The 144,179-nt window shown below is 44.5% G+C and overlaps 1 protein-coding gene across 5 annotated transcripts; it reads right to left on the bottom strand.

The window, feature by feature from the left end:
• Positions 1 to 45,415: 45,415 nt before the first annotated feature.
• TBC1D4 (TBC1 domain family member 4) lies at positions 45,416 to 143,826 on the bottom strand. Of its 5 annotated transcripts, none has more exons than XM_039365856.1 (21): positions 142,868 to 143,826; positions 100,337 to 100,927; positions 98,391 to 98,480; positions 94,339 to 94,443; positions 89,800 to 89,932; positions 85,656 to 85,747; positions 85,325 to 85,435; positions 83,115 to 83,234; positions 80,699 to 80,773; positions 78,298 to 78,524; positions 71,043 to 71,192; positions 65,251 to 65,411; positions 60,967 to 61,176; positions 59,160 to 59,162; positions 56,043 to 56,201; positions 54,623 to 54,781; positions 54,069 to 54,313; positions 53,396 to 53,555; positions 51,691 to 51,860; positions 50,346 to 50,522; positions 45,416 to 47,835 (listed from the first exon to the last, which is right to left on the bottom strand). In XM_039365856.1, the coding sequence occupies exons 1-21, from the start codon at positions 143,303 to 143,305 to the stop codon at positions 47,623 to 47,625; spliced, it is 3,789 nt and encodes a 1,262-aa protein (XP_039221790.1). In that variant the 5' UTR covers positions 143,306 to 143,826; the 3' UTR covers positions 45,416 to 47,622. The 5 variants fall into 5 exon arrangements, with proteins under 5 accessions (XP_039221790.1, XP_039221828.1, XP_039221800.1 ...); XM_039365894.1 differs by lacking the exon at positions 142,868 to 143,826 and adding an exon at positions 108,783 to 108,803; XM_039365866.1 differs by lacking the exon at positions 59,160 to 59,162 and having other exon boundaries at positions 142,868 to 143,820.
• Positions 143,827 to 144,179: the final 353 nt, after the last annotated feature.

Raw genomic sequence — 144,179 nt, 5'->3', positions numbered from 1 at the left:
ATTTTGGGAAAAAATTATTTTAATAAAAGTGTGGGAAGTCAGCCCCCCCAGAGAAGGAAGCAGGAAAGCATGCCCAGTTTTCTTAATAACCTCAGGTCTCCCTTCCCCAAGAAGAAACCAGTTCTATAGAGATGCAGATGTAAATCCAGGGAGCTAGGAGATTAAGAAGACAAAGACCTAAAATCTACATACCCCATCCAAACTCTAAGAGTCATCAGCCCCAGGGAAGCAGGATATGACCTTTGGACATAATAAGATTCACCCATCACCATCAGAATACCAGAAAGGCAGACTCAGGTCAAAGTTCATGCCACAGGAACAACTTCAAACAAAAGGCTCCAGAGGGTATAAAAACCCACTTCCTATATGTGCTCAGCCCTTTTTTTCACTTCTCTTGCTGCCAGAACCATCTTCCTGTCTGGCTCTCTTCTCCAATAAATTACAACCTTCTTCCCAAAGTAGTTGCCATGTTTATTCCCAGCTTGGATGAACCACGATGAAGACCTTTCTTCCAACAAAAGGAAGGAAGGAAGCAGACAGAGGTGCTGCAAAGCCTCAGTTTCACAAAAGAGATTCCTGTAGAAATACTTTTGAGTCCCAAAAAAGTCCTTTTGGAGAGGATCTGAAGAGGATGACTTTTCTAGAATGAGCTAATGATGGCCCTCTACTGTATGGACTTCCACCTCCTGGCCTTCCCTCTCCACTTCTTCCTCATCCTGGACCACGATGACCTCACCAGTCTCATTTCCCTTCCCCTTTGCTTTCAGATGCTGTTTCCCAGGATGGGGGTGGAGAGAATATGGTCCCAGGCTGAATAAAATTGCAAGGATTGCATGCTGATCAATGCAAAACACTTCCCTATATGGCAGCTCCCCATGCAAGGAAACAAAATATGAGAAAGTATGAATGTGAACAATTTAAAAAGTGCTTTTTAGACCTATATACCACTTCACAGTGCTTTACAGTCCTCTTTGTGCAGTTTACAGAGTCGGCACATTGCCCCCCAACAATCTGGGTTCCCATTTTACCGACCTCAGAAGGATGGAAGGCTGAGTCAACCTTGACCCAGTCAGGATCAAACTCCTGGCAGTTGGCAGAGTGAGCCTGCAATACTGCATTCTAACCATTGTGCCACCATGGAAGAGTGCCATGGCTGAGCAATTAAAAATGCTGAGCTTGTCAGCTGGAAAGCAGACAGTCCAGGTTCAAGACCCAAATGCTGCATGATGAGGTGAGTGCCCATTCCTTGTCCCAGCTCCTGTCCATCTAGCAGTTCGAAACATGCAAACGCAAGTAGGTAAATAGGTACCACTTTGGTGGGAAGATAACAGTGATCTGTCCTCCTCGGCATATAGCCATGCTGTCCACATGAGCATAGAAAATGTCTTTGAACAACGCTGGCTCCCTCAGCTAAGAAACAGAGATGAACACTGCCCCCTAAAGTTGGACAGGGGAAAACTTTACTTTTATCTTAATAAGAAATGTGCAATTCTTCTTATTGCTGACAATCGGTATTTTGAAAAAAACAGAGGTATGAACTTTAGTCATTTAATACTAGATTTATGACTCTACTGAAAGAAGACGTGTTCAGTATTTATTTTCTAAGGGGGAAACCTGTGAATAAAGCTACAAACTTGGCTGCAATTCACCGGAACTTACCTTGAGGTTTTTCACTATAAAGAGGTTTTTCCTCTTTTATTCGCTATCTGCGATTTTTATTTAAAAACAAATATATGTGTAGCAGATGGATTTTATATCTCAAAAAATGGAGGAGCAGCCCTTGCTTCCGTATCACGAATGCGCTGGAGGCTTATTGGAATTATTGCATAAATAAATAAAGCCTAAATCTGTTCTCAGGTGATGCTTTTATTGCACCGACATCCTGCGCTAGCCTGGGATTTTATGAATGTCAAGATAGCCACGCCGATGTTGCAAATGAAGGCAATTTCCTTCCCTATCTTAAGATGCCTCTGGCTTCAGCAATAGCACTTTTTCCATCTCCTGCCTCCCTTGACCTGCTCACTCGGAGGTGTGCTAGAGAACGTGAGAGGTTTTGCAGCATTTTGTGAATTGGTAATATTAGTAGCCATGTTTGGTGCTTTTTTTTCTGGACTACCTCAAAGGGCTGACACAGGGTGAACCTTGAGACTGGACCACAAATCACCCTTTCAAGCACAGTGTCAGAAGTTGGGTTGATGCTGTCTGAGATATGTTCTTGCTGGCACTGCTAAGGACGTTATGACAACAGGCAGCCAATAGGGGCTCACCTAATTCTACTTCTGGATCTACAGCTTTAGGTGGAAGATCAGACGGCTTCACCAAGTTGCAAAAGAACAATAAGTCATGATAAACTCCCAGTTGCAGGCAGTCAGCGACTCAGTAGGAGCAAATAACTTTGTGCTATACCTCCGATCAGACTAAGCTTAACCTTATACGTGCCAACTTGGAGTAAGTCTGCATAGACAAAGGATTGCTTTGTTTTACTCTCAATATATACAATATCGCAGTTTCCATATTCAGTTACTGTAGTATGGTTACGATCAGAGCTTTACACTTAACAGCTCAGCAAAAAAAAAAAAAAAAGTTAAACTGTGAGCTTCATAGATCTAGCCCCAAATTTAACCACTATATACACAATATATTCACTTAATCTCTTCTCCAAATTTGCAAGCTTTTTTAAGCATTAACATAAAACAGATTTCCTTCTGCACTATATTATCTGACTCCAGTTTGAGACTGATTCAGTTCCCATCTGTCTGCTTCTAAAAACAGCAAAAAATAAGTCACAATGACTAATATTTGCAAAATCTGTCCAAAAAGAACATGGTGGGGTTTTTTTTGTCTAGAAAAATGGTTTTTTTTTTTCTCAAATCTGCAAATCCAGAATGGACTTCCTCCCCTCTCTGTGTTTTGCTTGTTCCGCTTCTGACAACTGCTTTAACATGTGTGCACAATCGTTGTGGATTGGAGGATGCCACAGACAGACTTCCTGTGTTCAAAAAAGACTAAAGCAGAAACTTGACTGATTCACTGCAGCCCTACATACTGCGCAAACCTTGGTTAAAGTTATGGTTACTTGAGAGTTGAGCTAGACCAGGGATAGGCAACCTTGGCTCTTTTATGACTCGTGGACTTCAACTCCCAGAATTCCTGAGCCAGCATGGCTCAGCTTGGAAACCTCTCCCTTTTCCCTCAGCATGGCTGGCTCAGGAATTCTGGGAGTTGAAGTCCACGAGTCATAAAAGAGCCAAGGTTGATACCTGGGAAATTATTTGGGTGAGGAATGTTAAATTTACACAAGCCCAAAATTTAAGGGAAATTTTTTATAAAATGTTTTATAGATGGCACCTTGATCCACAAAAAATGTCTTGTATGTATCCTGACCTGCAGCCTAAATGTTGGAGATGTGGATGTTTGGATGCTACCTATTATCACATCTGGTGGTCATGTAAAAATATAAAAGCTTTTTGGATTAAGATATGGTGGAATATCCAAAGAATTTTTAGAAGAAGGGTAAAATTTACCCCACAATTGTTTTTGTTAGGTATTGTTTTTGATTGTGATAGTAAAGAGACTATATTGATGTTAAATTTAATTACAGCGGCAAGGTTGTTAGTAGGGCAATGTTGGAAGAAGGAATCTTTGCCTACTTTGCAAGAGTGGTTTCTTAAAGTTTCCTACTTGGCGGAAATGGCAAAGATTTCGGCTTTCTTGAAAGATCAATCGCAAGAGAAGTATTTTTTGGTATGGAAAAAATGGATAGATTTTATACAATATAAGTTGGATATAAAAAAATATTATTTAGTTTTTCAATAATTTACATTTAAAACTTAAGATATTTTATAGATTTTTCTTTTTTTAATTCTTTTTTTATTTTTCTTGTTTTTCTTTTTTATTTGATTCTTCTTTCTTTTTCTGTTTTTTTTCCTTCCTTCTTGTATTTTCTTTTTATATATTACTGTTAACTATTTTATAACTTGTTTAATTAATGTATTTAGATTAGCTTATAGTTTATATGTGTTCTAAGATTTTTTGAAAAAATTTGAACTAAGCCTGTATTCAGCTCTGGGAAGGTCGGGGGGGGGGTATGGGAGGGTTGGGGGGGTTGGGGAAGGGAATTGTTTTGTAAAATTTAAAAATTTTTAATTAAAAAAAAAAAGAGCCAAGGTTGCCTACCCCTGAGCTAGACTATGGGTAAGCATATTGTATGAAATAGGACTACCTAATATAGGTTGTAAGCAATAAGATGATCACTAGATGGCAGTAAGGAGATATCACCTTAGGCCCTCTAGTGGTTCCCCAGATATTTACAGCCCTGTTCTTGTAGGTCTAAATTTAGCATTGCTGATCTTATAAGATTATCAACTTCCTTAAATTAATCTTGACTCTACCAGCAAGTGTGTCCTAACCGACCTTTTCAATGATCTTGTAATATTGTTTATAGCAAATAGGAGATGACTGAACATTTATGGCCAAAGATGTCAGTTTGTTACTGTCATACTCAAAGAGATGACAACTTTTGGTTTGTCTGGAAATTTCAGGAGGGCTTTTGTGACTTGGTGCTCTTAGTATCCCACCAGCTCTTACCCAAAGCCAGCCCAGACTTGTAATATCCTTATGGGTACACATGAAAGCAAGCTGGTTGATGTCAACTTCAGCCATCATGTTTTTCATTTGCCTGTGAACACCAGCTGCTTTGAGGTGAGAGGCCAGCAATGCTGCACTACAAGATCAGAATTTCTTTACTTCGGAAAGCAGCCCTGGAGAGTTCTCAAATGTCAAGAAAACTCAATGAAATGTGGCATTAAGAACAGCAGATGCCATTGTGCTGTAGTTACCGTAATTAAAAGACGGGGATAAATACAATTAGATAGCCATTAACATACCTTCAAATGAAAGTTGATCTCTTCTTATTCAATGGAAATTTGATGCCATTTTGCATAAAATGGTGTGGACATGACTTATGGGTAATCCTCAGTCTGTTTACTCTGTAATATTCTCATTAATTCTTAATTATATTACAGAACAGAACTGCTGAGAAAATCTTCACGGCAAAATTATTTAATCCAATTTGCAAATATAAGGAATTCGGCTTTAAGAGCCACGTACTGTGCCTGAACTTCACAGAGATAGTTTCTGCCGGCTGATAACAAAAGGAGGTGATAGAATTGCATCAAATCTTCCAACCAAGAAGAGTGATATGGGAAGACAAGCTCTTGTGGGTGAAAATGGCAGCAAATCTCCTTTTCCATCCAACCAAGAGTTGGGGTAACTAGCATCTATTCACATCCTATTTCCCATGTTGGCAGAACCAACCTGCCACATCAACTGTTTCTCTCCTGGCTATGCTGATTTGACCCATTAGATGTGGCTCTGTCTGGCTCCAAGTGTAGGGACCTACTTTTGAAACAACAGTACCGGTAATCGTAACATCTTCCCAACAAAGCACTCTTTAAAGATAGCCAGGTCAGCTCCCATCATCTCACCCCTTGGCATGACAACTGGCCTAAGGTGCTCAAAGATGCTTTTTCACGAGGCAACTGGACTTTCTTGTGTTTCTTGTTTTTCTTGGAGCTGAAGAAGCTTCTTGAATGAGAAGTGAAACGTCTTCAGAGAAAAACAAAAAAGTCCAGTTGCTTCGTGAAAAAAAGCATCTGTGGGATGACCTGGATGACTGAGAAATGCACCAGAGCTGAAGAAGCTTCTTGGATAAGAAGCAAAACGTCTTCAAAGAAAAACAAAAAAGTCCAGTTGCTTTGTGAAAAAAGCATCTTTGGGATAACTATAACCGGGATGACTGAGAATCTCCATTGATGTCTAAGGGGATGGTTAACATCATCTGGCACAAAAGAGGACACTGGAAGCATCTGTTACAGGTCGTCTTGGACTTACGGCCATAATTAGGACTGGATCTTCCATTACTAAGAGATACAGTCATTAAGGCAGATATGGCGGGAGCCGAGGGGCAGGCCATCTTTGGGGAACAAGGACCCGCTATGTTAGAGCGATTCCTTGTTCCGGCCCCTCAAAAGGCTCAGCCTGTAGTACTGGTGACAGGGGAGTACAGGGCCCTAATTGTAGGCTGCTGTTGCTTAATGCCAGGTCCGTTGTCAGCAAAGCCCCCCTTGTCCGTGATTTAATATTGGACGGCGGGGCGGACCTGGCATGTATAACCGAAACCTGGCTGGGCCCTGAGGGGGGTGTCTCCCTCTCGGAGATGTGCCCGGACGGGTTTGTGGTGCTTCATCAGCCTCGACATCAGGGCAGGGGTGGGGGAGTGGCAGTCATCGCTCGGAAGTCCTTGAGTCCTCGTGGGATTCCTGCCCCGGAGGTTGTTGGGTGTGAGTCCCTCCTATTGAAGTTGGGTTCACGGGTTCAGTTGGGCTTGCTGCTGATGTACCTACCTCCCAGCTGCGTTGCAACAGCCCTGCCTGCGTTGCTGGAGTCAGTAGCCGGGTTGGCGGTGGAGTTCCCCAGACTTATAGTACTGGGGGACTTTAACCTACCATCACTCGGCGATCACTCAGAGGTGGCGCAGGAGTTCATGGCTTCCATGGCAACCATGGACCTGACCCAGGTAATTCAGGATCCGACCCATAGGGGTGGTCACACACTCGACCTTGTGTTTCTCTCGGGGCAATGGAGACATGATCTGGAATTAAGGGGAATAGAGATTTCGCCCTTGTCATGGACAGATCATTTCCTATTGAGGCTGGACTTCAGAGCATCACTCCCCCATCGCAGGGAGAGGGAACCGACTAGGTGGTTCCGCCCCAGGCGCCTAATGGACCCAGATCGGTTCCAGGAGGAGCTTGGGGAAATACCTGACTCCCTTGTCCACAACTCGTCCGGGTCCCTGGTTGCGGCCTGGAATGAGGCGGCGTCCGGGGCCCTGGATCGAATTGCGCCTTTGCGACCTCTCTGTGGTGGTGGTCCCCGGAGGGCGCCTTGGTTCACTGAGGAGCTCCGGGAGATGAAGCGCCACAAGAGACGTCTAGAGCGACGTTGGAGGGCCAGTAACTCTGAATCTGACCGATCACTATTAAGAGCCTATCTTAGGACTTATTTAGTGGCGATAAGAGCGGCAAAGCGTGTTCACTTTTCCGCACTTATTGCGTCCGCAGAATCTCGCCCAGCCGCCTTGTTTAGGGTGACCCGCTCCCTTCTTAAAGTGGAGGAGGCGGAGGAACCCTTGCAGGGGAGAGCTGAGGAGTTTGCTCAGTTTCTTTCGGACAAAATCGCTCAGATTCAGAGGGACCTGGACTCTGACTGGGCAGTGCCAGCCGAGTTGCCAGGGGCTGGTCTTAGTCATATTATCTGGAGCGAGTTTGAGCCTGTGACCCCTGATGAAGTGGACAAGGCCGTGAGGGCAATGAATGCCGCCACCTGTTTATTGGACCCGTGCCCCTCCTGGCTGGTTTCGGCCAGTAGGGAGGTGACACGAGGCTGGCTCCAGGCGATAATTAATGCTTCCTTGATGGAGGGGTCTTTCCCGCAACCCTTAAAGGAAGCGGTGGTGAGGCCCCTCCTCAAGAAGCCTTCCCTGGACCCAGCTGTTTTGAAGAACTTTCGTCCCGTCTCCAACCTCCCCTTTGTGGGGAAGGTTGTAGAGAAGGTGGTGGCATCTCAACTCTTGCGATCCTTGGATGAAACCAATTACCTGGACCCTTTTCAATCTGGTTTCAGGCCCGGCTACAGCACTGAGACTGCTTTGGTCGCACTGACCGATGACCTCTGGTGAGCCCGGGATAGGGGTCATTCCTCTATCCTGGTGCTTCTTGACCTCTCAGCGGCTTTCGATACCATCGACCATGGTATCCTTCTGCGTCGTCTCGGAGAGGTGGGGGTGGGTGGCACTGTATTGCGGTGGTTCTCCTCCTACCTCTCTGACAGGTCGCAGTCGGTGTTGGCGGGCGGACAGAGATCGACCCCTAGGCGCCTCGATTATGGGGTGCCTCAGGGCTCGGTCCTGTCCCCCCTCCTTTTCAACATCTACATGAAACCGCTGGGTGAGATCATTCGGCGACACGGGGTGAGGTATCATCAGTATGCAGATGATACCCAATTATATATCTCCACCCTGTGCCCTTTCAGTGAAGCGGTCGACGTGATGTGCCGGTGCCTGGAAGATGTGAGGGTCTGGATGGGGGTGAACAGGCTTAGACTCAACCCTGACAAGACCGAGTGGCTCTGGGTCCTGCCTCCCAAAGGCCAACTGGATGGTCCATCTTTAGTCCTGGGGGGGGGCAAATTTACCTCCCTCAGTGCAGGCACGCAACTTGGGTGTCCTCCTAGACTCACAGCTAAATCTGGAACAACATCTATCAGCTGTGGCCAGGGGGACCTTTGCACAGGTTCGCCTAGTGCACCAGTTGCGGCCGTATTTGGACCGGGAGGCTTTACTCACAGTCACTCATGCCCTTGTCACCTCAAGACTGGATTACTGCAATGCGCTCTACATGGGGCTACCCTTGAAGAGCGTTCGGAGGCTGCAGTTGGTTCAGAACGCAGCCGCGAGAGCGATTGTGGGCGCGCCAAGGTACGCCCACGTGTCACCTATCCTCCGCGAGCTGCACTGGCTTCCTGAGGGTCTCCGGACGCAATTCAAGGTGTTGGTTATCACCTTTAAAGCCCTTCATGGCATAGGGCCAGGTTACTTACAGGACCGCATTCTGCCGCATAGCTCCCAGAGACCGGTGAGGTCCCCTAGATTGGGCCTCCTTCAGGTCCCGTCGGCCAGACAATGTCGGCTGGCGGGCCCTCGGGGAAGGGCCTTTTCCGTGGTGGCTCCGACCTGGTGGAACCAACTTCCCCCCGAGGTTCGAACGACTCCCACCCTGCCGGCCTTTAAGAAGGCTGTTAAAACCCTCCTGTTCCGGCAGGCCTGGGGCTGATGTCCCTGGGGGGCCGGGATATGACCGGACTCGCAGTATGATCGCAGTATGATTGTATTATTTTATTATTTTATTGTTTTTTGACTGTTTTTTAACTTTGTACGCCGCCCTGAGTCCTTCGGGATTGGGCGGCATATAAATATTAAAAATAAATAAATAAATAAATAAATAAGTGAATCGCTCCCAATTTTTTACTTGTTGCCATTGTTCTGCTGGACCAGTATAGACATCTGGTCCATTATATAGCTAGCTTAGGAATTAAGAACTGTGTTAGATCATTTGTCATTTAAAGGGTTAAACGCTGTCTCCTTAAGAGATGGTCTCTGGGAAATGTAGTCTAGTTGTTAGTCAGTCCTATATCTTATCTAGTCAGTGGGAGAGGCTTCAAAGTTTAGGATGTCCTGGCTATGTTCCAGGGTTGTAAAAGCCTTTGTGTAATCAAGTATCATGCACGCATCAGTTGGCATCCGTAAACATGCCTAGCTGAGATAGGAAATTATTCCTTTTTACCTACGAGAATGGACAGATATGAATATGACCGGATGTATCTACTGCAAAGTAAATCTCTGCTTAGAACTCCCGGACAATAAATATTTGTTTAAAACCATTTTTGTGGAGTTTATGCTATCTGGATCAGAACTATAACGCATCTCAGTTCACAGTTCCAGAATAATGGTGGTTAAGTGTTTCACCGCTGTTCTTGAGAAAACCCATCTTCCTCTACTGATTGGACTTGCAGGGAAAGTTGCAAATGGCAATCACGTGACCTCAGGACACTGCGATCATCCTAAGTACTTGTCGGTTCCCGAATTTTGATCAGGTGACAATGAAAATGCTGTGATAGTCATAAACATGGGAATCGGTTATGAGTTCTTTTTTTTTTTTCAGTGCTGTTGTAACTCTGCACAGTTGTTAGATAAATGGTTGGTAAATGTCTATGGAGATTCTCAGTCATCCAGGTTGTCCCAAAGGTGCTTTTTCAAAGTCAATTGGACTTCGTTTTTTGTTTTTTTCTTGAAGGTGTTTCACTTCTCATCCAAAAAACATCCTCAGAAAATCTAGCTGCCTTTGGAAAAAGCACTTTTGGGACAAACGGTTGGTAGGTTGAGGCCTATCTGTATATCCTGCCCTCTCAGTATCATCCCAGGAAATGAGATCTTTCCTGATAGAGGTTATATTCTCAGCTCTAGAAGGGAATCTTGATGCCATGATCAGGCTGTAGGGCAGTGGTTCTCAACCTTTTTAATGCCACGACCCCCAACCAGTCGTAAGTCGAGGACTACTCAACCAGTTGTAAGTCAAGGACTACTCAACTGGTACAGCACCATTTGCAGAATGGGACTTTTGGCGGGCTCAGCAGGGCAGAGACAGCCTGGACAATTCCTACTGGCTTTTGAAATAGAATTAGACTCTATTCAAAAGCCAATAGAATAGAATTAGACTATTCAAAAGCCAATAGAATAAAAGGGAGTAGCACAGCTAAGGAAAAGGGGGAAAAATGGCGGACTGCATTGTTTGGCGACCCCCTTGAAATGGTCGTTCTACCCCAAATGGGGTCCCGACCCACAGGTTGAGAACCACTGCTGTAGGGGCACCACTTTTGATAGCAATAGGAATAGCACTTAGACTTATATACCACTTTACAGCCCTTTACAGCCCTTTCTAAGCAGTTTACAGAGTCAGTATATTGCCCCCAATCATCTGGGTCTTCATTTTACTGTCCTTAGAAGGATGGAAGGCTGAATCAACCTTGAGCCAGTGGGAATCGAACTACTGAACTGCAGGCAGCCAGCAGTCAGCAGAAGTAGCCTGCAGTACTGCATTCTAACTACTGCACCACCACCCCTTCTGATGATGGTGTTATTCATTCAGTTGTGTGTGATTCTTGGCCATTCAATGGGCCAGGTCTCTCCACATCCTCCAATCTTGCACTACTTCTTTGAGTTGTTCTGTGCTCTGGCTGGTGTCAGCTTTAATGGTGTACAGCCACTGTGTTCTTTGATGGCGGGCTTCCTTTTACTGCTAGCTCTTCCAAACATCATTGCTTTTTCTAGTAAATTTCCCCGCATGATAATGTTTAAAACCTCTCACTTTTGGAGAGGAAGCTGGCCTGCAAACATGCTCTTGCCTCTCCCTTGATTTACAAGGAAGCAATTACTCCCAATGACCCTTTTGTCCTCTCTACAGAACAAATATTGCAACTGCCAACACGCCCTTCAATCCCTTCCACCTTCAGCCGAACCTTTGCTGACTTTCCAATCCCGCTATTAACGCTTTCCAAATGCTGCAGATCGAAACTCTCAGAATGAGAATCTTTGTGTGTCCGTATCCCACGGCTTTTTGAGGGAAGACAATCATCTCGCCAGAGTTTTGACATTAAACAAACTCCACTTCGAATCATATAACGATAACAGAAATTTAAGAAAATCAATGGCCAACTTCAGTAGCACTTAATCTCCCAGAATTATGATGTCATGCACGATCACCTTGTCAGAGATATCCCAGAAAGCAATTTTCCAGTGCACAAAAGCACACTGTTTTATGCCTTTTCTGTCATATTGGAAAGCAGCGATTCTTTGTTTCATTTTTAAGGATTTCCCACTGGCAGCATTCAGTCTTTCTGATGGATGCTGGCAGAGATTCCTGGGATGGTCGCAGATAACTGTCAACCCTGAGACAGATTCAGCCTGTGAAACGCAGGAGCAATTCCTTTTCCTTTATCCCTGCAACTATAGTCTGCCTCTTTCAACCTCACTTGGTCAGGAATATGATTTATGGATTGCTTTGACACATTTATGCCCTCCTTTCCAGCCAAAGCATTTGGGAGGGGGGACATTTCCTAAAACCCATGAGTAACAAATGAAGACAGCCAGGGGGAAGGGGAAAGACCGAAGGAGCTGAAAGAAATAGTCTCTACACTAATATCTAATAAATCAAAGAATTAATAAGATAGAATGTCTTTAGCTGGTTCCAGTGTGACATTTCCAAGAAACAAACAGAATATGCAGTTAAGACAAACGCTGAATATCCATCTGCCTTGAAAAGATGGAGCAGGTCCACCAAATTAACAGGACAAGGTTGAATTTCAGAATATCTGGCTAAAGTTGATCTGCAAGGCTTTAATCCATATCGTTCTGGATGTTTTTCATGGTTTTCTTTTATTAAATCCAAACCTAACATTATACAGAGAAGGTTTCCAGAAAATTGCTAATGAGGTTGGATGGTCAGTTAAAAGCTACTACATTTCAGTGGCAAATGAGTCAGGCACTTGCCAAAGGTTGTTAAGCTAACAAGTTCTTTTGAGTGGGGATAGGGGAGTAAAACATGTCTTTATCTCTCTCTCTATTCTTGCTTAAAGGTTATAGGAGCATGGTGGCTGACATGATTAGGATGCTGGGGTGGAAGTTAGCAGGGCTGCGTTTGAGACCCAAGTGCTGCTGTGGGTTGGGGTGGAGCTCCTGTCCTGCCCTCCAGCTCCTGCTGGGGACATGAAAGAAGCCTCCAGCTGAGAGTCCCCCAGCAGTGGTGATGTCACCGGCTAGTTCTTTCAATCCAGAAGTGCAATGCAATTATAGGTTTAAGAAATTCCTTAATATACCAGTGTCGATTTAAATGTCCAATTTAAATGTCCAAATTTTTTGGTTCAGAATACATTTACTGTATATGTCATTAGGTATCCCAAAATAAGACAGACAATCTCTATGTTTTTCTGTGTGTGTGTATATATATATATGTTTTCTGAGGTTTTCATGTGTGTTTGTATGTAGGTCTTTGGTTATTTGGGTTTTCTCCCGCGTAAAATTGGAAGTGTCTTGGTGACGTTTCGACGAAGTCCCATTCGTCATCTTCAGGCTGGTGTTTTCAGCTTCATGCTCCTCGAAGTACAAAGCTGAAAACACCAGCCTGAAGATGACGAATGGGACTTCGTCGAAATGTCGCCAAGACACTTCCAATTTTACGCGGGAGAAAACCCGAATAACCAAAGACATACATATATGTGTGTGTGTGTGTGTGTGTGTGTCTTGAGTGTTGTTGTTGTTTTTTGATGCACCCTGTCAGCCCAAATATGGGAGGAAGAAATCTGAGGAGAGCTAATTAGCTTGAAATAGCTATCCCAGTCTCCCTTTAACTCTTTGTTAGCAATTCAAAAAAATTTAGCACCTACCTGTATGTATGTATATATGTATGTATGTATGTATGTATGTATGTATGTACACACAGTCCTCGACTTACAATAGTTCATTTAGTGACCCCTCAAAGTTAAAACGGCACTGAAAAAAGTGACTTATGACTGTTTCTCACACTTACGACTGTTGCAGCATCCCCATGGGTCACATGATTTACATTTGGATGCTTGACAACTGGTTCATATTTATGACGGTCACAGTGCCCCGGGGTCATGAGATCCCCTTTTGTGACCTTTTGACCAGCGAGGTCAGCAATGGGAAAGCCAGATTCACTTCACAACCGTGTTACTAATTTAACAACTTCAGTGATTCACTTAACAAACGTGGCAAGAAAAGTTGCAAAATGGAGCACAACAAATTTCTCACTTAACAACATAAATTTTGGGGTCCATTGTGGGTCATAAGTTGAGGATTACCTACTCTTTTATTTTGGGCATCTTTATTAATTTTGCGATTTCCTGGAACTTCTTCAACCTTTCAGAAAAAAAGAGGGAGGGAGGGAGGGAGGGAGGGAGGAAGGAGAAGGAAGGAAGGAAGGAAGGAAGGAAGGAAGGAAGGAAGGAAGGAAGGAAGGAAGGAAGGGGAAGGAAGGAAGGAAAGAAGGAAAGAAGGAGAAGGGAGGGAGGGAGAGAGGAAAGAAGGAGAAGGAAGGAAGGAAGAGGGAGGGAGGGAGGGAGAGAGGGAGGGAGGGAAAAAGGAAAGAAGGAAGGAAGGAAAGAAGGGAGAGAGGAAGGAAGGGAGGGAGGAAGGAAGGAAGGAAGGAAGAAGGGAGAGGGAGGGAGAGAGGTAGGGAGGAAGGAAGGAAGGAAGGATGGAAGGAAGAGAGGAAGGAAGGAAGGAAGGTAGGGAGGGAGGGAGGGAGGAAGGAAGGAAGGAAGGAAGGAAGGAGAAGGGATAGAGGGAGGGAGGGAGGGAGGAAGGAAGAAAGGACAGAAGGAAGGAAGGAAGGAAGGAAGGAAGGAAGGAAGGAAGGAAGGAAGGAAGGAAGGAAGGAAGGAAGGAAGGAAGGAAGGAAGGGGAGATTTCCACCACTAGCACATTCCAGGAGAGATTCCCAGGATGTTCATCAGTTGCTTTCCATGCCCTGCAGCCTTCATTAAGCATCTGCAGACTGAGTTACTACTGCAGTAATGCCTGTGAAGTGGTCCAAATAATCTTGTTTACAGCTAGTTCTAGAAAGTTGGCTAAGGAAGAGGTCATTTCTGCTCTAATTCCAGGAAAACGTATTCCTGGATAGAGTCATTGATTTAAAGATTTCTGTATGAAGTTTTCCAAAAAGTTTTCTCTAGGGTCTCATGTAAAAGGAAAGTGGACGTCAGTTTTAGCAGCCTAAGTGGGATGAAAGGGAATATTTAGAGCTGGTTGGTGAGTATTTAGCCTTCTTGAGAAAGAGCACAGCCAATTTTCAGCTGGCCCTGTTCCTTCAAGCAGAAGGGAGAAACAAAAACATGCTGAGACAAAGAAGTTCAAGGCTCAGATGCCAAGAGATCTCTCATCAACTTCCCAATCAGGAAAATGCTTTGATGTATTGTTGGATGGGATTCAGTGACTTCAGCCAGACCAATAGAGACGATGGTTGTCTTCATGAAATGCTGGTAGAAAGCAAAGAAACAGGGGGCATCTTAAACACTAAAGATAGTATCTGTCTATGAGATTCTCAATCATCCAGGCCATAGTTGCCCCAAAGGTACTTTTTCCAAAAGGCAACAGGACTTCTTTGTTTTTTCCCCCTCTAAAAAATGTTTTGCTTCTCATTCAAGAAGCTTCTTAGTTTGTCTTCTTCAGTTTAGTCCAGTTCAGTTCAGAAAAAACAAGAAAACCCAGTTGCCTTTTAGAAAAAGCACCTTTGAGACAAAGAGCAGTTCCTTCACCAGTCAAGAGCTACATGCAAATGAGATGCATGGTTGTAGAACAGTGTTTCTCAACCTTGACAATTTTAAGGCATGTGGACTTCAACTCCCAGAATTCCACAGCCAGCATTGCTGGCTGTGGAATTCTGGGAGTTGAAGTCCACATGCCTTAAAATAGTCAAGCTTGAGAAACACTGCTGTAGAAAGTCAATAAATAAATCAATACCTTCAGGAACCGGAACTGCTCCTCCCAATTGTTGGAAACTCTTGGCCCGGTCAAGGTTGGCTTCCCATTTCTTTCTTTCTAGCATCACAGGACCATTCACAGAAACCCTCCTCTTCCTCCTCCTGGGATTGCCTTGCCAGCTCTTTCCTCCCTCACATGGTCACCTGGAAATGCAAAAGGGAGTGTAGGAATCCTGACTCATTGGCTATGCAAACTCCCCCCACCCCCTTTCCTGTTTGACCTTTGGTTTCTTTTTTCTGCCCTTCTCTCCTGACCTCTTCACTACCATTCAGAGGGATTTCCCTCCCCCCCCCCAAATAGTGACTTCTCCAGGGTGGCTCATCTTTGCAGGTCCAAATTCATACTTGTTTCTGCACTTCCAAGCTCATTCAAGATTGCCTCTTGCATATTCAGTATAGCAGACATGTCAAACACAAGGCCCAGGGGCCAGATGCGGCCCACAAAGTGGTTTCATGTGGCCCGTGAAGCCATCCTGGAAACAGTGAGGGAACGGCCCCCACTGCCTTGGCCCTGGCCCAGGCCGTCCGGGAGCCAATGTACAATTTTGTGGTGGCCATCTATGCTGAAACGCATTCTGTCTTAGCTCCACAAGGCCGTCTAGAAACAGCAAGGAACCAGCCCCTGCTGTGTCGTCCCCGCCCCCTCGGTGCATGCTGGGGAGGTGTCACCCTTTGTGAGGAATGAAGAAATGGACCATGCCTTGGTGCTAGCCCCAGTCGCACCCCCTTCTGCCAGAGACCCTCAGATCTGTCCCACTCCTGCCCGGGCCCCCACAGGCACCCTTGATGCAAATGATGTAGAGCTGGCCACGCCTACCCAGTAGGCCACACCCACTCCATCCATGCCCACCCAGTAGGCCGCACCCACTCCATCCATGCCCACCCAGTAGGCCGCACCCACCCTGGGTGCACCCACCCAGCCCCCCAAGGGCAACCGCAATGCTGATGGGGCCCTCAGTGAAATTGAGTTTGACACCCCTGCAGTATAGGAATCGCTAATCATGCAACCAGCTAAGGAAAAGGTCTCTATTGATTATGTCTAGTTTAATGAAAAGAGGGACCAGGAGTGACATGATAGCAGTGTTTTAATGCCTAAGGGGCTGCCATATAGAAGAGGGGGGATCAACCTATTCTCCAAAGTGCCTAAAGGCAGGACAATGGATGGAAACTAATCAAGGAGAGAAGCAACCTAGAACTAAGGAGAAATTTCCTGATGATGAGAACAATCAACCAGTGGAAAAACCTGCCTTCAGAAGTTGTGGGTGCTTCATCACTAGAAGTTTTAAAGAAGAGATTGGACAACAATTTGTCTGAAACAGGACTTCCTGCTTGAGCAGGGAGTTGGACTAGAAGACCTGCAAGGTCCATTCCTACATTGTTATTCTGATGGTACGACTTGGGCCTTCAGTGCCAGGGTAAAGATCTAGGGCAGAGGTCTTCAAACTTGACCCTTTATGACTTGTGAACTTCAACTCCCAGAATTCCTCAGCCAGGAACACTGGCTGAGGAATTCTGGGAGTTGAAGTCCACAAGTCATAAAAGGGCCAAGTTTGAAGACCCTTGATTTCTAGGGCATGGATCTAACCTCTACCTCTTTGCGCACCCAGTGGAAAAGAGAGAGCATGGAAGTGCTTAGACAGAGAGTGCTAGTCTTGAAAGAGAAATGCAGACTTTTGAGGTTTCTTTTCCTGGGCTACTCTATAGGTTGCCATTTCTTATAGTTTAGAGAAGTAAGTTGACACTTCCCATCATTGGAAAGAAGACCATGGAGCTCACACAGGCCCTCCTTGGATATAGAGCAGAAGCTCTACTGCCACATGGCATCAACTCTTGAGCTGAAACAAAATCAATGAACAAACTGAAATGACGAAGAGCAGTTAGGAGTGAGGCAAAAGGCACTCCACCAGCTTGTGTCCCCTTAAATGAAAGAGAGACTTCCTAAGACTCTCTTCAAGAACATTATGCTTTTGCAAAGGACATATTTATTGGCTGATAACCAGAACCTGTGGGTGTGAGAAAGAAGAACGAGCCTGGCAAATCCCTCAAGGTTTGTGTTTTTGGTCACAAATATGACATCCATATGGAAAATGTTGTCTTGTTGGATATCATTCCTGGCTCTGAAATGTCTTGTCAATGACTTAAGAGGCTGCTGGAATGAAACAAGATTGAGCAAGGGAGGGCAGAGGGAATAAATATCATTTCACAGGGAAAGACTTAATTGTTGTAAGCCAGTGGTTCTCAACCTGTGGGTCAGGACCCCATTTGGGGTCGAATGACCATTTCACAGGGGTCGCCAAAAAACGCGGTCCGCCATTTTTTCCCCCTTTTCCTTAGCTGTGCTACTCCATTTTATTCTACTGGTTTTTGAAAGCCAATAGAATAGACTCTCTTGAATAGAGTCTAATTCTATTGGCTTTCAAAAGCCAATAGGAATTGTCCAGGCTGTCTCTGCCCTGCTGAGCCCGCCAAAAGTCTCATTCTGCAAACAGTGCTGCACCAGTTGAGTAGTCCTTGACTTACAACCGGTTGAGTAATCCTCGACTTACAACCGGTTGGGGGTCATGGCATTAAAAAGGTTGAGAACTACTGTTGTAAGCATTCATGTAATTCCAAAGTAAATAGCTTTCCTTCTTACCTCAGAATGCTTGAAATCTGATCACCATCAGCCAGTTTGTATCAACTGCCTGTCCTACTCACTGAGAGAAACAGAAATGTTGACTCTAGAAGTTCCATTGAAGAAAACATGCTAATGCTGAGTCAAAAGAAGAGCAAGTAACAGGATGGCAATTTCCACTCGTGCTTCCAAATCCAAGGAAAATTAAACTTAGGGGAAGTGTCTCTTTGCCCAACCTATGCATTGTTCAGATATTTAAGAACAAACGGTCAAAGATGATGGTATCAACAGCTGCCAAAAGTTTCAGGAGTCCCAACAAGATCACCCTTCTCTCTGGCTTCCATCAGAGCCCTCAAGACTATTCTGGCTCCCAACGCCAGTTTGAAACTAAACTGGAATGGATCTAGATTCACTGCTCCAAGAAAGTTTGAAGCAGACCATCAACCACTCTCACAAGCATCTTGATAGAAAGTTATTTAGCTATAGGAAGTTATTCCTTCTGTCTTATAGGTCCTGTTCTATTTGAAAGAAATCAGAGTCACCTCTTTCAAGGTGGCAGACACCATCCATGACATAACAAAGTCTTCTCCATCTCTTGGATTCACTAGACAGCTTGTCTCTGCTATGGCTTTTCAGGGGAAGGCATGGACCAATTTAAGTACCTCATGCAATTTCTCCTGAAGGAATAATGATAGAAATTGCCACTTAAAAAGTGTCTCAGATGCTATTTTCTGGATAATTCCACTGCCACAACCATGACATTCCAATCTACCTGGGCATGAGTGGATCCATTCAATATTTTTATGTTGAACAGAGACATCCCCAATTTCCTAGGTTCTCAGCTATTTGGCCAGCAAAACTGGCATATAATTACCCAAAATGCAATACCAGTTCTCAGAAAGAGTAGCCTCAACCCCAAGGGGGTGCACTGCAGATGTTTTGGGACTGCAGCTCTTCAAATTCAGAACCAATAAATTGCCATGAAAAGAGATTCCCACCATCTGCATGTAGCTGTCTTCATATATGAGAATGTTGCCTTATGTGGCTATGGGTAGCTGAGCTATAGGATTAGCTCTAACTGTTTTATCCAATAAGATATCACTGGGAAGAAAAAATTTCAGTATGAACAGTCTAATTTGAGGCATTTGGACTACGGTGGGGTTGCATATTCTCCTGGATAATTTTTCTGCTCAAACTAAACTGTGATGATTTTGACAGAAGCTGGTAGAAGCCAAAGCTTCACAACTTCACAACTTCTTCAAGTCATTCCAGTATTTCTGGCACAAGAAAAGACAATGCAGCCAATGTTGGTTCTGAGCCAATTTCCTCATTCATTTGGCAATCCAAAAGTAGATAATTACTCTTACAGTGAACTCTGAATGTGCACTTATTTATGTATGTATATGGCAATTGACATAGCTACTTCTCTCACCAAGGTGACCCTAGTCAGTGTGCAGGATTAAACCCGGTAACAATTCCTAAAACCAGTATTTGGAAGCCATTCCATAGCACAGGCCTAGTATCGGAAAGCTATTCCTTTTGAAACAACTGAGGTGATGGAGTTGGCAGAGATGGCCAAATTGACCGTTTTGATTAAAAAAAGAATATAAGTACTTTTGTTTTCACATGGAGACCACTTCTGGACTTTGTGCTTGAGGTGGAAAAATATGAAATTTGATTTTGAGTTTTACTGATTAGATTGATTTGTTGTTATAGAAATTTGTTGTCATGAATAATTTCTGGAAAGTTAGAATAATTAATCAGTGGAACAACCTGCCTCCAGAAGCTGTGAATGCTCCAACACTGGAAGTTTTTAAGAAGAGACTGGACAGCCATTTGTCCGAAATGGTATAGGGTTTCCTGCCTGAGCAGGGGATTGGACTAGATGACCTCCAAGGTCCCTTCCAACTGTATTTTTATTATTATTATTATGGATCATCATACAGTCAGCCAGATGTTCAGACTGGATTTGGCATTTTGTCTACCTATCGAGTCCTTACGCAGGACCTGGGATAGGCAGATGTGGATGTTTGATGTTATTATAGATATCTGTTTGATGGTATTATTATTATTATTATTATTATTATTATTATTATTGGGTTTTTTTCTTCTCTCCTTCTCCACCTCACTTTTCTTTCCCTTTTCCCTCCCCAATGTGTCCTATTATTTGCTTTTGTATTTTTGTATTTTATTCTATAATCTAATACAGGGGTCTTCAAACTTGACCCTTTTATGACTTGTGGACTAACTCCCAGAATTCGTCAGCCAACGTGCCTGGCTGAGGAATTCTGGGAGTTGAAGTCCACATAATAGGATTAACCCACCACTATCAGACTACCAGAAAGGCACTCAGACTGAGGTCAAAGTTCATACCAGAGGAACAACTCCAAACAAAAGCTCAAAGAGGTATAAAAACCCACCACTCCCCATTACATGTGATCAGCTTTCCCAGAGCCATCTTTCTGTCTGGCTCTCCTCTTCAATAAACTTCAAGCTTCTTCCTAAAGCAGTCTCAGTTTTGATTATTCTCATCTTGGACTGGCCCTGATGAAGATTCTTCTTTCAACATTATCATTTGCATTGTTTTAGGGAGTGGTTGAGGCCACTTGGATGTTTATCTGTGTCCTCAGGGTCACGTGAATAGTCCAAGAGGGTTCCACATCCATTTGCATTACTCAAGTAATGCATCCAGTCACAGCTGAAAAAGCATCTTGGATGACAAGCGAAACATCTTCAAAGAAAAACAAGAAAATCCAATGACCTCTTGAAAAAGCACCTTTGGGACAGAGATGGGGAAGATGTTTCAAGCATTTAGTATCAACCTGAGCTAAGGAAAGACTGCTAATGGATCAGTCTACGCTATTTGTAGGTGTCTTGGCTACCAGGAAACTGGGTCTGTCTAGCTCTGTTTCTTAATATAAGGTATCTTCCCTACCTCTTCAGACAAAAAGGTACATATTAGACTTGATAGGCGAGTTTGATAATAATACATTGAATAAAAATTGTGAGTAGCCTGCATTATGGTCAAAGGAGAGTGAAGAAATAACTGCAATCAATATTTAAAGCACCTCAGTTCTGGTAGGCTGAGGTATAATTTGATCTCAGAAAATTGGGGGGTTTGCACACAGCAGAGTCGTTTGGGTAACAGCAATACTGTATTTCACACCTGAATGCTTTCTGGACAGAGAGGAAACATCACACACATGTTTCTATTATTAATCCAGATTATCTGAACAGGCTGATGAGTGGATATATTTGCCTTCTGGTGACAACCTGGTTCATTTAAGGTGAAAGAAGCAAGGCAGAAAAAGAGACTTTATGGGGTTTTTCACCTTGCATGTCCAGGAATGGCACCCAGATTAGAAGAATAGATTCAATCAGGGCACTGATCAGCCTTGGTCCTGAAGGGGTTGCCTAGCCATTCCCAGAAGTGTCAGTCAATGTCAGCAGCAAAAGGTTCTGTTTAAACAACCAGGAATAGAATAGAATTACAGAATAGAATAGAATAGAATAGAATAGAATAGAATAGAATAGAATAGAATATGCAATGGGATGGAATAGAATATGGAATGGAATAGAGTAGAGTAGAGTAGGGTAGGGTAGGGTAGGGTAGGGTAGGATACAGCTTGGAGGTCTTCTAGGCTAGCCCCGTGCTCAAGCAGGAGAACATTTCAGACAAGTGACTGTCTAGTCTCTTCTTAAAAACCTCCAGTGATGGAGCGCCCACAATTTCTGAGGTTTTACTTTTCCTAGGCTGAGTGCAGCTGCAAAAGACAAACCTCGTCCATGCCCCAAGAAAAAAATAGGATAAACTGGCATCTCCACACTGAATTTCAAGGAAAGAAAAAGTAAATAGTGTTTCATCAAACATTCAAATCAGATCTTTTCCCTTTCTACCACTTTGGAGTTTTTAAATAGCAATAGCACTTACATACCACTTCACAATGCTTTACAGTCCTCTCTATGTGGTTTACAGAGTCAGCCTATTGCCCCCCAACAATTTGGGTCTTCATTTTACCGACCTCAGAAGGTCATCCTTGAGCCGGTCATGATCGAACTTCAGGCTGTGAGCAGATTTTCTGTGCAGTACCGCATTCTAACCACTGGACCTTATGAACTGCTGCCCTGGTGGGTGAGTGGATGGGTAGGTGGAAAATAGCTAAAAATCCTGAAATGGGACACACTGAGGACCCCCAATGTCTTCAAGAGGAGCAAGCTAGTCATCCTTCTTTGTTCTTCTCCAAGCAACTGAGGGACAGCACAAGAATCAATCAGAAAATGGCAGACAGGAAGCTTCTCGGCCATTACATCCAGAATGAAATAAGCTTCTCTAATCTTTCCTCCATTCTCTGAGGTTGAGCTGGAAATAAAAAGGCGTCTCTCCTTGTTTTCAATGCAGATGTCCAAGTTCACTGTTCCGTGCTGAGTTGTGGTTACAGGCAGTGGTGGGATTCCAGCCGGTTCACACCACTTCAGCAGAACTGGTAGCTCATTTTTTGCTGCCCAGGCCCAGAATGGAGTTCCAGAAGTGGCATCCACTCAGAGAACTGGTTGTTCACATATTTGAATCCCACCACTGGTTACAGGAAAAAGGAAGATCTGTAGGGAAACCAGATCTGGCATAGACTTTTAAAGGAATCATAAGAACAACTTCTCAGGGTTACAGAGGAGACAATAGCAGGGGTTGCCCTACCTCTAATGGCCTGAAGTCTCCCCTGAATGGATTCAGCCAGAGATCTCCAGGAATGGCAACCAGAAGGGGGTCAATCTGTCCAGGCAGAATTCCAAGCCACCAATGAGATGTTTGAAGAAGGGCTGTCATTTCATCACATAGTCCCATCTATTTTGCTTCCTAAACACTGACTTCAGTTCCTAATCCTGGGAGCCCAACAGTTTCAAGAGACGGTAAAGAGGAAAAAACAATCTTCCAGGACTGCTAATACTATTTATAATGGTTAATATGACAGCACTGGGCACTCTTATACATTTATCTTCCGAAACAAATGAAAAACTTTCCCTCTAACAATGAAGCCAAGAAAAATTCAGTTTTGCAGGAAAGACAGTAAATCAGAGGAGGAAAACAAGGCGTTACACATTTGCTTAAGTTCAACAAAATTCATTCATTCAAGAGTGAGGCAGTCCATTGTTAAATCAAGTTAACATTGCTCATGTCAGTTTAACCAAATTATTCTCAACTGACTTCTCTGTCTTCTAGCACATTCCCAATTGCATTAAAGATCTGATTTAGTTACATCAATTTTGGCCAAGAATCCTGGTCAGTTGGCCCTCACAGCTAATCTTACCACCTTTCTGTCCAAAACAGGGCCCAGGACAACATAATGAAAGATACAGCAATGTGTTTGCAGGATCGTCGTGCTCAATTATAGTAGCGATTATATGCTTCAGCTAATACATTGTAAGTCCAATGATAATTTAGAGGTATCCTTCCTTGGGGAATTTATTAAATTGCAATCAATATTTATATTCCTTCTCTGCTTTGGATTAAATCCTTACCTTTTGTGGGTCTTGACAACTCATAGCACCTGGGCTGTCTTGTTTGGGCTGGGAAGTTAAACAGGAGTGGGTTAATTGTTGTCCCTTTGGAAGACCACCAGCGCTAGAGGCCAGATTGGGAGGTCAAAATGATGTGATCTACAGCAGTGGTCTCCAACCTGTCTGGCTTTGTGGACTGGTGGGAGGAGGAGAGGGGATGGGTCTGTGTGAGTGGCAGGCAAGCATGCTTGCATGTGCATCTCCATTTGCATGAGTAATGGGCACACACGGCTGCTGCTCATACAAATGGAGTTTGCATGCAAGTGGAGCTCCATGCACAAGTGCAGTTGTGTCTGTGTGCATGCTTGCGTGCCACTTCTGTGACCTATTTCTGAATGGGCCACGGCCTGGGGTTTGGAACCCCTGATCTACAGGAGCAGCTCACATCCACCCCATTTCTGAGAAAACCATGAGGTCATCAGAAAACAAGCTCAACCCAGAGAGGCATCCAGTGGTTTACTTGGGGGAAACAAGGCCATTTCTTAAATTTAACCTCAACTGCCCCAGGATTCATGTTCAGTTTTAACACCATGTTTTGCCACTTTGTCCTGAATGTGTGTTTCTGTTTACAGAAATAATCTACCTTCACTATAGCTAAAGATGATGTTTTCTAGAGGATCAAGAAAACCCGTTTCCTTTCCATTTTAAGTTCTTTGCTCCTTCCAGTATCTCTGGTTAATTCAAATGCAAGTTGGAGGGAAGACTGCTTGTGTAAATGAGACTTGTCGATTGCTACTCTTGACAACAACTAAATAAAGTCAGCAAATATTATTTGAGCAACTGGTCATGAGAAACGTCATGCTTTTGACACCAGATTAATATAGAGCCATCTTAATTTGTGGACGCAGTTGCATTTGTCCTTCATTAATTTATATAAATCAATTTTCAAAGTTAACCCTTTGTCTTGGGGTGACAAATTCCAGACCTCTCAAAACTCTTTGTCTTTTCAAAAGTCCCATTCTAGGACTTTTAAAGAAGGAGAAACAGAGCATCTTCTTCACTTCTACTTTACTACCTCTGTTCCTAAACATGCTTGTGGTCTCCTATACCTACTGGGCCTTTTTTTGTGTATGTGTGTCTTCAAAGGCTCAAACATTTTAACTTTCTTCCAATTTGCTCCATGCCTTGACCGTTTTGATCAGTCTTTTCTGCATTGGTTCTAGTTGCCAACATGAAACAAAATTTTTGTTTTTATATTTTCCACATAATATCGTTCTCCTTTGCATTCTCTCTCTCTCTCTCTCTCTCTCTCCCCCATGTATATGTATCCATCTATTATATTCTTTGAGGCTGGCTGGCAAACAATGAAAGGAAGACATCATCCCTCAACTGGCCCCATGCAAAGCCATTACATGGAAACAAAATAAAGAAAAGATAAAAGCATCTTCTAACATTTTTGCAATATCTTGTCTTTAAAAAAACGTCCTAATGGCCCTCCATGCAGGTTATCCCTTTATCATGACAAACCCACCAAGGATCTTTTTTTTTCCTGAGGTTTCCATCAAAAGAATTCCTTGTCCGGTAATTTCCCAACTCCATTTTCGTTTTTGAATCATTGATCTTCATGCTGTGAAGGACACAAACCTCCTTGTCCTTTATTATCCCTTTTAATCTATTTCTGAAGTTAGAATTCCTTTTTGTTCCTCCTTGAGGTAGACATCCATTCTCTAAAGAAACCCGTTTTATCTTATTGCTTTCTTCTTCAAAGAAAGCAGTGAAAAAGACACCCTTTCCAGCAAAATGTTACCTCCAGAAGGAGCAGCCAGCAGCATCAGACAATGGCTGTGCTTTACAAGAGATCCTGAGATAGGCACCATTTGTCTGGAGACAGGATATGCTTTCAAGGGGCTGTCTTATTGACCCCCAGGAGAATGAGATGTTTGTTAATCTGGGTCAGTGGTGGTGAACCTATGGCAGAAGTCTTCCATGGGTCACAAGGGGTCAGTCTTGTATTTGTCCCAGACCAGGAGCAATTTTACAGACATGTATGGGATGATGGAAGCCTAGAAAAAAGAAATGTGCCTGTGATGTGACTGATGGAGACAGATAAGGAGATGCCCAATGTCTCAGGGGCTGCCCCAAAGAAGAGGGAGTCAAGCTATTCTCCAAAGCACCTGAAGGCAGGACAAGAAGCAATGGACATAAACTAACCAAGGAGAGAAGCAACCTAGAACTAAGGAGAAACTTCCCGACAGTTAGAACAATTAACCAGTGGAACAACCTGCCTCCAGAAGCGGTGAATGCTCCAACACTGGAAGTTTTTAAGAAGAGACTGGACAGCCATTTGTCTGAAATGGTAAAGGGTTTCTTGCCTGAGCAGGGGGTTGGACTAGATGACCTCCAAGGTCCCTTCCAACTTTATTATTATTGTTGTTGTTGTTTTCACTGACATTCCTCTCATGACTCTGGAATTTGAAAGACGTGCCAGTCATGCCACGTAGCAGGATCTTTCAGCAAGATTGCCTTATTTATGTTAACTTTCCTTCAGCGTTCAGCATCATAGCATACATATTTAAACAGCCAGTTTTCCTGTATGCCTTTGTTTTCAAACTCAGAATTACTAATACCCAAATTTATATGCCATTTTCTGCCAGGACAATACGATAATGCTCAAAGAACTGTGTGAGCTGTCTCTTCCGTCTGTCATTTGCAAAGCCATGATTGGGTTCCTCAGATCTACCCCTTTTATAACTATGCTGAATTTTGCTTAACAAACTGGTGGGTGATGCTTGGTGGGTTTCCTGCTTAATTATGCATGTAAACATTCCTTTTACCAGAGCTACAGTATGCCTTTCTTCCACAGACAGGAGGGAAATTGCGCGTCATCTGAATTTGACAGCAACTGTTGCCTTGTCCAGAAATGATGCCTGCAGATGCAAATCCTGGGCACCTTCAGAAAACCCTTTTTGGCCTGGTCCATGTGATGCACTTACCCATGGTTTATCTAAATCATGATCTGTTAAACAAAGACCATTCAATTTGTCCTAGATCATACCTTCTGAGGCAAGGGATTAGAAGCAGTGTTTCTCAACCTTGACAATTTTAAGGCATGTGGACTTCAACTCCCAGAATTCCACAGCCAGCAATGCTGGCTGTGGAATTCTGGGAGTTGAAGTCCACATGCCTTAAAATTGTCAAGGTTGAGAAACACTGGTCATTAGAGAAATGTATCAGCTTTCTCAAACCTGGAAGGAATGGATGAAAGATTCTGTGGGAGGTTTGTCTGGAAAAAGGGTATACTCAAATGAAAGCATGTATTTTATTTAGATTATTCAGGAGGACTTCCAGGAGTGTATGTAATAATAATAATAATAATAATAATAATAATAATAATAATAATAATAATAATAATAATAATAATAAAGTTGGAAGGGACCTTGGAGGTCATTTAGTCCAACCCCCTGCTCACGCAGGAAGCCCTATACCATTTCAGACAAATGGCTGTCCAGTTTCTTCTTGAAAACTTCCAGTGTTGGAGCATTCACAGCTTCTGGAGGGAGGTTGTTCCACTGGTTAATTGTTCTAACTGTCAGGAAGTTTCTCCTTAGTTCTAGGTTGCTTCTCTCCTTGGTTAGTTTCCATCCAGTGCTTCTTGTCCTGCCTTCAGGCGCCTTGGAGAATAGCTTGATTCCCTCTTCTTTGGGGCAGCCCCTGAGATATTGGAACGCTGCAATCATGCCCCCCCCCCTCATCCTTCTCTTTATTGAACTAGACATACCCAGTTCCAGCAACCGTTCCTGATATGTTTTAGCCTCCAGTCCCCTAATCATCTTTGTTGCTCTTCTCTGTACTCTTTCTAGAGTCTCAACATCTTTTTTACATTGCGGTGACCAAAACTGGATGCAGTATTCCAAGTGTGGCCTTACCAAGGCTTTGTAAAGTGGTATTAACACTTCACGTGATCTTGATTCTATCCCTCTGTTAATGCAGCCCAGCACTGTGTTGGCTTTTTTGGCAGCTGCAGCACACGGCTGGCTCATATTTAAGTGATTGTCTACTAGGACTCCGAGGTCCCTCCACGGTTACTGTACTGTACTGTAAACTCTGTCCTCCTATGAGGCAGATGAGGCAAGGAGTAGCCCGAACACTACTATCATGTCACTAGGGGAGACATGATAGCAGTGCTCCAATAATTGAAGGGCTGCCACAAAGAAGAGAGGTTCAACCTATTTTCCAAAGCATCGGAAAGCACAATAAGAAGAAATAGATGGAAACTAATCAAGGAGAGACCCAACCTAGAAATAAGGAGAAATTTCCTGACAGTGAGAACAATTAACCAGTAGAACGGCTTGCCTTCAGAAGTTGTGAGTGCTCCATCACTGGAGGCTTTTAGAAAAATACTGGACAACCATTTGTCTCAAATGGTATAGGGCAGCGGTTCTCAACCTGTGGGTCAGGACCCCATTTGGGGTCGAACGACCATTTCACGGGGGTCACCAAACAATGCAGTCCGCCATTTTTCCCCCCTTTTCCTTAGCTGTGCTACTCCCTTTTATTCTATTGGCTTTTGAAAGTCAATAGAATAGACTCTCTTGAATAGAGTCTAATTCTATAGGCTTTCAAAAGCCAATAGGAATTGTCCAGGCTGTCTCTGCCCTGCTGAGCCCGCCAAAAGTCCCATTCTGCAAACGGTGCTGCAAGTTGTCTGCAGTGAAGGCAAGCTGTCTGGAAGTTTCCACCCCTCCCTGCTGAGCAACAAAATGTAAGTAAAAGAGGGCCAGGGTGGGAGGTGGGAGGCCGGCGGGCGCAGGGAGGGTTGCTGGCGCGCGTGGGGCCCGGCGGGTGCCTTACCTCCCTTGGGCTGGGCCAGCTGGTGGCCCAGCCAGTGGTCTCCCTGCGCCATCTCTGCCGCTTACCAGCTATGCCTCGGCCGGCACAGGGGCTGGCACCATGCATGCGCGGCGCTCCCGGGCAGGGAAAGTCTTTGACTTACGACCGGTTGAGTAGTCCTTGACTTATGACCAGTTGGGGGTCGTGGCATTAAAAAGGTTGAGAATCACTGGTATAGGGTCTCCTGTTTGAGCGTTGGGTTGGACTAGAAGACCTCCAAGGTCCCTTCCAACCCTGTTATTCTGTTATAAGACCCTGGGAAGTTTCCAAGGCTGAATGTGGGACTCCCCAGTCCTGATCTAATCCCCTCATCCCAGGCAAGTGGCTCCATCTCCTTTCGTGGCAGTTTCAAGATGCCTCAAAGAGCTCCAGACAAAGCCATTTACATCATACTGAGGATGTCATTGCTCGATTAAATAACGAAGAAAATACAGTCAATAACATGTCTTCAAGTACCGATGGGTGTCAAAAATAAATTGGATCTTGCAAAAGTCTCATGGTTATTGCAAAGTGAGAGGTCAAATTTCATCCTGTGACAACTTAGCAAGAATGAAGTCATGTTCCCAATGAGAAAACCTGTTCAGATCACTCATGGGGGCTCTGGATCTGGCCCTTCAGTTTTAACTACGTACCAGAATCAGGGGGAGAAGTTTGAGTGGCCTCCCTGAAATTCCTTCTATTGGAGAGCCAAAGTCTACAGCCCAAAACAGATTCTCTGTTGCCTTCCAGCATCTCCTCTTGTCTTAGAATCAGAATCAGGATAGAGCTGGAAGAGACCTTGGAGGTCTTCTAGTCCAACCCCAACTCAAGCAGGAGACCCTATACCATTTCAGACAAGTGGCTGTCCAGTGTCTTCTTAAAAACCTCCAGTGATGAAGTACCTACAACATCTGAAGGCAAGCTGTTCCACTGGTTAATTGTCCTTGCTGTACATATCCATGTGTACTGCCAGGGATATTTTAAAGAATATTAATGGCCATAGTGCAAGACGGTTAAACCCATATGGTTTTATTGCTTTCCAAGGCTTTAGGGATGCTACATTATGTTGCTGATGATTTAGCTTATGAAAATAAATGGGAGAAAAGTTCTCAGGGATTTGGATGCAGCTTCCAGGGTCCAGGGAACATTTACAGTATATAGGCGTCAGGCCATCCTATATTTGGAAGAGTTAGTAGTAAAAGGAAATCAGTCCATCAAAGAACATGGCGGCCAGACACCATGAAAGCTGACACCAGCCAGAGCATAGAACAACTCAAAGAAGTAATGCAGGTTTGGGAGATGTGGCTAGACCTGGCCCATAGAATCAGCAAGAGTCAGACTTGACATTTGGCATAAACCTTGCACTCCCTTTGAAATGTCCATTTTTATTTTTATTTATTTAAAATCTTTACATGGCTGCTTCTTTTAAGAACAACTCTTGGCTGGCTCACAATCAATATGGAGACATGCAGCGGGCTCTTCCATGCTCTCAAGATCCTGGTGGGTCTGATTACAGCAAGAATGGCATCTTGGCCCCTTAGGAGGAGCGCCTCATTCCAGCACTCAGTCCAATGTGGCTGGAAACAAGAGGACCAGATCTGAAGAGAACTTTGTTCAGATCTTCATCAACAATGCATGGAAAGAACGGAAGACCAATGATGAGAAATGGGGCAGAATGCCAAGGAGGCTGGTGCGTTTGGGCAAAGATGCTCATGCAGATCAACTCACCGACACCTGATTTATTGCCTAGGAAAAGAGAGGAGCTTTAAGCACAGGATGGCAACTGTTTGTGTTAGGGCTTGAGCAGAAGAGTTGAAGATGCTACCAACCCGTAAAAAACACAACGCAACTGAGAAAAGCTGTAGACCGTTATCTCTGAAAACAATGCTACTCCACATCTATTCTCCAATGGAGTCATGTCTATGTTAGGACTTAAAGACAGCTTCTCCCATGGTAGGGTAGATGTGGCTCCATAAGACTAAGGATAACTCAGAATTGATTAATGTGTTCATTCATTCAATTTATACAGCCTTGCTCCAATGAGATAAAAACTATATGGAGCAATGCAGAATTTTGGGAAGAGAGCCCAAAATTGATCTCCTTTATAATGCCAAGATGTGCAATCAAGAATTGAGTGTTTGATGTTGAGAAATTCCTTTGGGTAGTGAGGGTGACGTAAGCCATTTGGGGGGGTGGGGACAGCCAGCAAGGTCCCTGCAAGCCACCCCATTGGAGCCATCTTGTGCTTTGGAGAGCCCAGATCTCCATGGATCTCCATGCAGGTGGCATCTCTATACCATAAACAATAACTTGGGCAATTATTGCAGCTGTTTGATCCTGCACATTAATTGCATGTTAGAAATGCTCCATATTAACCAAGTGATAGGATTTATGAGATCAATCCTCTGATCCTACTGGCCTGATCCAGGGGATTTTGCAGGATCTTTCTGACTAATGTCTGTGCTTTCCAATGCTGAGCAAGCGTGCTCCTCGATTAACAGCCAAAGCAACTCTTGGAGGAAAAGCACTCTGGAAAGGTTCGCCTACTAGCTCAAAGTGTGTGTTTGTGTGTGAGAGAGAAAGAGAGAGAGAGCTGCAGAGGCTGAAAAGAAAGGAACAAAAGCAGACAGCAGCGGTGAACATCCTAATCTAATGGAGCCAGAAAACTCGTCAGCTGTCAGTTGCTGTGTGACAATGCAGGGAGGGAGGACCGGCCCTTTTCAATTTCACCGGCTCCTCTCTGGGGTTAAAACCGAGACTGGTTGCCATGGATATCCTTGGTTCCCGCAGCTCAGGCAGGCAGACGTTAGCGAGGCGTCCTGGGGAATGTCTGGACAGAAGATGAAATGCAGGCCAGTGGGTGTGGTGAGGTAGGAGCAGAGGCCAAGGGGTCAGCTTCCAGCCATGCTGGGTCTGCATTTCAATTTCCAGGCCCATCCCTACCACCATCGCATGTCAGGTCTCATTCGTCAAAAGAACCTCAATCCAGCTCTTAGCAAAACCCCTTACTCCAGATGTCCTCACCTGTGGGCCAATCAGGGTTTGGGCAATTCCTCCCTGTGACTGCCAGACACTTCCACCTGTCCTGGGACGGAGAAACTGAATTCCTCATTTCTAAACACAAGCCAGGCTCAGCATTACCTGGATTACAGCCACCTGGGATGCTCACCCATTACGCACACATGTGTAGCCCAGAAAACAGTAGGCAGGCGGCTTTATTTGTGTTGCGCAAGACGGCGAAGGAGCCACGTTGTTTGTTTTGACAGACAAAAGTAGGAGTGACAGTTTTCCTACAAAGGATGAGCGATTGCCGCAAAAACACTTTTAGCATGATTCACGCGGAGAGACCTGGGATTCTTTTTCGAGCAGATATTTGCAGGCTCTGCATTTCTTCTTCCATTGTCAGAACTGAAGAGATCTTTTTTTAAAAAAGTTTTTATTTTCTATTTATTCATACAAAAAATAAAATAAATTCCCAACCATTGGTACCGCCTGCCCATTCCCCGCAGGCTGCGTCCACCCTCTCTAATCCTTCCCTACTTCCCTCCTCTTTCTCTCCTCCCCTCCTACTCTCTTCCCCTCCTCTAACCATCCTACTTCCTCCCTACTCCTTCTTCCCCTCTCATCCCTCTCACACACATGAATGCAGCATAGGGGAAATGCCCAAGCGTTTACCATGACTATATTATCCTTACCCACCCACTCACCCACCCATTCACCCTCAACCCTCCCCCCCTCGCTTCCCAGAGCAGAGTACAGGGTTATTAATAAGAAAGTTAACAATAATAAAAAAAAGAAAAGAAGAAAGAAAAAAAAAAGAAAAAAAACATCATACTTAACCTTTAACTCCCCTTAAATTAAGTCATATAAACAAATCTCTACAACAATTACTATAAAATTTACTTATAAAATAAATGAAACTTTATAGTCCCATATTTTTTCTGAATATAATCTATCCATCTTCTCCATACAATAATATATCTTTCTTGTGTATGATCCTTCAAATAAGCAGAAATTTTTGCCTTTTCTGCAAAGTTAGAAACTTTAAGTATCCATTCTTCTAAAGTAGGCAACGAGTCCTTCTTCCAATACGAGCCTACTAATAACCTTGCTGCAGTTAATACATTCAACATTAAAGTAGTTTCTTTGTCATTTAAATCCACAAAGATACCCAATAGGAATAATTGAAGGGTGAACTTTATCTCCCTTTTAAAAATCTTTTGAATGTTCCACCAAATCATAATCCAAAAAGCCTTTACCTTTTTACAATTCCACCAAACATGAAAATATGTCGCATGAAGAGATCTTTTTGAACCCAGGCTGTCCATCGCTAGAGGCAGTTTCTCCAATATCAATAAAGGAGAATACCTGTGTAGCTCCAGATTGAAATGAAGGGTCCTTGGTGTTTCCTGAGCGTGGTTGTTTTCTTGCAGACGTTTCATTACCCAAAGTAGGTAACGTCATCAGTGCTGAGTATTGATGATGTTACCTAGTTTGGGTAATGAATCGTCTTCAAGAAAACAACCAAGTTCAAAGTTCAAGGACCCCTCCGTTTCTCCAATATCCCCCTACCAGGATGGGGTAAGAGAAATGATCCTGATTAATTAGCTTTTATTGAAGTTGAGCCCCCACCAATCAGCTGCTCCAAAACAGATATGGAGAAGTAGGTGGAATTCTGGAGAGTAGACATCAACTCCTGGACCTTCTCCCGACACCCTGACTTTCTACATAAATCTTTCTACATTAGTTTTAGTTGGATTGTTAAGGACAACTGTTTTCCCCATCCTAAATTTTAGGGAGCCCCATAATATTTTTGGACATCCATATTCTTTGAGCTGTAGATCAGAGGTCCCCAACCTTTAAGGCACCAGGGACCGGTTCCATGGAGAGAGTTTTTTCTGCAGACCGGAGCGTGCGTGGTTTGGTTTGCTACCTGCATCCCACGGATGGGGCTTTGCTTGTTTGTGTGGACCGGTTGCTGGCATGGCGCAGCCCAGTACTGGTCCATGGACTGGGGGTTGGGGACCCCTGCTCTAGACCTTTGACAAGTGGACATCAGATACTCCTTCCACAAGGAAAGGGGCTCAGGCAGGCACATGGACGTGGACCCCTCCCCAGATCACAAACAAAGAGGCCTCAGCTCCAACTCTGTGAAAGAAGGTCATCAAATGCAGCAGAGGTGGGGTATTTATCGTGAGCCCAACAGGCAAAGTAATTAGAGGTGCTTCTTAAAATGTAATTAACAATCAATCAATTGCATCTTTAAAAAAAAAAAAGCTGATGTCTCAGTGATGCCCAGCAAATTTCTTCCAGAAAGGAGAAATCTCTGGAGTATGTTCTAAGTCAGTGGTTCTCAACCTTTTTAATGCTGTGACCCCCAACCAGTCGTAAGTCAAGGACTACTCAACCGGTCGTAAGTCGAGGACTACTCAACTGGTGCAGCACCGTTTGCAGAATGGGACTTTTGGCGGGCTCAGCAGGGCAGAGACAACCTGGACAATTCCTACTGGCTTTTGAAAGCCAATAGAATTAGACTCTATTCAAGAGGGTCTATTCTATTGGCTTTCAAAAGCCAATAGAATAAAAGGGAGTAGCACAGCTAAGGAAAAGGGGGAAAAATGGTGGACTACGTTGTTTGGCGACCCCCGTGAAATGGTCGTTCGACCCCAAATGGGGTCCCGACCCACAGGTTGAGAACCACTGTTCTAAGTGTCCCCTTCCCTTATCCCAGGTGGTATACCAGGACTTCTGCTGTGCGGAGGCTGAGAATTTTTGTCTTGTTTCTATGTTCTGTCTCTGTGTGTTTGTGTATACCCATGCCAGGACAATCTGGCTGGAAATTCTGGGAACGGCTTTCCCAACACATCTGCAGGGTGTGAGTTGGGAAAAGCTGTTCTGCCATGTTAACATCTCCCACAGCAGCTTCCAAATCCAGCATGCCAGGATGTGTTTTCCCACCCGTAGCCAGATTACACCCAGCAACAACAGGATGCCACTAGATTTTTGTACAATAAGAGCCCGCTGTTACCTGGAAATCTAGCCAGCGCAAAGTCGTGGCTGAGATAAGGCGCAAATACGGCCTCTCCAGCCCCTTGTCTGTTCAAAGGCTTGACCGTGTCCTTTTCCTCCCTGAACAAAAGCTCAGCAAGCCACACCCCTGCAAAACACACAATCCCAGTGTGAGGGTGTGGACAGCGAGGCAGTTCTAATATTTACATCTTTAGGGGAGGGTTTCTGAAAAAGCATCTGGAGAAATAAGCCTGCCAGGGAGGCAGGCTGTGCTGGGCATTCCTGCGGTGAGTAGGGAGGGAGATTGCCATCTACTGGTGTTTTCTGTGCATGTAACCAGTTCCTGTGAACAGGTGGATGAATTGAAATAGATGGGAAGCGACTTCCCAGGAATCTTTGATTGCATCCTTCTTTCTAGTCATTTGGAGACTATTCTTTGTGCATCTGGAAGAGAATGCAACCACTAATGTCTACCTGCAATTTTCTCTTGTCATGGTAGAGTGTGCAGCAGCCAAAAAAGCCAATGCAATCCTAGGCTATATTAATAGAGAGATAGAGTCAAGATCACGTGGAGTACTAGGACCACTTTACAAAGCCTTTTGGAACATTGCATCCGCTTTTGGTCATCACAATATAAAAAGGATGCTCAGATACTGGAAAGAGTGCAGAGAAGAGCAACAAGGATCATTAGGGGACTGGAGGCTAAAACATATAAGGAACGGTTGCTGGAATTGGGAATGTCTAATTTAACGAAGAGAAGGATGAGGGGGGACATGATAGCAGTGTTCCAATATCTCAGGGGCTGCCCCAAAGAAGAGGGAGTCAAGCTATTCTTCAAAGCACCAAAAGGCAGGACAAGAAAACAACGGATGGAAACTAATCAAGGAGAGAAGCAATCTGGAATTAAGGAGAAACTTCCTGACAGTGAGAACAGCTTGCCTTCAGAAGTTGTAGGTGCTCCATCACTGGAGGTTTTTAAGAAGAGACTGGACAGCCACTTGTCTGGAATGATATAGGTTCTTCTGCCCATGCAGGGGGTTGGACTAGAAGATCTTCAAGATCCCTTTCAACACTGTTATTCTATTCTACTCTATTCTCTATAAGTCGGGCAAAATACCAACACTGAGTTGTGACTGTGGGGCTGAAAAACAAAACTATCCAAGATATAGTGATGGCGTATCAAAACAGAACTTTCCCTGATTTCCTGGATGCGACAAGTAAAAAAAGGCATATTTGCAACTTAGATATATCTTTGCAATTTTCAAATTAAAGATTTCAGATTTTATATTCCACGTTTTGTATTTTACCTGTGTCCCTTTTTTTACTGACATATTACAGGAACATACTATATGATAAATAAATAACTTTGCCCACCTCCCACTCCTTCCCATCTCAAAAATATCTGCTCGGGAAGAAAAGGTAGGGAAATGGCTGGATGTCTTTTGATCCAGGTGATAAAATGAATGCTTAAATAGGACTATAATTTTGTTGACTCAACCCTCTGATCTGCTGGCACCCTCTGCACAAAGAAAAATCAGCAGAGAGTTCTGGAAGCTGCAAAGGATAATTCCCAACAGCAGAGAGGCCGAGGGCTGCGTGAGTATTGGAGAGCTGACGCAAATTCCTCTCCATCCATTTGGAGTTCTGGTGCTCAATGCAAAAAGGTTACCTGTCCTTTAGAACAGTGACCCCCAATCTTTGGGGCCAAAGGTACCGGTTCCATGGAAAGAGGTTTTTCCACGGACTGGAGGGGGTGTGGCTTCAAGTGCAGACGGGGCTTCACTTGTTTGTGTGGCCCGGTTTCTGGCATGACGTGACTCGGTGCTGGTCCACAGACCGGGGTTGGGGATCTCTGCTTTAGAAGGTCAGGAGGCATTAAGAGAAGATGGGCGCCACACACATTCAGCACAGATTCTCACATGCACCTCAGCTGCCTTTCAACTTGCAGACCGGCCGCCCTCTGAACTCCTTGGATCAAGTGGCTAGAAGAGAAACTAACCAAAGCTAAACCCTTGGGCTTTTGCTGGTTTTGTTTTACTTAAACCTGGATTTATGTAAGTAAAAATGAAACAGGATCTGACATGTTAAAGTTGTAATAATGAAAAGGATTATTAAAATCATTTAGTATTTTTTTTAAAAAAATATCAATTAAAATTCCTAATAAGTGTTTTATTTTATTAATTAAATATAATTACTTTAATTATTAAAATAATGAAAAGTAAAATCATTAAAATGCCTTTAGATGGCTGTGCACACCTTGCCAAGTGGAAGGGGATGAATGTGGGCTGAGTTATTGCGAATTGGAAGTCTGATGTTTTTCATCAATCTACAGATCATTTGTCTCTCAGCCCTCCTGGTTGATTCCTCCAGAATATTACCATTTAAGTCCTATCTTAGTTATTATGTTGCAGAGCAAGTTCTGTGAAATATCTAAGACCATGTTGTTTAAATCAACCTGCAAAGACAGATACTTCCGGATAAATTATTCTTTTAAGTCTAAGTCAACTATCCAGAGAATACTTTATCCTTGATTGCCAGACAGGAAAGAGGAATACTCAGAGTTTAACTATGGTGCTGGAGAAGACTCCTGTGAGTCCCCTGGACTGCAAGGCGATCAAACCGGTCAGTCCTAGAGGAGATCAACCCCGACTGCTCTTTAGAAGGCCAGATCCTGAAGTTGAAACTCAAGTACTTTGGCCACCTAATGAGAAGAAAGGACTCACTGGAGAAGAGCCTAATGCTGGGAAAGATTGAGGGCAATAGAAGAAGGGGACGACAGAGAATGAGGTGGCTGGATGGAGACACTGAAGCAGTAGGTGTGAACTTCAATGGACTCCAGAAGATGGTAGAGGACAGGAAGGCCTGGAGGAACGTTGTCCATGGGGTCGCGATGGGTCAGACACGACTTCGCAACTAACAACAACAAAAATTCTCTTACCTGTTTTCAGAAGATCCCTCCCTCCCTCTATCTTCCTTTGCAGATTAGGATTGTCAAAAGTTGTCTTTTTCCAATTCATATATCAGGAAAATGAGCAACACAGCACTGAAATAACCACAAAAAGGTGTGCTGGTCAAACCAGGATGTTGTGCTGTTTTCCTGCAGGGGCCCACTCTTTCCTGGGCAAAGGGAACCCTAGTTCAGGCCTCTGAACTCTGCTCCAGTCACACAAGAGTATACATACAATCCAGAGACCTGGAGCCTCCAGACTCCATAGTGCTTCTTCCTATGCCAACAACAGAGCATTTCTTTCTCAGATGAGACCACCATTGTTCCTCCTCCACTGAGTGCAGGGAAGTCTTCCTGCTTCTGCAGCCCTCCTTAGTCCAAGGATCTACATTTCACTTTAGCAGGTGTAGGAAGAATCCTGAGAAAGAAATATTTTGGGAAATATTAAAAAGGCAGAATAGATTTCCCCAAAGGAATAACGGAGAAGATCTTTAAAAAAGACAGAAACCAGCCCCCCAAAATCAGCCCCAGCCCCTAGGCAGGGGCCCGCTTTTAGAAATGCAAATTCAATAATCCATTCAGGAAGGCTGGGGCCAGGAAGCTAGAAGCCGAAGAGATTAGGAAGACAAAGACCCCTAAAATCTACGTACTCCACCCAAAGTCTAAAAGACATGACCTTTGGGAACATAATCGAATTAACCCACCAATACCAAAAGGGCATACTCAGACTCAGGTCAAAGTACATGACACAGGAAATACAAAGCCTCAAACAGGAACAGGAAACAACCTCAAGTCCCAGAAGGTATTAAAAACCCACCACTCCCAGCAACAGTTTTCTCAAACCCATCTTTCTGTCTAGCTCTACTCTTCAATAAACTGCAACTTTCTTTCTAAAGCAGTCTCCATTTTGTTTATTCCCAGCTTGGACTGGACCCAGATGAAGATTTTTCTTTCCACACAGGTAAATGGTTATGGATGAAGGTGAATATATATGTCCCAGGATAATGTTGCGGTTTGGTCACTGGAACCAGAGGTTTAGTCTTCCAAGCTTTTGGATTCATGTTGGAACCCATCTTCAGAGAACTTCTCTCTAACAGAGTGCGAACTTTGTAAGCTCTCTAGCAGAGTGTAAATGGTTGATTTGCCAGAGCACGGGGGAAGATCAGCCATCACCAAGAAATACTGGATCTTTCCACCAGATTACCTAAAACCCATCCTCCGGTGTTCGAATGAAGACCACAATAGCCAAGCATTCTAAAGGCAACTGAAGGCCACACATGGGATGTAACAATGAATACCTCCCAGTTCCACAGACAGATTATCCTGAATTCCTGCTGGGTTTCAAGCTACAGAGTGGTATTTCTACCAGGAATTACAGCAACCCAGAGACCTCACGGGGGCAAGTCTATTTTAGGCTTGTGAGCAAACCTCTCCCTATGTCACGAGCTGTGTTTTTACGGAAGAGCAATTCAATCTCCATTGCCATCAATAATCTTTTGAAGGAGGACATTGCTCGACAACCTGTGTACAGCCCGCTATATCTGTCTTGTGGAACTGACACTCACCAAAAGAGGGACTCCGTAAAGAGCTGCCTAAACTTTTATGGTTGACTCGATTCTGAAATGCAAGACAGAGTTAAGGACTAATGAAGGCAATGATAAAAGAGATGAGTTGCCCCAAGCCAGCAAGGTCCCTTCAACAAAGCCCAATTTGCTGATCGTTATTGCCGTATTTATGGTTTGCATTTTGAAAGGAAGAAGGCCAAGAGATTTAGCCCGATCCCTGGACGGAAGAGGAGGACAATGATGGAGAAGGGAAGATCTAACCCTCCACAGCATCAATTGGTCCCTGCTGGAATCACTGGACAAGGAAACGAGACACAGAATGATGCTACTGTGTATTCTGAAGCTTGAAAGTAAAAAAAAAATAATGAGAAATAATGGGTGTTTTTCCTTGCAGCAGCCGCTAGCCAGGGTCATCTAGCAGATTGAGCCAGACAGGGATGATTTGCATAACAAGAACTGAAGACTTAGAAAGAGACTCTGAAGCAAAAGTACCAGTTCAATCTACTAGCCTGAATTATTGTTTCCGTTTAGTCTTCTCAGCAAGTGAAGGCTGGCTGGGCACAAGAAAATGTTAGAACTATAAAATTGCAGGTTGCAAGGGTTGTACAAAAGTGGGAGTGCAATGTCCAGTTTTCGCCAGCCCCTTTCAAGGTTGGGTTCCCATGTGTGATAACAAAGGGAGGCTGTCTAGGGAGACCTCCTGCAGTTGGGCCAGTTGGCCTGTGATGTCAATGACCTTTGTCCAGAGGTCAGCCTTCCTCCTGCTGTATTCAGAAGACCGGAAAGCATCTTGAAGGCTCAGCCAGGAAAGAGTCCTTCTTCAGCATGATCTTCCCTGTTTCTGTTCCTCAGCAGGTGGAGGAAGGAACCCCATAGCCAGATCAAGGGAGGAATAAATAGAATAGAGCTGGAAGGGACCTTGGAGGTCTTCTAGTCCAGCCCCCGCTCAGGCAGGAGAATTCTATACCATCTCTGACGAGTGACTGTCCAGTCTCTTCTTTAAAACCTCCAGTGATGGAGCGCCCATGATTTTTGAAGACAAGCTGTTCCACTGGTTAATTGTCCTCACTGTTAGGAAATTTCTCCTAAGTTCCAGGTTGCTTTTCTCTTTGATCAGTTTCTAACCATTGTTTCTTGTCCTGCCCTCTGGTGCTTTAGAGAATAATTTGACCCCCCCTCTTCTTTGTGGCAGCCTCTCAAATACTGGAATACTGCTATCATGTCACCCCTATTTCTTCTTTTCTTTAGACTAGCCAAACCCTGCAGCCCTTCTTCATATGTTTTAGTCTCCAGGCCTTTGATCATCTTAGTTGCTCTTCTCTGAACTTTTTCCAAGGTCTCAACGTCCTTTTTGTATAATTGTGCCCCTCCCACCTGACCTTGGAGGCAGTTTCTACCAAGTCCTTCCAGCCCTGTTGATGTCCCTATACTTGTAAATAAGTGCATTCATGCTCTTATTGACTTGCTTCTAAGTCAACATGCATGGTCATCTTCCCTCATATCATCTCAACAACCCTCACACTGAGGCAATTGAACTGAAAGTGGACTGGGCTCTTTGATTGCATGGGAAGGTTGCCTTGAGTTTTCTCCATCAAAGTTTAGAAGCAACCTCTGTGCTGCATTGGCTCCCTCTGTAGATAAATCAGGTTGAAAATACACCCTGCCCAGTCCAAGCAAAGCAACCAAAGCAACATGAAGGAGAAGAAACACAAAGTTATTCTAGAAGAAATTATAGAAGCCAGAATAAATCACAGCAACGGAGGACTGACCAGGTCATGTCTGCAAATCACTGAAAATTGGCTTCAGAAATGGCATTTCTTGCCTTCCCTCTGTTGCCTAACGCAGATATCACGAGGCTCCAGCTTAGGGCTGTGATGCTAACCAATTCTGAGCAATTCTCCACTTGAAGGAATGTTGAGGACTAAGTGATACTGGACCAGCAAGAACTGGGATAACAGATTCCTAGGAAAAGAGGAAGGAATAAAATAGCAGCAAAGACAATGGTGGGATTCAGCCAGTTCGCATCAGTTCGGCAGAACTGGTAGCTAATTTTTTGTTGCCCAGGTCCAGGATGGACTTCCGGAAGTGGCATCCACACAGAGACCCGGTTGTTCACATATCTGAATCCCACCACTGAGCAAAGATGCAGGAAAGGGACATGGAAGGAGAGAGGAAGAAAGAGAGAGAGAAAACCATGTCTGAAACAGCTGTGAATTTGGAGACCTGATTAACCCATAGGCCAAACATGGTTTGTCGGCTCTCAGGGAGTACTCTGGGACTTGCACAAGCAGCAGGGCCCCCTGGTGGCCAAGCTACAATGATGAAGAGAGGCAGGAGACCATCCACTGTTCTATATGGATGGGGTCTTGCATCCATCACCCATCTAGATCCAGCCAGGCCTGGGACAAGAAATGTAAGGTAAGGCTTAATGGGGGCCTTTGTTTCAAGAAGAGGAGAATCTTCAAAACAGCCTTTCCTCCTGGTCAGGTTATTACAATCAGCAAATTAAAAATGACTCCAGAGAAATTCTGGCCTCTAAGAGCATCCACGCAGATCAGTCATACAAATGGGGGACAAAGTCAAAGAAGCCAGTGGATATTCAATGGCATGGAACCACCTCAAGGAACGGACCGACAAACCAACATTACTTCCTTTGCCCCAATGTTGTTCAAAACTGAGATATTCCAGATGAATTTCCTATGAAAGCTATCACTATCAAAAAGCAAAATGGTAGTGATAGCTTTCATAGGAATACTTCTTGGAATAACAGATTTATTTGATGAAAATTATGTATTGGAATTGAAAAAAATGTTGATTTTTTAGATTGGGATGGTTTTAATAATTAATGGAGTGTTTTAACTTAGATGATTTTTTTTGTACAATAACATAGATGTGATAAGGTATGACAATTAATTGGATGAAATTTGAAGTTTCTGTAATGAATTGAAGTGAATTAACATTATTTTTAAATTAAGATAGCTATTGTGTAATGGAAGAAGAAATAAATGAGATTGGTGATAAAAGGAGGGATGAGAGAAATTAAGAACTAGAATATATCTGGAAGGGATACCTGAATTGGTAACTTGTTGAGTTAAAGTGAAATTTGATTTTGGTAATTGTAAACTGATAAAGTTTTAAAACAGGTTTAGTAGTAATAGAAATATAATTTAGAAATGGAATATTTTAAACGTATTATGTTATTTGAGAGAAATAGAAAGGAGACAGTGAATGTATTGAGTTGAGTTGTTTACTTATGTTTTCACTTTGGAATGTCTGATTACTCAAACACCACAGTGTGTCCTGAGTACTTTTTTAAAAAATTAAAAAAACCAATAAACTATTTTCAAAAAAAAAAGCAAAATGGTACTTATGCTTATCTCCAGGTGATGTCAATGGTCCATGGCAGGTTAGTACAATTTGGTGATCAAATTGTGGCAAATAGGCCTGAGAGAGGGAGGACAGCTTTCTTAGCTATCAAGCTTTGCCCAAAGAGACAACGCATATTATTAGATAAACGCTTTTTTTTTTGCATCTATTTTCTAGTTTCAGAGATGTGGACTGGTAGCTATTGTAATCTGTTCCTCAGGTTCCATGCCATTAAACCCAAACAGAACACCGAAGGCGTAGCCCAGGCCTGCCTCATTTTTTCTTTTCTTTTTTTTGAGCAAAAAACAGTTAAGTAAGATTTTCAGAATCTGGGAATGACATTTCCTTTCCTCATAAAGCATGGGATCAAACATTTCTCCAAAGTTGCTGAATCAGAACTGTCTATAAAAGCAACACAGTTCTGCTTGATCAGGATTTCTTCCCATAATAAAGAACAGCAGGTCCTGCAGTGCCCAATTGTAATGACTTCAAGGTGTGCCTAGAACAGTGGTGGCGAACCTATGGCATGGGTGCCAGAGGCGGCACTCAGAGCCCTCTCTGTGGGCATGCACGCTGTCGCCCCAGTCCTGGGCCTTCAGCTGGGTTTTATAAAACCTTTTCACTTTAGGCCTCCGCCACTGTGTGCAAAAAAAAAAAAAAAAAAAGGGTTCAATCAATCAGTCAATTTCAACTTCTCGCGGGGAAAAAAAAGATCTTGCAAAGTTGGAATTGATTGAACTTTTTAATCCCACCCAGTCTGCCGTTACCACCGCAGCCATGCCCAGCCAATGGGCCACACCCACCTGGCACCCGACGATGCATAAATGGTTTTGGGTTGCAGTTTGGACACTCGGTCTCTAAAAGGTTTGCCATCACTGGCCTAGAAAGTAACGCTTTGGGAATGAAACTGTCTTGGGCCCTTTTCTTCCTTTACAAAAAAAAGTGGGTGTCTTTTCTGTTTATCGCTTCAACATTTGTTCAGGAAATCACCTGGGATGTTCTTAAAGGTTGTGACTCGTCATGCCTCATGATATCAACCCTGTCAGGGACCTGAGTTTCTGGATGCTTTAAGGAGCTTCTGCAGACCTTCCAGAGCATGGGTGTCAAACTGCCGGCCCACAGGCCAGATGCATCATGCTGAAACCGCGCCCACCCCATTGCCAGCAATGGAAAAAAAAAAAGTCACGATACGTCGCGACACATCACGTGACGTTGCGAGTCTGACACCCCTGTTCCAGAGAGAGCTTGCCATTTGAGAGACTGAGCAAAGACAGACTCACCGTTTTCTGTTTTGGTTTCTGTTTGGGCACAACAAGTTGTTTTATTATTATTATTTTTTTTGTACTGTAATTTTTGGCAGGGAAGAGAGTGAGCCTGACAGGCCAAACTACAGCTAGTCCTTGATTTACAGCCACAACTGAGCCCAAAATTTTCTCTTGCTAAGCAAGACAGTTTTGCATCCCCCATTTTGCAACCTTTTTTTGCCACTATTAAATGGACCACTTAATACTTGCTAAGTTAGTCACAGGGTTATTAGGGGCATCTGGCTTCCCCATTTTTTTTTTGTCAGAAGGTCACAAAAGGGAATCACATGATCCTAGGACAGGGCTTTTCAACCTTTTCAGAGATTGTACCACTTTTAGGACATGATTATATTAAGGTGACCAACTTTTTTACAATGAAAAGGAGGACACAAATAAAATGAAGAAAAAAAATGTAAATAAAAAAAACTTTTTATTCATTGCAACAATAATACAGACAACTTGCATGTGCAAAGTTTGCCAGCTGGGTGTTTTGGTGCGCTCAGCAGCAATTCCTATTGGCTTTCGAAAGCCAATAGTGGGAGTAGCACAGCTCATGCAAAAGTTGAAAAAAAAAAACATCAAAAAAAGGTGCCGGAACGCCGTTCTGAGCATTCTATGAGGGGGAAAAAAAGCCCTGCAGATTAGTCTTCAAATATCGAAAAGGACATGAAGGAGGACACTTTTTGAGGGAGGACAGAACTTACAAAAGGAGGACTGTCCTCCCTAAAGGAGGACGGTTGGTCACTTTAATTATATTCGACTACCACCAGTGCTTAGCAAGGTGTCAAAAACTTGACTAAAAGAAAAGGGGGGGGGATTTGGGTTTTACTGTTAGATTCACTTGTTGTCATAGAAATGGCTAGTTTATAATATTATGCAAAAGTAAAAAGTTGAGGTTCAATGTTAATGCTTCCTTCTGGTGCAACAGAGAAAGTTGGAAGTCAATGAATGCCTTTTCTTTTTCCCTTCCCCCTCCCTCAGTTTTTTCCTTTTTTCTTTCACCCTTTGCTTGCAAAAGCCCCTCGTTCTCTCTCACACACTTCTCCCAGAAAGCATTCCCCCTCCATTTCTCCTCACTACTTCTCTGACAAAAGCCTTTTCTCTTCTGTCTCTTTCTCCGGAGTCTTGTTTTTCTTTCCCTCTCGGGCCAAAACTGCCTCCTTTTATAACCTCTCCTGTCTCCGCCCCACTCTTCGTTTCTCTTCCAGATGAGCAGGAAGTGCTGATCCTGGGGCCTTTGCCTTGCCCTAGCCCAGGGATAGGCAACCTTGGCTCTTTTATGACTCGTGGACTTCAACTCCCAGAATTCCTGAGCCAGCCATGCTGAGGGGAAAGAGAGAGTTTCCAAGCTGAGCCATGCTGGCTCAGGAATTCTGGGAGTTGAAGTCCACGAGTCATAAAAGAGCCAAGGTTGCCTACCCCTGCCCTAGCCACTCTGCAGCTCCGGAGGACTCTTTCACAGCAAGTGCCTGCATTGCGCTGCTTTAGCTCGTTCCCTCCCCCACTACTCTTGTCTAGGCAAGGCAGGGTTGCGTACCACTTGCCACATGCCAATGTACCACTGGTGGTACATGTACCACTGGTTGAAAAGCCCTGCTCTAGGACAGTGCAACTATCATAAATACATGCCAGTTGACAAGCATCCCGATTTTGATTGCATGACCATGGAGATGCTGAAGCGCTTGTAAGTGTAAAAATACGGTCATACAGTAAGTCATTTTTCCAGGGCCGTTGTAACTTCGAACAGCCACTAAATGAATGGTTGTTAGTTCAGGACTATCTGTACTGGAACCCCAGATCCATCTCTCAGAGCATCCTTCCAACTCCTTCCCTTCCACACAGCCAGTCAAGGCTTGTTATCTCAATGTGTGTTGAGCACCATTTTTAAGGCCATCGCCGTTAATCAGCAGATCATGTCTTGAAGTGTTTCTTGGGCTCAAAGGATCTGGTGGCTTGTCTGTTTAACTGCGTAGCCCAGAGCTCTAATGTTACAAGAGAGGGACCCCAAAAAAATTCCCTGCGGATACGTAAAATGTTATTCTGACTGCAGAATGAAAACAATATGAGCAAATGCAGCAATGGCATTTATTGGAAAATTTTCCATGTGACAACATGAACAAGTCAATGAAACCAACATAGCGTGAAACCTTTGTGTGTGTGTGTGTGCGTGTTTTAAGTCTTGCGCGCCTTAATAACTCAGACCCCTGGCACACAATTCTCGGAGACCAATTCTGCGCGCATAAGACGGCCCCAAATGAAATTGCAAGGAAACAACACATTTTCCCTCCAACTGATAAAGTGTAATGTTTCTGTAACTTTGCCAGGTTTGGTGTGATCCTGTTGATTTGATAAGCAGCAGCAAGAAAATGCCAGACGCACAATCTTTGGGAAATCTCCCATGCAAAGATGAAATTAGGGCAGTGTCTTGCCATGCATTTGCTTTTCCTTTGGGACTCTGCCCAGGAAAAGCTAAGAAATTATATGAACAAGAAACGAAAAAAGGGATGTGGGTTGGACTTATACTGGAGCAGTGGAAGGAGAACGTCAACTGTATTTTCCTTGGTTGTTTGCATAACTCAATACATGACACAATGGAAGCACTTTCATCCACACCTGTGCCTTGTACAAGTAAGACACTTGGCTGAATTTGGCACAATTTTAGAGAAAGCAGCTAGAGAAATACAACAAGTCATTCCCCAATGCGGGGATAACATGTTCCAAAACATATTTCTTGTGTTGCTAGTTTCATAATTTTGATAGATCAAATGTTGACTTCAGTGTCTGGTCTGCATGGCAGAAATAGCTTCCAAAAACAAACATACTTAAGAAATAGGCAGAGCAGAACATGATGATAATAATGATAAAAACAATCAACATGACCCCAGAAACTGCTGGATTTTCAAGAAGCCGAAACTCTGCTACTTAATGCTTCTTAAAAAGAAGAGGAGGGAACAGACATGTTCTGAAATGTACAAACTACCATGTAGGGAGGCACTACTCCCCTTAGTATTAATTCGGTGACAATCTGTATGTTCTTCTGTTGCAGGTGCAACGATGAAGGTTTATGGGATCTTCCCTGTGGAAGGAATACTAACATTTGAGGCGGGGGGGGGGGAAAGCTGGACAATTGAGGAAGCAGGGAGATCTTACAGGGCTTCCTTGGCCAAATGGAATCAAGCTACAGAATCCGGCATTTGGCTGAAGGCTACTCCACCCATCATGTTTAAATGGTGGCCATTCCCCTTCTCAGGACTTGTAGTGCTTCACGGCATCGCTGAGCCATTGCTGAAGGGAAACGGGCTGTCCGAATGGTGACCTAAATCTCAGAGCATGAAGAAGATGCTACAAGATACTAAGATAAGGACAGCATTCAACAGTGAGGATCCCCTTAACCAAACTAAATCCTTCAAGTCAGGAATCCCAAGGACTCAATCCCAAGAGTTTGTGACTTTCCACAGGAGAAGAGTTGGCTTGGAAAGTCCTACCTGCTTTATGACACACTGCCACCCACCCACTCACTGCTTTCACTGTCTCACAAGGAAGGGGGAGTGAAGGGGTCACCGATATGCCTTCCTTGCTTGCTTTTCTGGATAGGGAATTGGTGACTTTTGGGCAGACATGACAGCATCAACCATCACCAGGTCCCCCTGAAGGGAGAGGAGGAGAGTGAGTTGTGTGTCCGCAGGAACACAACTGTTCCCGCGAAAAGGAAGGACGAGCAATCTTCCCTGAGGAACTTTAGAAACGGACCCCCACCCCCCACCCCACAGACAGGAAGCACACATGCACAGCACCCCCACCCAGCACCTCAGCTGGGACCTGTGCTGCTTTTTGGAGGTGGACATACATTCTTGCTTTTTATTTTATTTTTTCAAGTGTTGATCAGCGTATAGAAAAGACCCCCACGCCTTCCTTACTGAGAGAAAGTGGAGTCTTCAACATTTAAGTTACAAGCAGTCTCAAATTTCACCGGTTTCCCCCATTTAGATCAGTCCTAAATATACACCTGATCTTCTTCATTAGAACCCATCTTTCGTTCTTTGCACTGCAAATTATGTACACGCGTTATTAAAAAAAAAAAAGACATGAACTTGGGATTTGCATATTGGGGTTGAAAAAGGCCTTTTAAGCTACTGTGGCTACTGCTTGCAGAATCCTGTGAAATGAAGCCGATCCCCTTTCCATCAGCAACCCATTTCTTTCCTTCCATCTATGAGCAGAAACCATCTTCTCTCTCTCTCTCTCCTCCCCCCCCCACACCTCGTTTATGGCTTTCTTCTAGAATTTGTTTGGATGACAGTTGACTTTTTTCAGCAGCTCTTCACAGTCAGACAGGGCTTCCTGGGGCAGGTAGCTGCAGATCTTCTCCAGGGTCTTCTGATACAGAGCCTTTTCCTCCTCCAGGGACTGGATTAAAGTCATCATCTGGCTCTCCCTTCTCAAGGCCGCTTCCAAGTTGGACTCCACACCTTGGATCTTAGCATGGGCAACCTAGCAAGGAGCAGAAAGAGGAAATAGAGATGGGCAAGGGAGATTTCTTCTGGATCCTTCAGTTCTGCCAAATCTCATGATCCCTTGAGTGGCTAGACATCCTTTATTATTATTGGTTTGAAAGAGGGGTCAATGAGGCTATCTGTGTCAAAACTGAACATTCTTTTCTCAACAGAGGGGGAGGGATACGACATCATCTATCTCCAGTCTGTCAGGTCGTCCTGTCTCAATGCTCCACAGAAAAGCCGACAGACGGGAACGATAGACAACGAAGTTTTTTAATGACTCCGTATAGAACAAAGTCAGCACTGGGAGTGGCTTGCTCCCAATGCTTTACATAGCCCTCAGGCCTGTCACACCCATGCAACATCCTACCGCACCCCTCAAACCACCATCCGGCCCTGTAAGCCCTTAACCCCTCCTCTGCCAGTCAGTTGAGTAAAGCTGCTTTTCCCCTAAATGCTTCCGTGGCTCTGCGCTGTAAGTTTATGGCCCCTCCTCGCTTGTTGGTTGTCGGCCCGGCGAGGCACACAGCGATGATGTCATTGGATGCGACGGCCGTTCACAGCCAACGCAGCACACATACCGAAGCCAGTGACGCTCCACGGTCTCGTTAACAGCGCTGAGGCCGGTAGGTATCGTAGGAGCCTGTCAGCTGTTTGGTGTGTTAAGTAGCATCCCTGAGTCCCCTCACGGGTCGGCCTTGCAGGGCCCGACACAGTCTACAACACAATCAACAGTTCCAAGAAGGCTCTACACCCATTTGCACTACTCAAGTGACCCTGACGACACAGATAAACCTCCAGGTGGCCTCAACAGCTCTCTAAACCATTTATCTGCAAGGAGTATAAATCCTTCCATTCCTCACATCCAGGGAGAGCTGAAGAAGCTTCTGAGATGAGAAGCAAAATGTCTTCAAAAGAAAAAACAAGGAAATCCAGTTGCCTTGTGAAAAAGCATCTTTGGGACAAACATGACTTGGATGACCGAGAATCTCCACAGACCTTTATTATAAAGGGTAGCCCTTCATTTCAAAAAACTGTCCTTTAAATTTATTTATTTAATAAACACATCGTATTTTCTTTATCCCACTTCCCACTGTCAGCAATCTAGCCCAAGAACATGTTGGCTACTCAGTGGTTCCCTCTCTCCATCATTTCTTTTTAAAATCCATCTAAAGATATTTTTATACTTCTGACAATGTCAGAACTCTTTTAACTTTGCCCTTTTGTACATGAGTGGTTTCACTTTAGCTTGATAAGGACGGGGAATTCAGAATACCTAGTGACTTATTAATATAAATGAAGGGTTGCTTTGTTGTGATTTAAAAAAAAAAGATAATTGAACCACTTTATGAATTTAAAAAAAATGAGCAGTTTTAAATAACCTAAATTGCCCAAAAGATTAAGCATAGGTTGCGTAAACCTCTTATCCTGATCTTCAAATTCGTGAGAAATAAAACATTAGCTTGGTGAAATTGACACATCACATCCGTATCAGATAAATGGATGCTCCTATTTCTGGTTTAGAACAAGAACCACAAGAACTTAACATCTGATTTGCTCCAATCAGCTGCCACCATTTACACCAGAAGTTACTAATCTGTGAGGGCTGCCCAGAATATGTACCCCCGTGGAAGATCATACATTAATTCACCCACCCACCAGTCCTTTCCACTCACACAGTTGTGAGTGGGACTTCCGGCAACAGCCCTACCGCTTAGATCTGTAGATTCTGCTTATTGCCCAAAGGCCACGATAGCTGGCCTCTTTCATGACCACCATTTTCTGGATGATGTTCAGCTTCTCCTTTGTTTGAGGAACAAGCCGACATTTAAAAACAGCCGTGTCTTTCTCAGATGTGAAGATAAAATAGAGAGGAACTAGGGAAGAAGATGCTTTTTGAAGTCACTGATTTTTTTTCCCCTCCTCTAGACTTAAAACATTAAAGTCTAAGAACATCTAGGGAAGTAAACAAAGGACAAAATGTAGATTGACTTAAAACCACAATCGACTCTAATATTTTCAGTGCTAAACGAGACAGTTGTGAAGTGGATTTTGCCCCATTTTATGACCTCTCTTGCCACAGTTAAATGAATCAATTAACATTTGTAAGTGTTAGTAATATAATTGTTAAGTGAATCTAGCTTCCCTGTTGACTTTGCCTGTCACAAAAGGGGATCACATGACCCCGGGATACTTCAACCATCCGAAATACATGTCAATTGCAAAATGTCCAAATTTTGATCGTGTGACCATGGGGATGCTGCAATGGCCATAAGTATGAAAAATGGTCATACATCGCTTTTTTCAGTGCTGTTGTAATGTTGAAAAGTCACTAAGCAAATGGTTATAAGTCAAGGATTACCTGCAGAGTAATGTGTGTATCGGGGGAGGAAAAGTACTACTGGTTTTTTTTTTTTTTTCTTTTAGGGCTTCTTCTTTGCCTAATTTTATATTGTCAGCTGCTCCCAAATTGAGATTGAGACTCATTCTACGGTTGATTTTTACCTGCAGTTTCTCCAAGAGATCCATATTCTGTCTCTTCAGCTGACTGTTGGCTCTTTCCAGTTTCTCTGAAGCTTCAATCTCCTCACAAGGGCTCAGGTTGTCTTGCAATTCATCCTGCAGAACATGGTACTCCACCTCATAGGCGTGAAGCTGCTTGGAAATGTCCATTTCAAACACCTAGCATGGGTAGCAAAAGAGAGAGGGGGGGGAAGATTCCTTATAATCCACTGGCTAATTGAGAGAAGACAAATAACTGAACTCTTTGGACCTCAGAGTGTGAAAGAAGACTACCAATGTGGGGCAGTGGAAGCTTCTTTCACACCCGTTTTGGGAATGACTCAATTTAAACTTTCCATCTGTATGGACCAGCTCCAGATTCATTCAAGATGGTGAGAACAACTTAAAAGTGCAAACCATTGACTCTTGGGTATATTTGCTTTTATGGCCACACTACCCAAAGGACTTCACTGGACAAATGATAAAAAGGGAGCCATCTTGCTCTGGGCCAAGCTCTACTTAGCAATTTTTTTTAAAAAAAGAGCTCCATATTTCAAAGAGAAACTACTTAATTCCTAAAACACCACGAAATTCCCAAACTTGGTGGATCAAGTTATTGCAGCAACTTATCAAGACAGGACATTCTGTGAGGTTTTCAAACTGAGCTCAAAGGCTCCATCCTTAATAGACATAGCAAAAACACTACAGACTTAACTAAAAGGGAAAAAGAAAAGTAAGAAATAATTGACATCTGTTAAGAACTTAATTAAAAGGTTATTATTTTTTTTTTAAAAAAAAAAAACCAGAACAATGAGTCGTAGGATACCCCAAAAACTTGGCATATCAGTCAAGGGATGTTTTTAACAGGCTCTTTGCTTTTAGGAAAGGAGAACGAGAGGGTGGCAAGAATAAATCTACCGTCATGGTTCCGATAGGATAGATGAAACCCTTTAAAAGAACGTCAAGGCAAGGATTTCTTCCTTAAAGAACATTTTATTTAGGAAACAAAATATCGGCATGTACAAAGGTGAACCCAAAACTAAAAATCCCTTCCCGTGGTTACAAAGTTACAGATGCTTTTCCCTTAATATGCTGTCATAAATCACATTCATCAATTATCACAAAAAACGTGGGCTCTCCTCCCAGCTTTCCAGCCTGCTAAAACTCTTATCAGCAGTGACCTTGGTTCTCACACCGATGCATTCGTTTTGGCTAACTGACTGAGAAACTTCACACCCCTCCTCCCAGTCCTTCATCTAAAAATCTCTAAACTAAAAGGGGGGCAACGAAAGCAGAATGAAAAATGGCTTCATGTTCAGTTTGTCACTGGCATTGACATCTACATTACCTGGGCCATTATCTTCTCCATCTGGGGCTCTGTCATGTCTGGCAGAGTGTTTTTAAGAAACTCCACGATGCTTTCAAATGTCTCACACGACATGATGCGTTCCTCCTGGGTGCTGAGCAGGCATAGCGCTACTTTAAATATGACTTCTGTACCTTGGAGAAAAATAATATCTGGGGCGAGAAAGAGCAACAATGATAGGTTAGTAGGTAGTCGTCGATTTTGGACTACAGCGGAGCCCAACGTTTACGTGGCCAAGCGAGACACTTCGTTAAGAGAACTTTGCTCCATTATACAGCTTTTCCTGCCCCAGTTACTAAGTCAATCACTGCATTCCTTAAGTTAGTAACATGGCTGTTAAGTGAATCCGGCTTCCCCATTGACTTTGCTTGTCAGGAGGTTGTAAATGGCCATCACACAACCTATGGACATTGCAACCGTCATAAACACGAGCCAGTTGCCAAGCGTCTGAATTTTGATCACATGATCTTGCAGATGCTGCAATGTGAAAAACAGACCTAGGTCACTTTTTTCTGTGCTGCCGCAACTTTGAATAGTCACTAAATGAACTGTTGTAAGTTGAGGACTGTCTGTACACTGATTATCCCATAAAAGCACATCATTCATACAATTAGGTTAACAACAACCTACACACAACTCAAAGGTTGAAACTGACCTTTTGTCATTCTACAGTCTCTTACATTTGATGGGAAGAAATTCTACTAAAATACAAGGAAACTTGTTGCTGGGTTAATAATCCAATTTCAGACTGCCCCATTAAAAAAAATATTTATTTTATTTTGGAGTGCCTTTTTGTATTTTTAGAAGTTTCAGTTGCGAAAAGAGGCAACCCAACAAACTATGAACACAAAGAAGCAAGTCCAGCTATTTGCAAGGAACCTGTCATGGTTCTGATAGATGGGGACCAATTAAAAGAACTTCAAGGCAAGGATTTCTTCCTCAAAGAACATTTTTATTTGGCTACAAAATAACGGCACAAACAAAGGTGAACCCAAGACTAAATTTATCTCCCCTTGGTTGCAAAGTTGCAAGTTGCAATTCCCACCCCAATTTGTTGTCATAAACCACATTCACCAGCTCTCCAGCCTGGCCAAAATGTTATCAGCAATGACCTTGGTTCCCATACATTTGAATCCTTTTGGCTAACCAAAAACTACACCTCCGTCTTCTTCTTCTTCTAAACTAAATATGTAGCAACGAAAGCAAAATGAAAATGGCTTCAGTTTGGTTTGTCACAGCTTTGACAGAACCATTTTGGCTGCACATTCCTGTGAACAGGGTTAATCGTAAGCAAAGCAAAAGGAAGGAAAAACAAAAACCCAGACACCAAATTTGAAGGCATGGAAAAAGGGGTCTCCAATGGGACACGCAGTTTCACTGGTCAACAGAAATTAGAAATTAGAATTTCTATCCAGGCAAGAGAGGGCAGCTCCCATTCATCCCAGGAACGAAATGAATCTTAATACAACATCGCAGAGTATTTTTTTTAAAAAAAAAAACAACAACCCACAGAGAACCATTAATTTATGACCTCTGCCAATGCTATTGAGCAGACAAATTGCAACCCCAAAAGAAGTTTGTTTAAAAAAAAAAAAAAAGAGGCACAAATCCTGTTCTGTTCTAGCTATTCCTGTTGAGATTCACAATGAATGTGCCTTTAGGATTGTGAGACGAAACAGATCCTTACCAAAGATTCTGGCTACAAATCCCAGAGGAAATTGTGAGGCAAATAAAGTGAGAAACCAGGGTGCGGCATACAGGCTTGGGCTGATTTCGTTTTCTTCAAGATGGTGGTAAAGGTCCCGGTGATAGTCATGAAGAAGCCTTGACAGCTGGTACATCTGGATCTACATAAAGATATGGCAAAAAGGGGAGGTTAGGAGGTCCATACCTGCCTAAGAGCTCCATGGCAACCTTGTTCCTTCACAATCGTTTAACTGTGTCTCTGGACATCACTCATGCCTGGTTTGAGCCACTCAGAATGAAGGTCTTGGGCCTCACCTCTAGTCAAGTGAAACCAAGAAGTTATCTGTTCACTTAAAGTGAATAGTTTTCTATTAGGATAAAGAATTTGGGGGGGGGGAATTGGAACTCTGATATTATATATGCTGACAGCAGTAAGAATACTTTAGGTCACTGTTTCTCAACCTTGGCAACTTTACGATGTGTGGACTTCAACTCCCAGAATTCTCCAGCTAGCGTAAAGTTGCCAAGGTTGAGAAACACTGCTTTAGGTAATTGACCAAGGTGGGATGACTGACAGCAGTCCTCCTTCTGCAGTGGAAATTATAGAGGTTCTGCAGGGAATCAGCTGAAGGAGGATATCCTTTTTCCTTTCTTGTTTTCCTTTTTTGCCTTACCTCCAGCGACATCATGTCGGGCCTGTATTGTTTCCGGAACCCGAGATCATACATGAGGAATTTCAGCATTTCGAAGGCTTGCTCTTCACTCATATGGAGCAGCAGCACGCCGGCCACAAAGCTGATGCCCTGGCAATAGCCCACCTCCTTGTCCAGCAAAGAGTAGGCTTTCAGCAGGTTGAAGAGCGAGAGCTGCCCTGCGCCCAGTTGAGCCGAAAAGTAGGGATGGGTGGGGAAAGTCCTTCCTGGGACAAAACAAGAAGAGCTGGTGAGGTCAGAAGTCAAATCGGGGCCGGGGAAATCTCCCTTGAAGAGAGAGCTCCAGGGAAGAACCATAAAAGCGGTTCCAACTGAAAACAAACATTAGCCTGAGGTTCTTTGCATGATGATCAGTACCACCAACCACGTCACAATTATGCAGATGCTCTGCAACACACACACACACACACACAGACAGATCAGCACCACCAACCACGTCACAATTATGCAGATGCTCTGCAACACACACACACACATCCAGCCCACAGGATCCGCCAGCTGAGTCGCGCCCTCACCCAGGTCCACCAGGATGGCATGTTGCTGCGCTGTCAGCTGCTTCAGGAGGTCTTGGTAGGAGATGTCTGGAGGCTGTTGCTTATTCGGCAGCCGGTGTCTGACGCGGTGCTGCACGGCCAGAAACTGCCAAATTTCTCCCCGGCGGCTTTTGGGGACACCTGAACAAAAGAGTGAAGAATGGAGAGGTAGTGAGAGATGCATTCTTTCTTTATTTTTTTCTCCCCCTGCAATCACACATGTATACACAGGGACAGCCTTGAGTGTGTGCAATAGCTGAAAATATCTGGCATGGTAAGGCTATTTCTGAACCTAGGAAAAAATAAGCTTTGCCTTTGATTGGCCTTGAAAGATAAGAAGGGCTGAAATTTTATTAGGATGGTGGGTAGAAGGCAAGAGGGAATCTGCTGGGTTATAGAAAATTGCCCCACTGGAGAAATGCAAGAAAAGTATATCAGAAGAAGGGACAAGGTCCCTTCCTCCTGTTGGCAAACACACCCCCACAAATACACAAACCCAACCTGGGTGTGCTCCTGAAGCACCAAGAACTGACTTCCACTCAAGGACATCTTTCCCTTTTTCTTCCCTCAATAGCTAAATCAGTGTTTCTCAACCTTGACAATTTTAAGGCATGTGGATTTCAACTCCCAGAGTTCTACAGCCAGCAATGCTGGCTGTGGAATTCTGGGAGTTGAAGTCCACATGCCTTAAAATTGTCAAGGTTGAGAAACACTGAGCTAAATCAAAACTCAATGCTGTAATCAAACACTAATCAACTAAGAACACCAGGCAGTGGATGCAAAGGAGCCCCATTGAGATGTTGAGACACAGCGACATTTCTGTGTTATATCCCTCCCCTACATGTGTGCCATTTCCCCTGAAGATACCAACCCTTGGTTGCGACCCATGGTTTTTTTTCCCCAGGCCCTAAGTCGGTCAGTCCGAGAGGAGGTCAACCCTGACTGCTCCTTAGAAGGCCAGATCCTGAAATTGAAACTCAAGTACTTTGGCCACCTAATGAGAAGGAAGGACTCATTGGAGAAGAGCCTAATGCTGGGAAAGATTGAGGGCAATGGAAGAAGGAGACGACAGAGAATGAGGCGGCTGGATGGAGTCACTGAAGCAGTAGGCGTGAGCTTAAATGGACTCCAGAAGATGGTAGAGGATAGGAAGGCCTGGAGGAACGTTGTCCATGGGGTTGCGATTAATACTGGGAAACATTGAGGGCAATAGATGAAGGGGACGACAGAGAATGAGGTGGCTGGATGGAGTCACTGAAGCAGTAGGCGTGAGTTTAAATGGACTCCAGAAGATGGTAGAGGACAGGAAGGCCTGGAGGAACATTGTCCATGGGGTCGCGATGGGTCGGACACGACTTCGCAACTAACAACAACAACAAAGTCCTTTGGATTCAGAACTTACCATCTTTCAGGGTAGTATGAATGTCTTCCACATCACATCTGATCTTGGCTCTGCAGTTCAACAGTTTCTTGTCCCAGATATTAATAACATCCTTCTGACAGGTTCCTACTTCCTCATAGTCCAGTTTAACTTTCCTGGATTGCAGCTCATCTCTGCTCGCTGCAAGAGAGAAGACCCGTGAGGCATCTTCAGATAAGCACCATGTTTAGATGTGCATATACATGTTCGGATGTGTGTATGTCCCAGAGACACCAACCACAACAGAGATCCCGTTCAATGAATCAGTCAAAAGGTAAGTACAGAATTCTGCTTTTTGTACTAGGCAGTACACCTTAAAAGACTTCCCACAATCCAGTTCTTCAACTAACATTTCCCCAAGATATTAAACAGCAGAAGATGGCCTTCCTAGACTGGATCAGCTATTCCTTCCACTCAAAAATCAGCCTAACATTCAGAGCTTACTAGGTTTGCCATCCAATGTGGGCTTTGGCTTAATCCAGGGGTCTTCAAACTTGGCAACTTTAAGACATGTGGACTTCAACTCCCAGAATTCCTCAGTCAGTCAGGGCTGGCTGAGGGATTCTGGGAGCTGAAGTCCACAAATCTTAAAGTTGCCAAGTTTGAAGATCCCTGGTTTAATCTCTGTCCACCGGTATACAAATTGTGCCACCCACATGGGACACATACAACATACAACATTTTCAGAACAAAAAGACTGCTTTCTCCACAATTCAGAATCTCGGTCACAACCGTCACTTGCAATTGAGTCAATCAGTGTGAATTGAATATTGTCAACAATTTAGGAAGCATGCAGCTCCTCACATACCTGATTTCACTACGTTGCATTTATTTCAGGCTTTACACTGATAGTTAATCACGGAACCAAATTTATAAAGTTTTAGACAGGGGTCTTCAAACTTGGCCCTTTTATGACTTGTGGACTTCAACTCCCAGAATTCCTCAGCCAGCTTTCCTGGCTGAGGAACTCTGGGAGTTGAAGTCCACAAGTCATAAAAGGGCCAAGTTTGAAGACCCCTGGTCTAAGATATAACAGCAGCCATTCAGCAACTGCACAACAGAGAACGATCTTTGAACTTCCCTCAACCAGGGTTATGCCTGCATTTAACAATGCAACGACCCTTTCTGAAGCAAGCAGATTAGTTTATCCAGAACTAAATCTTCATTCAGGGGAGGGGTTATCTTTATTGCGCTCTTTTGCATTTCTACCCACAACTTTTGCACTCCCCTTTCTCTCAGGTTTAATTCTTCAATGGACCTTCGTGGTCACGTGCTTCGTATTTGTGTACCAAAAATTTAACTGATGTGCAACCAGCAACTTGGAAGTTGAGCAGAGTTACTACACAAGCCAAAAATGGCAGAGTGGGCCTTTGGGGAGGGCTGGCTGGGGGAAGAAATGGATTGTGCTTCATCCTTCATAAAAAAGTTCATTTTTTATGGCTACATCTAACTGAGAAGTCCAGTAGCAGAACTGAAGGTGAGCACCTGGGACAGGTGAAATTGGTCAGGTGGTGGTGCTGCTGCACAAAGTCCCAGCCTGCCATAAACAACTGCCAGGTGGCACTCAGTACTGAGAAAAAAGTTATCTGATTTTGTAGGAAACAAACGTTTTAGTTCCTTTAAAATATCTTCTGAATACCGAATGCCTCAATTTAACACGCCTCTAAGAATGCTAATGAGTAGGAAATGGTGGATATCCTGCCCAACCAAAGGAATTCGAAAGCCCGGGTCAATTTCAATGTCAGGAAATGTTTTAAGCTTTGGTCAACAAAAGGTTGGGAACCTAAATTTCCTTTTCAAAGGCATCTTCTGGACCAGTGTGTTTCTTCTTGGATTGGCTAAACATGGCGTGCAAGATTTCTTGTGTTAAATGCAACTCCTGAAAGACAGTGTGTCTCGACGGAGCTAGTTTAATGTCAAGATTCCGACTGACGAACCCAACCAAGTAAATGCCTTTGCCTTCGAGGCATTCCGATCTCTTAATGTGAAACTTTATTGAGTACATCACTCCCCGCACTAATGAAAACAAAACCAGCTCTGGCAAGAACCCCTCCCAAGTCCATAGAGTAAAAGTACTGAATTTTCCCTCCTCCCTCTGGGTCAGGTCATGTTGCCCAATCAAGTAGAAAAATATTGTGATGAGAAAGTACTTCTAGGTCTAGCCAGACATCTGGGGTAATGAGTCTTCTTAATCTTTGAAGTCTGAATTCCAAACCTCTCCCCTTCTACCCCCCACCCAGCACCCCCAAGGTTGTAGGCAAGCTGAGAAGCAATAATTGTCACACCACCAAAAACTTGACACAGTGTTCCCTTGCCTGGGGTCAAGGCAGGAGAAGGCTGCAGAAGGAACAGCAGAAGGATGGATCTTTAAGGAGGTCTCTCCCATTCCTTGGGACAGGTTGGCAAGTCCAGAATGGGAGAAGGCTTCCTTAAGCAGGATCTAAACCAGATTAACCTAATTCATTAAGTGGTGCCCAAGAAGCAACCGGGAACCATGGCAGGTCCCTCAGGAAAGCATCTCATGTGGACCCTGTTCCTAACTATGGTCAGACAGACCAGGCAGCTTTGGGGCCCAAATCAGTAAACTTTTGAGGAGACCCATTAGAGCTCTTGGCCGGCTTTCTGCACCGATGCTTCAGATGTTGACACAAGTCCGATAGAGATCTTTAAAAATAAACGATCAACCCCCAAACACCTAAATGTGCAGGTGTCACGTGTGTCTGTGTGCAAACCCACACACAGGCCACAATGGGACAACTCTCACTGCCCCCAATTCTCTGCGGCCAATTCACCACGGCCAACTCTCCACAAGATAACTTGTCGTGGGGACCATTCAACAAGTCAATTTAATTATTTAAAATAATGTAAAAATATATATATATGTTAATGTTGGTGAATTCACATTTCACTCTGTCGCTCCTTTTGCATCCTTCCTTTCACGATTCCACGCCACCCAATCTTTGATATTAGTGTAACTCCTGTCCCGCGACGAGCTGTCCCGTGGCGAATCGGCCGTGGTGAGAGGGCTGGGGAGAATGGTCAGGGACCCCCCCCCCCGCACAGGCAGAGATGGGGAAGCGGTGAAGCCGCAAATCTTACCTTCTGTAAAACAAAAGCTTCCTTCAAACTCCTCGACAGCGTTAGGAAGAACAGGAAGTGTTAAAGTTGGTTAATCGATTTCATTAAGATGGATAAGGTCACAGAAGAAAAGCAGAGATTGGGGGAGGGATCGGAAGAAAAACAATTTCCAGCTGCTGAAACTTTGTTGTTCCCCCCCCCGTCCCCCCCTGCAGCCCTTGGGTTTCTCCTGCACAGTGGTTGGCAAGGAAACAGCCCTGCCGGCCATCAACAAGAAGCCGAAATACCCAGGAGCCAAAATCTCACTCAGGCAAAATTCTCTCTTGGTTATTTTCTCATTTTTCCCCCTTTCACATTCATCACAGGGGGAAGAAAATAAACGGCTTCATGGCTTTTTAGTTCATAATGCCCACCGATTAGAACACTCTTCATTCTCCGAATATATTCTCTGCTTTATTTCCCACGGACCTCCCTCGACATCAGTTAAATGGTAGATCACCCAAATGATCTTATGCATCACCCAGGCGTTCAAGCGAGATATTAAAGGAGAAATAAAAGGAAATTCCAACCTCTGCAACCGAGGGGGAAGACAGGGATGCTACAATCAATTTTTGGCCAGCAGGCAGGGGAGGCGGGAGCTACACTTAGGCTAGTGCAAGTCCCAAAGTGGGACTTGACATTATCCCATGGTCAAGCTGAAGCACAACTTCTCCGGGGCTTGTTCCAGAGTAACCAATTTGGACCTTGCCTTCTGGGGACATCAGAGTCTGGGGAAAGGCCATACTCCCGTCTGGTCCCTGGAAGGTCTGGAGAGAGTTCAGAGCCCTGCAGCCATTCTGTTCCCATCTCTCCTTCTTCATCTTCAGGTATGAAACTATCAGCAATGGTGACCATCAGTTTCCTCCTTCCTCTTGATGGTCAAGTCTAAATCATAATAAACAGATGGACCAGCTCTAAATCAGAGTTTCCCTGCTGGGGTGGGAATGGAGCCAGGGTGGGCCTGGGGAATTTCTGGAGACCATGTCCATAGGAAGGTCAACCTCTGTAGGCCAATATAAGCAAAGGGGAGTAAGAAAGCTGGGCAGATTTACTGTCCGTCATCGCTCAAATTCTTTAGACAGAGAAAGTTAAGGCTTGTCCTCAAATCACATGGCTGCTGGATCTGGGATGTCTCTCCCTGAAGGAACGAAGAACATCTAAAGCTTCCTCTGATGCCTTCTCCTGCTTGGCACTGATGGTAAAGACCAGCAAAAGCAGCCACCAGGGCCTCTTAAGGCCAAGTGACATGTCCACCACTACACTAAACATCTGATCCCCCAATCCATATTCAGAAATCATTGCGGGAGGAAAAAGCAAGCAAATGGGAAAGAAAGGAAGGAAGGAAGGAAGGAAGGAAGGAAGGAAGGAAGGAAGGAAGGAAGGAAGGAAGGAAGGAAGGAAGGAAGGAAGGAAGGAAGGAAACCACCATTAGCACATGGTATGACTCCAGGAGAGACGTTGCTCTTAGAATGTTCCTCAGTTGCCTTCCATGCCCTGCAGCCTACATCAAGCAACTGCAGACTGAATTACTACTGCAGTAATGCATGAGAAGTGGTCCAAATAATCTCGTTTACAGCTGGTTTGCTAAGGGAGGGCATTGTCTGCGAAGAAGGGTCATTTCTGCTCTAGTTCCAAGAAAACCTATTCCTGGATAAAGTAATTGATTTAAAGATTTCTGCGTGAAGGTTTCCAAAAATGTTTTCTCTAGTGTGCCATTTAAAAGGAAAGTGGATGCCCCTCCATCTCTTTCAACACCACCTGTCCCTGGTAGTCCACAGCCTGCACCAACCTTCCAGTTTTTGGTTTTCCTTCTCCATCCGGAGGAGAAGGATCTGCTGGTGGATCGCTTTTCTCCACAGGCTCTGCAGCTCCACTGACTTCTTCTTCTCTCCGGTCTGATCTTGGACATCCTCATTTTGCAAGATGGAAACCAGGGGAACTTCGTCAAAAGACGGTGGATGCGGGGATAACGGCAGCAGTTCTTTTTCATCACAGCCATCTGGAAAGAACCATCTGGTTAACCGTGAATTCAATCAATGCTATCCAGTATCTGTATTTGAGGTCTGATTTTAAGAAACCCAGCCCACCCCTAATTGTGTATTTTTGATATTGCCCCAATCCACCCCATTATTTCTATGTTACACTTCCCCCATCCCACCCCTCAACCTACGAATCGTTGGTTGTGAACTCCGCAGAGACCTGAACAGACAGCTTTTGGAATTTGGTTTGTTTCTGCAAAGTCCCTAATGCAGTGCAACTTCAGGCTCAACCTTATACGCCAGGAGTGGGGAACGATGGCCCTTTTATGACTTTGTGGACTTCAACTCCCAGAATTCCTGAGCCAGCCATGTTGGCTTAGGAATTCTGGGAGTTGAAGTCCACAAGTCATAAAAGGGCCATTGTTCCCTACCTCTGCTATACCCCAAGCCAGAAACTGATGTGCTTGAAAGACAAACCAGCAAAACCCTTGACCCTTTTCTGGTTTTCTAGTTTTGTACCTCATCTGACTAATTTTAATATTTATCATTTTATTGTAAGCTACCCAGAATCATGCTGAGGTGGACGATAGATGGATGGATGGATGGATGGATGGATGGATGGATGGATGGATGGTGTGTAGGTAGGTAGGTAGGTAGGTAGGTAGATAGATAGATAATTAGATAGATAGATAGATAGATAGATAGATAGATAGATAGATAGATAGATAGATAGATAGATAGATAGGTGGGTCAGTGGGTGGGCGGGCGGGTGGACAGACGGACGGACGGACAGACAGACAGATAAAACTATATCCTGTTCAGAAAATAGAAACAAGGCAGAATACTTATTATTTTTGGATTTCAGATTCTACTATTTTAGATTTATTCTGCTGTTTTGACCCCTTTTCCTTGCCATGCAGCAAGAATGAGTCATTCTCTCACACTTGGTACCCCTAATGCAGTGTTTCTCAACCTTGATAATTTTAAGGCATGTGGACTTCAACTCCCAGAATTCCACAGCCAGCAATGCTGGCTGTGGAATTCTGAGAATTGAAGTCCACATGCCTTAAAATTGTCAAGGTTGAGAAACACTTCCCTAATGCATGGGTGTCAAACTCAATCGCGTCACGTGACGTATCGTGACATATCATGACGTTTTTTTGCCTTTGTAGAGCCGGGATGGGCGTGGCCTGTGCGTGATGCCTCCGGCTGGCGGGCCGCCAGTTTGACACCCCTGCCCTAATGGGTACAGACACAGGCAACACCATTTAACATCAAGCAACACTCATTACATGCTGGATGGTAAAGGGATGTTCTTGAACCAACACATCCCATCAACAATACAAAAGGGCTTTTATAACTCTCTGCCTAAAGGGCTCTGTAGCACGATCCTTTATTTATAAATCAATCCATCAGGCTTTGAAGTAGTTGGAAATAAAAGGAGAGCGCACAAGCCTCTCTCTTCTAGCAAGGGCGCTTCAGAGGTATGAGCTCATGGGAGACAAAGAACCAAATTAGGGGTCCCTTCCAGTATAGACTCCAAAGCAGCTGTTGGCAGAAGCTCTGGGGTCACCGTGGTTCTGAGCACAGGCAGCAGAAAAACAGAAAGTAGCCATTTTTTTTTTATTATCCCAGAAAAGGGACAGACATAAGATCGCTCAGGCTTTATATTTTATCAAGAAATATAGAAGAAGCATTAATCCTTTTTCCTGAGGATCAATCCAGAGGTGAATCTAACTTTAGATGGTTCTCCCAAGTTTCCTGCAAAACGAAAGCCAAATCAGCTCCAGGTGCATTGAAGCAGGAATTGTAAGCAGAAATAAGAACATTTACCTCACACCTGGAAGAGGTTTTATGATATGCTGGACTTTATTAGGAAAACCACCAGAGCTGCAGAGATGCTACTCTCTATCCAGTCCTTCATTTAGAAGCTACTCAAAAGTTGAGATTAACGATGGGCAGCTTTGGCGAGAAAAGCATTTTGAGAAGAAGAAAAAAAACCTCCTGATCTTGAAAGCTGAACTTCTATTTCAACTTCTTGTCTCTCCTTTGAGATATTTATTGACTGGCACATAGTTGAATTTATTTGATCTAGATCAGTGTTTCTCAAAGTTGCCAGTGTTTGGCAACTTTAAGGGGTGTGGACCTCAACTCCCATAATTCCTCAACCAGCATGAGGTCCACAAAGCTTAAAGTTTCCAAGGCTGAGAAACACTGATCTAGATTTTTGTTAGGTATTGTAAACTCCCAAATGGATTTTGAAATCTTTGCTTTTGAAATTTTAAGTACAACCAGTTCATCATCTTTCTCACTTTCAAAAAATATGTAAACACGGGAAAAGAAATTGTGCATTGCTGGTCAATAGACTTATGTCTATCTGTTCTTGAATCCTGGACATTGCCTACAAAGCTTCTGAGAAACTGAAAAGGACTCTGTCATCGACAAACAAACTGTCAGGGCCATATTCCTGGTCTCATGGAAGAAAGAAATCATCCCTCATTACATCACTTTGGTATTGACTAAGTGGCCACTTCAGACGGTCATATACTTAGGTTGACAGCTTACACAAAGATACTGTCAAGAATGAAACTTTGGCAGCTACATGCCTCTTCATTTCAACTTGCCATTAGAATAAGGGCAAGGGAGGTATTGCTTCAGAATCGGTTAGATCACAGGTCGGCAACCTGCGGCTCCGGAGCCGCATGCGGCTCTTTGAGCCTTCCCCTGTGGCTCCCAGCCTCCTCTGCCTTTGCAGAGAGAGACAGAGAGGGGCAATTGCACTTCCCTGCTTCTCTCTCTCTGTGTGTGTGTGTGTGTGTGTCTGTGTGTGTGTGTGTTTTGTGTGTGTGTGTGTTTTGTGTGTGTGTGTGTGTGTGTGTGTGTGTGTGTGTGTGTGTGTGTGTAAAAGAGTGCACTCACAGTGTTCTCCGAGCAGCTGAAAAGCTTTCTGGGCAGAGCTCCTCCCTTTGCTGTGTCTCTGCAGGAAGCAGGAAGGGCAGGAGAGAGCTAGCTAGCCCAGCTAGGCTGACTCAGGAATTCTGGGAGTTGAAGTCCATGAGTCATAAAAGAGACGAGGTGGCCTACCCCGGAGGTTGTTGGACAACAGCTTGAAGCTTGCCAGGTGAGCAGCAGATAGGAGGGGGGGGAGAAAGAGAGAGAGAGAAAGAGAGAGAGAGGGAGAGAGAGAGTGGGGGAAGAGGAGTGGCAGACCAAGGGCAGATAGAGAGGGAGGGAGAGAGAGACCCTTTTGACATCTAAAATGAAGATAACACTGCATATATCCTTTTTTTACCTGTGTGTGTATGTAATCTTATTCCCTTAAAGCATTCTCTTGGTGATCATTGTTTTAATAGTATGGATATTCCCAAGAGTCATATTTTTACTTTTATTTTTAATGTGTATATGTGTGTGTGTGTGTGTGTGTGTGTGTATACCCATTAAGGAGATATATATATATATACATACACATACACACACACACACACACACATACACATACACACACCTATAATAAAGGTAAAAAAGGATATATGCAGTGTTATCTTCATTTTAGATATCAAAAGGGTTTTGCGGCTCCCAGTGTTTTGTTTTTGGTGGGAAACGGGTCCAAGTGGCTCTTTGAGTGTTTTGGGTTGCCTACCCCTGGGTTAGATGGAGAAACGAAACATCTACGCTTCCACTGAAGGCCGTAAGAGCCTGAAACCTTTCCAAGGACACTGCAGAAGGTGTGGAGAGGAAGCAGATGGTTCCCATAACAAAGTGAAATTGTTTATATGGATTGTGAGACAAGGGTGGGGGTTTGGCCAGATAAATGATTGTTTAATTCTAGGAACTGGTGTCTGGGAACCTCAGAGTTAGTTTTGCTTCGACAGTACACTGCCGTATATTCAATAAACGGTAAGATTTTCAGAAACGGAATGAACCTGGACTTTTATTTGGACTCTAGAGCTGGATGCTGACTCCAGATCCTTGAGCTAATTAATGAAAGAATATGTTGGAACCTAGATGTGGATCTCCAAGAGACACCCATGGTTAAAAGAGAAAAGGAAATTCAACCAGACTGCCGGAATCATTTTCTCGAAGTAGGAACAGACCTTGCAGCTGCATGGCTGAAGGAGACTTCTTCATGGGTGATGCCACCCTTAGGAAGATCCTCTGCCGCCAGGAAATCCGACGGGGGGCCAGGGTGAGACCCCCAGCATTTAGAGAGTCACTGCTGCAGACTGAGGAAGTCCTCTTCCTTTTCTCCACATCGCTGCAGGAAAGGACCAGGAGGAAGAAAACACAACGCTGGTCACTAAGAACAGCCCTTCTTGTGAACGCTGAGCCGTCGCCCATCCAAAGCCAGCAAGAGCATTTACAAACCCCAGGTTGCATTCGATCACCAGGCTCAGGGGCAGCCCAGAGACTCCATAGGGGACCTGGCCTCACTTTGTCCCAAGGGCATCTCCATCGGCACACAACAACCACAAGAAAAACATGCTTGCTTCTTCGCAGCCAGCCAGCCTTCCTTTCCTCCCCCCACCCCCCAGTCCTTTATCACAATTTCGTTATTACATCCAAACCTAGTGTCTGATTTTTCAGTCCTGGAGCTAATGCCTGTTCTATAAATAGGTCTCAAACCAAAACTAAAAAAAAGGAAGCAATCTTAAAAAACTAATGAGTTAAAAAGGAGGAGGAATACACTTGTTTGAGGCACAACATTCTGGGTTGTTTTTGTTTTTTTTTTTAAAGTAAGCAATCCCCTTCTTTGGTAACTGGAAGGGTGAATTGCTATCCTCCTACTCGACACCGTTGCTGCTCTTCCCATAAAGCAGTTTTAACACACTTGTGTTTATTTGGAAAAAGTGAGAGTGCCCGTGCTCCCTAACAAAGGTTAGGACAGCTGGACAGCTGAGAAACACAAACATTTCAAAATCCATGGAGAAGCCATCCAGGCTGGAGATGGAGGAGATTCAGAGACCTCCCTTTCTGTGATGCTCCTGGGAAAACTTTCCTGAAGGCCTTTTTCCTTTTTCCTGCTTCCTCAAGGAAAACGAAGAACATAAATAGATGGTTAAACAATAAAGCAATTAACTATTGTTGAACCATTGCCATCTCTAAAAATTGGTCTCTCCTGTAGTTACAACAATATGAAGTCTGACTATCTAGAACAGCGGTTCTCAACCTATGGGTCGCGACCCCATTTGGGGTCGATCGACCATTTTGCGGGGGTCGCGAAACAACGTGATCCGCCATTTCCCCCCCCAGGGGGCGGGGCTGCGCATGGGGGCGGCGCCGCGCATAGGGGCGGGGCTGCGCATGCGCGGCGCACCATCACACGAAGATTGAGAATCGCTGATCTAGAAGTAAAAGGTAAAAGTTTCCCCTGTCCAAGTGTGTCTGACTCATGTCTGTTTCTTAGCCGAGGGCCAGCATTGTCCAAAGACGTTTTCTTATATGGCCGGCAGGACTGTATGCCAAGGGGCATGGAATGCTGTTATCTTCTCACTGAAGTGGTACCCACCGTGTTTCCGTGAAAATAAGAGCTGGTCTTATTTATTTTTTTTGCCTCTAAAAGAGGCAGTAGGTCTTATTTTGGGGGGATGTCTTATTTTTTTTCCTGACACCTGCCTCGCTTCGCGGTGGTGGCACGGATAGCCCTGTCCAGCAGGAGCCCACGTGGCCGGTGGCCCACTACTGCAGCCACTCGCCGGCCACGTGGCCCACTGCGCCATGCCCCCGCCATGAGACAAGGCAGGTGGGGGAGGGGGGGGAGCTGCCCTAAGCGCCCCATAGGCACCCAAATACTTTTCGCCCAGAGGGAGACTGGAAGCTTCGTCTGCTTGCAAATGGGGTGCTTGGAGATGGAGCAATTCGCTCTGTCTCCGAGCACCCCATTTGCAAGCAGACGAAGCTTCCGGTCTCTGTCATTTCTCTGTCCGGATGAAAAGTATTTGGACGCCTACGGAGTGCTTGGAAATAGAGTGTTCCGTTTTCCAATGCCCCATAAGCGCCCAAACACAAAAGACTGGAAGCTTGCAAACGGGGTGCATGGAGAAGGAGCGAATCGCTCCGTTTCTAAGCGCCCAATTCCCAAATGGACCAAGCTTCCAGTTTCTCTCTGGGCGAAAAGTACATGGCACGTCCGAATCGCCTGCCTCGCCTCCACCTCCACGCTCGGACTTTCCTACACTGTGCCAAGGGCAGGAGAGCTGCAGCTGCTGCCGGACACCATCTGCCCCTGCACGCTCGCTGCTGCTTGTACTGGCCACGCCCACCCACCCCCAGGGCTTATTTTGGGGGTAAGGCTTATATTAGGCCCACCCCCAAAAAAATCAGGCTAAGGCTTATTTTCAGGGTGGGTCTTATTTTCAGGGAAATAGGATATATATCTATTTGCATTTGCATGCTTTCTAATTGCTAAGTGGGCAGAAGCTGGAGCGAGGAACAGGAGCTCACCCCGTCGCCAGGAGCTTGGGTCTTGAACCCTGGCTGCCACTGATAAGCTCAGCATCTTTAACCACTGAGCCATCAAGCCCCCAGCAACTATTTAATAAAAGTTTAAATCTTCAACAGTCATAGGAATGATTTCACAACAACAGTAAGTGGGGGGGACCCCATAGGCATAGCTCACGAGTCCTAAAAAGGTTATGAACAGCAAAACTTCCAAAAAGGGAATTAGCAATATTCACAGTTTGGCTTTAAATTAACCCAGAAGCTATAATTCAAACAAGCATTCAGATAAGCTCTTCTGGCAGTTAAATATGTTTACAGTTTAATCATTCTCATTTTTCCTCCAGCAGTACAAAAAAAAAAGTCTTAAATAGTTTTTAGCATAATGCAAAACATTCCTTCACTTGGGAGCTTGGATCATTTTTTATTTTTATTTTTTTTTAAAAAATCAGTATTAAGTAAAACAGCAAAACCATTAATGCATTATGATAGTAATTACCTCCAAACATCATTTTCTTTGAATACCAGACAGCTCAATGTTATCCTTAAGTAAGTGTGTAAGAGAGGCACAAGGAATTTCCAAAGAATTAGCCCACGATGAAACCCTGCTTTTATTTCAGACAGCGGTGAAACTCTGTTAAGAGTATGTATTCATACTTGTCTACACTCAAAGGGGGAAATTTTACAGAACTTCGCTATCCAACATATATAATACTTACAAAGCTACTCTCTTCTTCCTCTTTTATGAACCACACTGAGCTTCTCCAAAAACAAAGTGGTCTTTCCTACCACCCTCCATGGACCTTTGCCGCAACATTCCACGCCCGTCACCTAAAATTATGTTGTCACAATTTTTCTGTGTGTAACAGGAATGCTTCTGGTTTGATCCAGCTGACCCTGAGAGAAATGTTTATGCTGATGCTCAGCATTAATATTTGCATTTTCTACTTTGCATTTGCTTTAGGTTCAACTTCTCTTTTTCTTGGAAGAAACGTATTAACTTAAGGCATCCAGCCCATGCTTTAGTCTGCATTCTTTGAAAGAGAACCAAAACACGTGCATGCACTGGAGAAAAACAGCATGCAAGTGTTCAGTGAAGTGAAGGGAAGCCATGAAGACATTTGTCCCAAGGCTGCTTGGTTAGTAGCAGCTTTAATTCATTCACTTGGAGATCTCTTCCATCCCCTTATGTCAGGGGGGAGGGTCTCCAAACTTGGCAACTTTTAAGACTGATGGACTTCAACCTCCCAGAAATCCCCAGCTGAGGAATTCTGGGAGTTGAAGTCAACAAGTCAAAGTTGCCAAGTTTGGAGAGCCTTGCCTTACGTCCAATGCAAGGAGAATTGGAGGGCTTCTTTAAAAGGCAAGGGAGAAGAAAAGGAAGAACTTCGGACAATCATAGTTTAAGCACATTGTCAGTGGTCCAAACTTCACACAAGATTTTCTCTCTGCCTTTTAAAAATGTTGCACAAAAGGTGATACACCAACCAATTCAGTTACAGCCAGCCGGAAGCGTTCGTTTCTATTCCAAATGGCTTGGAAGAGAAAGAAGAACTTCCTACTGGTTTTGATTGAACGATGACTTCGAGCAACTTTGTAATGAAAGAACAACCAGTTGGCAACCTTACAAGGGCAGCCAATCCCACACTATGTTTTGACTGCTTCTCCCTGAAATCTGCAGAAACCTTTTTAATGTTCTAGAGTCTAGACCAGGGGTAGGCAACCTTGGCTCTTTTATGATGTGTGGACTTCAACTCCCAGAATTCCTGAGTCAGAGTGGCTGGTTCAGGAATTCTGGGTATTGAAGTCCACAAGTCATAAAAGAGCCAAGGTTGCCTACCCCTGGTCTAGACCATCACAAGGAAGAAAAAAGTATGTTGGAGTGACTGATGTGGCTCTCATCTAGGTTAACTGAATAAAGAGGTCTTACGTCTTCATTTAGACCAAAGAGCACTGGAAAAGTCCCAATTCAAGAGAAGGTAGATCTAGATATGTTAAAACTTTTAATTGTATGGATTTATAGGAAAAAAAGTTTAATACAATGGTTGGAAACTGACCAAAGAGAGAAGCAACCTGGAATTAAGGAGAAACTTCCCAATAGTGAGGACAATTAACCAGTGGCACAGAAGTTGCCTTCAGAAATCTTGGGTGCTCCATCACTGGAGGTTTTTAAGAAGAGACTAGACAGTCACTTGTCTGAAATGGTATAGGGTCTCCTGCTTGAGCAGGAGGGTTGGACTAGATGAGGTCTCTTCCAACTCAATTCTATTCTAAGGTGAATCACAAGGTTAGAGATGAGCTTACACCTAAATCATAAACTTATGAGGCAGACTGAATGTCTACATCTTCCATTCTTGTTCCTTAAACTTCGATGTTGACACCATAAAGGTCCCTCCATAGCCCAGGAATTACACAAAAGCATAAAAAGCAGAGAGGTGGACTGCGGAAATAGCTCGGAGTGCCTTGAACCACAAGATGGGCAGCAAATAATTTTAATTCAATTAACTTAACAGCTGGGTTCATCAGCAACAAGACAATCAAGCCACACTTTCAAAGAAGATTGGGGGCATCACCCTCCACCCCACCCCCCAAATCAAAACATGCCAGAGACCTCCCACTATGTCCTGCATGAAGCTTAGCTGTCTGATTAAAATGAGACACTCGGCGCAGAGCGCACACCCACAGGTGGCTGCAGATGGCTGAAAATTGTGCTATTTGCAGGGTTATAAAACATGCCAAGATTCATCACAGTTCGCCACACAGCAAAAATGTAGAAATGCTCATTACTAGAGGGACCACACACAAAAAGATCAACATTGCCGGTGCTTCCCATACCCCCCAAAAACTCTGATCGGTAAACACTTCTATATTAACCAGCAATAATGTAAACCGAAGCTGTTTTATTAAAAACATAAAAATAAAATAGCTTTTTTCAAGGTCAGGCAAGTTTTACAAACTCGGGGTTAAGTTTACCTTCACTATTAAGCATCAGGTGCTCAAATTGGTTGTGGAACAACTGCCAGGAGATTCTGCCAAATTGTCCGTCCTGACCTCAAACCCCGAAAGGATTGAAAAAAAAAAAATCCTTCCACACCCTTCCAGGACGAGAGAGAAGACAAAGAGAGACCTATGAGAAAGCCACACAGACTTACAGGGTGGCTTTTAAAAGGAATACAGGTTTACAATCCGAGTAAAGCTAGGAAGGACCCCGATGTGTCTCTCTCTCTCTCTCTCTCTGGGTCGGCAATGTTGATGTGACCCAAAATGGCATCAGCGTTGACGAGTGGGGCCACGTTAAGCCCATCCTCTGCCTGCAGCTTGGAAGGCATGTGTCCCCAGAGTGCATCAGGCAGGGATGCTCATGAGATGCTTCTTAAGCAGCCAGTGAGGCTCTGGCAAGCCAGATGGGTGGAAATGCAGCAGAGCAGGCGGGCAGGAATAGCGCTCTCACCTCCTGGGGGGATCACCTTCTGGTGGAGAAGACGGCTTCCCAGAACTCTGGTACAAGCTTTTCAGGAAAGAAGGGGCAGAGAAAGAAGAAGGGAGACTGGGAGGCACCGAAGACTCACTCTCACTGCGGGTACGTCGGGCAACTGCCAGCCTGGCAGCAGGCAATGAGAAAAAGGAGAGCCGTAAGTTCTAATCCAGCCTTTAAGAGGGACCCAACCGCTCATCTACACCCACTGCACAAAAGGGCAGAGTTAAGCCGAGTTGCAACTGGGCATTGTCACCAAAACAGCATGCAAATGGGATCCAGGGCAACTCTCCATAGTCAACTCACTGCAGCCAACACGCCGTGGCCAACTTGCCAGGGGACAACTCACTGCCACGGCACAATGCAACGCTGTATTGTTTCTTTTAGTTAGTTTTAACCTTGGCGACCCCATTTTCATCGAAATTATTGCAACTCTTGTATTTCTGGGTTGACTTTATTTCATTATTATTAGCCACGGTTCCATTGAAATTAATTTAACTTTTCTGTTTATAAAGGAGCTGAAATGAGTGTTTCTTTGGTACTCTCTGAGCTTGGTTGTTTTCTTGCGGACGTTTCATTACTCAAACTAGATAACGTCATCAGTGCATTGCTGGGAAATGAAATGTCTGCAAGAAAACGAGTAAGCTCAGAGAGCACCCCTCACTTTTGTAGTTGTTGAATTGTCCTGAGGCAAGTTGTCCTGGGGTAAGTTGGCCACGGCAAGTTGCCCTGGCGAGTTGTCCCATCCTGTGCAAATGAGCTGAGCTGGGGATATGAGAGTTTACTAAACTGAAGAGGATGGGTGCCACACCGGAACACAGCCAGGGGGTTAAATCTAAGTTTGGTCTTCAAGTAGAACAAGAGTTGGTGGATGACTTCCTTCACGGATAGCTTTCCCTCAGCAGAGTGGGTGATTGAATAAATGGTACCTGGGATGTGAAGCTATGGCCAAAAATGCGGGCTGAACCCCTAAACCAAGGATAGGCAGCCTTGGCTCTTTTATGACTCATGGACTTCAACTCCCAGAATTCCTGAGCCAGCCATGCTGAGGGAAAAGGGAGAGGTTTCCAAGCTGAGCCATGCTGGCTCAGGAATTCTGGGAGTTGAAGTCCACGAGTCATAAAAGAGCCAAGGTTGCTTACCCCTGCACTAAACCCTCTTTTTGGGAGACTGCCTCACAATGAATGGAGGACCCGTAAATGACTGCCCTTCCCTCACATGCGTGTGATCTGCAGGCCCCCGCCTTTAAATTACAAGCAAAGTCACTACCTGCTAGATCAGCGGCCCACAACCTTTTGGGGCACTAGGGACCAGTTCTGTGGAGAGAGGTTTTTCTGTGGATCGGATGGGGTGTGTTTTTTTGCGCTGCCTGCATCCTGCAGATGGGGCTTCTCTTGTTTGTGCAGACTGGTTTCTGGCAAGCCGCAGCCTGCTGCCAGTCCACAGACCGGGGATTGGGGACCCCTGTGCTAGATCAGAAGTCCCCAACCTTTTGGGCATCAGGGACCGGTTCTGTGGAGAAAGGTTTTTCCTCGGGCCGAAGAGTGTATGGTTTTGTGTGCTGCCTGCATCCCGCAGATGGGGCTTTGCTTGTTTTGCGGACCGGTTGCTGGCATGCTGTGGCCCAGTGCCGGCCCACGGACTGGGGGTTGGGGACCCCCTGTGCTAGATGACACATTTTACAGTGATTTATGCACACGCTCACACACGCTCACACACTTGCATTTCCAGGGTATTGTGCAGAGCCTGCTTTGAATCAAACCAATCATGTTTTAGGATCCAATCTGGGTCGGTCACCAGGACCAGAGGTTTAGTCTTCTGAACTTTTGGACTCGTTGCTGAAGATCATCCTCGGGGAACTTCTCTCTAGCACACTCTGCTAGTGACAAGCTCCTTGAAGACGGGCTCTAGCACTAATCCGAAAGCTTGGAAGACTAAACTTCCGATCCCGGTGACCCACCCAGATTGATTCCTAAACCTTTATCCTGGGAGACGTATAGTTGCCTTCATTCGCAATAATATTTTGTTGGGGGTTGGGTGGAGGTTGTGGTGTTGTTTTGTTTTGTTTGCAATGTGCAAAAGAGAGAGAGAGAGAAAGAGAGAGAATGCACAACAATCAGTCACTTTCTGCAGGATGATGAGGTCATCTAATTCTAGGCATTATTTACACCAGTGGTTCTCAACCTTTTTAATGCTGCGACCCCAACCGGTCGTAAGTCGAGGACTACTCAACCGGTTGTAAGTCGAGGACGACTCAACTGGTGCAGCACCGTTTGCCGAATGGGACTTTTGGCGGGCTCAGCAGGGCAGAGACAGCTTGGACAATTCCTATTGGCTTTTGAAAGCCAATAAAATTAGATTCTATTCAAGAGAGTCTATTCTATTGGCTTTCAAAAGCCAATAGAATAAAAGGGAGTAGCACAGCTAAAGAAAAGGGGGAAAATAATGGCGGACTGCTTTGTTTGGCGACCCCCGTGAAATGGTCGTTCGACCCCAAATGGGGTCCCGACCCACAGGTTGAGAACCACTGATTTACACAATTCCACAGAATAAATAAATATACATTTGTTAGGGTTTTTCTGAGGATGGGAGGAGCAGATTTATTTCCACTTTTAAAATGGAGAACAACGTCTGGGGTGTTTTTCTTAGCCCCAGCTGCTAACCAATTCTTGGAAGGAACTGTTTCCGTGCCAAAAAACAAGCACGTGGAAAAGCAACATCTGGCAAGGGAAATTGCTGCTCTAATTAGGAAAACTGGCTGAGCAAGCGAGAGCCTGACAAAGACAAAGAAAGAAATGCTGGGCTGCTGGACTAACCACTGTTATTGCTCAGGTTTCCTGTTGTGCTGCAAGGTTACAGTCTGAGCTGGAGGAAAATACTAAAAAAAAAAAAAAAAAAAAAAAAAGCAGAGAGGCAAGACACTTACAAAGCGATCGCATGTCAAACAAACCACTTTCTCATCTGTTCTGAAAAATAAGAGTTCAGAAGAAATGAAATCTGCAGTTTGCCTAAAGTTCTTATTCCCTTAGAATTAGATAGTATGTAATTTGGCAAATCTAGGTAGTATACTAAAAAGCAGAGACATCACCCTGCCAACAAAAGTGCGTATAGTCGTCAAGGCCACGGTTTTCCCAGTTGCAATGTATGGCTGTGAAAGTTGGACCATAAGAAAGTCTGAGCGCAAAAGAATTGAGGCCTTTGAACTATGGTGCAGGAGAAGAGTCCTGCGAGTCCCCTGGACTGCAAGGCGATCAAACCAGTCAGTCCTAGAGGAGATCTGCTCTTTAGAAGGCCAGATCCTGAAGTTGAAACTCAAGTACTTTGGCCACCTAATGAGAAGGAAGGACTCACTGGAGAAGAGCCAAATGCTGGGAAAGATGGAGGACAATAGAAGAATGGGACAACAGGGAATGAGGTGGCTGGATGGAGTCACTGAAGCAGGAGGCGTGAGCTTAAAGGGACTCCAGAAGATGGTAGAGGACAGGAAGGCCTGGAGGAACATTGTCCATGGGGTCGCGATGGGTCAGACATGACTTCGCAACTAACAACAACAATTTGGAGAGAAATGGCTATCAGAGAAGGAACCCAAAAATGCTTCTTCAGACTGAAGTTGCTGAAGACTAAAGACTAAAGAGGATCCCATGGGAGGAATGAACCAGTTAGGCCCAGCACCTGGACTTCTCAGACTGGCTTAATTTTGCCCTTGGTCATGAGTGGCTATGATAGCCACTTTTGCAGAGGAAAAAAAGTAAATTGGAAGAGGCTGCTGGTGCAGAAATGCCCAGGAAATGGTTAAAAATAAGGGAGGAAGAGGCCCAGGTTAGGGATGCTCCCTCATCAATTCCCTTGAGCTATTTATCACCACTCAAGGACATAGCAAACCAGTGTTCTGAAGCAATAGTCCCAGGCAGATCTGGATCTGTTTGGTCAATTCCTTCTGCCTCCTGTCCCAAAGGTGCTTTTCCAAAAGGCAACTGGACTTTCTTGGTTTTTTTCCTTTGAAAACGTTTTATTTTCTCATCCAAGAAACTTCCTCAATTCAGTTCAGTGAAGTTAACTGAAGAAGATTCTTGGATGATAATAGCAATAGCACTTAGACTTATATACCACTTCACAGTGCTTTTACAGCCTTCTCCAAGCAGTTTACAGACTCAGCGTCTTGCCCCCAACAATCTGGATTCTCCTTTTACTGACCTTGGAAGGCTGAATCAACCTTGAGGCCTGTCTGGATTGAACTCCTGGCAGTGACCAGTGAGTTAGTCTGCAGTACTGCATTCTAACCACTGCGCCACCACGGCTAAAGTGAAACGTTTTCAAATTAAAAAAAATAAAGTCCAGTTGCCTTTTGGAAAAGCACCTTCGGGACAACCATGACGTGGATGATCATCAAATTTGCAGATGACACTAAGCTGACAGGAAGAGCCAACACCCCAGAAGACAAGCTCAGGATCCAAAAAGATCTGGACAGACTTGAACAATGGGCCCCATCCAACAACATGAAATTTAATGTGGAGAAAAGCAAGGTTTGACACCTGGGCAGGAAAAACCAAAGGTATAAGTACAGATTAGGTGAAACCTGGCTCAAAAACTGTAACTGTGAGAGGGACCTTGGAGTCCTAGTGGACGATCACTTAAACATGAGCCAGCAGTGTGCGACAGCAGCCAAAAAAGCTAATACAATCCTTGGTGGAATAAACACAGGGATAGAATCAAAATGACATGAAGTGTAAGCCCTGCTTTAAAAATCCTTAATAAGACCACACCTGGAATAATGTATCCAGTTTTGGTCACCACATTATAAAAAAAAAAATGTTGAAACTTTGGAAAAAGTGCAGAGAAGAACAACTATGATGATTAAGGGCCTGGAGACTAAAACTTGTGAAAAACGGTTGCAGGAATTGGGTATGGCCAGTCTAGAGAAGACAAGGACTAAGGGTGACATGAGAGCAGTATTCCAGTATTTGAGGGGATGCCACAAAGAAGAGGGGGGTCAACCTATTTTCCAAAGCACCCGAAGGCAAGACAAGAAACAATGGATGGACACTAATCAAGGAGAGAAGCAACTTGGAATTAAGGAGAAACTTCCTAACAGTGAGGACAATTAACCAGTGGAACAGCTTGCCTGTTTTAGGTGCTTCATCACTAGAGGTTTTTAAGAAGAGACTGGACAGCCACCTATCTGAAATGGTATGGGATCTCCTGCTTGAGCAGGAGGTTGGACTAGAAGACCTCCAAGGTCCCTTTTAGCTCTGATTGATTGAGAATCTCCACAGACACTTCTCCCTCCTGAAAGCCGTGTAGCATCTGACTCCCAAGCTCCCTGTGCACTGTTTCCTATTCCTGCCCAAACCTGGGCAGATATTTCAGCCTGACAAGGGAGGAGATTCTGCATTTTAGGGATAAACCCACTTTTGGATACTAAGGGTTTGTGACCTCTTGAGGTCTTAAGAGTTAAATATCCTAAATGTCCCGGTTTTTGGCTGACAAAGCCCCGAAGGACTCTTTGTCCTCAGAAATGGGTCGCATTGAAAGCAATAAGGGAGACCACAATGCCACAAGAGTCTTTGCGTACACAGAGTCAACTCCTCTGGGTTTTGCGAAAGCCAGAGGGTGTGTCAACCAGGCAGGGATTAAACTCCCACCGTATCTCCTCACACAGAGCAGTGTTTGAAGGTGTTCAAAAGTTGCCGCTGCAATCTGACAAAGGCCCCCCCTTTTTTTTCCCCCGAAATGATTCAGCCCTCGCTGGCTTCCCATTCATTTCACAGACCGGTCTGAAATCCTGAGAATAACGTTTTAATCCCCGCCGTTTGGGACTGATTAGCGGGAGGACAATTGGGCTTTACAAGATCTCTCTTTTCTCCTCCCCTTTCTTTCTTTTTTTGGGACTTTCAAACTTCTGAATGTTGGCCTGCTAAATATGCTGATCATAACCTTGAACAACTGGACTGATCCAGTTTTGCTCCTAATTTTCTTTCGCTTAGGATGGATTCGTGCTTCAAATTATTTTTTTCTTAAAATAGCACCAGTAGACTGTAAACGCTCCTTTCCCCTTTTAACACTGAAGCAGCTTTGAAGAAATCAGGGAAAAAAAAAAAAAGACCATTTTATTTTTACAAAGCAGAATTCAATTCAAGTCTGGATGAAGCTACACAATTTCAAGCAAAACAAGCATCTTTCGAAAATGTTCCCTTGCTTTCTCTAAATTTTTTCAGGGCTGAGATTTAAACCCGTAGAATCTTGGAAATGGCTATTTTAAACTAAACACACCTGTCTGGGTGCACAGGATAAATGACAATTTTGTAGTCCCCAAGCTGCTTTTTCAAAGAGACAACTGGACTTTCTTGTTTTTCTTTGATGATGTTTTGCTTGTTATCCAAGAAATTTTTCAGGTGATCTTGAGGAGACAGACAAGCCTCAAGGACTCTCTAAAACAGTGGTTCTCAACCTTTTTAATGCCGCGACCCCCAACCGGTCGTAAGTCGAGGATTACTCAACCAGTTGTAAGTCGAGGACTACTCAACTGGTGCAGCATGGGATTTTTGGCGGGCTCAGCAGGGCAGAGACAGCCTGGACAATTCCTACTGGCTTTTGAAAGCCAATAGAATTAGACTCTATTCAAGAGAGTCTATTCTATTAGCTTTCAAAAGCCAATAGAATAAAAAGGGAGTAGCACAGCTAAGGAAAAGGGGGAAAAAATGGCGGACTGTGTTGTTTGCCGATCCCCATGAAATGGTCGTTCGACCCCAAATGGGGTCCCAACCCACAGGTTGAGAACCACTGCTCTAAAAGAAGGCAAATGATCAGCTGTCTGCAAGGAATATAAACCCTTCCATTCCCCACCGTCCAGTCAGAGCTGAAGAAGCTTTTTGGGATGAGAAGCGAAACATCTTCAAAGAAAAACAAAGAAAAAGCAACTTTGGGACCACCATATCCTGGATACGGAGAATCTCCACAGATAATTTTGAACCTTCCTTTTTATAAGGACTAAAATGTATCTCTGTCAAGAAATCTGCTAAGAGTTGGGGCGATAGGTATTATTTTCATTATTATTCAAAGCGTACACCTGGCACGTAAAATACGCTGCAACTGTCCCATCCCAGTTTGTCTGAAGGCAGTCCTGGCCTTCCTGGGTCAAGGGTCTTAGGAGGCCTCCCCAGATGGGCATCCAGCCAGCATCTGCTCTGAAGAAAGCCACTTGCCCCCACCTCCACCCCCTAGCCCAACTCACCTGCTCTGTTCGGCTGAGTTCTGCCTCAGGAGGGGCGACCGGACGCTTTGAGACCGTCCATCCTGGAAAGTGATCCTCTTCTTGGAAGCGGAGGGTGGGTGGCTAAATGTGTGGGCGCGTCTCCTGAACTGGGGAGAGTCGGAGTCCTCTTCGGGAAAGGGGTGCCCGGCCAAGGCGACGGGAGATGCCGGCGGCGTGGAGGGCGGGGAGTCCCCAGAGGAGAAGTCCTAGAAGCCACAGACACGGATGAGGCGCTCTCCTGATGACCCACACCTTCTACGCACCTCCCGGGCCAAACAAGAGAGGTGCCCTTCCCCGCACAAAGACAGGCGCGCCTTGCAGCTTAAGAACCAAACGTGCAAAAACCCCACACTTTGCTGGCGGAAGGGAGGACACGGTCCACCTTCGACGTCGCCCCAGAGAGTCCAAACGTTACTAGAGGACCATCTGGAGAGGGAGGAAGAGGAGGAGGAAGTGAGCCAGAAGCCCACCTCCTCACCAAAGCGGGCCCCTTGGCCTGGTTCCTGGATCTGGGGCCGACAGGATTTCCCGGCCTTGTCAGAGCTGCTTCTGTTACGAGCTCCGCTTTGAATAACCCGACAGAATAATTGAAAACCACACAAACAGTCTTTTATATCCCGGGGAAGGGAAGAAGAGGGGACGATCTCTATTGTAGGAGTAACAGGGAGAGGATTTAAACAGGAAATAAGCGGAAAAGGTACTATTCACACCCTGCTTAGCCCAAGAGGACCCTCCCTCCAGGGACAACACTCAGATGCTCCCCATGCTGGCAGAGACAGGAGAAAACTTTTCTGCTTGTGCAAAGAAAGCCCGGGGAATTTATTATTTCCTTTCCTCTCAGTTGTTCTCTTTAACGTTGGAAAAAAAAAAATTATAGGTAAACGTTCATAACGGAGCCCAAAAATTCCATTGCTAAGTGAGACAGCGGTTCACTGGGTTTTGCCTCGTTAAGTGAACCGCTACGGTTATTAAGATAGTAACAGGGTTGTTAAGTGAATCTGGCTCTCCCCCCATTGACTTTGCTTGGCAGAAGGTCACAAGAGGGGAATCACGTGACCCCAGGGATGCTGCCACTGTGATAAATATGAATCCGTGGCTAAGCATCCGAATTTTGATCACGTGACCCTGGGGACGTTGCCACGGTCATAACTGTGAAGAATAATGAGGCACGTTTTTTGTTGCCGTTGTAATTTCAAAAGGTCACTAAGTGGGTAAGTGTAAATTGAGAACTACCTGTAATAAAAACAAGGAAAACAACGCCTTTGATTCTTCTGCAATGGGCTCTACCCCTAGGCCAGTGGTGGCGAACCTATAGCACAGGTGCCAGAGGCGGCACTCGGTGGCCTCTCTATGGGCACATGTGCCGTTGCCCCACCCTCACCTCCCCCCGTGACCCCCTCCTCTCCAGCAGCCCTTCTGAAGGAGAGTCACCCCTGAGCATGGCCCATGCAGAGCAGTGCAGCCAAGGACATGGCAGCCAGACAGCGTAGACAAGACTCTGCCCTCACACCCCATTATGCAGGGCGCGGGCAGAGGGCATGACCGCCATAGCGCTGCTGGGCTGCCTGGACAATCTGCGGCAGGCCCTGGAGGCGGTGAGTGGCCCTGCGGGCAGGCGGGGCAGAAGATGGGGGGCAGAGTGGGGGCGGGGCCACTTTTGGGGCACTGCCCTAGGCACTTCCACCCATTTAGAATAGAAGAATAGAATAAAAACTTTATTGTCACTTTAAATGGGCACTAATCAGCAGACATTAAAATGAAATTTCACTGCATTCACCTCTCAAAAAAATACCATTGTGCATATGCCCACACACATACACACATATATGACACAGAGAAAAATCACAATCTAGTTTGAATGTATACATAGACATGGTGGGGGGGGGGAAGAATCCTGCGAATTTACAAGACGGATGCAGTAAGGAACAAAGCTTTTTCAGAATCTAGTTGTTCGGCTATAAATACTTTGAAACCTCCTCCCGGAGAGAAGCAACAGAAACAGACCGTGAAGTGGGTGTGTGGGGGTCTCTAACAATGCTTTGAGCTCTTAGCACTTAGCACTTACAAGCAGTATCCTGAATCACGGGAAGCAAGTTTTCTATAATCTTCTCAGCTGTCCTTACCACTCTGTGTGTGGACCTTCTGTCTGAGGCACTGCTCAACCCAAAGATGGGTGCAGTTTTGTTAAAATGCTCTCAGTTGTGCCTCTGTAAAAAGTGGCCAGGACACAAGGAGAAAGATATGCTCTCCTCATCCAGATGGAGGGAATGGAAATGCTGGTTTGCATGCTTCACTAAAGTTAATGTGTGAAGGGAGCAAGTCAGATTGTTGGCTGTCTGCACCCCCAGGGACTGAATAGTATTGGCTATTTTGTACTTACTTTGTCAGAAGTGAGATGGTTGCACCTTTCAAAGCTCTCCGTGCTCCCCAGGCGACCACGCATGCGACTGGCCCCCTGCAAGACACAAGAGACCGCTTGGTGGCATCCATTTCCTGCCTCGGTGGCTCCTGTGCTGACAGGAAGACCCTCGTGAGCCAGTTTGGTCTAGTGCAGTGGTGGCGAACCTATGGCACGGGTGCCAGAGGCGGCACTCAGAGCCCTCTCTGTGGGCACACGCATCGTCGCCCCAGTCCTAGGCCTTCAGCTGGGTTTTATAAAACCTTTTCGCTTTAGGCCTCCGCCGCTGTGTGCAACAACAACAACAAAAGGTTCAATCAGTCAATTTCAACTTGTCGTGGGGAAAAAAAAGTTCCTGCAAAGTTGGAATTGATGGATTGAACTTTTTAGTCCCACCCACTCTGCCGTTACCACGGCAGCCATGCCCACCCAATGGGCCACACCCACCCAATGGGCCACACCCACCCGGCACTTGATGATGCATAAGTGGGTTTTGGGTTGCAGTTTGGGCACTCGGTCTCTAAACGGTTCGCCATCACTGGTCTAGTGGTTAAGGCACTAGCCTAGAAATCGGGAGACTGTGAGTTCAAGTCCTGCCTTTGCTATGAAAACCAGCGGGGTGACCTTGGGCCAGTCACCCTCTCTCAACCCAGCCCACCTCGCAGGGCTCTTATTGTGGGGGGGAAATAGGAAGAGGAAGGCATGTTTGGATATGTTTGCCACCTTGAGTTATTTGTAAAACTATTAAAGGCAAGATGCAAATAAGTAAATAAGTACATTCCTCAAAACAAACCCAAACGGGGCAGTGATGTCAACTGGCAGTCCTGGAGCCCCTTGTAAAGGCTGATTTTTCATAAGTCTGGAGAGTCTCCCTTCCGGAAGATCTATTTCAAAGCAAATAGTCACACCACCTAATGTACAACCTTGGGGAAAAGTACAACTTTTCACAGAACTGTATGCCGTGCCAAATCGTGCCCTTTCAGTGCCAAACACTGCCATAATGAATAATAACAGTGTAACAGAGTTGGAAGGGACCTTGGAGGTCTTCTAGTCCAACCCCCTGCACAAGCAGGAGACCCTATGGCAGTGGTGGCGAACCTATGGCACGGGTGCCAGAGGCGGCACTCGGAGCCCTCTCTGTGGGCACACACACCGTCTCCTCAGCCCCGCCTCCTCCCATGGCCCTCTCCTCACCAGCAGTCCCCCCCCCCAGGAGTCGCCCCTGGGCGCGGCCCGCACGAACCAGTGGAGCCAAGGACATGGTAGCCGAGCAGCGGGGACAAGACTCCGCCCTTGCGCCCCGTCGTGCGCAGATGATGCTGCAGGGCATGGGTGGAGGACGTGGCCACCATGGTGCTGCTGGGCTGCCTGGGTGATCTGTGGCAGACCGTGGAGGTGGTGGGTGGCTCATTGGGTAGGGCGGAGCGGGGATTGGGGTGGGGGGCAGTTTATGGGCACTCGGTCTCCAAAAGGTTCACCATCACTGCCCTATAGCATTCTGGACAAATGGCTGTCCAGTCACTTCTTAAAAAGCTCCAGTGTTGGAACACACACAACTTCTGGTGGCAAGCTGTTCCACTGATTAATTGTTCTCACTGTCAGGAAGTTTCTCCTTAGTTCTAGAGTTTGCATCTCTCCTTGATTAGTCTCCATCCACTGTTTTGTTGCCTTGCCTTCTGGTGCTTTGGAGAATAGGCTGACCCCCTCTTCTCTGTGGCAGCCCCTATTGGAAGACTGCTATCACATCTCCCCGGGTCCTTCTTTTCAATTCCTGCAACCGTTCTTGAAAGCTAAATTCTGGACTGGCACAATTAAAGCCAAATTCTGAAGGAGTGATTTCGAAGGGAAGTGAGCAGTTTGAAAATAGCAGCTTTGGAGAGAACAGAGCAATTCACAATGTTTGTGGGACACCGCTGTGAGAAAGGTACCTCGTCTGCTTCCTCACCACCCCCAAAGAAACTTAATTTGACAGAGAAAACGGTTTAAAACAGTGGTTCTCAACCTTTTTAATGCTGTGACCCCCAACTGGTCGTAAGTCGAGGACTACTCAACCGGTCGTAAGTCGAGGACTACTCAACTGGTGCAGCACCGTTTGCAGAATGGGACTTTTGGCGGGCTCAGCAGGGCAGAGACAGCCTGGACAATTCCTATTGCTTTTGAAAGCCAATAGAATTAGACTCTATTCAAGAGAGTCTATTCTATTGGCTTTCAAAAGCCAATAGAATAAAAGGGATAGCACAGCTAAGGAAAAGGGGGAAAAAATGGCGGACTGCATTGTTTGGCAACCCCCGTGAAATGGTCGTTTGACCCCAAATGGGGTCCCGACCCACAGGTTGAGAACCGCTGGTTTAAAAGGACTTTATCAGCCACCGACTCCCTTCTGAGCAGTTTATCTCACCCTGGAGAAGATGTTTTCGAGAGAGCTGGTTAAGGATTTCTTGGCTTTGTTCTTCAGGATATCCAGGGTGAATCTTCCACTACTGGTGCTGTTTTCTGGGATTGTGTTATTAGACGCATTCTGCATGGTGAAGATAAACCATCCTATCAACGCAGGCAACTGAGGAGGTCCAAAATATGCAACAGCCAAACTGATTCCAAACAGAAAAATAATAAACACCGGAAGTTGTCAGGGACAAGGGCTGGGCTGGGTTTCAGAAAAAGATAAAAGGCTGTTTTGTCCAGCTGTTCTCCTCCCCCCCTCCCATTTCAAATTTTTAAAAAAGCTCCATTTTTTTTTTGCAGAGTCATCCATTTAGATCAGTGTTTCTCAACCTTGACAATTTTAAGGCACGTGGACTTCAACTCCCAGAATTCCACAGCCAGCATTGCTGGCTGTGGAATTCTGGGAGTTGAAATCCACATGCCTTAAAATTGTCAAGGTTGAGAAACACTGATTTAGATGAAATATCAGGTAGACACGAATGCAGAACTGGCTTTTATTTATTTAAGCTACAGGAGGTTCTCGACGTAAGACCGAAATTCGGACTGGAATGTTCGTGGTAGGTCTTCGCAATCAAATCGCTCCCTAATTTCTGACCATTTTTTTACAACAGGCATTGTGAATCGTTTCTTCCAAATGGGCGGGGGGGGGGTTGGCCCAAAACTGGCAAAGGAAATTACAAATGGCAATCACTGGACTATACCATTGGTCGTAATTGAGCCCAAAATTTCTGTTGTTAAGTAAAACACTGGTAAACTGGGTTTTGCCCCATTTTACGACCTTTCTTGCCACATTTGTTAAGTGAATCACTGCAGTTGTTAAGTTAGTAACATGGTTGTTAAGTGAATCTGGCTCTGCTTGTCAGGCGGTCGCAAAAGGAGATCACAGGACCCTGGGATGCTGATGCAATGGTCATAAATATGAGCCAGCTGCCAAGCATCTGAATTTTGGGGATGCTGCAAAGGTCGTGTGAATAATGGCCATAAGTCACTTTTTTTCATTGTCGTCGTAACTTGGAAAGGTCACTCAACGAACTGTTGTAAGTCGAGGACCGCCTGCATTCAGCCCCAGTGTAACTTTGGTTGCTGAGCTAATGTTCGTTAAGTTGAACTCGATTTAAACCAAATCTGGCTGGGACAGAGGAAGGCTTTCTAGGCTCAAGGAAATCTAGTCCTCGCTCCCTTAAGGATCCCAGCAGCAAAATTATCCCAGAAGGACAGTGCTAGTCTCTGCCCACCAAAATTCTATCTGGATCCTTCCTGCATCATCTGTTTTCAGATAAGTCTCCTAAGAAGCAGGAAGGGAACTGTTAGGAGGATAGGGATAGGGATAGGGATAAGGATAAGGACAGAGTGGAGTGGAGTGGAATGGAATGGAATGGAATGGAATAGAATAGAACAGCATAGCATAGCATAGCATAGCATAGAATAGAAAATATGGAATAGAATAGAATGGCATGGAATGGAATAGAACAGCATAGCATAGCATAGCATAGAATAGACAATATGGAATGGAACGGAACGGAACAGAACAGAATAGAACAGAACAGAACAGAATAGAATAGAACAGCATAGCATAGCACAGCATAGAATAGAAAATATGGAACGGAATAGAATGGCATGGAATGGAATAGAACAGCATAGCATAGCATAGAATAGACAATATGGAATGGAACGGAACGGAACGGAACAGAACAGAATAGAACAGAACAGAATAGAATAGAACAGCATAGCATAGCATAGCATAGCATAGAATAGAAAATATGGAACGGAATAGAATGGCATGGAATGGAATAGAACAGCATAGCATAGCATAGCATAGCATAGCATAGAATAGACAATATGGAACGGAACGGAACAGAACAGAATAGAATAGAACAGCATAGCATAGCATAGCATAGCATAGCATAGCATAGAATAGACAATATGGAATGGAATGGAATGGAATGGAATGGAATGGAATAGAATAGAATAGAATAGAATAGAATAGAATAGAATAGAATAGAATAGAATAGAATAGAACAATAACTTTATTGCCACTTTAAATGTACACTAATCAGCATACATTAAAATGAGATTCCATGGCATACATGGAGTGTAATTCCTGTGAACGGAAAGGCTGAAGGAGTCCCTGAAGCTCCTAAGAAGCCAGAGAAGGAGGAAGCTCACCATCGGGGCCTCGTCAACGTGAATGTGGGTCTTTTGCTTCACCTCACACAAGTGGCGTAGATGGAAAATCAGCAGCTCGTTTTCTTCCTGGTCACTCACTGGCTTCATTTTCTGCCAGGGGAGAAAAGAAGCAAATATTTTTGAGGACCACCCAGCTCCAATTTGCAGCCAGATGCATCAGTGTTCCAAAAGGAATTTGCTACTTGACATGCGCTTCTGATTCTGGGAGGCTTCGGAGCCCACAGAGAGGCAGAGATCAACCCTTGGGCCAAATTTGAGTGTGTGTGTGTGTGTGTGTGTGTGTGTGTGTGTGTATGTGTCTGTTTATTACCTGAACACGCTCAAAGATGTCAGCCTGTTCGTTGTCGCTGAGAGAAGACAGGTGCCTCTGAATCACGAGCTTGGCTCTTGGTGGATAAAGTCCTTCAAAGGGAAAAAAAGAGAGAGGCCATTGGGCCTCCAAGAGCTTTACTCATTGGAAAGTCCTCCCAGCCACTTCTCTGAAGCCAGAAAGAGGATTCAGCTAAAGTAGATCATTGCTGAAATCCACACAGCCTCTGCCAAAGCCCCAATGCCCACCCGTGCCCTCGCCACCCAGATGCCTGACACCCCTTAGAGCCAGGAGAGACCTCCCCACTTGACCATTCAAGCTTCCTGCCAGAGTTTTGCTTCTCCTTTCCTCACACAGGGTGGTTTTGTTGCGAGCCCCCCCCCCAGCCCTCTCCCCTGTCTCGTTAGGTTGATTTGGCTACCAACAAAAGTGATTTGCAAAGTCTGAGGATCATGAAGGAGGTGGGCGTTGCCCTAAGCAGCGTGGCAACTTCACTCCCAAAGGAGAGATTGGGGAGAAGGTGGGTGGGAGCAACACACAGAGATATCTCTGCAGTCTTGATCATCAATCCTGGAAGCGAAGGGCCTCTGCTGGCAGAAGACCACCCAGAAGACCCCACCCCACAGACATTCCATTTTTTAATATTTAAATCACCATTGTTAGAAGTCCAACCAAGAGGTCTCAATCAAGAGACTAGGAAAGAATAGGGTTTTTTTTTTTAATCAAACTATTTCCCTCTAAGACAGGGGTGTCAAACTCAACTTCATTGAGGGCCACATCAGCATTGAGGTTGCCCTCGGGGGAGGTGTGTGGTCAGGGTGGGTGCGGCCTATAGGGTGGGCGTGAATGGAGTGGGTGTGGCCTACTGGGTGCGCATGGCCAGCTCTACATCGTTCACGTCAAGGATGCCTGTGGGGGCCTGAGCAGGAGTGGGACAGATCTGAGGGTCTCTGGCAGAAGGGGGTGGGACTGGGGCAAGCGCCAAGGCATGGTCCATTTCTTCATTCCTCACAAAGGGTGACAACTCCCCAGCATGCACCCAGGGGGCGGGGCCGACACGGCAGGGGCTGGTTCCTCGCTGTTTCCAGACAGCCTTGTGGAGCTAAGACTGAATGCGTTTCAGCATAGATGGCCACTACAAAATTGTACATTGGCTCCCTCCCGGCCAGGGCCAGGGCCATGGCAGCAGGGGCTGTTCCCTCACTTTTCCAGGATGGCTTCGCGGGCCACATGAAACCACTTCGCGGGCTGCATCCGCCCCCCCCCAGGCCTTATGTTTGACATATCTGCTCTAAGAATATAACTGGACACCCAGAAGCCAAAAGCTAAACTTACTTGGTTAGTGGCTCCACCTTGGCTAAGGTGCACTCTGAGTTTGGCTTATACAAAAATATCTTAACTATTTGATATGGGCCTACTTCAAAAATCTGGGAGAGAAGACATAGGGCTCCTCCTCAGAGTATATGTATGCTCAGAGCACCACCCAGAAGCAGATATCCTCATTCCAGTCCTTGGTTCAGAATATGAAGTTCTTTGCAACATTTGCATACTGGTGAACACAGCTGACATCGCGACCATTATTTGACAGGGGAGCCTTTGTCCAAGTAGATTTTACGTCAAATTACACAGTACTTTAAAATACCTTTTGGCAAATGAAACAAGTCCTCAGAAGCATGTGAAAACTTTCTTAGATACTTTGGTATTCTCTTGCTCACAAGCTGCCATCTTTTTTAGCTTTTTTTTTTAAGGAAAACAATGAGGCGCCAGCTTCATATCTTTTCAAATCTAAGAAACCCTGGATTTTATTTTTTGGGAATTGAAGAGAGCTTGCCATTAGTCGGTCCCTTCTGCAAACACGGCTTATTAAAGAACAAAACATAATCCGTTTTGGTCTCTGACTCACTACAGCAGGGGTCTTCAAACTTGGCCCTTTTATGACTTGTGGACTTCAACTCCCAGAATTCCTCAGCCAGCGTGCCTGGCTGAGGAATTCTGGGAGTTGAAGTCCACAAGTCATAAAAAGGCCAAGTTTGAAGACCCTTGCACTACAGCTTTTTTTTGTCTCTCTCAATGCTGGATTTTAACGCAAATTTTTAACAAAACCTTTATGGCTTTGCCCACCAGAGGGGGCTGATCACCAAATACATGCTTTCTGAAATAAAACACTGATAATCATAGGAAACAGAAATAAACATTTCTGCTCCATCAGCATCAGCAAAATATTGTAAGACAGTCAAGTTTTTATCCTTGATACCTGCTACCCATCCAGGGAAAATACTGCCCATGTGACTAAAAGGCATTTCTCAAGTTGAATTAAGAGTTAGTCACACACTTTTCGCAAAAGAAGAATGATGAAAAAAAATCTGCTCAACCCATCACCTATATAGAGCAATCAGAAGGGAATGTTTTTACTCGTTCTCTAAGAGAAACCAATCTGCACACAAGGAAATTTCCAAGGACTGTAAGAGGTAACCATTCTGTGCACACTTCACTCAGACCTAGAAGAATGTTTAGGATAATTAAACATGAGAATAAACACGAAATCACTCACATTAAATGGATGGCATAGCTGCATTTGGAAGACTTTCATGCTTCTGGTCCAGAAAGCAAGCATGTCAGAACTGGAAAAGGAGAGCAAATCTTTGGGGACCTCTTAGTTAGAAAAAAAAAAAACCCAAAACAATGACCCAGTCCTTCACCCAAATGTCAAATGAGTAGAGCAGGGGTCTTCAAACTTGGCCCTTTTATGACTTGTGGACTTCAACTCCCAGAATTCCTCCAGGCACGAATTCTGGGAGTTGAAGTCCACAAGTCACAAAAGGGCCAAGTTTGAAGACCCCTGGAGTAGAGAGACCTTTCAAAGAAAGTTAGGCCCTAACTCCCAGATTTGTTACTTTTCAACTTTGAGGGAAAGTTGTAAAAGCAGCTCGCAAGAATATATATATCTGTCATGCTGTGATTAAATTAATACAGCTAGTTAGAAGTGTCAGATGAAGCAAATGGGCTGGACCGGCACGTGACACGGGGCATAAGACGCTGCAAGCCTGTCCAGCCCACTTGACCCCTAACCTTCCTCTCCATCAGCTGCTGCTCATTTGTACGATGAGAACACAAGCTCAGCTCTCCCTAGAAGCTCTTCTTGCAAGATCAGACCAGGCCTTCTTATCCCAGGTCATGCTTCATTCTGGGCTTCATCCGACACTCCTAACTAGATGCATTAATGAATTAAATAACAGCATGACAGATATATATTCTAATGAGCTGCTTTTACAACTTTAAGAATCAGAATAACAGAATTGGAAGGGACCTTGTAGGTCATCTAGTCCCAACCCCTTCCCTGCCCACGCAGGGGATCCGACACCATTTTTGACAGATGGCAGTTCAGTCTCTTCTTGAAAGCTTCCAGTGATGAAGCTCACACAACATCTGAAGGCAAATTGTTCCATTGGTTGATTGTTGTCACTGTCAGAAATTTTCTTCTTTATTTCCAGGTTGAATCTCTTCTTGATCAGTTTCCATCCATTATTCCTTGTCTGACCTTCAGGTGCTTTGGAAAAGAGGCTGATCCCCTCCTCTCTGTGACAGCCCCTCAAATATTGGAAGACTGTTATCATGTCTTCTCTTCATTAGACTAGCCATGCCTAGTTCCTGTAGTCATTCTTCATGTGTTTCAGCCTCCAGTCCCCTAATCATCTTTGTTGCTCTTCTCTTGCTCTGCACTTTTTCTAGAGTCTCAACATCTTTTTTTATAGGGTGGAGACCAAAATTGTTTGCAGTATTCCAGGTGTGGTCTTACTAAGGCTTTATAGAGTGGTATTAGTACCACACGTGATCGTGATTGAATCCCTCTTTCAAAGTTGAAAAGCAACAAATCAGGGAGTCAGGGCCTCAGTTTCTTTGAAAGCCCTCTCTATTCTTTCGGCGTGTTGGTGAAGGACCGGGCTATTGGGTTTTTTTTCCTAACTAAAAGGTCCCCAAAGATTTGCTCTCCTTTTCCAGTTCTGACATGCTTGCTTTGTGGACCAGTACCATGAAAGTCTTCCATGGGGAGGAACGTTTGGGCGAGAGTATACTCGACAGCCCTTGCAGGGCCTTCCGCCCTGTGTGTCTCTTCCAGACTATGCAAGAGTTAAAACCTAGCTACCTTCAATCCTTTCGCACAGCTTGTGCAGGGAGTGCATCGGACAGGCCTCGCACAGTTTGACCTGGGTCTTGGCATTCTGCAGGGCTGCTGCCGTGCTAAAGGCTTGCTTCAGAGTCAGCATTATCTCATCCACCTAGAAAGAGAATGTCAAGATTACACCTGGGTGTTTTTAAGACCCTGGAAGAGCGTTCCCCCCCCCCCAGGTCGAGCCAGGCTCCCAAACCAGCCCCATAGAAAGGGCACAATAGAACTGGGCAACTTTTTCTGCTGCTGGGCCCGTGAAGTGGGCCGTGTTCCCGTGAATTACAATGGAGCTCCCCATTGAAAACCAGATCACATCCAGCCTTCCAGGCATAATCTAGCCTGCAAAGAAGACCCCTCTGCCAGAGCACGGAGCTCCTTGATTGTCAGAAGCTCCATTTCTTAGTTGTTGTTGTTGTTTTTTATCAGTCAAACTCTTGTTGGAGGCTTTTCTGGTGTCCTGCAGATGGGAAGCAAACCCCCAGCCCAGGCGGTGTAAGATTCCCACATCGCCTCCTGCTCCTAACTTCACAAGGGTCAGAGGTTGCAAGTCACTGGCATACAGATTCAAATCCATCTCAGGCCTGAACGGTAGACGAACAGATGGGAGCTATTGAAGAAAACCCACCCAGAGTCTGGAAGGCACATCAACAAGACAGGAAGCTACAGGAAAAAAGCAATTTGACCCTGAACCCTTTGACTTCTCTGAAAAGACTTAGCATTCTTCCTTCTGTTTCTCAGGGCAAACATTTGCAGAGAAAAAGGGAGAGCGGCTGTCTTCTTTATCTGCAACCGGCAGAAGCTTGCCGTTCTGCGTAATAATATCTGCTTCTAAAACCAAACTCTGCAAGGGTTGTTAACCCATCTCTGCCTGGGACCCAAAGGGCAGAGAGTTGTCTCAGTCAGCGCTCCATCAAAACACCGTGAGTTGTTCTTCCAAAGTTGCTTTTCCAAAAGACAACTGGACTTTCTTAGGTTCCTCCTCCCCCCCCCTCCAAAAAAAACACATTTGGTTTCTCATCCAAGAAGCTTCTTCACTTCAGAACTGGAATTTCTTGGATGAGAAATAGAACAATTTCAAAACCAAAAAAGGCCAGTTGGCTTTTGGAAACGGACTTTTGGGACAGGCATGGCCTGAACGGTTGAGAATCTCCATAGAGATATTGTGCCCAAGCTGTAATAGAATAGAATTCTTTATTGGTCTATCCTGCTCTGTGGAGTAGAGAGTTGGTCTCTGACAGAAGGCCACCTGAAGAGATTAAAAGCATTTGAAATGTGGATTTACAGGTGGCTGTTACGTATAAACTGGGTTGACAAGATCAGAAATGAGGAGGTGATAAGCCGCCTGGGGAAGTCAAGGGAAATCATCAAAACAATTAAAAAACTAAAGTTAGAATATTTTGGACATGGATGCGACACCCAGAAAAATACGGCATACTCCATTTAATCCTCCAGGGAAAGATGGAAGGCAAATGAGGTCCAGGCAGAAGAACAACATCGTGGCTTCAAAATCTAAGGGACTGGTTTGGACAAAATTCAGCAGCACTTTTTCGTGCGGCTGCTGATAAAAACAGGATCGCCAACATCCGATAACGGATATGGCACAAGAAGAAGAATTGGTCAAGTGTGTTTGGACACACGAGGAATTTGTCTCTGGTGCATAAGCTCTCAGTGTACACACAAACAACAAAGCGACAGGTCATAGATCATAGATTATAGTTACAATCATTAATCGTACGATACAATAATTCTGAATAATTGTCTGAAGCTGACTTCTGGCCAGCTGAAACTGAAACACAAGCAGCCCTCGACTTACGACCGCAATTGAGCCCCAAATGTCTGTTATTAAGTTGTTAAGCGAGTTTTACCCCATTTTACAGCCTTTCTTGCCACCGCTGTTAAATGACTCACTGCAGTGGTTAAATTAGTAATCGGGTTGTTAAGTGAATTTGGCTTACCCTTTGACTTTGTTTTGTCAGAAGGTTTCAAAAGGGATCATGTGACCCCCCTGGGATGCTGCAACGGTCATAAATATGAACCAGTTACTCAGCGTCTGAATTTGGATCACATGAGCACGGGGTTGCTGCAAAAGCCATATGTCATGGTTCCGACAGATGAAACTCTTCAAAGAACTGCCGAGGCATTGTTTACCATAAAGAATCTTTATTCGAGAAGCATAGCATCGGCAGATACATAGCCAAAGCCAAAATCTGAATTCCCCTCTCCTAAGCACATAGTATCAGAGCACAATTGCCTCCTCTAATTTACAGTCATAAATCACATTCTCCAATTAGTTTGAAATGCAGGCTCTCCCTCCAGTTCTCCAGCCTGCCAATTCTTATCATCTCTTATTTCAAAAAACCTTGATTCCCACACTGGTTACAGTATTGCTATGTCTAACTAAACTCCCAGGCACATTCCTCCTCCCCCCACCCAAGTATCATCTAATTCTAACTCTAATTCTAAGAGTAAAACATAAGAAGGAAAATGGCTGCATCTCCACATGTTGTCAAAGCAGAAACATTTGATGTTAGCAGCGTTGACATTGTAACTGTGAAAAATGGCCATCAGTCAGTTTTTTTCAGTGCCGTTGTAACTTTGAACGGTCACTAAATGAACTGTTGTAAGTTGAGGACTCCCTTTAAAAACTTCCACTGGGCAGTGGCTCAGTTCTGAAGGCTGTCCTGGATCCATCACTCCAGAGATAACCCCAGAGTTTTCCTAGCAAGCAAGGCCATCACCCCAGTGCACTGAAAATAATCCAACTGAAATGCAAAGCTCTCGCCAGCTGATGTTCTGACTGCAAATATGGAGAAACGTATTTAGTGTCTCATTCTCATCCTTGCCCAGGACGTCCAGCGAGAGAGAATCACCATTTCTAGCAACGGCTTCTTGTAATAGTAGTAATAGTAGTAGTAGTAGTAGTAGTAGTAGTAGTAGTAGTAGTAAATAATAATAATAATAATAATAATAATAATAATAATAATAATAATAATAATAATTGACAAATTTGCTATTAGTCAATTGCAAAAGGCGGCCTTATTAGGAACTGCTTCCATCCTGCGACGATACCTGTAATACCATCAAACATCCACATCTGCCTATCCCAGGTCATGGGTAAGGACTCGATAGGTAGACAAAATGCCAAATCCAGTCTGAACATCTGGCTGACTGTGCGATGATCGATAATAATAATAATAATAATAATAATAATAATAATAATAATGTTGGAAGGGACCTTAGAGGTCATCTAGTCCAACCCCCCTGCTCAGGCAGAAACCCTATACCATTTCAGACAAATGGCTGTCCGGTCTCTTCTTAAAAACTTCCAGTATTGGAGCATTCACAGCTTCTGGAGGCAGGTAGTTAATTATTCTCACTGTCAGGAAGTTTCTCCTTAAGTTCTAGGTTGCTTCTCTCTTTGGTTAGTTTCCATCCGTTGATCCTTGTCCTGTCTTCAGGTGCTTTGGAGAATAGCTTGACTCCCTCTTCTTTGTGGTAACCCCTGAGATATTGGAATACTACTATCATGCCCCCCCTTGTCCTTCTCTTCGTTAAACTAGACATACCCAATTCTAGCAACCGTTCCTTATATGTTTTAGCCTCCAGTCCCCTAATCATCTTTGTTGCTCTTCTCTGCACTCTTTCTAGAGTCTCAACATCTTTTTTACATCTTTCTTCTTTCAGTTGAGACATCCATACTTCCTGTGGTGGTTAACCCCACAGCTGGAGAGGTTATAAAATGCCTCAACAGAGTCAGTTCCAACGTCTGAAAATCACAGCAACAGGACTTGGGAAAGGGGAACAGAGTCTACAGATGAGAAGAGTCTCAAAGTCATGGCTGATCACCAGCCAGATCCAAGGCTGGCGGGATTTTAAGTGGCATTATGAGGAACGTGGCTTCAAGGGCCAGAAATAATTCTTCTGCTTGGTTCTGCACTGAAATTTGGTTTGGAGTATTTTAAAGGGAATACCAGTGGAAACAGTTCAACAGATGGCATGAAGATGATCAAAACTAAAGTCGGTGAGAAAAGATTGGGGAGGCCTGGGGTGGGCAGCCTTCTCCAGGCTCTTGATGGAAGGAAGACACACAGATGGCCCAAAAAGAGACAGGATTTCAGGAGGGTAAATTTCAGTTGAATGAGGAGAAACATTTCAGGGCAGGGGGTCCTTCAGCTTTGCTTTACTGGCTGAAGAATTCTGGGAGTTGAAGTCCACAAGTCTTAAAAGTTGCCAAGGTTGAGGACCCCTGTTTTAGTGGATCTGATCAACCATCTTACTGTCTCATTAAAACTCTTTGGGCAGAAACATGACAAGCATTGTGGGAGGCAGCTTAGGTATGTACAAATCTTTGACTCGTTCTGTTCCTTTCTCTGATACGAACCGCTCCCAACTGAAGAAACAATCAAGTCTACCAAAGCATCATATGGATCCAAAAACAGAAACAGCCCTATCTCGTTTTTTTTCCCCAGTTCTGTATCAAACAGATAATGCAAATTACGCTTTAAAGATTCTTACCAGAGATTCACTTGCACATTGGAAGACATAGCAAGCATACTGGCTTATTCCAGGTTCAGTAGATTCTCGACATATAAAACCAAAATGATCGATGTGCTTTATGCCCTAGAGAGGGAAGGAAATGGAGAAATGAAAAATATCACCAACATTTATTTCAAGCAAATTAAAGAAGTAGTGATTAAAGCCATTCCCCTGTCCCCTGTTCCCCTGACTCTAGGGCACGGTGTTCATCTCCGCTTCCTAGTTGAGGGAGCCAGCATTGTCCAAAGACAATGGTCCTGTGGCCGGCATAACTATACACCGAGGTGCACAGACTGCTGTTACCTTCCCACTGAAGTGGTACCTATTTATCTACTTGCATTTGCTTGCTTTCAAACTGCTAGGCTGGCAGGAGCTGGGACAGGAATGGCAGCTCACCCAATCACATGGTACTTGGGTCTCGAACTGCCAACCTTTCGGTCAACAAGCACAGGATCTTAACTGCTAGGCCACCATGCCCCCATTAAAGCCACTTACCAGAATATAATCAGATCCCTTTTTTTAATTTCATGAGTTTTTTGTATTGTGGGGAGCACAAAGAATGTTAGAGAAGAGGCAATGGCAGGGTAGCACAGGTGGGAGGCCTCCCTTACCACAACCACAAAACACTCCCAGGGGAGATGTAAATTCTCAGCCCCACACATTCCTCTCTAGCAGTCTTTGCAAGTCAGAAAGTCCTTTGCTTCCTCCACATAACAGCCTTCCACCTGGTGTGGGATATTATTAAATACATATTTGGAGATGTCTCTGGAGATTCTTAGTCATTCTGGTCGTAGTTGCCCCAAAGATGCTTTTCCACAAGGCAACTGGACTTCCTTGTTTTTCTTTGAAGACATTTCGCTTCTCATCCAAGAAGCTTCTTCAGCTCTGACTGGATGGTGGGGAATCAAAGATTTATACTCCTTGCAGACAGCTAGTCATTTGCATTCTTTTAGAGAGTCGTTACTGCTACCTGGAGGCTTGTCTGTGTCGTCAGGGTCACCTGAGCAGCGCAAATGAGGGTGGAGCCTTCTTGGGACTGCTGAAAGGGCTGTGTTGTAGACTAGAGATGGATGATGTCGTTACCCTCCCCCTCTGATGAGCTAGGGCTGTTCAATTTTGACATAGATGGCCTCTTTGACCCCTTTTTTCAAACCAGCGTGGACTTTGCTGTCTTCAAAAGAGTGGCCTTTGTCTTTTAAGTGCCAATGGACTGCTGAATCTTATCTTGATGGGTTTGTTCTCCTATGTTGTGCCATATGTTTATGAAGAGGTTGTTTTGTTTCCCCAATGTACAAATCTGCACATGGCTCACTGCATTATACTGCATATATCACATTGCTCAGTTTGTGTCTAGGTGTTTTATCCTTTGGATGGACAGAAAGTCCAGTTCCTTGTGAAAAAGTGGGACACATGACTAGAGAGTAACCCAATTTAAGAAATTAATTCCATTCATGAAAGGAGAGCCACCTCTTCGCCTTAGCTGCACACGTTTTGAGGGTGTCCCCACCCTCTCACCACTCAAAGGCTTCAGCTTGGGGAAAAATGTCCCTCTTTTCCCGGCAGTCAATAAATTCTGAGTAGACCTGCCCGGTGTTTCCTTCAACAGCTTGTTGTAGAGGCTCTGTGGCCCAGCATAAGTGCTCAGTCGGTCGGAAGGCGCCTGTGAGATGCCAGAACAACATATATCCCTTATTTATTGTTCTCCAGAGAACAAGGAAGCATAGAGGAGGCTTTTCATGAGCCATGAGCGCTGCTTTTAGTGTTTACACTGCCTGTCAACTTGCACAGATTTTACAAATGAAGCTTCCTGTTTAAAATCAAACCAGGGCAGTGCACTTCCCCCACCTGAAACCCGTTTGAAGTCGTGCTGCTATTTCAGTGCAAAAAAAACCCAGAAGAGACTAAGATGCGCACATACTTTAGGAACTCTCAATCTGGCCACAAAGAACTCTGCCTGGTCATTTAGTAGAAGACAGTTGGCCCAGACCAGATATGGAGATTTAGTATGAAAGCTCAACTTTCTTCTACATTACAACCTTCCAGAATCGGTTCGTTACGAGTCTCGTCCTTCTGACTAGCACGAATTGTTGGGTTGAGCTTGAAGCCCTCGCGGGGAGCCATGACTAAGCAGATCTGAAGAAAACCAGATTGGAGACGGATGTCCCCAAGAAAGAGGATGAGGCATCTCACCTGTTTGCTGGCTTGGGAAGGGGTCTTTGGTGCTTGCCCCTCCCCCCCCAGTCAAGCTCAGGAAATCAGGAGTCTGGGCAGATCAAATGAATGTAGCTTTACGGTACAGGTGGTCCTCGATTTACAAAAAATCATGTACTGAACATGCAAAGTTACAGTGGCACTGAAAGAAGTGACCTATGACTGCTTCTCACGCTTAACGACCATTGCAGCATCCCCAAGGTCACGTGACCAAAATTCAGACGCTCGTCAGCTGACTTATATTTGTGACGATTGCAGTGCCCCAGGGTCACGTGATCACCTTTTGTGACAAAGTCAGAGGGGGAAGCCCAATTCACTTAACTGCGTTACTAACTTAACAAGCCCGATTCACTTAACTGCGTTACTAACTTAACAACTGTGGCAAGAATGGTCGTAAAACGGAGCAAAATTCACTTCACAAATGTTTCTCTTAGCAATGGAAATTTTTTGGATCAGTTGTCGTCGTTAATTCGAGAACCACCTGTATGCTATGTTTTTACAAGAATCTGAACTGGTAAGGGTCAAAGCCGTTGAAGACATGACTGTTGAAGTAAAGACAAGGATAGAAAAAGCCTGAACAGCATTCTTCAAAATGAAAAAGGTCTTCTGCAGTCAAGACATAAGGCTAAGACTGAAAATCAGGCTTGTCAGATGCTCTATTTTTTTTCTATCCTGCTCTATGGAGTAGAGAGTTGGTCTCTGACAGAAGACCACCTGAAGAGACTAGAAGCATTTGAAATGTGGATTTACAGGCAGCTGTTACGTATAAGCTGGGTTGACAAGATCAGAAATGAGGAGGTGATAAGCCGCCTGGGAAAGCCAAGGAAAATCATCAAAACAATTAAAAAATGAAAATTAGAATATTTCGGACATGTGATGCGACACCCAGAAAAATACGACATACTCCATTTAATCCTCCAGGGAAAGATGGAAGGCAAATGAGGTCCAGGCAGAAGAACAACATCGTGGCTTCAAAACCTAAGGGCACTGGTTTGGACAAAACTCAGTAGCACTTTTTCGTGCGGCTGCTAATAAAAACAGGATCACCAACATGATCACCAATGTCCGATAACGGATATGGCACAACAAGAAGAAGAAGGGTCAAAGCTAATGGGCAGTAGATAAGAGCCAAGGGAATTCAGGGTGGGCTGGACTTAGATCTTTTGTCGGTGCAAAGGAATTTGAGACTGATGACGTCTTTTACTCCTCCCTCAGCCTGGTCCTGCAGCCCCTTTTGTGAACACAACCCTCATCTTGGTGATTATCTAGGACAGGGGTAGGCAACCTTGGCTCTTTTATGACCTGTGGACTTCCAGAATTCCTGAGCCAGCATGGCTCAGCATGGAAACCTCTCCCTTTCTCCTCAGCATGGCTGGCTCAGGAATTCTGAGTATTGAAGTCGACAAGTCATAAAAGAGCCAAGGTTGCCTACCCCTGATCTAGGAGGTACAATTCCCAAATGTGTCCCTGCCCACTCCCCCACAATTGAGACTCCTTTTTCATAAAAAGCTACATTTGCCAGCAGGGGCCAAATCCCACACCTAAAAGAAGAAAACAAGGAGGGGGAAAAAAGCAATCTAAAGCAGTGTTTCTCAACCTTGACAATTTTAAGGCATGTGGACTTCAACTCCCAGAATTCCACAGCCAGCAATGCTGGCTGTGGAATTCTGGGAGTTGAAGTCCACATGCCTTAAAATTGTCAAGGTTGAGAAACACTGATTTCTAAGGTCATCTAGTCTCCTCCTCACATTGGCTAGGTCTTCAAAATGTAGGCTGTTCAAAACCTGTCCCCAAGCTGGGATTTCAATTGTGCTTCTCACCTGAGAACATGAGGAGATGTCTTTGAAGTTCTTCTCCAACACAACGGATTTGCTGTCTGGACTGATGAGGTTAATTTCAAACCGACCCACCTTCGAAGAGAAAAACATGTCAAAGCAGGAGGTGATGCGTAATATCTTGGACAAGCTGCTCTGAAAATCTGGGGCCAGCTCTGAAATATTTCCTCACGTAGCTTATTAAAGGCATGTAAAAGGGAAGCTTCCCATAACAGTTGTTCTGCCAAGAACGAGGCAGAGGTGCTGGCAAGAGACTGCTTGACTAACCCTCTAAAAAATGAGAAAGGCTGGCAGAGGCCCTCTCCAGCCCTTGGCTTCAGTTTCAGAGAGCAGGAGCTGCACCAGGATCTTCCAAACACTGCTTCCATTTTTTCTCTCAACTCCCACCTTAGTATTCATTTCTTGGCGAAAGTAACTGACATCAGCTTGTGCCCTCCATCAAAATACAAAACAATCCATCAATCAGGTTGCCAAATGTTCATTGCTGTGGGCCTCTCCAGAGCGTAAGAGCCCCTTTACTTAATCCCTTACATCAGTGGTTCTCAACCTGTGGGTCGGGACCCCATTTGGGGTCGAACGACCATTTCACGGGGGTCGCCAAACAATGCAGTCCGCCATTTTTTTCCCCTTTTCCCTAGCTGCGCTACTCCCTTTTATTCTATTAGCTTTTGAAACCCAATAGAATAGACTCTCTTGAATAGAGTTTAATTCTATTGGCTTTCAAAAGCCAGTAGGAATTGTCCAGGCTGTCTCTGCCGTGCTGAGCCCGCCAAAAGTCCCATTCTGCAAACGGTGCTGCACCAGTTGAGTAGTCCTCGACTTACGACCGGTTGGGGGTCGCGGCATTAAAAAGGTTGAGAACCACTGCCTTACATGTCAAAGGTAATTGTAACACCTTCTTCCATTGATCACTGATCAGAGATGGAGACCAGGAGCTGTCTCTTTTCACCAACTGCTAAGTACGGGCTATAAAAACACAACTGTTTTTCTGTCTCTGTCTCTCCCTCTCTTTCTCCCCCCCTCTCTCTCCTCTGCATTCTTGTGTTTACCTCACAACAATGTAATTTCAGCCTATCTTAAAGAGCTGGAGATTTTTTTAAGCCAGAATAATTTGCTTCTAGCAAGTCTCTTCCTTCTCTTTGCATCTTTACTCTTCAACACCCCAAAAGATACAACTCCCCCAGGACATGTATGCAATAATACCCCTTATTCTGACTCTCAAATCTCTCAGTCCTGTAGGAACTGGCAAAATTCAAACTCTTTTAAAAAAGCAACAATCCAAATGAAATGAGGTGTTGTCTTACCTGAACGCCTTTTCTCAGCACGGAGATGGATAATCCACCAGTGGGTTGAGATTGTATTCCTGCCCAATCAGATCAGTCAGCCAAAGTTGTCATGCCCATCCTGGACCACGAGATCCCCAGTCTTGACACGAGCGAAGCCATTGACTGACAGCAAGACATTGTGGCTCAAACTAACTAACCCTAGACCTACATGACCTATAAGGGTGGGCGTGGATTATCCATCTCCGTGCTGAGAAAAGTCCTCATAGCCACCGGGTCTTCTACAAAAGACCTCCCAAATGGCACCCCTCAGTTCGCAACTACTGAAGCATCAAAGCACTACAGCTGTATATCCATTTTAACCAAATGGATATAACATTACGTTTTGCAAGAGCACTGAATCATCCAGAGCAGGGGTAGGCAACCTTGGCTCTTTTATGACTCATGGACTTCAACTCCCAGAATTCCTGAGCCAGCCATGCTGAGGAGAAAGGGAGAGGTTTCCAAGCTGAGCCATGCTGGCTCAGGAATTCTGGGAGTTGAAGTCCACGAGTCATATAAGAGCCACGGTTGCCTCCCCTGATCCAGACCAAACATGACCCCAACAGGACTGTCCATCCCCACTGGGTCCATCAGAAATGGCCCTACCTGAAACAACATTGTCCTGTTTTTTTCAGAGTCTGAGGGCTGGACGTGGCTCGGGGCGCTGGCATGGCGCCTTCGGGATGAAGGCTTGGAGTTATTCTCCTGAGCTCTCCTCTGCAGGCTGGCAGCGCTGCTGCAGCGAGAACGGAATTCCAGCTGTTCCTCCATTCCTGAGTCCTCCAGGATCCGCTCTGGGAAAGAGGTCCGGCAGCTGGTCAAACTGGCCAGGTTGGTCTGGCTGCCCACGATGAACATCCCCTGGGTGCCTCCACTGGAACCCTCCATCTCCTGAAAGGGACTGTCCAAGGGGGAAGAGGGTCCATCTTCCCATGTCATGAGGTCCACGCTGGACTCCGTGCTGCCGTGCTCGCTGAGCAGCTTCAGGCGCTGACGTTCGTGCAGGTGGAACTTCTCGATGCAGTCGTCGATGAGGGAGGAGGGGGCCTTTTTGTGGGCCACTGTCACCTTCCCACAATAGAGGACCTCAAATTTTTGGGAGTTGTAGAAGGCATCTTCATTTTCTTTATTGGGCTTCACATCTTCTTTGAGGGCTGCTTTGGAAGCCTGTCTTATACTACTGATAACATCTGGAACCTTAAGAAGAAAGCAAAAGGAAGAGAGAGAATAACATCACGAAGGATGCTTAAAGTGCAGCGAAAACACAGAGCACAAGTGAGGCAATTCCCGCATGTGTTACAACAATGCCCAGAATTAGTTTGTAGTCCTGAATTCAAAAGAGCGTGGAGAAATCAGAGCAATTTTCAACTCAAGGTAACCTTGACCTGCCCAGCCTTCTCTGGCAGAACCACAATATTTGATTCCTTTGTTCCAAAGATGCTTTTTCAAAAGGCAACTGGATTTTCCTTGCTTTCTCCTTGAAGACATTTTACTTCTCATCCAAGAAGCGTCTTCAGTTCTGACAGAACTGAAGAAACTTCTTGCATGAGTCAGTACTGAAGAAGCATATTGGATGAGAAGTGAAACGTCTTTAAGGAAAAAACAAAGAAAGTCCAGTTGCCTTTTGAAAAAACATATCTGCAAGTTCAAACGAGATATGAAAAAGATGTTAAAACAATGGGGTTTTATAAAGAACAGACGGAATTTGATCAGATACTGCTAAAAACAGATGAAAAGTTGATTAAGAAACTCTATAGATTTCTGTTAAACTTAAAGACGCAGGAAGAACAAGTAAAAGAAACAATGATAACATGGGCAATGAACTTTGGATATAATATAGAATTAGAAGACTGGCAAAAGTTATGGGAAAGAAATATTAAATTAACTAAAGCAGTGGCATATAAAGAAAACTTATATAAAATGCTTTACAGATGGCATATGACACCAGTGAGATTAGCAAAAATGTATCAAAATAATTCAAACAACTCTTGGAAATGCAAACAAAGACCAGGTGGTACTTATTATCATATCTGGTGGACATGCCCTAAAGCAGTGGTTCTCAACCTGTGGGTCGGGACCCCATTTGGGGTCGAACGACCATTTCACGGGGATCGCCAAACAACGCAGTCCGCCATTCCCCCCCCCCTTTCCTTAGCTGTGCTACTCCCTTTTATTCTATTGGCTTTTGAAAGCCAATAGATTAGACTCTCTTGAATAGAGTCTAATTCTATTGGCTTTCAAAAGCCAATAGGAATTGTCCAGGCTGTCTCTGCCCTGCTGAGCCCGCCAAAAGTCCCATTCTGCAAACGGTGCTGCACCAGTTGAGTAGTCCTCGACTTACGACCGGTTGAGTAGTCCTCGACTTACGACCGGTTGGGGGGTCGCAGCATTAAAAAGGTTGAGAACCACTGCCCTAAAGCAAAAAGATTTGGGGTTAAAATGCTGTACATTTATGGTTGGAGAAAATAACTAAAAAACAAATAGACTTTAAGCCAGAATTATTTTTGTTAGGAATAATAGGAGCAAATTATGAGAAAGATTGCAGATATTTAACACTGGAAAAATGAAAATTTACCTTGTAAATTAAGAAAATTTTAGAGTGTTCAGAAATGGATAGATTGACTTTAAAGATAAAAGAGAAAGAAGACTCAGTGTACTTTAGAACATGGGATAACTTCTATCAATGGCTAGAAAAACGAGTCAGAGAGAAAGGAATGTGATATGTAATTTTGAATATATATTAGCAAGAACAAGGCTATTGAGTTATTAATTAACATATTGTTTATGATAATTAACAATTATCTATTATTGTTTGTTAAACATGTCAACCCAGACATTATACTGTTTGCTAAATATTGAGAATGTTATTTGGAAAAAACTCAACCCCAACCCCAACCCTAATCCTAACCCTAACCCAAATCCCAACCCCGACCCCACTTTATTCCTAACCCTATACAAACTAATAAAATCTATACGAAAAAGCATCTTTGGGACAACCATGACTTGGATGACTGAAAATCTCCATGGGCATTTGATTCCTTTCTCCTCAATACATTATATTTGGCTTTTCCCAAGCACAATGGCATTTCTCCTTGTTTCTCTATAGGAGTAGGAAGCTCTATGGACACTAGAGGCACAGTGGAAAAAAAACATAATAAATAAATATTAACTCTCCAAACTCTTGACATTAATTGCAGATTTAATTGGAAAGCCAACCCAAGCTTTGAAGTAATGTATATAATTAATACATAAAGATCTGCAACATTTTAAGGAAAACTTTGCATTTCTATATGTGTGGCAAACGAATGTATAAAGGTTCTGCTTCAGCAAAACATCAAAACCAAGAGGCAGACGTTTGAACTACCACTGAAATTCCATTTCCTTTTATCAAAAAACCAAAACAAACCCTGAAAAACCAGATACAAGAAGAACGCAACTGTCCCACGGTCTATCCTTCCAGTCACGCTAGATCAGCATTGCAAACATGCAACACTGGCTTTTTAAAGATACAAACGAGAGAGGGAGGGCTTGGAAGCTCTTCAAGGGACAAGATTATGCAAGGCAAAACTCTCTCTTGCAGTCGCAACAACAATGAAGAAAGGGAATGGAAAAAGAAGTGAAAGCTTTCTGGTCTGGAGTTGATTTGTTTTGAACAAGACGACAACAACCAGCAAAAAAAGATAATTTCCAGATACTGTTAGGTTGAAAGCCAACATCATAAATATTTCATTTGAACCTGCATCCATTTAGGAACAAAAAGATACAAAAAAATCCCTCGCATATTTATGTGAAGTCTATGCAAAGTTGACAGCTCATTTGTAAACTCAATTCCACTTCTAAACAGGAAACTTTTATTTTACTTTTGTCCAAACAATAACCTGGAAGAGCCATGAAGCCAAGGAAGTCCAGTTGCCTTGTAAAAAACCATCTTTGGGACAACGGTGACCTACATGGACTGAGAATCTCCACAGATATTTTAGAATGGTGTTTTTCCTACCCATTCTTGAACAACCCTGAGAGATACTTGAGGCTGCAGTTGACCAATCCAAGGTGATTCAATGACCTTGATGGTCAAGTGAGAACACAGATTTCTGTCTTCTTGCTCATTATAGGGAGAGATGTGTTACCGTAGTCCAGTAGTTTTTCAACCTTGACAACTTTAAGATGTCTGGACTTCAATTCCCAGACAATAGGTTACCTCGGGAATTCTGAGATATGAAGTCCACACTTTTTTTTTACAAGTTTTATTTATAATACAATTAAAAACAAACAAACATTGGATTTGACGTGACATTCCAGTATATACATTCTTATCAGATTATTCCACTTTTTACAATCAATTCTTCATCTCTACATATACATCTAAGTTTTATATGCAATACTTGTTCTAAAATAACATATATTTCTATCTTAACATTCATCTTTAATTCCAACCGTCCTCTTCAAATTCCTCCAGCGGTAAAATTTATCCCAGGTTTCATAATAAACTGATCCACATTTATCTTTTAATATCATTGTGAGCCTGTCCATTTCCGCACATGCTAAAATTTTATGTATTAACTCTTCCTCTGTGGGAATTTCCTTGCTCTTCCATTTTTGCGCTAAAGCAAGCCTAGCTGCAATCAGGATGGAAGTCCACACCTTTTGAAGATGTCAAGCTTGAAAAGCAGCTCTCTCATCAGAATAAATGTTACTATATTCCTGAGTTTTGTCTTTCTGTCTTCATACAGCACACTACAGTATAATCATGACACCTGTATCTACAGAAGACAGTGTATAGGGCAGGGGTAGGCAACTTCGGCACTTTTATGACTTGTGGACTTCAACTCCCAGAATTCCTGAGCCAGCCATGCTGAGGGGACAGGGAGAGGTTTCCATGCTGAGCCATGCTGGCTCAGGAATTCTGGGAGTTGAAGTCCACGAGCTGAGGTTGCCTACCCCTGGTATAGGTAATCCATGACTCACAACGGTTTGTTTAGTGACCATTCGAAGTTACAAAAAAGTGACATGACCATTTTTCACACTTATGACCACTGCAGCATTCCCATGGTCACATGATTTACATTTGGAGGCCTGACAACTGGCTCATATTTATGACGGTTGCGGTGTCCCAGAGTCACATGATCCCCTTTTGCGACCTTCTGACGAGAAAAGTCAATGGGGAAACCAGGTTCACTTAACAACCATCTTATTCACTTAACAGCTGCAGTGATTTACTTAGGGTGATGAGACAAGTCGTGAAGTGGGGCAAAATTCACTTAATGAATTTCTCGCTAAGCCACATCAATTCTGCGCTCAACTGTGGTCGTAAGTTGAGGACTACCTGTCTTCTAGATGTATAAAGATTCCAAATATGGGTTTATTAAATTAGTAGGCTCAAAATACTCTCTGTCCCTTCAAATGTAATACAGTGCCTTTTTCTTCTGGGGATTCTATGGAGTAAGGAAGATATTATCTAACTTTGGCCAACAGAAAAGCCCTTAAAAAGCCCATGATGTCTTCCTCTATAAGGCAAAGTAATTTACCTTGCTATGGAATTGGCAAGGATTTAAATGTGTTTCTGTGAATTATTAGTTTTGGTCACTACACAGTTTTTCAAAGATTACTCATTCAAAAATGCAACATTTCCTGATATTCAGCATACAGGGGAAATAGGTCTGTAAATGTTTGACTACCTATAGGACTCTACATACTTACAACTTTGCCACATAAGTTTAATTGATTTAAATATTGCTGAAATATTTTTCACATGCAAGAAGTTTGGTTTGGTCATTTTCTGCCTCACCTTTATCAAGCCCCTTGATAATCCAATTATATTCCCTTGATGGCAGATGAATATTTCAAGAATTGGGTTTATGAAAGTTACCCAACTTGATGAACACAAATTAATTGTCATCCTAACTATGACTCTATTTTTCAGGTCAAAATGGGAAACAAAGGTCTTTCTTCCACTCCTTAAATGTTATCGTAATGATCTTCAAAAGATAAGATTCCTATTTCTGCTAGAAAACACAGGAGAAGCTCGGTCACTTGAGGCTGGATTCAGATGCCAAGGATCTGTTCTTTAGAAGAAGACGGAGGCTACGTAAACAATTATGGAAAGTTGTTACATACAGAGCTTGCTTAACAGCCTGTATTTCTGGAGGAATCCTGTAAAACAGGAATGGTAATCTACTGTCCAATTTATCAGACCTCACAAACTTCCAAAGTAAGCCATTCCATTGATTTAATTGTTCTCTCTGTCTGGAAATTTCTCCTTAGTTCTAGGTTGCTTCTCACCTTGATTAGTTTCCATTCATTGGGTCTTGTCCTGCCTTCAGGTGCTTTGGAGAATATTCTGACCCCCTCTTTTTTATGGCAGCCCCTCAAATATTGGAACACTGCTATCGTGTCACCCCTAGTGATGGTGAAATTGGATTCTCTACTCTCAACTAGGGAAGGCTTTTGTCAAGTCATCTTCCACAAACTCAAGTGTCCTGGGAGATAATGAGGGGCTACCAAGGAGAAGGGCTTAGCTGAGGTCAAGCAATGTCATTCAGCCACCTGTAGGATGGGATTTTTCCTTAGCAGAGCTTCGGTTTTTGCAAGCCCCAAAGGACAGAATTCAGCCAATCCATACTTTGAAGACTTGGGATATGTTCCAATTCACAACCATCTCCCTAGTACACAGGTCGGCAACCTGCGGCTCCGGAGCCGCATGCAGCTCTTTGAGTCTTCCCCTGTGGCTCCCAGCCTCCTCTGCCTTTGCAGAGAGAGACAGAGACAGAGAGAGGCAATTGCGCTTCTCTCTCTCTCTCTCTCTCTCTCTCTCTCTCTCTGTGTGTGTGTGTGTGTGTGTGTTTGTGTTTTTGTGTGTGTGTGTCTGTGTGTATGTGTAAAAGAGAGTGCACTCACAGTGTTTTCCGAGGAGCTGAAAAGCTTACTGGGCGGAGCTCCTCCCTTTGCTGCATCTCTGCAGGAAGCAGGAAGGGCAGGAGAGAGCTAGCTAGCCCAGCTAGGCTGACTCAGGAATTCTGGGAGTTGAAGTCCATGAGTCATAAAAGAGACGAGGTTGCCTACCCCTGAGCTTGTTGGACAACAGCTTGAAGCTTGCCAGGTGAGCAGCAGATAGGAGGGGGGGGGAGAAAGAGAGAGAGAGGGAGGGAGAGAGAGAGAGAGAGGAAAGAAAGAGAGAGAAAGAAAGAGAGTGGGGGAAGAAGAGTGGCAGACTAAGGGCAGATAGAGAGGGAGGGAGAGAGAGAGAGAGACCCTTTAGACATCTAAAATGAAGATAACACTGCATATATCCTTTTTTACCTGTGTGTGTATGTGTATGTGTATATACATGTGTGTATATATATATATATACACACACACATACATATACATATATATATATATACACACATACATACATACACACACACAAACACACCTATAATAAAGGTAAAAAAGGATATATGCAGTGTTATCTTCATTTTAGATATCAAAAGGGTTTTGCGGCTCCCAGTGTTTTGTTTTTGGTGGGAAACGGGTCCAAGTGGCTCTTTAAGTGTTTTGGTTGCCTACCTCTGCCCTAGTAAAACTGAAATCCCAAGAGAGAGTCGGAGAAGAGAGAGAGGAGAGATCTAGGCAGGAGACTACACATGCCATGCTTTGAAATTACAACATCTGGATCAGAGTCCAGAAAGCAGCCAGAGGCTCAAGTGTGAAGGAACAGTGCAATAAAAAAATAGATATACTTCTTGCCCTGCAAGCACATGCACAGACACCGAGGAGGGAAGCTCTCTGTCAGTTCCAGATTGTGCGTCTGTCTTCCTCCTTGCACAATTGCTCAATTTGTTCCCTGCAGGAGGATTTCAATGGGCAGGTTTTGCTCACTTGGCTGCAACAGCTGCTGAAAACATAGCAGAGATATAAATACGTTTATGTATACACGACTGTCTGTGGGCCTGTGTGTATGTGCAACATTTCCCTTGAAATGTTGAAAATCCAATGAAGAATTACTTTATTCAAAGAGGATAATATATCTCATTGTGGTTTCTATTTGGAAATCACTTCTGGATTTTGCGCTTGTGATGGAAAAAGCTTTCATTTTGGTTTTGCCAACTGGATAGATTTGTTGCTGTAGAAATGGCTGGTTATATACTAATGTGTAAAAGTAAAAAGCTGAGGCTGTACTGTTGCTATTTTCTACTGTGCTAAACAGAGTTGGAAGTCAACGCCTTTTTTCCCTTTTTCCACTACTATTTCACATTTTCTCTTCCCTTTCCTTTTTCCCCATTCTTTTTATTTTTCTTTGTATTTTTATATTTTGACAAACTCATAAAATTGGTAAACCGCAAGAAAATCCAATAAAGAGACCAAATCAGAAACAAAGCTTTGTGAAATATTTAAAAACCCAGCAGAAGACTGAAACCCCAGAGCCAATCTGGGTCTGCCCCAATGGGATACTCAGCACTAAAACATGATTCAGAAACTGCTGAAGTTGCAAATATTCACACACACACATACAAATACACACAGACACACAGACACAAACCTGATGAGCACTTCTTTACTGAAGCAGAGTCAAATAATTATTCCAGCGAAAACTCTTGTAATCTGTTAAGGCTGCTTCAGCTTTTGACAATTTTTTACTTTCCCAAATAGTTGGGACTGTAAGGCAAATTTATCAAATTTTTCGGAGCCCTGAAGGTGACTTTGCAAGCCTAACACAAGATCCACGATACACAATGGAAAAAAAGGTCTTCTCCATTTGAGAAAATACCAGAAGGAAAGAGACAAGAGGGGCCTTCAATGCAAACTGGACATTGTCCCAATCACAGCAGGTTAACATAGGACAGGGGAAGGCAACTTGGGACCTCAATTCATTATCCTGGGCCCCCAGGAACCCTCTCTGACTGAAAAAAACTGGACAGGAAACTCTCAAATGTTGTACTATGCATCCAAAAACAGGCTTAGCCTAGTTTACAAAACAGCAACAACCAAGAAATCTTCTGAATTATTTCCACAAACTTAAAAAGTCTAGAAAACTCTGGATCCACTTACTGTGCACCATCATCCCACTTACCTTCATCCCAAGATACTTGAAAAATCTTAAACATGACTCCTGGGTATCCAGGATTATGGGATAGAGAGACAATTTGCTTGGCCCCCAAATGCCTGCACCAGATAGATGCTTCATTCTGCGCCTGCCTTTGGGGAAAACCTGCGGGAAAAACTGAGCTCTATCAAACCTCTGTCACCCTTGTGTCCCAAGAGAAAGACATCAGTGTTGGTATTCTGGATTGGTGATCACCTAGCTGGCTTGGAAAGATTCTACATCATCTCAAGTCTATTGTGACATCTCTACCTTCCAACATCCAGGCTGAAAGTTCTCTTTCGCTCCACTTACGATGCTCATTTGGGAAAGTGAATCTTGTTAAATGATGCTGTTTACAGTTTTGGGACAGAAGCAAACCTGGTCAAACTCAAGAGTTGCTTCAACTAATGGACAGCGTGCAAGTGAAGGAAGAACACCAGCTTTCTTAAAAGATGTTGGTTATCTAATCCAGTGGTCCTTAACCTTTTTAAACGAATCGTCCCCTTGAGCTAATGAGGAAGTTGTCATCGCCCCTGTATGGGTAGACACTGCTGCTCAATGCGCATGAAGATAAGCGATGGGTATTCACATATGTACGGCGTTCTGTACTGAAGCTAGCTGAAGGAACATTTGGAAACACAATTCAATCCACTAATAGCGAGCAATCTGATGTTTTTGTACGACATATACAGCGATTCACTGTATGAAAAAGTCTCAAAAGTGTCCCCAAAACTTCTCGTTCCATCCCCACCATGTTGCCCCCTTTTCATTCCTTCGCCCCCACGTCGCCAACGTCCCCCTGAAAAATGAAATCACCCCCTGGGGGGCAATATCGCCCAGGTTAAGAACTACTGATCTAAGTGATTATTTGTGAGGATCACTATCAACTCCAGGCAAAGTGGTCAAGTAATAGTTCTTTCTCTTGGACCCATTCCATTCTAGTGAAAATCTAGTCTCCAGAAGCTTCTCTGGAAGCCCTTCCAAATTCTACCTAGGAAGTTGGACAAACCATCATAGGTTATTTCAAATTGCTTCCAATACTGAAGGTTCCTAACAGCCTCTTAAACTGAAGTTTTTCATTTCAGAAGCTTTGGGATTTGAGCTAAGTCAGCAGAGTGTATTCTTCACCCCTGAGGTTTTCTTATGCCAGTAGGAGTCAACCCTTTCCCTAATTTGCTTTCAAAGAGATCAGCCTATGTTTGTTAACTGCTGTGGCCTGAGTTGTGACAACAGCTCCACTTCAACCTGAAAAATCTGGACTGCACCTTAACATCAAGAAAATAACAATGGTGATAACTGATGTCTGTGACATCAAGATAGCAAAGGAATTCATCTTCCTAAGCTCCAGTATCGACCAAAGTGATGACTGCAGCCCTGAGATCAGAAAGCGCATAGCACTTGGAAGAACTGTAACATCTGGCAGGAATAATATCTGGAAGAATAAAGACATCAGCCTCAAAACCAAATGCAGATTAGTTAACTCAATAATTTTTCCAATTATTACTATGGCTGCAAAAGCTGGGACTCTGAAAAAGGCAGACAGGAGAAGGGTGGATGCCTTGGAACTGTGGTGCTGGAGTGGACTATCATGCATCCCATGGATTGCCAAAATAACAAAGAAGTCCTAGACCAGTGGCCTTTAAACTTGGCAACTTTAAGGCTTGTGGACTTCAACTCCCAGAATTCCTCAGCCAGCTCTGGTGCATTCATGAGCAAATACTACCGGGCAGAAGCCCAGTCAAGACAAAATATTTTGAAATCCCTTGCAGCAAAACTGATAGCTAACAATAGCAGCGTGATAGAATTAGAACCAGCAACCCCTCACCCAAAAATCCAACACAGGACATAGCTATCAGTCACAACCCCAGAGAAGCAGGACATGACCTTTAGGACATAATAGGATTAACCCACCATCATCAGAATACCAAAAGGACACACTCAAAAGCTCATGTCAAAGTTCATGCCACAGGAACAGGAACAACTCCAAACACAAAAGCCCAAGAAGGTATAAAAGCCCACCACCCTCAGTTCCATGTGGTCAGCTGCCCCAGAACCACATTTCTTTCTGGTTCTGCAACTCAATAAACTGGAATCTTCCTTCTAAGCAGCCTCCATCTTTATTTCCAGCATCTTAGCCTCCATTTTTGTTTACTCCCAGCTGGGAACTGGACCTGATGATTTTTCTTTCAACACCTGCTTTGGGGAATTCCAACACCTTCTTTAGGCCAAATAAATCTACATCCACAGTGTCTTCCAGTCTAGTTGCCTCCTGAAAAAACACACTTTGAACAACCATGACCTGGATGACTGAGAATCTCCATAGACATTTAGCTTTGTACTTTGGAATGAACATCCTTTGAATGGTGCAGGAGTATGAAAGGATTTCCAGAAAACACTTCAGACTACAGGAACCATTTGCGCTTCAGTATGAGATGCAGACAACAGAGACTCATCCTCAACAGCCTGCACCTGTCTTCAACAGTAAAGGGACACAGGGCAGAAAACATTATGCAGCCAAGAGGCTCCACACCCATTGGCACTATTCAGATGATCCTGAGGACACTGGTAAACCTCCAAATGGCCCCAACAACTCTCTAAAAGAATGCAAGTGACCAGCAAGAAGTATAAATCCCGCCATTCCCCATCATCCAGTCAGAGCTGAGGAAGCTTCTTGGATGAGAAGCGAAACGTCTTCAAAAAAAACAAGAAAGTCCAATTGCCTCCTGAAAAAAGCACCTTGGGACTTCCAATCCAACACTTAATTCCTCTCCACAAACATTCCAATCCAACCCATAATGGCCAATCCTTGCTGTATTTTAATGAGAAGCTTCAAGAAGGCATTTTGTTCAAAGTTACAGTTGACAGGGAAGATGATGGTGATGTATAGTTATGTTTTCTTAATCTCAAGATTAGATAAGAGGAATGCTGTACTGGAGAAATAAAGCAGAGATTCATTCTGGGAAGAAGGCAATAAAAACCTAGACAAGTTCATGACGTATAAGGATATAATAACAAAGATCTGAAGACATCCAAATAAAGTATTTCTGATGGCAACGTGTACCTGTGACATTGGGAGTGGGATGAAAATGACAGATGTCTTCCAACTAATCAGCCAATCCTGGATCAGAAGATTGACTGAGGTACCATCACCAACTAAAGCATCATACAGTATAGTTTGGACATCTGATGAACATGGATGAAGGACCAGAAAAAAAATATGCTTGGCAAGATTGAGAGAAGGAGGAGGAAAAACAACATGCGGATGGATGACATCAAACAAATCACAGGAATATCATTGGAAGACTACAGCTTATATTATTAAAGTCAGATTTGGATAGCAAGCAATTGTACATACAATCATCATGAGTTGATCCCAATTTGATTGTCTGTACGTTTAAATTACCATATACAACATTATGCTTTTTAAGTTTTATGTAACTTTCAATTAATTTGATGGGGCTTATCGATTGGTTTGAAAAGTGTTTTTCAGAGAGCCAAGCAAATATGCCAGGTGACATATAGGAGATAGTAACCATTTGTGAAACTGGATCTCAGGATCTTGCAAAACAACCTTGAATTGTTTGAACAAGAAATCAAATACCTAAGCTAGGCAGGTGTTTTTCCACTACAAAATTTTTGGCAAAGCAGGATCTGTACCAGCAACATTTTGCTGCCTTAAGGTAAAACATTACATAATTAGCGGCACCAACCTTTGCTTTATTTTTAATTCCATTTTTGAAAAACACAATGCTCTCCGATAGAAGCTGTGCTTACACAATTACAGATATGTGTGAATTCCAGACTGCTGTCAAAAGCTCTTCACTTTTTTAGGGCTATTCCTGATAAAAGATGCTATTTGGACATAGGCCTAGAAAGGAATGCAGACTGCAGCCTCTACAGAACTTCTATGAACTCAAACACCATCTTTAAAAAAATATAAACTTACGCCACTAATTACCGTGTTTCTCCGAAAATAACACCTGGTCTTATTTTTTATTTTTATTTTTTGTCTCCGAAAGAGGCACTAGGTCTTATTTTGGGGGGATGTCTTTTCCCGTTTCACCTCGCTGCGGGGGCCCTGATAGCCCTGCCCAGCTGGCCCACTTCTTCTGCAGTCGCTTGCTGCCGCTCGCACGTGTCACACTCAGCCTCCATTTTGACGTCAGAGGCCTTCAGGAAAGGCCTCTGCAGCTGAGAATGCAGCTCTAGATTGGTGCACATGTCGCCCCCAGCCTCCATTTTGCCATCAGAGGCCTTCAGGAAAGACCTCTGCAGCTGAGAATGGAGCTCCAGATTGATGCATGTGGCACCTTCCGGCCTCCGTTTTGCAATCTGAGGCCTTCAGGAAAGGCCTCTGCAGCTGAGAACCAAGCTCTGAATTGACACATGCATCGAATGGCCACAGAAGAAGTGGGCCAGCGAGGCAGGTGTTGGGGCATGGGAGGCCTGGCTGCAACAGTAAGCATGTGCGGGGCGCATGGGTCAGTTCCACCCCTGACCCCTGCTTGATTTTTAGGCGTGCGCCTCGCCCCAAAACTAGGGTTTATTTTTCAGGTAGGGCTTATTTTTGAGGAAACGTAGTAGTTACCAAAAGGCAAATAAAGTCCTTGAGTTCTTGGAGGTTCAGGTGGCCTGAAGAAAGGTGACGTGTTTCAATTTTATTTTTCCAAAGTATCAGAAGGCAAGACAAGAAACAATGGATGGAAACTAATCCAGGAGAGAAGCAACCTAGAACTAAGGAGAAATTTCCTGACAGTGAGCACAATTAATCAATAGAAAGGCTTGCCTCCATAAGTTGTGGGTGCTCCATCCCTGGAGGCTTTTAAGAGGAGACTGGACAGCCACTTGCCTGGAATGGTACAGGGTCTCCTGCTTGAGCAGGGAGTTGGGCTAGGAGACCTCCAAAGTCCCTTCCAACTCTGTTATTCTTTTCTGTTAGCTTATGAAATCTAAAAGGAATTTCTGCCTAACTGAATTTGCTGGTGGCCATCAAGGTCAGAGACCAGAGAAACATAATTCTCTGAACTGAATTAAGCGCTGCCAATTAACTTAAACTGATTTCTTCAAGGATTTCATGAATTAAAATGGCAGCTCTTCTTTTAACCAACCAATTAAGTGGGCTTACCGGTCAACACCTTGAGAGGGAGTGCTTTCTTAAAATGCTGAAGTGTAAATCAACTGTTAAAAAATATTTCCAAACATTTTAGAGGAAAATCTAGTCATAGTTCTTTGTCCTCTTTTCTCCTCTACAAGCACATACATCACGGGCAACAGTAGACATCAGTAGGGTTTTGCACTGCAATCACCACGATCACCACAATGAACTGGAGACAGTCCTATCTCAGGTTAAGGTGGTTGATCTCTGTAACTCCTTCAACACTGAAACTTAAAGTCTTGATACAATAACTTTTCCATGAAAACTTCTACTTTAATGTACAAAAGTACCAACAAACCTTCTTTGAGGAAGTTTTTTGGTGCCTATCCTTCCTTCCCCTGACTTCCCATAATGCTGGATCCCAGACACTCTGGTGTGCACTTCATGACCTGTGGCTTAGTTTGGGGCGATTCCCCAAGGCGCAAACAATGTAAAAACAAACAAGAGCTGAACTCAATACGTGCATTTCTATGTATTCAAAAAGCCATAGGTTGGTGAGTACATGAATGAATGGATGATCTAAATTGGTCTTTCCAATGACAAAGGCAATCAACAACAATGTGCATTAAGATTCTGTATACTGTATAACACTGTTTTCAATTCAGAACGGGGCCAAAGATTTGTAATGCTTAACCAATAGAAGTTGCTTTGACGGGACATGGTTGGCTGTTCCTGATGTGGCTTCCAATTTATTTCAAGGCTAAACATTTACGAGACCAGGGTTAGCAATATGAAGGTGAATCTGAAATATCTGTACTTATGTTTGTTTATTTCACAGCCTTAATTGCCGAAGGTAGTTTGCTTAGTCCCCAGCATTATCCATTTACGGAATGTGGGCTTGGCATGTACCATTTGAGAACTGTAAGAACTTGTCTGGAACATATTCTAATAAAAGTGATTTTATCTGTGACCTTGAAGGACCAGCTGGTCTGACTTCGAACATGCCCAGAGGCACAAAGAGGTACGTGCAGTGAAAGCCTCGGTTAATGGTTAATACAGGAATGTGGGCTATTTCTAATGCCAAAAGGATTCCCCCCTTTATAAACCAAGCACATGTGTCCTTGAATGCACTTTGTTTCCCTCAAAATATCAATAATGGACAGTTTACAGATGCCTTTTGCCAAACATTGGAGCTACCACATACTAAAATTATTACTTTCAAGGGAGGGATTTCATCCAGGGGAGAAGCTAGCAGAAGTGTATTAGCAAGTTCTGAAAGGCAAATATAAATCAGATTGGAGTTAGGAGCTAAATCAGGGGTAGGCAACCTTGGCTCTTTTATGACTCGTGGACTTCAGCTGGCTCAGGAATTCTGGGAATGGAAGTCCATGAGTCATAAAAGAGCCAAGATTGCCTACCCCTGAGCTAAATGAATCTGGAATGTCCTTCTTAAGTAAGACATGGGCTGGTTTTATAAAAGAGATCACAATCAAGAGAAGGAATAGGAGGCATGCACACAAACACAGAGACACCCACACTCAGTGGTGGGATTCAGCCAGTTCGCACCACTTCGGCAGAACCGGTAGCTTATTTTTTTGTTGCCCAGGCCCAGAATGGACTTCCAGAAGCGGCATCCACACAGAGAACCGGTTGTCCACATATTCGAATCCCACCACTGTCCACTGTATCCTCCCCATGTTCTTCAATCCAGCTACACAAACTCCAGTGGGAAGTTTCTTTTCATACCTAACTGGACTAAAAATAAAGTAAATTACAATTAACACTTGGATCCCAGGAACTGAGCATGTACAGGTAGTCTTCGACCACAATTGAGCCCAAAATTTTGAGACATTTGTTCAGTGAACTTTGCCCATTTTACAACCATTTTTTGCCACAGTTGTTAAGTGAATCACTGCAATTATTAAGTTAGTAATGTGGTTGTTAGGTTTCACTTTGCTTCCCCCTTGACTTTGTTTGTCAAAAGGTCGCAAAAGGGGATCACATCATCCTGAGACACCGCAACCGTCATAATTATGAACCATGTGCAAAGTGTGTGAAATTTGACCACGGAGATGCGGCAACAGTCATAAGGGTGAAAAATGGTCATAAGTCACTTTTTCAGTGCCATTGTAACTTTGAACGGTCGCTAAATGAAATGCTGTAAGTCAAGGACTACCTATAATTCAGATTCTCCAAGGACTTTAGAGCAAGAGGGAGAAACCTCTGACTTTCCAGATGTTGCTGGCATTGTCACCAGCCTGGCCAGTAGCAAAATATGCTGAGGAGTTTCTTGGAGCCAGTCTTAAAAGGGCTGCAGATTTAAACTGTAGGAAATCAGCACCCACCCACAACAGAGAAGGAAATAGTTTGGGGAATATTAAAAAAGACAGAATATTATATTTCTCCAAAGGAATAATGGAGGCCAGCTTTTAGAAATGCAAATTTGGGGGCCACCTATTCATAAGCAAAATGCCTTCAGCCACAGACCCAGAGAAGATTTGAGCTGATGGGATTAGAAAAACAAAGACTCCCAAGGACAGGAACATGACCTTTAGGACATATTAGGATTAACCCACCACCATTAGAATACCAAAAGGGCACACTCAAGCTCAGGTCAAAGTACACGGCAGAGGAACTGGAACAACTCCAAACACAAAACCCCAAGTAGGTATAAAAACCCATCTATCCCAACTCCATTTTGTCAGCCACCTCAGAAACATGCTATGTCACTGAAGTTTCTGGCAACTAAATAAACAGAACCTTCTTTCCAAACAGCCTCCGTTTTATTTATTCCCAGCTTGGACTGGACCTGATGATTTTTCTTTCAACAAAACCACATTCATTCTAGTTTAAGGTGGGAGTGTGGCAGCAGTGGGCCCTTCACTTCCAGAGAACCAACTGGTTAGTAAATCAAGAGCAAGTCTGAAAGGAGCGTCAGCCAGCCTTGCAGCCATTGGCTCCAGTTCAGCTGAGTTCTGGACTCACCTAAGGAACCTTTAGATTCCAGCCATAACTTCATCTAGCTAGAATGCCAACAACCTAACTTAAATCTGTCCAGAAAGTGATTCCAGCCACATGGAATGCTAACCTATATCTATAAAGCTTGCAAACCATCCTGTTTCATAGCTTGGATTAGTCTCAAAAAATTCCCACCACATTATTTGGTTCTTGGCCATAAATACCTAAATCAAGATGGCTGTTCCATTTACACTTTGGAGTTCAACAGCTTCTCAGAAGGACTCGCAAGACCTCAGGAATTAAGGTTTATGGTTTTTTTTAAAAAAAAGAACACGAATACTAGAAAAATTACAGCCCAAGATAAATACAAGAGAACCTACGAAACAATATTTGAATTTGGCCCTTTTTAAAAGATTGTGGTAAGCTGATTAATACAGGCAATCCTTGACTTACGGCCATAATTGAGTCCAAAATTTATGTTGCTAAGTGAGACATTTGTTACATGAGTTCTGCCCCATTTTCTTGCCACAGTTGAATCGCTGCAGTTGATAAGTTAGTAACCCAGTTGTTAAGTGAATCTGGATTCTCCCATTGACTTTGCTTGTCGGAAGATCACAAAAAAGTGATCACATGACCCTGGAATGTTGCAACGGTCATAAGTATGAACCAGTTGCCAAGCAACTGAATTTTGATCACATGATCAGGGGGATGCTACAAAGGCCGTAACTGTGAAAAATGGTCATAAGTCTGATTTTTTCAATGCTGGTGTAACTTTGAACGGTCACTAAATGAAGTGTTGTAAGTCGAGGACTACCTGAACCTGCGGCACATTCCCTTGATACAAACACAGATTGAACTCACAAGCTAGGATAACCCTGTATTGCCCTAGCTATGGTTTGTTGGATGAGCCACAAACCTAGGCTCATGCATAATATGAAGCCTTTAATCAGTCACCAGGGCTGAGTTACTTCATTTAACGCAGTGGTTCTCAACCTGTGGGTCGGGACCCCATTTGGGGTCGAATGACCATTTCACGGGGGTCACCAAACCATGCTGTCCGCCATTTTTTTCTCTTTTCCCTAGCTGTCCTACTCCCTCTTATTGGTGGCCACACCCACTTGGGGGTCACCACAACATGGGGAACTGTATTATGGGGTCACGGTATTAGAAAGGTTGAGAATCACTGATTTAACGACAATAAGTCAAAAGTAATACAAGTCATTATGGCTCAGGGACACATCACCAGCTCTTGCTCCCCACCTTTGGAATGCTTTTCAGAGAACCTCCAGCACTTTTGTTGAGGACATGTCCCCAAAGGCCTGCTGGAGACTCCCATGGATTAAAAATCAGGATGGTTACAAAGGCATATCTTTGGGATAAACAGTTGAATTCTGGTTTTCTGCACGAGCATGCATGGAAGCAGCTACTCATCACACCGGAGGGGGCGTGGCTTCATGTGCTACCTGTATCCCCCGGATGGGGCTTCGCTTGTTTGCGTGGCCTAGTTGCTGGCATGCCACAGACTGGTGCTGGTCCACAGACTGGGGGTTGGGACTAGAAAACATCTATTCTGTTAAGACTCAGTGTTTCTCAACCTTGACAATTTTAAGGCATGTGGACTTCAACTCCCAGAATTCCACAGCCAGCATTGCTGGCTGTGGAATTCTGGGAGTTGAAGTCCACATGCCTTAAAATTGTCAAGGTTGAGAAACACTGTGTTAAGTGGACAAGCTAAGTGGACGTCAATCTGGTCCTAGCTGGATGGGGAATCACCAAGGAGTCTCAGAGCTGGACTAGACTCTGATGCAAAGCAGAAACCACCAACAAGCCACACCAGGGCAGAAGACAAAGCCCAGTCACTTCCATGTTGTGGTCAAGAGAGGGACAAGCATGATCATTAATTAACTGCCATATTAAAAGCAACTGAGCCTAAAGAAGCATGATGATCAAACCTAGTTTCCTAATTTTTTAAAAAATAATTCTATTTTTTATCCCCCTCAATGCCTTCTTCAGCTGCTTCCAGTCATTCTTAAACCTGATGTTAAAGGTCCATCCTTTTGCAAAAACAAAAACAAAAATCCCCAAAAGGTTAATACATTATTCTTGGAAGGTAGCAAACAGCAACTAAAACTAAGGGCAGATTCCTTGAAGACAAGAGAGTTCCTTCTCAACTGAGGTTGCACAGCTTAGTAAACCAACAAACAGCATTTTGTAATGATGTGGTTTACTCCCCTAGTTCACAAAGGCCACAAGCAGAAGACTTTACCCTTACATAATAACAGAAAATACATTTTTATTGCAGGCAAGAAATGCAGGAGAGGGGAAAGGGAAGGCAGTTTTACCATGTGTGTGTCAATTTATTTGCACCTCCCAGAATAATGTCCTCTTTAAAGTGATACAGCTACTAAATCAACACTAGAAATCCTGGAAAAGGAAAGAAAAAAAATCTCGGAAAAGAAATGGAAAAAGGAAAAAAAAAAAAAACAGAGTTTGCGATAATGCACACATTTTGCCAAAAAGGAAGGCCATTGATAACAAACACTAGCTCTGAACTCCCTAATACATTAATTTGGGGGAAGTAACCTATAGGTTCCAATTTCTCCCCAGCTTATGAAACGTCTGTACCTCTCGAAGAAATTTGGCAAGGGGAGGTGCCAATTAGAATGCAAACGGGAGGCTGTAGAGGTGAAAAATAGCTCCACTGGACTCTGGAGGAAGTAAGATTAAACCTGCAAACAAGAATATATGCTGCCAAGAGCCAGCCTGTCCTCCAAGACTGAGCCTCCCCCTGCAAAGAAGAGTTTCCCTCAAAACCTTGGGGAACGCCATCTCTGCTGCAATGCAGAAGCCGGTCTGCTTCTAGGAAGAACACAACCCATAACTTGGGGCAAGCTCTGGGAGTTTGTGTCCTTGGGAGACAAGCTTGCAAGCAAAAGCTAATAAGCCTTCAAAATACAGAAAATATGTATCAAGAGAGTGGGAAGTCAGCCCCCAAGAGAAGGAAATACTAAAAGGGCAGAAAAAATTATTTCCTCAAAGGATCTTAAAGAGGCAGAAAGGCATGTCTAGTTTTTCTTGATAGCCCCAGGTCTCCCTTCCCCAAGCAGAAACCAACTCTGTAGAAATGCAGATGGAGGCCCCCAGCTAGAAGATCAGGAAGACAAAGACACCTAAAATCTACATACCCCACCCAAAGTCTAAGACAGGACATAATAGAATTAACTCACAGATGCCAAGGGACACAGGTCAAAATACATGACCCAGGAAATACAAAGCCTCAAAACAGGAACAGGAAATAACTCCAAACAAAAGGCTCCAGAGGGTATAAAAACCTACTCCCTACATGTGCTCAGCCCTTTTTCTTCTTTCCTTCCAGAGCCATCTTCCTGTCTGGCTCTCCTCTTCAATAAACTGCAACCTTCTTTCTAAAGCAGTCGCCATGTTGTTTATCCCCAGCTTGGACTGAACCATGACGAAGACTTTTCCTTCAACAAGAGGGAGGTATTTAAATACATAACTTGACATCTTATCAAAGTCTTATGATTTTTTACAACATGGTAAATCATTGATTGACATTAACCACTGAATCAGGAAATCAAGGTTCATGCAGGCTGAAGATGCTAAGACAGACCCTGGAAACCACACAACCAACCATAGGATGGCCACTAAGGTGAAGAAACAACGCATTCTCTAGTTTAGTTTGCTTCATTAACATCTTTCAACAGAGGCAGAGGGACCACATTTTATACCCAGCTTAGACTTCCTTTTAACTTGAATTACATCCGTGTTCCTTGCACTCAAGCTGCTACCAGTTAAATTCTTCCAGGTTCATCTCAGGAACACCATCAATTATCTAACTAAAAACTAAAGGCAGTTTATCCTTCATGCATGTCCTTTTTTTCGATCTTGCTATTTTAGGATTGTGCTCCTTTAGGCCTGTCATTTCAAACTCTTTTCTGAGATGGACTGTCAAAGAATGTGTCATCCAGAGAAACACAAAGTTATTAAGAGCCATGGTGGCGCAGTACTTAGAATGTAGTATTGCAGGCAAATTCTGCCCCTAGCCAGGAGTTCGATCCTGACTGGTTTCAGGTTGACTCAGCCTTCCATCCTTCTGAGGTCGGTAAAATGAGGACCCAATATTCTGACTCTGTAAACCACTTAGAGAGGACTGTAAAGCACTATATAAGTAAAGCAGTATATAAGTCAAAGTGCTATTGCCATTGCTATTAAAAATGCTAGGACAGTGATGGTGAACCTTTTAGAGACTGAGTGCCCAAAGTGCAACCCAAAATCCACTTATTTATCACAAAGTGCCAGGAGTGCATCAGTATTGTGGTGCCCTTGGGGGGGGGGGCAGGGAGGCATCTCTTGAGTGTTGCCTCTGGCACGCAAAAACCAGGGGCGCAAAAATGGGCTACCATGCTGCAAGGCGCAAAAGCGGCCGCTGCCATGCCACAGGGTGCAGACACGGGGAAGGGCTAGTATCACGCAGGCACTAGCCCCACTCCATTTGCAGCACGTGCATGCTCACAGCTCCGTGCGTGCACGCACACATGTAAAATGCTTCCCCCTCCCTTTTCTTCCAGTCCACAAATTAACAATGGTTGATGACCTCTGCTCTACCTCTACTTGAGCTTGCTAGTTGTCTGTTTCACCTTTGTACTGGGCGGGGCTCCTGCAGTGGCGGCCTGATGGACCTGCTGCTGGTGGCGGCACATGTGCCAACAGAGAGGGCTCTGAGTGCCACCCCTGGCACACGTGCCATAGGTTCACCACCACTGTGGCTAGGAAAACTCTTTATGGAAAGCCTGTGCAAAACACTGGACCACAGTTCTATTCAACTATCTGTCCAAATCTCAATTCAGCGAAAAGTTTAAGGGTAGAAAACTTCAGCATAGGAAGACACTAAGTGGCAACGTGATTCATCTGATTTTATCTGGAATGCTGTGTGAATACAGATCACTGTAGTTTGTACAGTAAACCGTGGTTGGAAACTCAGCTTTGATCTGTTGTTGATGCAACAGGTTAATGTAGAAACTTGAGAGAGAAAGAATAAAAATTCCCACTTCCAGCATAAAGGACTTCCAGTTTTCAACAAGGTACATAACAGAGACCCCAAATTGGACTCATTTTTCCTTTCTCCCTGGCATTTTTAAAAAGAAGAATTAGGGTGAAGCACCATCTCATCTTACAGCCTTAAATAGGAACCAATCTTGCAGCATACAACTAAAGATAGCAACAGTCAAAATATCTTTAAGGGAATTATTTTACAGAGTCAAGTTGAGCCAATCCTTCTGAAAACAGTTATCTAGTCCTTTATTATCCTCCCATTTACTCTGGACAATTTGAAGGCCACCCTGTGTAAGGCTTCCTCAAGCTTAGTGAAAATGCTGAGAAAAACAGGCTAGAATTACAGGAATAAGTGACAGTGATGTTTATAAAAGTTATAGGAGGCAAATCCTTTCCTGGAAGGCCTTTTTCTCCCCCAAAGAAAAAGACTTCCCAGGAATATAAACCAAACGAAGACCCTCTTTGTTTTCAGAAGTGATGCTCTGATACAGATGGGTATATGTGGGCCCTCAAATCACCAAACTGACTAGCATTCACATATGATCAATTACATTTGTGTTATTCCACTGCAGCCCATATGAGTTGTTTGATCTGGGAAGCTGCCAAAGGGAGCTTGGGGCAGGGTGTTTTTGTTATTTTAAGACTTCAAAACAAGGCATCTGAATTTACAGGACCAAAACATTTCTAAAAATAGGGGGAATGCCCTTCATGATGATGTTTCCATGATGGATTCAGACTGTATTCTACAGACACCTGCAGAATATCCAGGAGTCGAGAAAAATCTTCCTTCTTAATCTTTACAATGCTCACGGAAATGTTGCTAAAGAGGAATGAATTATTCAGTGAAGGGAGGCTGCGAAAAACCGGAAGGATTGGAAAGTAGGTAGAGGAAAAACAATTAAGATGTCGACCATCCAAATGATTCCTTTATGAGACCTGGCCAGAGGTTCAACTGCAACAGCAGCATACCAAAAGGAAAAGTGTAGTATGCCAACACATCTGAAGTTATAGAAAAATTGCTTTACTTAAAAGTGTCCTTCTCCCCCAACATCGCACCTATTCTGATCTCAAGAGTGAAACTAAAAGAGAAAATATTCGTAGGGGTCCAATCTTCTCTACATCCGGTATCTTTTCTCCTTCCTCCCAACCCAGCATTTGCTTCAAGGTTATTTATGCATATACTATTTTTCATAATATTTGTTGGGTGACCCATCTGAAGACTTAGTCTACCTATTCATACTCAAAACAAGATTCTGGTTGAGAAAAAAATACCGCAAGTTTTATGCTTTGATCAATATCATATTTCTTTTGCTTAAACTGCAGGTAGCCCAAAATGTCCATTCTGAACAACAAAAAAGACAGAATAGAAATCAATGCTCTTCCTGCATCGACTCAAGAAACTCAGATTCCCCAAAGATCTGCTGCTACAGTTCTACAGAAGAATAACTGAGTCTGTGATTTGTATCTCTATAACCATCTGGCTTGGCACGGCAACCAAACAGGACAGGTACCGACTTCAACAGATAGTTAGGACTGCAAAAAAAACAATTGCAACCAACCTGCCTTCCACCGAGGACCTGTATACTGCACAAACCAGAGAGAAGTCTGAGAAAATATCTATAGACCCCTCACATCCTGTACAGAATCTATTTCTCCGCTCAAGACGCCGCTATAGGCATTGCATGCCAAAACAACCAGACCCAAACACTGTTTCTTCCCCCGTGTCTTCACTCTGCTAAACGCCTAACTCCCACAGCACTGTCTTATACCAAAAGGTATTTACCCATGTAGCAGGCTGTATTGCTTTTATCCTTGTCATCTTCTCATCTTTGTCATCTCTCATCATTCCTAGTACCTTCTCCTCTTGATATATTACGATTGATCAATTGTTGTTTGTAACTTATGATTTATGATCCATGACTTATCACTTTGCTGTTTGTATGCACACTGAGAGCTTATGCACCAGAGGCAAATTCCTTGTCCAATCACACTTGGCCAATAAATAGTTGTATTCTGTTATGTTTTGTTGTTCTGTTCTACTCCGCTTCGTCCACTCCGTTTTATTTTATTTTATTTATCTAGTCTAGTCTAGCCTAGTCTATATTCTATATTCTTCATTCTATATTCCTATTCCTAATTCCTAATTCCATTCCATTCTATTAAAAAATAAATGCATTGTGCAGCTGGGTTGCTGGGTCCCCAAACTGTAGTAGGCTAAAACATGTTTCCCTTGCCTGTCCTTGCACAGACCAGTACCCTTCCCCCACTTTCAGTAAGATGGAGACCAGTAAGCCTAATAAAGGGACAAAGAGGATTTTATACACTATCAGTAGCAAAACAAGGGGACTGGCTGAGCAAGGGCAGAACAATTTGATTTGTCTCTGCCAACTGAATCCCTGCTCTCTTATCTACACAGACTTCCTACTCACAACAACCTCTTGCTAAATAAACCGCCCCACAAATGACTAAGTCAGCAGCAGTCAGGTCTCTATTCAAATATCTCAGCCTTGAAATTTCCAGGCAAAGGTGCTTAAATCATCACCCCCCAGTGAAGAACAGAATGTGCCTTATTGCCAAGATATTTTACTCCTTCTCAAAGAGGGTACAAAATGGGTGTGTTTGTTGCAAACTCCTTCTCTAGGAGTTGTTCTCCCTTTGGCTGCAGGGTGTTGGGTGAGTCACCTGCTGGCTCTCAGCCCATCACATGCCAATCCCTGAGGGTTGGGGTGTTCTGAGAACACTAGAGAGGGGTTAAATGACCAACTTCCAAGGGGGTTAAAATTAAGTCCAAACGGAGCCAACCACGAAACCAGTTGAGAGAAAGCGAGACATGGTCAGACCATGTTTCCTGATCTCTTTTTCCAAGGCAAATGCAGAAGAGGCTCATGATGTCATGAGGTTCTCCTGCCTGGAGACCCCTGGGGTAATGCCCATGGACTCTCACCCTCTCTTGAAGAAAATATGATAATGATAATAACCTTTATTGTCATTTTTCCCCTGTGGGCACAACTGCACACATTAAAAATGAAATTTAGTTGCTTGCTCTCAAAGTGTACCCATCCATAACACACATTTAAAAACGTGCTATATGCAACATATGTATAGACCTACACCCTTATACATAAGTATTAATCACTGTCCATCTTGAATACATAACGGAAGGAGGAAGCTTGAGAGCTCACAAGGTTAATACTGTATGGAACAAAGCTGTGACTGAATCTGGATGTTCTGCTTCGGATACCACGGAGCCCCCTCCTCCCAGAAAGTAACAAGGAAAATAGGTTGTGAAGAGGGTGTGTAGTGTCCCAGACAATCTTGCGGACCCTGCTGAAGCATCGCTTATGTGCTGTGTCCTGGATGGAAGAGAAGGAACTGCCAATTATCTTTTCAGGAAATCCTCTATTCCCAAAGTTTTTTACCCTGTTTGTGGGATTGGGGCCAGCCAAGACTTTACTGGGTTGGTGTCATGGTTTCGACGGATGAAACTCTTCAAAGAACTTCGAGGCATTGTTTATCTTAAAGAATCTTTATTCGAGAAGCATAGCATCGGGCACCTACATAGCCAAAGCCAAAATCTGAATTCCCCTTCCCTGAGCACCTAGTATCAAAGCACAATTGCCTCCTCTAATTTACAGTCATAAATCACATTCTCCAATTAGTTTGAAATGCAGACTCTCCCTCCAGTTCTCCAGCCTGCCAATTCTTATCATCTCTTATTTCAAAAAACCTTGATTTTCATACTGGTTACAGTGTTGTTATGTCTAACTAAACTCCCATGCACATTTCTCCTCCCCCCAGTATCATCTAATTCTAATTCTGAGACTAAAACACAAGAAGGAAAATGGTTGCATCTCCATATGCTGTCAAAGCAAAAACATCGGATGTTAGCAGCATTGACATCTGGTAGCTGATAGGGTTACAGTGATTGTACTGGCAAAAGAAGCCATGCTTAAACATTTTCCCACTGAACAAAACCACGACGCTTCAAAACAGATAGTCCTCGACTTATAACCAAATCGAGCTCAACATTTATGTTGCTAAGCAAGACAGCTGTTAAGTGAGTTTTGCCCTATTTTACATCCTTTCATGCCACAGGTGCTAAGTGGTACACTTAGTAACATGGTTAAGTGGATCAGGCTTCCCTATTGGCTTTGTTTGTCAGAAGGTCGCCAAAGGGGATTGCGTGACCCTGGGACACACTGCAACCGTCATAAATATGAACCAGTTGCCAAACATCCGAATTTTGATCACATGACCCTGGGGATGCTGCAACGAGTCGTAAGTGTGTAAAAACGGTCAGAAGTCACTTTTTTCAGCCTTTGGAATGTCACTCAGTCACTAAACAAACTGCTTAAAGGTGAGGACTACCTATAGCAGGGGTGAGGAACCTTGGCGCTTTTATGACTTGTGGACTTCAACTCCCAGAATTCCTGAGCCAGCATGGCTCAGCATGGAAACCTCTCCCTTTCCCCTCAGCAAGGCTGGCTCAGGAATTCTGGGAGTTGAAGTCCACAAGTCATAAAAGAGCCAAGGTTTCCCACCCCTGACCTATAGTAAAGGAGAAGGAGACTGGCTTGCCCCCAAACTAAGACATTTTATTGTGACAGATGTTGTCTGTCAGTGAAAATGTAGAGGTTATTACTCTGATCAGCAACATATGAGCTAAGAAGATATTTGAACCAGCATGTTTGATGAGACCAACACTGGACAGCTCTACCATTGTTCGAATTCCCATGCAGGTGTTTCTGGGCAACAACCTGAATAAGACTCTCCGGAACAGAGTTTACATTTCAACCTTTAATTTCAAGACACCATAAAAAGCCTCTTCGATCTGATTCTGCCTTGAGAATTCAGCAAGGGAAACGTTTGACTCAGGTTTCCACGCATCAAAACTACTGGGACTATCGGAGCTGATTCATAAGAATAGGCAAATGAGGTAGACTCCAGAAGAGAGATCAAAAGCAAGATTACTGTTCAGAATGGAATACGAGGATATATTAGATGGACGGATGACAGACAGAGAGACAGACAGATGGAACTGTTTGCCTACTGCAATTGTGGGTGCTCCATCACTGGATGTTTTCAAGAAAAGATTGGGCAACTATGTCTGGGATGGTATAAGGCAGTGGTGGCGAACCTATGGCACGCATGCCAGAGGCAGCACTAGGAGCCCTCTCTGTGGGCACGCATGCCATCGCCACAGTCCCACCTCCCCTCATGGCCCCCTCCTCTCCAGCAGCCCCCCTGGAGGAGAGTCGACCCCAGGCACAGCCTGCATGGAGCAGTGTAGCCAAGGACATAGACAGGCAGCAGGGACACGACTCTGCCCTTACGTCCCATAGCATGCAAATGATGCTGCGGGGTATGGGTGGAGGGTGTGGCTGCCATGGCACTGCAGGGCTGCCTGGGCAATCTGCTACAGCAGGCCATTGAGGTGGTACATGGCCCTGTGGGCAGGTGGAACAGGGGACGAGCAGGGGCAGAGCAGGCAGGGCGGGAGGCGGAGCGGGGGTGGGGGGCGGGTTTTGGGCACTCGGTCTCTAAAAGGTTCGCCATCACTGGTATAAGGTCTCCTGCCTTGAGCAATGGGTTGGACTAGAGGACCTCTAAGCTCCCTTCCAGCCCTAGGGTTCTAGGATTCTGTGAGATAGACAAGATACCTAGGAAAGATAGACAGATAAGATATAGAAGATGGATGGATGGATGACAGACAGACAAACGGAACTGTTTGCCTACTGGATGTAAATGGGATAACCCTTGGCTAGAGATCCCTGGAGAGAAGAGACAGCTTTAGACTTCTACAAACCCTGCCTGGCCATCAAGAGTCAGAGGGAAAAGATGTACAGTATGTACTCAATCAGCTGATTTAAACACACAACTTACAGAATCAGAGCTAAGAAGGGACCTTGGGGGTCTTCTAGTCCAACCCCCTGTTCAAGCAGGAGACCCTATGCCAGTGGTGGCAAACCTATGGCACGTGTGCCAGAGGCGGCACTCAGAGCCCTCTCTGTGGGCATGCGCACCGTGGCCCTTAGAAGCTCGCGCAGGTCCATTAGGCTGATGCCGCCCGGAGCAGCAGCCCCGCCCAGCACAAAGCAGGCAAAATGGCCGGCTAGCAAGCTCGAGTAGAAATGTTAAGAGTATTGAGGTGGCCACACCTACTTGGCCACACCCACCCAGTCTGCTGTGACCACCGTGGCCACACCCACCCAGTGGGCCACATACCCCGCCCTCCCTGAGGGAACCACAATGCTGATGAAGCCCTGGCACTTTGTAATAAATAAGTGGGTTTTGGGTTGCGGTTTGGACACTCGGTCTCTAAAAGGTTTGCCATCACTGCCCTATACCATTTCAGACAAGTGGCTGTCCAGTCTCTTCTTAAAAACCTACAGTGATGAAGCACCCACAACTTCTGAAGGCAAGCTGTTCCACTGGCTAACTGTCGTCACTGTTAGGAAGTTTCTCCTTAATTCCAAGTTGCTTCTCTCCTTGATTAATTTCCATCCTTTGTTTCTTGTCTTGCCTTCGGGTGCTTTGGAAAATAGGTTGACCCTCCTCTTCTTTTGTTCCCAGGCCTTAAAATTAAAGAAGGCTACAGTTTGCCATGTGAGGGAGATTATTAATTTCTGCTAGGCTGAAGGGGAAGAGCTTTTAGCCGACCTTGGAACAACTCACATGGCCTGTAGCCCGAACACAAAACAGTTTCTTTCCAAGGCTGAGGCTCATCCTGCTCAATTTCACCCAAACAGTATTTCTTTCCACAATCATGCAGATATTACAGCACTCAAGCAAAATGCAGAATTTCTTTGATGTAATTATTTTAGTCAAGATTTCGGTGCCACCGCCTTGTCCCAAATTTTAAATGGGCTTTTGTCCCAAATTTTAAAATCCGAGCTTTTGTGAAAGCTCGGATTGCTCAATTCAGATAATTCAACCCAGTGCAGCGTGACCAATGATGCTTGCTCACACTATCTATCTGGAGAGGCCCATTGCAAATCCTTTAGTTTTGGTCACCACGATACAAAAAAAAAAAAAAAAAAGATGTTGAAACTCTAGAAAGACTGCAGAGAAGAGCAACAAAGACGATTAGGGGACTGCAGGCTGAAACGTATAATGAACAATTTGCAGGAACTCGATCTAAGGGAAGTGTGGGAAGTCAGCCCCCCCCCAGAGTAGGAAATATTAAAAGGGCAGAAAAATATATTTCCTCAAAGGATTTTAAAGAGGCAGAAAGGTATGACTAGTTTTTCTTGATAGCCCCAGGTCTCCCTTCCCCAAGCAGAAACCAGCTCTATAGAAATGCAGACCACAAACAAAAGGCTCCACAGGGTATAAAAACCCACTCCCTACATGTGCTCAGCCCTTTTTTTATCTCTCTTTTCTGCCAGAGCCATCTTTCTGTCTGGCTCCCCTCTTCAATAAACTGCAACCTTCATTTTAAAGCAGTCGCCATGTTGTTTATCCCCGGCTTGGACTGAACCACGATGAAGACTTTTCTTCCAACAGAAGGACTGGGGTGACATGATAGTAGTCTTCCAACATTTGAAAGACTGGCACAAAGAAGAGAGGGGCACTCTATTTTACAAAGCCCTGGAGGGCAAGACAAGAAATAACAAATGGAAACGTATTAAGAAGTGCTCCAACCAAGAAATTTCCTGACAGTGAAAATAACCAATCAGTGGAACAGTTTGCCTCCAGAAGTTGTGGGTACTCCATCACTGGAAGTTGTTTTTAAGAAGAGACTGGACAACCATTTGTCTGAAATGGTATAGGGTCTCCTGCTTGAGCAGGGGGCTGGACTAGAAGACCTCCAAAGTCCCTTCCAACTCAGTTATTCTGTTAAAGCTTTTTGAACTATAATATTTTTTAATCAAAGAAAATCTGTTGGATGAGCAGAATTGCCTTATTGTATTCAAGTCACCGTGAGCAAAGTTTCAAAGTATAGCTTTGCAAAAAGATGATCATTCAAAATGCACTGGCCAGAAAGCATTTGGAAATAATGCAGCAAATCATTTTCTTGTTATGGTGGTGGCTGGGTCTCAGAATCAAACATAACAATTTCCATTCTGGTCTCATGTCTCCACTTTCTTGGTGTTGTTTCAGATTCTCATTTTCTAACAAGCTTCCTTTTTTCTCTCTTTCTCAGTGTCCAAGTAGTGTTTTCAAGAAAAAGATAAAAAGAAATGCTAGAGAAATTAACCCGAGGTAATTTCAGATCATTTGTTTATGGAAACAAGAGGCCAGCATTTTCCCAGCAGCAAATCGTGTTACGACCTTTAATCTGTTTTCCAAGATTTGATGAAGTTATTATTGTAAAACAGCTGCAGGTTACCCTACAGCATGACATACAAAATGCAATTCAATCTTCTTGCCAATCAAGAAAGCCTCTGTTCCACAACAGTAATTTGAAAATGCAGAAACTGGCATCGAAAAGCGAATGTTCAAAAGTCTAGAGCTTCTCCTTAAATTCTAGGATGTTCTAGGATGAAGGACCCCTCTGAAGGTTTTCCTGGAAGTTAGACTTTCATGGTCCGGGGTGGGCAGGTTCAAATATTACATTCACTTTAAATGAGGTTGTTTTAGCTGGTGAAAAAGCTAATCCTTGATGGTTTATAAACCATGCTTTATGCTTTCCAGTTGGGGTGAACCCCATCACGGCTAAAACAAAGCATGGCTTAATGCAGACATGTCAAACACAAGGCCCGGGGGACGGATGCGGCCCGCAAAATGGTTTCATGTGGCCCGCGAAGCCATCCTGGAAACAGTGAGGGAACGGCCCCCGCTGCCTTGGCTCTGGCCCAGGCCGGCCAGGAGCCAATGTACAATTTTGTGGTGGCCATCTATGCTGAAACGCATTCAGTCTTAGCTCCACAAGGCCGTCTGGAAACAGCGAGGAACCAGTCCCTGCTGTGTCGGCCCCGCCCCCTGGGTGCATGCTGGGGAGGTGTCACCCTTTGTGAGGAATGAAGAAATGGACCATGCCTTGGCGCTTGCCCCGGTCCCACCCCCTTCTGCCAAAGACCCTCAGATCTGTCCTACTCCTGCCCAGGTCCCCACAGGCACCCTTGACGCGAACGATGTAGAGCTGGCCATGCCCACAAAGTAGGCCACACCTACTCCACCCACTAGGCTGCACCCACCCTGGCCACACATCCCCTCACCCCCCGAGGGCAACCACAATGCTGATGCGGCCCTCAATGAAATTGAGTTTGACACCCCTGGCTTAATGCTTGTGTGAATCAGAGACTGTTTCACAAGATTCACTTCACTAAGACAAAAACTACTCTACAAGAAGGGAAGAAGCGAACTCATCTTTGATGATGATGATGATGCCCGTCTTGTATGCAATGACACTGGGCAACTTACAACATAAAAAAACATTGGGGAAAAAATATTAAAATCAGCCATTACAAAAACACAGCAAATAAAAACATTAACAGATAAAATCAAGATGGCAAAGAAGGAAGCACGGTGGTCGGCTGAGGAAGAAGCACTGAATTTTAACTAGTTAACCGCCTCCAGTATGAAGCTCCCCCACCCGTTGGGTCCCCACACATCTGGCAGAGCCGGGTCTTGAGGCTCTTTTGAAACATCAGGAAGGCGGGACCCCCTTGAGCAAGGAGGGGAGAGAAGTTGCAGGAGCAGCCATAATGCTACTCACACCCCAAACCACGGATTGAATCAGCTCTCAATCTTAGGCTGGGCTGATTTGGCTGAGAAAGGCCTGTTAATTATGCCTGTCAGAAGAACAAATTAGGCGGTGGGTATGAAATATATTCACGGGAAGTATTTTGCCACTAGGAAGAGTAAACCTGTCTTTAGCATGAAACTTTCAAATTATATTCCACGCATCGTTATGCTGGCTACAGATAAGACTGAAGCTCTGTTGAATTAAAATCGGATCTTTAAAATCACTGTGAGTGAATTTTAAAGCGTTTCAGGCCATTTTCTTTTTTCTTTTTTTTTTTTAATTTTTATTAAGTACAAAGAAAAAAAAGTATTAAAAACATTGAACATGGTAAATCGTCTTTGACTGACATCTCAGTCCATATTGTACATTAATTACATATAATATACCTATATACAACTATACATTTCTAGTCTCTATCTCAGTTTATCTCTTGACTTGACCTCCATTTTTTCCTCTCCATCTATAAAATTTATTCCATATTCGATTTTTTAATCTTTTAGTTATCCTATCTAGTTCTGCACAATACATAATTTTCTTTATTAGTGCTTCCCCACTCGGTACTTCCATTGCTTTCCACTTTTGAGCAAATAGTATCCTTGCTGCTGTGCCACATGGATAATTAAATATGTGTCCTCTTTATTTACATTTTTCTCTAGTATTCCTAATAGTAATATCTCTGGTTTGTATTGAATGTTTTGCCTAGTCATTTTTATTGCCCATTCCCAGACCATACGCCAGTACACCTGTGCTTCTCTACATGTCCACATGAAAAAAGGTGCCCTTTTCTTTTTTACATTTCCAACACATAGATGAATATCCATTATACATTTTGGCTAATCTGGCCAGAGGGAGATGCCATCTGTAAACCATCTTATACAGGTTTTCTTTATATGATGTCGCCACTGTGATTTTGTTATTTCGCTCCCATACTTGCTGCCATTGATCCATATTTATATTATATTTTCAGGCCATTTTCAAGGGGACATTTCAAGTACCCAGGACAAAAATAATCCAAAACTGAGATGTAAGTTTGAAGAGCTTAAGTAGGGCCTGCTCTCGGCTGACTTAATAAACTTTCCAAAGATTGGTTTGCAATGCTACAGAACCACAAGGAAACAACTCTATTCTGAAGCACTGCAGCATTAAAGATGTATTTTATTTATTTAGTATCAAGATGTATTTACTATATTTATATCCTGTCCTTTTTTTTTCTGGAGTGCAAGGGACTTCCCCTCCTTTGATGCCTAAGATAATGGAATCTACCAGGCTATACAGCCAGCCTTCTGCTAACAGATAATTAAATCACAACACGTGCCATGGGCAAGAAACAACGTGAAGGGGCAAGAACAGGTGATCTGCAAATCTTCAAAGGAACCGCTGAGGATCTGTTGACTCAGAGACATGGGTAGAAATGGACCTGCAGAATTGGAGGCCCTGTCCCACAGGCCTTATAGAGCAGAAATCTTCTATAGCAGAGGTCACCAACCTTTTGGGCACCAGGGACCAGTTCCATGGAAAGAGGTTTTTCCGTGGACCGGAGGGTGCGTGGTTTTTTGTGCTGCCTGCATCTCGCGGATGGGGCTTTGCTTGTTTGTGGGGACCAGCTGTTGGCATGTTACAGACAGGTGCCGGTCCACAGACCAGGGGTTGGGGGACGCCTGTGTTAGAGACAGAGGTTGGATCTGGGCTGGCAAAATCGATCAAAATTCCTGCAACAGAAACTTTCCTTTGTTTCACAGTGAACTCTGAGTCGTTTTACAGACTGGCCAAAGAGAAATGGCTGCTGGTCTAGAAACTGAGGGAGGAAGTCATGATGTATGACAGGGAATCGGGGACCATCTTCCAATCTCAATGGGTCAGCCTTGCAAGGTATACCAGATGCCTGCATCTCGCGGATGGGGCTTTGCTTGTTTGTGCGGCCGATTGCTGGCATGCCGCGGCCCGGTACTAGTCCGCAGACTGGGGGTTGAGGACCCGTTCTATAGGTAATCTTCGATCTACAACTGTTCATTTAGTGACCGTTCGAAGTTACAGTGGCACTGAAAAAAAAGGGACTTATAACCATTTTTCACACTTACGACCGTTGCGATACCCCCGTGGTCACACGATCCAAATTCAGATGCTTGGCAACTGGTATGTATTTATGACGGTTGTATTATCCTGATCATCTTTCATGGGGGGAGGGAATCCAAAATCACTTAACGACCATGTTACTAACTTAACCACTGCAGCAATCCACCATGACAAGTTTGGCAGGAAAAGTTGTAAAATGGGGCAAAGCTCACCTCGCAAATGCCTCGTTGGCAACAGAAATGTTGGACTCAACGATGGTCGTAAGTTGAGGATTATCTGGGAATGGCTTTACCCATCTCCAACACATCTAGCCACGTCCTGTCTGAGATTCTACTGGCAATTTGAGAACCTCAGCTGCAAAGCCCCAAGGGTACCACCTTCCCCTCCATATCAGCAAATCAGAGGTAACCCCTGTTGAGGCTCTTTTGCACCAACACCCAATTCAGGGGAGAAGTGCCTAACCCTTCCTTGCTTATTACCATACCATACTATTGACTTAGGCAGTTTTAAGTAGTAGGGCTGCTCCTGAACCTTGACTGTCTCATTAAACTCTCTGTTATGCTAAATACCTTCAAGCAGTCAGCACCAAAAGGTTAATAATTAACCAAATCTTTAAAAAAACAAGACTAGAGAAGGGCTGTTCAAGGCTTCTTAAAAGAGGGTGATGGCTACCTGTGCACAGAGCCCCAAAGATGATTAGGGGGGCTGGAGGAGGCTAAAACAAATGAAGAACGGTTGCAGAAGCAGGATAAGTTTAGTCTAGTGCAGTGTTTCTCAACCTTGACAATTTTAAGGCATGTGGACTTCAACTCCCAGAATTCCACAGCCAGCAATGCTGGCTGTGGAATTCTGGGAGTTGAAGTCCACATGCCTTAAAATTGTCAAGGTTGAGAAACACTGGTCTAGTGAAAAGAAGGACCAGGGCTGACATGATAGCAGTCTTCCAATAATTGAGGGGCTGTCACAAAGAAGAAGGCAGTCGTCCAATTGCCCTGAAGGTGGGACCGGAAGCAACGGATGGAGACTAATCAAGGAGAGAAGCAATGGAAAACTAAGGAGAAATTTCCTAACAGTGAGAACCATTAACCAGTGGAAATAGCTTGCCTTCAGAAGTTGTGGGTGCTTCATCACTAGAGGTTTTTAAGAAGAGACGGGACAGTCAACTTGTCTGGAATGGTGTAGGGCAGTGGTGGCGAATCTATGGCACGGGTGCCAAAGGCGGCACTCAGAGTCCTCTCTGTGGGCACGTGCGCCATCACCCCAGTCCTAGGCCTTCAGCTGGGTTTTATAAAACCTTTTCGCTTTAGGCCTCTGCCGCCGTTCAATCAATCAGTCAATTTCAACTTCTCACAGGAAGAAAAATCTTGCAAAGTTGGAATTGATTGATTGAACTTTTTAGTCCCACCCAGTCTGCTGTTACCACCACAGCCACGCCCAGCTAATGGGCCACACCCACCCAGCACCTAAAGATGCATAAGTGGGTTTTGAGTTGCAGTTTGGGCACTCGGTCTCTAAAAGGTTCACCATCATTGGCGTAGGGCCTCCTGCTTAAGCAAAGGTTGGACTAGAAGACCTCCAAGGTCCCTTCCAACTCTTTTATTGTTATTTCTGCTCAACCCAGCTGCTGGCAGTTACGTAACTTCATACAACGTACAAGGAAATGAATGTACACTTTCTTCTGAAAATGAAACATACATTTTCTAAAAAAGGCCAGAACAAATTAGGGAATTCCGGCTCTACAATGCATGTGATAAAATAAGACAAATTAGTAGAACTACTTTAGGGAGTTATTATTGCAATGGATTAATTACAATTAGTAAACTGAACCTACTGCACACTCAGTCCACAGGAAAAGAAAATTCAGCTGTGAAAACAGAGTATAAAATTACCAGTTGCCCATTCGCTTTTATGACCTCTCCAAAATTCCTTCAGCCTTGAAGCCCCCTGAGATTTAGCCCAGAAGAAACTTGCCCCAAAACATTTTGGGGCAAACCTGCTTCACTCATTGAGCATCATCTAGCAAAGGAGGTGGAACCCATCATTTAATTGAATGCTTAATGCTTACATTGCCTTATTCAATGCACAGCATAGACAAGCTTTGAAATTTGACCTTTAAAGACTCTTTTTTCCCTGATTCTGTCTAAAATAGCTTGTTCCTTGCTTATCGTTCCTCAGCCAATACTGTGAGCTAACAGACTTCCTCCAAACAGAATTTAAAATGGAAGCGAAGCAAAGGAAATGGGTACTTTCTTTATTAAGAGTTCCTGCACTGTTTTATTTTGCTTAACTGGGATCAAAACTTGGTTTTAAGAGTTTGGCTATGGGGTTCTCTGCTCCCTGCCCCCCACATAACACTGGAGAACATATCTAAATACAATTTCCACCCTTGAAGCTGTCCATGGTTTATTTCTGCCACAGCTTCCTGAAGCTTTGAAGCACCAGCAGCTTTTGGAAGTGCTGTTCCAGCTTTGTTCTTAGCTGCTGCCCCCAAAAAACAAACACAAGGTCCATTGGGCTGAAATTGTCCTGCAATTCAGGGGTCTCTGTGCCTTAGAACAGGGCTTTTCAACCAGTGGTACGGGTACCACCTGTGGTACATTGGCACCTGGCAGGTGGTATGCGACCATCCTAGAAAAGTAGCGGGGGAGGGGAATGAGCTGAACTGGTGACAGCACAGTACAAGCCTGAGAGAGAGATGGCTGGAGCTGCAGGGCTGTCAGGACTCAGCAGAAGCACCAGGATCAGCGCCAGGCTCCAGCTGGAGCCCGGCGCTGATTCTGGCACTTCTGCTGAACCCAGAAGAAGTGCCGATCAGCTGGAATGTTGCAGCATCTCCAGGGTCTTGTGATTTACATTCAGATGCTTGGCAACTGATTCATATTTATGATGGTCACAGTGTCCCAGAGTCATGTGAAGTGACCAAAACCTGCTGCAACCACCCAGCAGATGGGGAGAATAAAAACCAAACACCCCCCACCCCACCCCGCTGCCAATCCTCATCAGAAATGCTCACAACAATGAAAACCTCGGACAGGAGGAAGAGCGCCGCCGGGTGGGCAGGCAGGTGTCTTGCTCGGCTGTGGCTTGGGGGGCACTTTTTTCAGTGCCATTGTAACTTCGAACAGTCACTAAGCGAACTGTTGTAAGTCGAGGACTACCTGTACTTCATCACTTTTTTCTTTCTTTTTTTTTTTTTTTTGGTCATCAAGTTTTTGACACCTTGCTAGGCAACTGGTGGTACTTGGATATTGCCATATCCTAAAAGTGGTACAATGGGTGAAAAGGTTGAAAAGCCCTGCCTTAGAACGCTTTCCAAAGATGGGCTTAACTAGGAAACAGAGGAGACACAGACATCTCAATCTTCAAAACCAGGCTCTGTTGTTACAATAGGACATAATTTTATGAAGCCCCAGTGTCCAAACAATCTTCTCTCACCTTTCTAAGGAAGATGATAACAGACCTTCGTCCTACTCCCTTTGGGCTAGGCCTACACCACTTTATGACTCGTGGACTTCAACTCCCAGAATTCCTGAGCCAGTCTTGCTGAGGGGAAAGGGAGAGGTTTCCATGCTGGCTCAGGAATTCTGGGAGTTGAAGTCCACGAGTCATAAAAGAGCCAAGGTTGCCTACCACTGGGATAGAGAAAACCATCACCCATTCCATCAGCATCGCCCAAGGCTGAAGGACAGGCCCCAGGCATGCCTCGGGCTTTCCTTGTGCTACTTCCAGGAACTCCAGGCCATGCAGCAAAAGGGCCCAAAGCTAAGGTGACCAATGTTTTTACAATGAAAAGGAGGACACAAATAAATTGAAGAAAAAAATATTGTAAATAGAAGAAACATTTTATTCATTGCAACAATAATACAGACAACTTGCATGTGCAAAGTTTGCTGGCCGGGTGTTTTGGCGCGCTCAGCAGCAATTCCTATTGGCTTTCGAAAGCCAATAGGGGGAGTAGCACAGCTCATGCAAAATTTGAAAAAAAAAACCATCAAAAAAAAGGTGCCGGAACGCCGTTCTGAGCGTTCTATGAGAAAAAAAAAGCCCTGCAGATTAGTCTTCAAATATTGAAAAGGAGGACATGTAGGAGGACACTTTTTGAGGGAGGACAAAACTTGAAAAAGGAGGACTATCCTCCCTAAAGGAGGACAATAGGTCACCTTACCAAAGCCCCCAGGGCAGGGATGAAGAGCCTAGATCACTAAGCAGCCTGGGGCAGAAGATCCAGAGCTGCCCCTTGACCCTTGGCCTCTCTGCCGTTTCACTGCAAAGCCAAGGCAGCCACAGGAGAATCTGCACAACCTGTCCGGTGTTCAAACCACCAGAGAAATATCAAAGAAGTCCCAGTTTTGAATGCTGAATGCAGGAATCTAAGTGAGCGCACACTTGATGGCTTCTTTCAGCGGGTGCAGTATAACTAAGTGATTTGAGTTCGGTCAAGAGCTGCCAAGTTTGCTATTGCAAAACCCTGGAAAACTCAAAATACTTCTTTGCTTGGATCAGAGATCTTTTAAAAATACGGGACGTCACTCCAGCTGCAGAATAAAGGGACGCCAAGAGCTTGGGATGAAACGGCAAGCAAGGAAAGGTTTATCCCAAACTGGATATGATCTTCTCTGTCTCAAGAACATGGAAAACAGGACTGGAATTGCAGGAAGTGTTGGGTTGGGGGGGGGGCATGGCCAATAGAGGCAAGGCGTCCCCTTCCTAGGTGCCATAAAGCAAAGGGTGCACAGCCATTCGTCCTGGATGCTCTCATTGGGTTCCCCCAGTGAGCGAAAGGGACTCTGTGGCTGGATTCAAAGTTTTTGTTTATCTCTAAACATTTGTGCTTGGGAATACAGAATACAGAGAGGCATTCCTGTGTGCACCTCTCTATGTCTCTTTGTTTGCTTTTATTGTTTTCCATTCTTTGTTATGGGAGGGAAACTGACTTTGGTGGTGTGCTTGCATGGCTAAAAATAAAAGCAATTAACGTGCTGAAGCAGCATCACCAAAACAATTTTTTAAGAAAGCCAAGCATTTTTTAGGTTCCTGTTATGTTCCCACGTTTGTCCAGTGAAGTCTTGAGGAATCTTCCATTAAAAGAGAACCGTAAAACTATGTACATGTTAACAGAATACAGAATAACAGCATCGGAAGGTGCCTTGGAAGTCTAGTCCAACCCCTGGCCAGGTAGGAGACCCTATATAAGGGATAGGCAACCTTGGCTCTTTTATGACTCGTGGACTTCAACTCCCAGAATTCCTGAGCCAGCCATGCTGGCTCAGGAATTCTGGGAGTTGAAGTCCACGAGTCATAAAAGAGCCAAGGTTGCCTATCCTGCCCTATATCATTCCAGACAAGTGGCTGTCCAGTCTCTTCTTAAAAGCCTCCAGTGATGGAGCATCCACAACCTCTGGAGGCAATCCATTTCCACTAATTGATTGTTCTCACTATCACTGTTCCCTTTATTTCTGAGTTGTTTCTCTCCTTGTTTAGTTTCCATCCATTGCTTCTTGTCCTGCCTTCAGGACAATACGTTGACCCCCCTATTCTCTGTGACGGCCACTTAGATATTGGAACACTACTATCATTCATTAGACAGCTGATTTAGAATTCTTCTGCTGGAAATTACATCCGAGGTGTCCAAGACTATGTGACCATCGGTGATTCACACGCTTGTGCAAAAAAAAAACCCCTCTCGCCATTCCATCTCTCCTTCCATCTGCCTTCCTTTCTGCACATATACCCTGACCAGCAAACAGATTCTGAAAGCATCACAGAGAGGGAATGCCACCATCTTGCTCTCAATGGACCAGGAAACTAAAGAACGGATGGGGATTCCCCTATGTTGCAACCCGTTTTGGTCACCGCAATATAAAAAAAGATGTTGAGACTCTAGAAAGAGTGCAGAGAAGAGGAACAAATATGATTAGGGAACGGGAGGATAAAACGTATGAAGAACGGTTGCAGGAACTGGGTATTTCTAGTCTAATGAAAAGAAGGACTAGGGGGTGACATGATAGCAGTCTTCCAATATCTAAGGAGCTGCTACAAAGAAGAAGGGGGTCAACCTATTCTCCAAAGCACTAGAAGGCAGGACAAGAAGCGATGGATGGAAACTAATCAAGGGCAGAACCAAACTAGAACTAAGGAGAAATTTCCTGACAGGTAGAACAATTAATCAGTGGAACAACTTGCCTTCAGAAATTGTGGGTGCTCCATCACTGAAGGTTTTTAAGAAGAGATTGGACAACCATTTGTCTGAAATGATATAGGGTTTCCTGCCTGAGCAGGGGGTTGGACTAGAAGACCTCCATGGTCAATTCCAACTCCGTTATTCTGTCTTTATTTTACTTGAATATATGGAAAGGCCACTTCTAAAGCACAACTGAAACATCCTCCTCCATCTATTCCAAGATGCCCCTCCTTTTTGCTTCCCCATTTGACCTCAAGGAACCATGTAGACAGCATTCCTCAGATTCTCTAGTTCAGTGGTTCTCAACCTTTTTAATGCCGTGACCCCCAACCGGTCATAAATCGAGGACTACTCAACCGGTCGTAAGTCGAGGACTACTCAACTGGTGCAGCACCATTTGCAGAATGGGACTTTTGGCGGGCTCAGCAGGGCAGAGACAGCCTGGACAATTCCTATTGGCTTTTGAAAGCCAATAAAATTACTCTATTCAAGAGAGTCTATTCTATTGGCTTTCAAAAGCCAATAGAATAAAAGGGAGTAGCACAGCTAAGGAAAAGGGGGAAAAAAATGGCGGACTGCGATGTTTGGCGACCCCCGTGAAATGGTCGTTCGACCCCAAATGGGGTCCCGACCCACAGGTTGAGAACCACTGCTCTAGTTTAAGGGATATTCTAACGCAGGGGTCTTCATACTCGGCCCTTTTATGACTTGTGGACTTCAACTCCCAGAATTCCTCAGCCAGGCACCGCTGGCTGAGGAATTCCAGGAGTTGAAGTCCACAAGCCATAAAAAGGCCAAGTTTGGAGACCCCTGTTCTAATGCAAGGCATCTTTCACAGGTTCAGGTAGGAGAAGGGACCAACACATCTACTAAGTTTCTGTTCCAATTCAAGCCAGTCCTCATTCAACAAAGTGAACCAACCTGCTGGCATGTGAGGTCTTCCATGGGAAGGAATACTTCATTTGCCATCATGTTGGGAATGGGGTTCGCTGGTGCCGCAAGGGATCACACTCGGCTCGAAAACCAAAAGCTTCCTATCAGGAGATGCTTCCATGGCTCTTGAGCTCAGAGATACAGGCAAGCAAGAGTAATTAGAAGCCCAGCCATACTTTGGTTTGAGGAAGGAGGAAGGGGAGTTGCTGTCCAGGAGAGACTAGCACAAAAATGATACAGAGGTGTGAAGCCTCCACCAAGCTCAACTGGACCTGCCATCCCCTCTGCCTTTCTGCTCATTCAGCAGGTAAAGAAGCTCCAGAGCAGGGGTTCTCAACCTTGGCCACTTTAAGACTTGTGGACTTCAACTCCCAGAATTCCTCAGCCAGCAAAGCTGGCTGAGGAATTCTGGGAATTGAAGTCCACAAGTCTTAAAGTGGCCAAGGTTGAGAACCCCTGCTCCAGAGGGTTCCCTACCTTGTTCAAGCTGTTTCCCTCAAGCATACCTGATTCCCAAGACCACATGGATATGTATGCATACAATTTTCCAGGCAAGTTGAAGATAGTTTCCCCTGCCTTCTTCCTGTAAGGTTTTCCCATGTCCCCATCTAGCCTAGAGGTTTTGGATCTCCTGCTCTCTCTATTCAAGGGCTAACTGGGACACGGACACACACACACACACACACACACACACACACACACACACACACACACACACGGTCATTGAGAGAATCAGCTACAGTTGTTAAGTTGCATTAACAGAGGGATTCAGTCAAGTTCACATAAGGTACTAATACCACTCCATAAAGCCTTAGTACAGTGGTTCTCAACCTTTTTAATGCCGCGACCCCCAACTGGTCGTAAGTCGAGGACTACTCAACCGGTCGTAAGTCGAGGACTACTCAACTGGTGCAGCACCGTTTGCAGAATGGGACTTTAGGCGGGCTCAGCAGGGCAGAGACAGACTGGACAATTCCTATTGGCTTTTGAAAGCCAATAGAATTAGACTCTATTCAACAGAGTCTATTCTATTGGCTTTCAAAAGCCAATAGAATAAAAGGGAGTAGCACACCTAAGGAAAAGGGGGAAAAAATGGCGGACTGCATTGTTTGGCGACCCCCGTGAAACGGTCGTTCGACCCTAAATGGGGTCCCGACCCACAGGTTGAGAACCACTGCCTTAGTAAGACCACACTTAGCATACTGCAACCAGTATTGGTCTCCACACTATAAAAAAGATGTTGAGACGGTAGAAAAAGTGCAGAGAAGAGCAACAAAGATGATTAGGGGACCGGAGGCTAAAACAGATGGTTACAGGGAACCGGGCATGGCTAGTTTAGTGAAGAGAAGGACCAGGGGAGACGTGATAGCAGTCTTCCAATATTTGAGGGGCTGTCATGGAGAGGAGGGAGTCAACCTATTTTCCAAAGCACCTGACGGCCAGACAAGGAATAATAGATGGAAACCGATCAAGGAGAGAATTCAACCTGGAAAGAATTTTTCTGACAGTGAGAACAATCAACCAATGGAACAATTTGCCTTCAGATATTGCGGGAGCTTCATCACTGGAAGCATTCAATACAAGACTGGACTGCCATGGGTCAGAAATGGTGTAGGGTCCCCTGCTTAGGGGGTGGGGTGGGGGAGGTGGGACTAGATGACCCACAAGGTCCCTTCCAATTCTGTTTATTCTAAGACTCGGCATCCAGGTCATCCTGCTATCTAAGCCCACCCCCATCTCTGATTAGTAGCCCAGGGCCAAGTCTTCTCACCCCACCTATAACTGGAGGGTGGTCTGGCCCAGAGCAGCTAGGCCAACTGGCAGATGGCTTCTCTCTTCCTCCCAACCTCCCCCCCCCGCTCCCCACTCCCCCCCCCCCCGGTGCTAGCCAGAAAAACAAATTGGGAAAGATGAAAAGGTCAGAAGGCCACAAGCCCCATCTGGAAAGCGTTGGGAGGTGGTGCTGGAGGACCTCAAGGTGCCCCCCCCGCTTCTGCTCCCGGCCGAGAAGCCCCCCCCCACATACACACACACACACACACACACACACACACAGCGCGCACTCTTGCCTGGTTGGGGTCGGTGGCCCGGAAGACGTGGCAGGCGACAGGCGAGTCGGGGTCGTCGGGTTGCGCCTTGATCAGGTAGGCGAAGTAGGTGAGGTCCTGGCTGTTGTGGACGAAGCGGGAGATGTGCTGCGCCTTGTGCTCGAAGATGAAGACGGCCGGCCCGGGGGCGCCGCCGGGCGAGGAGGGCACGCAGCGCAGGGTGGGCGCGCCCAGCAACAGCAGCACCTCCCGCGCCGGGGGCGCGCCCGGCTCGGGCTTCTGGCTGCGCCGCCGGACCTCGGCCATCAGCCAGGGCAACATGGGCAGCGTGGCTCGCCGGTCCAGGCTCGAGCAGCCCACGTACCAGAGTCGGAAACGCTTCTCGCCGCCCGGCCGACCCGGCCCGGGACCAGGCTCGGCCTCGGCGGCCAGCGGGTGCGGGAAGGGCGCCGGCTCCATCGGGGCGCCGGGCCGCTTGCTGGCTCCCGCGGCGGGTTCCTCCCCTCCGCAGCGCCTCCGCTGTTGCCCGCGGCCCCTTGCTCGCCCAGCCACGCGGCCGGCGCCGCCTCGCCTGGCCGCCGAGCGGAGCGGGAGGCGGGCACGGTCCGCGGAGCCGCCTCGGGGAGCGCCTTCGCCTCCCCGCCTTCGGGCGTGCGGCTCCTCCCGGGCGGTCCGGAGCCCCCCAGCGTGTCCCGAGAGCCCTCCGCGAGGTCGGTGGGGCTCCCGTCCGCCGAGGGTGGCCGGCTTCCTCGCCCTGCCCAGCCGGGAAGGCAGCCAAGCGCTGGCGTTGGAAAGGGGCCGCGGTGCCTGCGCCGCCTCCCTCCTGCCCCTCTCGCTGCCACTGCCGCTAGTGCTGGTGCTCCAGTTCTGACGGCGCGCCCGTTTCCTCCCCGGGTGAAGCTGGCGGGCCAATTAGGAGGAGACCTCGGCGCTGGGCGCGGGAGGGGAGGGGAGGCTCCCCAGCCCTCAGACGCGTCCTTGCAGATCAGCCGCCAGGAAGTCCAAGATTTGAAAAGCCTCAAAAGGGTGCCTGGAAAGGGCCGAACGAGCTGAGTCGGACTTGCCCCCGAAAGTGGAATGGAATGGAATTTAGGATAGAATAGAATAGAATAGAATAGAATAGAATAGAATAGAATAGAATTAGAGTAGAATTAGAGTAGAATTAGAGTAAGTAGAATAGAATAGAATAGAATAGAATAGAATAGAATAGAATAGAATAGAATAGAATAGAATAGAATAGAATAGTTGGAAGGAACCTTGGAGGTCTTCTAGTCTAGTCCAACCCTCTGCAGAATAGAGTAGAATTAGAGTAGAATAGAATTAGAATGGAATA

The sequence above is a fragment of the Crotalus tigris genome, unplaced genomic scaffold (genome assembly GCF_016545835.1).
Source record: "Crotalus tigris isolate CLP2741 ecotype Arizona unplaced genomic scaffold, ASM1654583v1 scf7180000017596.1218436, whole genome shotgun sequence".
In the NCBI taxonomy this organism is placed as follows: domain Eukaryota; kingdom Metazoa; phylum Chordata; class Lepidosauria; order Squamata; family Viperidae; genus Crotalus; species Crotalus tigris.
The sequence above is the reverse complement of the archived record's forward strand: the minus strand, read 5'-3'. Positions and strand labels throughout refer to the sequence as shown.

Excerpts from the sequence above, each read along its gene's own strand:
- TBC1D4 (XM_039365856.1), bottom strand. The coding sequence starts at position 143,305 with ATGGAGCCGGCGCCCTTCCCGCACCCGCTGGCCGCCGAGGCCGAGCCT. Across the intron at positions 98,481-100,336 it reads ACAGGACAATGTTGTTTCAG|GTGGGTCGGTTTGAAATTAA; the intron begins GTAGGGCCATTT and ends TTCTCTTCGAAG. Across the intron at positions 65,412-71,042 it reads GAAGGTGATCCCCCCAGGAG|CGATGTGGAGAAAAGGAAGA; the intron begins GTGAGAGCGCTA and ends CCTTTCCTGCAG.